Source organism: Sturnira hondurensis, unplaced genomic scaffold (assembly GCF_014824575.4).
Source record: "Sturnira hondurensis isolate 20B ecotype Veracruz unplaced genomic scaffold, ASM1482457v3 Scaffold0001020, whole genome shotgun sequence".
Taxonomy (NCBI): Eukaryota; Metazoa; Chordata; class Mammalia; order Chiroptera; family Phyllostomidae; genus Sturnira; species Sturnira hondurensis.
In genome coordinates, this window is record NW_028073651.1 from 1,549,520 (window position 1) to 1,687,402 (window position 137,883).

Here is a 137,883-nt window from a genome sequence, read left to right on the forward strand (position 1 = left end):
TTCACTGTACTGGTCAGTGGGGGTGATAGACACCCTTGAGTAAGCATGTGTACTGTGTGGCCGAGGCACTCAAAACGACTGAGCAAGTAGAGCAACGGATTTGCATCAAATTTTGCTTTAAGCTTGAACATTCCTCCATGGAAAGCACTCTGATGATTCAAAAGGCCGCAGCTAGGTGCTACGGGTGATGGGCAGCTCCATCAGGACAACGTGCCCACTCGCGCATTGCGTTTTTTGCAGAGTTCTGGGCCAAACATCAAATCATCCAGGTGACTCAGATTTGGTGTCCTTCAACTTCTGGCTTTCCCCCAAAACTAAAATCACCTTTGAAAGGAAAGCGATTTCAGACCATAGATGAGATTGAGGAAAATATGACGGGGCAGCTGATCAGGATTAGAACTTTGGGAGGTCCCAAGGTGTCTACTGAGAAGGAGGCCGAGGCATCGTTGTCCTGTGTACAATCTTTCTTGTAACCTGTATCTTCTTCTTCTTATTTTGCATATTACGTGGCTGGGTATCTTCTGGACAGACGTGGTACACAAGGACATAACTGCAGCAAGGGACATGAAAGCAAAGGAACTGGCAGGTTGACAACAGGGTTAGATGGTGGGCTCCGGCAGCAGGGTCTTCAGCAGCCACTGCAGTAATTGGAGTAGATGTCACCCACGTTTACACCAAATGGACAAATCCCTAGAATAACACCACTCAGCCAAACTGACACAGGAAGAAACAGAAAAGCTACATAGTGCTATAACTATCAAAGAAATTCGATTTTTCATTTAAATGTTCCCCATAATCTCCAGGCACAGATGATTTAACCGAAAAGTTGGTAAAGAATGCATTCGCATAGTTCGATTCATGTAACTGTATAGCTCCATCTATACAGTAGAACAGTACACAGGTGCATATGTAGTTATACATATTCATCTGCTGACTAGACCCATGTACGTAGGCCACCACTTGAAGGATGCACATCAGACTGATAAGGCGACTTCGGAGACAGGGGATCTGGGATTGTCCCTTTACCTATATTGTCTCTGCTTTAATGAAATCGTATTTATGAGTACACAAAACTCCATCAAAGGTCAGATTCGTTGAAGTAAAAATAGCCAATGGTAGGAAAATTATGTTGAGACCCAGCCTGCCACCTGCCATCTGGTTCTGGACCTGCCATGTCCAAAGCCCTGGCTGGTGTGGTTCGGTAGATTGAGTGCAGGCTTGCAAACTGAAAGATTCTGGGTTCGATTCCTGGTCAGGGCCCATTCCTGGGTTGCGGGCAAGGTTCCCAGTGCCGGCGTACGAGAGGCAGTCAATTGATGTTTCTCTCCCTCTTTCTCCCTCTCTCCCCCAATCTCTAAAAATAAATAAATAAAATCTTTAAGAAACAAAGCAAACAGTAATTGCTCAATAAATTCCGGCCCAGCCCAGGCTGGTGTGCCTCAGGGAACTGAGCGCCACCCTACAAACCAAGGGGTCACCAGTTCAATTCCCAGTCAATCAGGGCACATGCCTGGGTTGCTGGCCAGGTCCCCAGTCGGAGGCACGTGAGAGGCAACCACACATGGATGTTTCTCTTTCTTACTCCCTCCCTTCCCCTCTCTCTGGAAATAAATAAATAAAATATGTTTTTAGAAAAAGTAAAAAATGTTAGTCCAAAGGTAAAGCATTTCTCTCATTTTAACACAGTAGACTCCACCACATATGTAATATTGTGCATTTATTTACAAAGAGGTTAGAGAAACACACAGAATCCGGCCCCCCTGTGCACCGGGGAGTCACCATCGTCATAATAAATACAGTAATTTTTAAAAAGAAAAAAAATACTGGATTGGAATAGCTGAGGGTCATCCTGAGCTCCCCCCACTCCCTCTCATGGGTGGGGGGGGGACACAAGATAGAAGCCATCTCCCTTCCCCTCTTCTACTTCCCAGTCCTCCGTAACTGTCCATGGATAGAGGTAAAAGAGTCATTCTTTCCAGATGTTATCAACTCCTACTTGACCCTCAAAACCCCAGAATCAGTGCTCCTTCCCTTCCCAGGGCACTCTGCAGGCACCGTCTAGGTCAGCCACAGGGTCTCCAACCGGCTGCCAAGAGAATATCCTAGGGGTCCAGAGACACGGGATGGGGGGCACTTTGTGTATGAGGGGGCCATATCTGAGCATGGAGAGGAGGAATAAGAGGGCGCTGTGAAAGAAGTGAAGGACATCAAACAGGCTACGTGTCTAAACTAAAATGGGGAAATCCAAACCGAATTACCCCCTTCAGCATACCATAGTACACCCATAGTACAGATGAGGAAAGTGAGGTCCAGAGAGGGGGAACTTGCTTGCCCGCGGGCTGCAGAGCCAACAGCTGAACTGGGTCAAACAGGGCTCCTCCCTGACTCCTCCCCACGTTAGGGGGGGGGGGCCTTTTCAACCAAGCCTGCCGTGGATGGGGGCAGTGGGGGAGGGTCTTTGGAAAGCGAAAAAATGGTGGTCTTTGGAAGGGAGGTGTGGAAGGGTCAGTGATTGGGAGTGTGGTGGAACTGAGGCTATGAAAGGGGAGCCCAAGCAAACCNGGTCAAACAGGGCTCCTCCCTGACTCCTCCCCACGTTGGGGGGGGGGCCTTTTCAACCAAGCCTGCCGTGGATGGGGGCAGTGGGGGAGGGTCTTTGGAAAGCGAGAAAATGGTGGTCTTTGGAAGGGAGGTGTGGAAGGGTCAGTGATTGGGAGTGTGGTGGAACTGAGGCTATGAAAGGGGAGCCCAAGCAAACCCCCAAACTCACACTGTAGTCATGACCTTAAGAGAACCCGAGCGGAAACGCAGTATCTTCTTCTTGAGCGCGTGGGAAGCCTTGATCTTCACAAAGACTTTGGCGGGCCCGGCGGGCGCCCCACCACCAGCACCACCTCCCGGCCCGGAAGCCGCGGTGGCTGCCACCAGCTGCTGCGGCCACACGAGGCCACCGCTGCCGTCTGAGTCGCTGGATGCGGAGCTGAAGGCAGGCGACTCCCCCTCGCTGGCGCTCGATTCACTCTCCCCGTAGCCGCCGCCGCCGCCCGTAGGGCCCCGGCGTCCAAGGGGCCCCAGGCGCCCGGTCGAGCACTCGGAGTCGCTGCCCGCACAGCCGTAGAGCAACCGGCGCTGAGGAGCAGACGGAGAAGGGCCAGGGCCGGGGCCACGGGCGGCGGGGGCGCGGGGCCGGCCGCGGCGCCCATCGGCCGCGTCGATCTCGGCCGTGGAGCGCCAGCGGCGACAGGACCCCGCGGCCTGCGCGGCCAGCGTGGGTGCGGGGCCGCGGCGGGGCCGCGGCGGGCGAGGCTCTTCCCGCTCCGCTGTCGGGTACTTGGGAGGCCCCGCAGGGACCGCAGCGGCGCGGCCCAACAGGCTGGTCTCGGACTGGGAGCGCGCGGCCTTCCGAGCCCGGGGCGAGCCTCGGCGGCCCGAAGCCTCGGTTACGCGTCCGCGGCGGCCCGCGGCCCTGGGGCGCTCCCGGGGCGGGGACTGCTCCACGCTGCGGCCCCGGGTCAGTGGCGGCGCTTTGCGGCGGGCCGCGCGGCCGGGGAGGCCGCGGGTGGCCGCCTGTGCGCCCGGGATGTACTGGGCCTTCACCAGGCGGCCCTCGGCCGGGCTGTCCGGAGGCGAGGGGACAGCGGGCGACCCGGCGGGCTCCGGCGCCGCCTCCGACTCCCACGGGGAGGCCCAAGCCCGGCCCAAGGCGGCCGGGCTGGAAGGACGGCCCCCCGCGCGCTCCACTGGGGGCTCGGGCGCGGGCCGCGCGCCCCCGGGGGGCGGGGACGCGTCCGGCGGCCGCTGGCGCACGCTGTTCTGGCGCCGCGGGCCCCCGTCCGCGCCCCCGGGACTGGTCCGGGGCTGGCCCGCCCCCCGGCGGCGGCGCCTGCGCAGGAGCGCCGAGATGTAGCCGTCCAGGGGCCGCCCTGCTCCCAGCACGTCGGACGAGTCTGCCGGAGGACGACCGCAAGGCCGCGGGCTGCGCAGCGCCACGGCGTGCAGGGGGCTGGGAGTCAAGAAGGGCCCTGCTCGGGCGCGCCGCTCCGCTGAGGAGCAGGCCTCCGGGCCCGCAGACCCGGCGGCCGTCGGGTAAGGGGCGGAGAAGGACCGCGGCACTGGTGCCCGAGCTCCCACGGCCTCGGGAGCGCTGGGGCTGGCGTCTCCTAGGGGAAGGAAGCAAAATGTAAAAAGGAAGAGTGGGAAAGGCCCCCAAAGCCCTTTCTCAAAGGGCCTAAAAGAGGCATTTCCCCACTATTGTCCCACTCCCACTTAAAAAACAACAAAAAACCCTGCCCTCACCCCTTCCCTCATACCAGATTCACAACAAACTCTTCACAGCAGCCTACAAGAGCCTGAATGGTCTCTCCTGCCTCTGCCTCTCTGACCTCCATTTCTAACCCCTCTGCTCATAGGTCTGTGTGTATAGGGCGAGTGACCCCTGGATGCACAGGCCGGTCCAGCTCCCGCCTCAGGGCCTTTGCACTTGCTATTCCTGATTCCTGCAACGCTTTTTCCTCAGGACATCTGATTGGTCCACTTCCTTCAGGGTGCCATGCCACTCAGCTGGCACAGCCTCAATGATGCCCTCTCTGACCACATTTTGTGAAATTGTAACTACTCCCCCAACTCAAAGGGAAATGTTGTAGGTCCCTTCCCTAGTTTTTTTTTTTTCATTGTTCAAGTCACCGTCTAATACTTTGTATATTTTACTGACTGACTTGTGTGTTACCTGTTTTACCCACTAGAATGTCAGTTTTGTAAGGACGGGCTATTTCACTGCTGTACCCCTCACCCCAAGGATAGCACACAGCAGGGACTCAGAAATGTACTTGAATAAATAACAGCAGTTCCTGATTACTGAGAGGCTCCCATGTGCCAAGTTCAATGCCTTACGGCAGAGGATCACTGAATACTCAAAACTTCCTTATGAGGTAGGTGCTGTTATTAACCCCATTTTAACAGATGGAGAAACAGAGGACCAGAAAGAAAGAAATGCTCAAAAATTGCACGAAAGGGAATGTCCAGCCAGAATTCGAATGCAGGCTGGTCTGACACAGAAGTGGGTGCTCAAAACCATCTTCTCGCGGTCAGTTCCCTGGCTGTCAGGGCCCTGACCCCACCCACCTTACCTAGGGACTTGGGCCTCTCGCTGGCGTAGATGCCCCGGGGTTCAGAGGGACCCAGGCGTCCATAGGAGCCAGATCCAGAGAAGCCACTGTCGCCACAAAAGGTCGAGGGCGGTGAGTCGGGACCTCCTGTGGAGCTGGGGTCTTCATAGAAGCCTGGATTGGGGAGAAGGGGAGAGGCACTCAGGGGGGTCTGGCTGGGGAGAAAAGAGGAGACCGAGCAACAGAGACAGGGTTGAATCTGAGGGATGGGGGACAGTGGAAAACACGGGGGTGTCCCAGGCCGACCCTGCTCCCTTCACCCACGCTCACCCGAGCTGCGCCCGCTCTCCTGTTCCAGGCCCCCAGACTCCAGGCTCAGGTCTCCCAGCTGCTGGCCCAGGTCCCAGATGAGCCCGGGCAAGGCCTCCTGAGAGCATGGCGAGAGCAGGACGGTCAGAACCCACCCCAGCCCCGGTCCTCTGCAGACCGGTCCCCTATCCCTGGAGCTCAAGGGCTGAGTTTCACTTGGACGATGAGGCTCTGTCTTCAGAAGCATAAAAGCAGGACCTGAGTCCAGGATCCCACCCTCTGCCCTGCCCGGCAAGATCTCTGCACCTTCATCTCGTGAAAAAGCCATTCTGGGCTAACCCCAGCCCTTGCAAGCTGCAGCCACATCATTTCCTTTAAGATGCGATGCGGCCTCAGAAGGTCCCATCCCTGCCCCCTCCCCTTCTTCCATCTGTGCTCATGGCCCCTTAACCCCGATTAAAACGTCCCTCATTGAGGCTCACTTCACTTCCTGCTACTTCACTTCGCTGCTGAAAGTTGGCAGCCAGGACCTGGCGGGCCCCTTAGCCATCGGTCTGCCTTCTCCCAGCCCTGGACCCTTCCTCCTCAGATGCTCCCATCTTCCCCCACTGCCCCTTAGCCACCAGTGGAAAGTTCTTTTGCATGTCTTCCTGCTTGGGTCCTGGTGCAGACTGACCCTTTCCCATACTTGGATAAAATAGACTGAGACTCCTATGTCCTTGCTTTTCTCTTCAGAAAGAACCCACTTGCCTACTGGAAAGTCCTTCTGTGAGTCTAGCCTCAGTGGTACCTGAGCAACGAACCCTGGCAGTTTCCTTTGCCCCCAGGGACCACATCTGCCTCCTGCTCTGGCTCCATGCCCACCCAGAAGCCCACCCACTGCTCCTCATCCTCATAAAAAATTTCTGTTGTGTCTACCCTGGCTCCTTCTTGCTGCAGGGGTAGGGGGTGGTGGTGGAGGGGAGATCATTTCTTATCAGGTGTGACTAAATGAAGGTGCAAACGCTTTGAGAGGAGTGTGGCAGCGACTGTGGCTGGGAATAGGGGCCGAAACAACGCAGATGGGGTCTAAGCCACTAGAACTTAACCCCATGTTGGGAAATGGGGCCAGAGCCAGGAAGAGCCTCACACGGGTCTGGGTGAGGCCAGAGGTGGCGGCAGGCTGAGCTGACGGTTGACCCTCAGACAAAAGCGGCTTGTCTGGCCGGCGGGAGGGAGGGGAGGAGGGAAGGAGGAGGGGCTGGGAGGGCAGGCGCCTGGTCCTGCCTATTTAAGGCAGAAAGACTGGCCGGCTCCCTCCCAGACACCTCCCCTGCCCCCCAGCTTCCCAGTCCTGTGTCCGCTCTCCTGGGCCCCATCCTCCCCCTCCCCCCAGAACAGTAGCCCCCATCTGGGCTTGTTTATATGGCAGGAAAGTCAACAAGAGAGTCCACTCAGGACTCCAGCTCTGGGTGTGCAGAGGTGCTTAGGATGGCGTCATCTTTGAGCAAAACCCAGGAATGCAGCCGACTCGTGCAGCATCAGGGGTGGCTAAAAGAAAAAATCAGAATTGCCCAGATAACCGATGTCACGTGCCCCACTAATCAGGCCCCCGGCTCACGGCCCCGGGCAACTTGGCCTCTTCACTGTTCCCCCAGACACGCCAGGCACGTGCCAACCTCAGTGGCATGTGTCCCCCGCATCTCCTCCTGGCTCACTCACTCCCTTGCTTCATTCAGAAACTTTGCTTACCCCATCCCTTCTCCCACCCTCTTTCCGAAATAGCTCCCCCTGTCACTCTGCACCCCTGGTGCTCTGCCTTTTTCCCTCCGTAGCAGTACTGCCCTCCTGGCTTAAAGTTACTGGATCAGGTTATTTGCTTATTGTCTCTTTCACTGGAATGTCAGCCAGCCCCGGGAGGCGGAGATGCGTGCGTGTTCTGTTCACGGCTGCATCCTCCCCACCTCCAGTGCCTAGAAAGGTGCCTGGCACAAAGTAGGTGCTCAGGAAATGTTCGATGAAGGAATGAATGTGTGTGTGTGCAGCGGAATACTATACCACTGATAAAACGGAAGGAGGCAATCTCTGTAGAGAAGCATCACCACGATAGAGCGCTGAGAAGAGACAGGCAAGTAGAGACCTCCTACTCTCATGTACAGTATGAGTGTGGGTTAGAACTGGCCGGAGAGCGTATTAAAAGCTGAATCACTGGATCCCCCAGAGCTCCTGATTCCAGTCTAGGGGCCCCCCAAACTGCATTTCCAACAGCTGTCTGTGTGATTCTGGGCGGTGTTTCGAGAACCCCTGGCATAGTCCTTGGAACCTCACCCAAGGAACTGGAATTTGTAAAGAGCAAAGCAAAACCCTATGTTTTTGGTATGTAAGCTGTTCCTTTCAGCAGCTGCACTGAGAGGGGTCTGGAGGGACTCCCGAGGTGACACAGAGGTGACTTCAGGGGACAGGGTGCATTTAGGGAGCCAAGTGAGGGTTCAGGGGGCTGTGTGATGGAATGAGGTGGTCAGGGAAGCATAGCTTTGGAGCTTAATCGCCAGCGTTCAGATTCAGCTCTGGTGCTTCCCAGCTGTGTGACCTTGCAGGTTACTGCACCTCTCTGGGCCCTGGTGTCCTCGTCGTAGTGGGGAACCCCTCACCTCCCTCCCTCGTGCGGTGGTTCTGAGGGCCCAGTGAATTGAAACAACAGTTCCTTTTAAGCACTTCATAAATGCCAGCTTTTACGACTGCAATGAAAACCTCTGAATTTCTATCAAGGAAAATATTAAATCATGTTCTACTTGAGTAATTAAGATGCGATGTTAAGTTCCTCAGGTCGGATTTCAGTTCTCCCCCACTGCAGGGAAGGCAGGAGTGAGGGGAACAGAAAGGAGAGGCCGCCTTTGTGCCTGGACCCCCAACACTCCCTCCCCCGGTCTATGCGGAGTCTGACCTCATTCTTTGCAGCTGCAAAAGGATGAATCTGTGAAAGACCAGAAGGTCTTTGGTCTGAATCTGGCTCCCTGTTTGTTTGCCCGCAATGCCCAGTGCGTTTGAGGGCATCAGGCTAGGGCCGGTTTAGCATGAGTATGGTCAGAGCTCCCCTCCTCTGCCCCTAGACTGTGTCCAACTCCCTTTGTTTTTGTGAGGAAGTCCTTCTGCGAGTCTAACTTCAGTCCTTAGCGGGAGAGAACAGGACCCCCACCCCCTTCCAGAATTCTTGCCTATCTTTTCTGCGGTGCCCTGTTCCTGCATCCCCATCATTCTTATTAGAAACTAATGGAGCCTGGCTCAGTGTTCTTGCTACAAAGGGTGTATGTTCCTGGGCGGGGGTGGGTGGGAAGGTAAGCATGGTAAGACAGAGGCTCGGGAATGAGTAGAGGCCTCCGCCCCTCTTCAGAAGGACCGAGGAACCCCCAACACCAGAGGGGTTTATATTTAGCGCTTTTCAGCTCCTCGCTCAGTGCCGCTATCTCCTCCCGCTGCCTGCCACCGCCTCCTCCCTGACGCTGGGACGGAGCTTTGCCTGGAGACTGTAGGGGAGAGAGGCCTCTTACTACCACCTCATGGGTGGGGGGGGGGGGAGCTGCGGGGCAGAGGAGGGGAAGCTGAAGGGGGAGACTGAGGGACAGGGAAGAAGGACACGGCTTGCCCATCCCCGTGCCTTCTCCCTCTCCTCGTAGAGGTGGGAGGTGCCTCCCCAAGCCCAGCCTGCTGGGTGTTAGGTGGGGGGAGCTGGTGAAGGCCCCCACAATGCGTCTCTAACTTTGGGAGGGGGTGGGGCCTCCCACAGCTGTTTCTGTTTCCAGAGAAGAATGTGCAGGGTCCCACTCCTGGGCCGGGGGAGGGGCTGGGCAGCCTAGGAGTCTGGCTTCAGTCCCCTCCCTAGTCCCCAACTGAGGTAGGGGCAGTCGAGGTCAGCGGCAGAGTGAGCCCCCTCCCCCGTCACCTCGGCTCAGGTTTCCCCAAACGGGAAGCTCTGACCACCCACAGGCTTGGGGATGGGATCTGCAAGGGGAGCTGGGGTCTGGGGCCTGGCGGGCTGGGGGGAGGGGAAGAGACAGGGACAGGGACATAGGGCGGGAAGAGAGAGGTGCAAATACACAAGAAGTGAAGAGCAAGGAGGCAGAGAAACAGAGAGACACTTTTTAAGAGAGACAGAGAAACACACAGCAAGTCCCAGAGATTCGGGAGGAAGAGTGTGAGGATCCCGGGAAGAGGTCGGGAGAATCAAGAAATGACGAGAGAGGGAGAGGGAAGAATGACAAGAGTCATTCTGGAGACTTCTACCTCATCTTCCCCCGTTAGAGCACCCAGGGAGTCCAGAAGTCAGCCCCCCATGCTGCCTCTCCCTGCCTCCTCTTGGCTTAGCCAGGGCTGGGACCAGGTAGGAGAGGAGGAAAAGTGTCACAGGAGGGTCAAGATCACCATGGGGTCCTCAGAAACTGTGAGCTTCCTCTCAGAAGTCAGCCCACCCTCCATCTGGCTTCCTCTGGAGATCACCAAGCTCACCAGGACTTAGGAGAGCTGGAGCCCTGGCAGCCAGGGCTCAGAGTGGGGCATGTTCAGATCGCAGCTGTGTGACCTTGATTGAGTCGTTTGCCCTCCCCGAGCCTCAGTTTCTTTCTCTGTAAAATGGGGACTACCACCCAAGCTACAGGAAGACAACGCTTGCGGAACACTGGTCCCCGGGCTTGACACGTACTTGGAGCCCAGAAGGATTTTCTTTGGGGAAGGGGAAAAGGGGACGGGGCCTTGTGCATCTCCAAGGGCTCCAGCATAGGCGATACAGTCCCCTCTTTCTCAGTTTGGGGGGTGGGGAGGCCACATCCCTCCCGCCACCCAGACTCCAAGATCTGCAGCCCCACCCCCTGCCCTTCGCCCCTCCCTTCCCCCCACCGGGACCCGTGTATGAGCGTCTAACCCAGACAGACGGACAGACAGACACAGATGGGTGCGGAGGGACGGATGGACAGGCGGCCCCTCACCAGCTGCTCTTCCAGGGCCGCTGCGGCCCGACGCGCTGCCGCCGCATCTTCATCCTCGTCGGCGTCCTCCTCGTCCTCGGCCTCGGCGCCCCCCATTCCGGGCTGGGCCAGCCGCAGCGCCTGCTGCACGCGGTACTCCTGCCTCTCCCGTAACCAGTGCAACTCGCAGAGCCCGGCCAGGCTGCCCTCCAGCCAGCCCCGCAGCCGGCCCCGCTCGGGGCTCACCGGGAACGAGAAGGCCCGGATCATGGCTGCGGCCCCCCGCCCCAGCCCAGCCGGGGCCCGCGGCCACCCCTCTCCGGGTCCCACCTCCCCGCCCCAACAGCCCGCCTGCCCGCCCGCCCGCTGGCCCGGCTGTCACCGTCTCATCTGCATAGGCGCCCGCCCATTGGGCCGCCCACCCGCGCCTTATCTTCATGGCCACGCCCCCGGCCACACAGCAACGGTCGCCTATTGCTCGGCCTTGCACCCGCCCCTCCAACACGACGCATGCTCGCAGCGGCCTACTCGCAGTGCTCTCAAGCGGCCTTGACACGCCCCCCGCTAGCCAGCCACAGGTCCATAGCCACGCCCCCCAAGCGTCACAATGAAACAAGCTGGGTCTGGCTCCTTTGTCATTGGTTCGTACCTCCCCAGTCCCGCAGCTGGTTCCGCCCCCTTGTGGGCGAGCTCCGGCTACCATTGGACTGTCTAGCCGGAGGGGAGGAGGTGTTCTATAAATAGAGAACGGGTTCAAGAGACAGCTTGGCAGATGCCCCTCTCCTCAACCCCTCGAAACCATGAACAGGGAGAGAAAAAGATTAGAGGGTCGAACCCTGATTTTGCCTCCTCTTCCATGAAGACTTCCAAGACATTCAGCTGTGAAACGAGAGGGCCAGTCTAGCTAAGATCAACAATCTCCCATAAAATTATACTTGTAAGCGGGGCTGGCTTCAACAGGGTGCGACCAGCTTGGTTTTAATGATCTGCAGTTCCTGTCTTGAAATTCTTAATTTTTGAACTAGGGCCCCCGCGTTTTCACTTCTACATTGGGCCTCGCAAATTGTGTGGTCAGTCTTGCTTCTCAGAGTATAAGATCAGTTATATCCCAAGTCCTGGACTTGTAAGACACTGGGTGGAAGGTTCTGTGATTCGACCACAACAGAATCTAAGGGTCTTTTGTCTGCTAGATGCTGTGTGTCTCTGCACTGGCCATTCTACCATTCCAGGGGTCTTTATTCTACGTTCTAAGAGGCTTTGTTCTCAGCCTTCTACTTTGCAGTGTTCTCGACGTTGTATGGTCCTAAGAGCTTGAGCTTGACACTTGTTTCCAAGGTTCCCTCCTCCTTCTCGGGGCTCCGCGAGTGGGGCTGGCGCCCCCTCAGGCGGCCAGCCTGTGTCACTACACGGAGTGTGCGTTCCTACAACCTTCAAGGAGATCTAGCTCCAATATTGATCACCATTTCTCCGAAAGACAGTCCTTGACTCCTTAAAAACCAGGGCTCAGAAGATCATATGAGAACCCTCCTTTTTAAAGAGTGACCTTCCAATAGTGAGCTAGAGGGGCAATAGTAGAGAATGAGAGCAAGGGCCCTCACGAGTGAGCCCCAACTCTGCCACTTTCCAGCTGTGTGACCCTTAGGACACTTGCTTAACCTCCCTGTGCCTCAATTTCTTCATCTGTATAATGGGGTCCAGAAGACTGGCTTACCTCACAGAGCTGTTATGGGGATTAAGTGAGATAGCTGTCAAGTGCTTGGAGTGGTACCTCCCATGTACGAAGAACCAAGCAAGGATCTGATAGGTAAATAAATAAATAAATAATCAATCTAGAGTCCAAAGGAGAAAAACAAGTCTGGACTTCAATAGAGACAAACTTTACTCAATCCTCATCTTGTTTAAGACAGACCTAGACTGTCATTAATGACCTTAATTTTCCAACACGGGGAGCCGATTGGGATTGAAGAAAAGGGGGTCTGGGGAGCTTGTTCTCAAACAAGGTTGCCTCAATAGTCAGGGGCGACGTCAGGATCGGTTTTTCATCCCTGCTGTTTGCACGAGACCCGTCGAACCAGCTGCTGTGTAAACTATTGGATCGCAAACTGATTTAGGAGGCTGGTCAGCCGGCATTTGAAGATGAGTCTTCCTGGAAGAAAAATCAAAATGGCTTGAATAAAGAAACAAGAGCCCTGGCTGGTGTCGCTCAGTAGATTGAGCGCGGGCCTGTGAACCAGAAGATCGCTTCGATTCCCAGTCAGGGCACATGCCTGGGTTGCAGGCCATTTCCCCGCAGGGGCCAGTTCCCAGCAGGGGCCAGTTCCCAGCAGGGGATGCACAAGAAGCAACCATACATTGATGTTTCTCTTCCTCTCTCCTTCCCTTCCCCTCTAAAGATAAATAGAATATTAAAAAAAAGAAAGAAAGAAGATCAGGATCTGAGGCGAGGGGGCCGCCCGTTGACAGGGTTCTGAGAAGGAGGTGAGGAGAGACCCTTGGCTGGTGAAGCCAGAACAGCAATCCTACAGGTTTCTTCATTGGCCTCTCGATGTCCTTAGCGATGATGACAATGCTGACAGAGCTTCTGGAAAGGACTGTGCAGCGTCGCTTCCAACCACAGCCCACAAGTCCCTCCCCTGACAGCCCCCAACCTGTGGCCCAAATGTGGTCGGAGGCCACATTGAATCCTCGGAGATTGCTCTGGTTTCTTGGTCCAAGGCTTCATCTGGATCCTAATGAATAAGGACGTCACAGTCATCCTGAATCTCGTGTCTGTGTGATTTTCAGCCTCCATAGGATTCAACAGATCTCTTATGTTGGTGAGAAGTTGGAGGTTTGAGAGGAGAAGGAGTGATATGTGGGTATTGGTAGAATCAGGGGGCGGGGTTGAAACTGATAAAGGCTCACAGGATTGGCAAGAACGCAGCAGCCAGTCCGGCTGGTAGATAATACCAGCCAGTGAAATCCACACATGGAAAGTATGCGTCATAGCAGGCGATCCAGGCCTCATGGAGAAAAGTTTGATTTTCTAAAGATTTTATTTATTTATTTTTAGAGAGGGGAAGGGCGGGAGAGAGGGAGAGAAACATCACTGTGTGGTTCCCTCTCACGTGGCCTACCACTGGGGACCCGGCTTGCAACCCAGGCATGTGCCCCAGCTAGGAATTGAACCGGCAACCCTTTGGTTCGCAGCCCGCGCTCAATCCACTGAGCTACACACCAGCCAGGGCTCTTACTTACTTGAGTGGTCAGAAAGCAAATGTTGATTAAAGATGGAAAACCAAGGAGAAGATGCAGGGACAAGACTGGGACTGTGAGATGAGTCACAAGAACAGCCATTGCACCAAGAGAAACGGTCGGCAGTATCAGTTGACCTGGGATGTGTAATATTTTGATATCTGGAACACCTGGGTGTGAGTTCAGTGAGGATGTGGTTCTTGCCATTCAGGTTAATGCAGTGTCATTTACTACATTAAAGGTTCAGTGATGCCTGGCTGGTGTGGCTCAGTGGATTGAGCACAGGCCTGTGAAGCAAAGGGTCACCAGTTCTATTCCCAGTCAGGGCACATGCTTAGGTTGTGGGTTCGGTCCTCAATTGGGGCACAGGTTGGCTAATTACCTGAGGGTCCATCTGGGTAAGAAGAGGTGAGGAAGAGCTAAAGATACCAATAACAGACAATACTCTGAGTTACAGCATTCAGTGAAAAAACAAACAGCAGTTTACGACGGTGTCTACTCTGCACTCTCGTTTGTGTTTTGTTTTTTCTATTTTTTTGAGAAAGAAACACAACTCCAGTGAAATTTATTACATGGTAGCACACAATAGCATAGAGAGGAAAGACACTGCAAAAAGTAGAAAGCCGCCCTGGCTGGTGTGGCTCAGTGGATTGGGCACAGGCTGTGAACCAAAGTGTTATTGGTTCGATTCCCAGTCAGGACACATGCCTGGATTGCACAGGCCAGGTCCCCAGTAGGGGGCGTGCAAGAAGGAACCGTACATTGATATTTCTCTCCCTCTCTTTCTCCCGCCCTTCTCCTCTCTAAAAATAAATAAATAAGATGTTAAAAAAATAGAAATCTGATATTTAAAATATCATTTTGCCTTTAAAATGGCATTTTATTTTCTTGTGCACAAAAACAGCACAAGATCACCTCTTCTTTGTAAAAATCTTCACAGGCATTAATTTTGTTCTTTTTAATCTTATTAATATCAGAGAGAGGATAAGAGGGAGAGAGGGAGAGAAACATTGATGTGAGAAACATGAATCAGTTGCCTCCCATATGCACCCCATCGATTTTTTTCTAAGATTTTATTTATTTATCTTCAGAGGGGAAGGGGAGAGGGAGAGAAATATCAATGTATGGTTGCCTCTCGTGCGTCCCCCACTGGGAACTGGCCTGCAACCCAGGCATGTGCCCTAACTGGGAATCAAACCGCGATCCTCTGGTTCACAGGCCTGCGTTCAATCCAGAGCTACACCAGCCAGGGCCCCATCGATATTTTCTCTCCTACTCTTCCTCCCTCTCTTCCCCTCTCTCTAAAAATAAAAAATAAAAGAAAGCAAAGAAGATGTTAACCCAGAAAAGTGGGTGGTATCAGAAGGTAGAGAGAGAGGCTTAGGTTTGACCATTTTATTTACAGCTGAGAGGTCTTGGACTAACCGTATCCCAACCAACCACAACACTGGGGTCCTTGATGGAGAAGGTGGGAGTGTTGCAGGGGCCAGAGGTGTGTTAGAAGGCCCCGTGTGATGGGCTGGAGGCTCTGGACAGTGGTGTCATAGCATGTTAAGGCAGTTTCAGGAGGGGCATGAAAGGACCTATGGCCACTGTAAGTGGTTCAGCCTCCGAGATGCACCCTAGGTCTGTTGCGTTGGAGGCCCAGAGAGAATAAGGAACACGGGTCAGTGCAGCTTGACTTTCCCGGCCAGAGCCAGAGGTGGATGGGTTACTTTGGGGCTGGGGCGGGGGCGAGGTAGGGGTGGGGAGGAAGAGTAGTGGCCCAAGATGAAGGGGAGCAGGCAGGGACTGTGAGGAGTAAGTTCTCTCATACACGTACAAGGTTAACATTCCAGATTGACAGGACATCCCCTCTGAAAAGATTTACTGAAGTAGTCTGAGTGAGAAACCGCTGGGCAGTAAGGGACCTAACGAGACAGCGTTGCTTAGACAAGGGTAAACTGCGTGGCAAATCATGGCATCTCATCAGGCCATCGCAGTGTGCTGGGGGCAGGACTGTGACATACCACTGGGTGTGGGGTGGCCCCGGTACCTGCTGAAAGGGTGACAGCAAGCCCACTCATGGGCATTGTCACTTTCCTGAGGGTCGGGGGGTATTTTCAGGCAAGAGAAGAAAATCTGCTGCAAGGGAGCTGTCGGGGAGACAATCTAGGCTCGTATTTCTTTTTTTTTGTTTTAAAACTGGGCAGTCTCAAGTCCAGTGTCCTTTTATATTACCTACATGTGTCTCTATCAAGGTTAGGTTTTGTGGTATCTGATGGCCCTGCAAAAATGGACATTTTGTTTGTTTCAGTTTTAAGTTGTAGGTAGGGTGTTGTGTGGATTCGATTTTGTCTGCCGTGGCATCCTCACGATGTTGGACTAGCTCATGGAATTCTGTAATTGGGGCCTTCCCCCCCCACACACACAGTCTCTAATTTCTGATCTCAGGATTAAATTTAGTGGCCGAGACAATGTCAAGGATCAAGGTCTGAGTGATCTTTCCACACAAGATTGTTTAGAGGGGAAGGGAAGGAGAGAGGGAGAGAAATATCATTGCATGGTTGCCTCTCGTGCGTCCCCTGATGGGAACTGGCCTGCAACCCACGCATGTGCCCTGACTGGGAATCAAACCGGGATCCTTTGGTTCGAAGGCCTGCACTCAATCCACTGAGCTACACCAGCCAGGTCTCCACACACTTCCTGGCCTGGCTTTGGAGGTGGATTTGTCTCTGTTGTCTGGACCTTAGATCAGTTCTAGAGGGAGAGAAATTCAGGATGGGACATTCCCCACTAGCGTTAGCTTGGATTACGCCTCGTGGGTGTTCTCGTTCATCTCCATCCTCATTTCCGAGGCTCCTTCAACTTCTTCAAATCAAAGAGCTGCAGTTCCGGAACGGACCAGCAGGTGGACTCATCGATATAACTGGGAGGATACGAAGAGAAAGCTACAGGGACCAACTAGCCTAAATTGGCTGCTAAACACGGACCTTTTTACCGGGCTCGAGGAAAAGTCTTTAAGATGTGTAAGTCTGAGTGTGACCCACGTGTAAAGAGAACATGCCTGGTGCACGCTCCCACATCACTCGCTCTCAGCTGTGAGACCGAGAGTCTGGCTGACCCTGGGGAATGGGGGGGGGGGGCGCGGGGGGCGGGGGTCAGATGTGGAGGGGTGTTCCCTGTGCCTAAAACCTCAGGGATTAGAAGTCAGCTCAGAAGACTAGTTCTCCCTGGCCCCCAGGCTCACTGTGGGCTGCCCTACCCTTCTGGGCTCTCCATCCCAACCCTGCCCACTCTGGGTCATCACTGTTAGGGCAGGGACAAGTGTGTCTCTCCCTTGAATGGTGGGCCAGCTGAGAGCAGGACCTGGGGTATCTTGGTCACCACTGTGTCCCCAGCATCATCTAGCGCAGTGTGGCAAATGGACGAACCAGTGAGTGAGCACATTTAGTATGTGGAAGTCACCGCCTCAATTTAAAATAGCAAAATATCGTGTGTCAGCTTTATACTACAGACCAGACCTCAGCTGCTTGCATAGTCGTTATGAATAGTTGTGATTAGTAGTAACGGCACCAAATACGAAATGCATCAAACAAGCCGTGAGATTACTTGCTTTTCTCTAAATCCTCCATCCCTCTGTCTGTCCCCACCTCCCTGTCCAATCATGCTCCCTCCCTCTCCTCCATTTCTAGCTCTGTTACTCTTCCCTCTACTTCCCTGTATGACCTCCATACCTTCTCCACTTCTACTATCGCTTCCTGGCAATCCTCTGTATTATCCACTCGTTATTCCTCTTTCCAGAACTCCTCCCCATCTCTGCTCTTCCCTACCGCTCCCACCTCCCCTCCAGCTGGTCTGCTTTTTAGGCAGCCCTCCCTCCAGGCGCACAACATACCGATGATGCCAGAGGTGTGGCCAGAGGCTGAGGCCAAGGTGACAGAGATGAGTCCGTTTTAATCGTTGGAGAATTACCTTTGGGAATAACTCCCAGCACCTCCCTCATGCTCACCCCTGCCCCAGGCGTGTCCCATCCAGTGTAGGCAGCAAGTCACTTTCTCTAGAACAGTTCATAGCTGGGATGGTGTATAGGCCCCTCCCCGAGGAGGGAGGACAGAATCATGGGGCAGCTGGGGTGAGAGCATGGAGCCTCAGAGGACGCTGATGCGCTGGGCCAGTCCCTGCATCTCGTGGTCCTGCGGTGGAAGAGCCCCGCTGAGCTCCCTGTCAGCAGGCAGCCCTGGCCCGGGCAAGGGATGCTCTGCCACGAATTGCTCCCAGCGCGCGTCGTCACTCTCATGGGTGATATACCGCTCGCCCATCTTCCCCTCCAGCTCTCGGAGGTCCAGCCATGTCTGGTACTCCTAGGCCCAGGAAAACAGGAATTAGCTCAAGGGCTGCACCGAGGTCAGCCCTTGGCGACCCAGAGCTAGGTACCAATGAAGGTGAAGCCGTCACAACGTGCCCAGCCAATCAATAGAGAGCAGCTCCACCGCCCTTCCACAGTCCAGCCAATGGGAGGCTCAGCCACATTTCCCATCCACCAAAACGCACCACACCCTTCACTACTGTGCAGCCAATGAGATCTCGTTCCAGCCCCGCCCCCTACATCACCTGTAACCACGGGTGGCTGAGAGACTTGTCCACACTGTAGCGCTTGCGCATCTTCACCTGCAGCAGGTTGTTGATGAGGTCTATGGCTGCGTGGGGAGAGAGACAGCTCAAGCCCTACCGCGCGAGGGCCAACAGGCCACCCCAGCCTACCTGCTGCCCATCCAGGCCTTCCTTCTGCACTGGCCCAGGCGGCTCTGAGGCCTCACCTGCGTCAATCACTCACCCACCCGTTTCCTCATTAAATCATAAATGTTTCCCTCCCACGCACGTGGCACACACATACTATCTCCTACCGCTGTTCAAGTCTCTACCTCAGTTTCCCCATTCTTATAGCGCCTTCATAAGTTTGTTATACACAGGCACACACAGGCACACCTATAATTTTTCACTTAACATTTTTCTTTAAGCTAACTCATGTTATGTGGAGTGGACAAAGCAGGTTGAAAAACAGCACGTGTGGTATGCTGACATCTGAGTAAAAAGGGGAAATAAGATAATTTATGTCCATATATTTGGTTGCCTATACGCAGAGTGGGGCCAAAGTAGGTTTACAGTTGTTCCTATGGAAAATAATTCAATAATTAATAAGATAATACAAGAATAAACTCTGTTTTGCATACTCGGGACTGTAAACCCACTTTTGCCCACCCCTGTCTAAGAGAGGCTTGTCATTGCCACTTGGCTTTGGGGAAAAATGGCAGATACAGGAGAGAGAATTTTCACTGGAGACCCTTTTATATATTTACAAATTTGAACCATGTGAGTATTTAACGTAAGGAAAAATCAATATAACTAGTCCTGGCTGCTGTGGCTCAGTGGAGTGAGTGCCGGGCTGCTAAACCAAATGGTCTCCAGTTCGATTCCCAGTCAGGGCACATGCGTGGGTTGCAGGCCAGGTCCCCAGTAAGAGGGCCCGTGAGAGGCAGCCACACACTGATGTTTTACTCCCTCTCTCTCTCCCTCCCTTCCCCTTTCTCTAAGAAATAAATAAATGAAATGTTTTTAAAAAACCAATACAATTTTGTGAATCACTTCACTTTTTAAGGTGACAATAAATGTATATAAAATGACAACTTCACATCACCCTGATCAATGGAAGCCCAAAGATCACCTGCCAAGCCCGCAACAAGAAAATGAAAATGAACAGCGTGAGCGGGTGGTAGTTAGTCACTGGCTTCCTGCAGAGCAAGAAGCCTTGGCCGAGACCAAGTCTCCCCGAGACCAAGGCTCATTCTGTGTGAAAGGGAGGATTATCGAGTATCAGGCATTCGGGACAAGCCAGCACTTGTCTGGGGCTCTCGCCGCGGTCAGAGGCCTTGAAGGACAAAGGCCTCACTGTGCAAGCCCCTCTGAGCACAGGCTCTGTCTACATGGGCGCTCTGTTCTGGTCAACACCACACTCAACTTCACTCACGCACACTTGCGTGATAACCTTACTGAGCGACTTGTGAGCAGGTCCGGAAGCCGAACTGCGGTATTACTTTGGGACCCGAGTCAATCCACATTCTCATTGCTTAGTGCTTACCTCTCTTAGATCCGCCACCAACTCTTTTTCTGCACCGAGTAACCCTCATGTCAGCGCCCCCACCTTGTTCCATGAGGTCACACCCCTCTAGGGTCTTACCCCTCCCGCTGTTCACAGACCACTCAACAACCTTCTCTTCGAATGATCCCTTCTCTCCAACTTATCTCGGTATTCCCAGAATCTAGTGCAGTCTGAACCAGGCACATAGTAGGAACTCAGCATGTCCTTGTTGAATGAATTCCCATACTGCCTCTAGTCCTGAGCTCCTGGCTGTAGGACCTGTCCCTTGTTCTAACTTCTTCAGGGCTTCTTATCTTAGCCCCGCCCTTGGCCCACCCCCATCCCTGGCTCCGCCCCATCGTTGCTTGCACCAGGACTTAACTTTCCCAGGCAAGTGCCCAAGGCAGGGGCCCAAGTCACAGGGCCCAGTGCCACTACCTGGCTACGACAGCAAAGCCCCTATCTGCAGACACCCTCAAGTTCGCCTTGGTCCTGACTCTCTTTTCCTTGGGGCCCACACTTCTCTGCACCCCAGGTTTCAGGTTTGACTTTGGTCTCCAGGCTTGTAGTGCTTTTCCCAGACAGCTTCAGAAACCCTCCGTGGCCCTGCTCCCCTCTAGCCATGCCTCTAAACCAGTCCCCTGTCACTGAACGTGCCCCCAGGCCCTAGTCCCTAGTCTAGCCGGCATCCAGCCCTTTCCTGGTCGTAACCCCAAAGACTACAGGTCCTGGCTAACACCTTGGGAGGATGCGCCCCTCCTCCTGGCACCCCAGCCATCTGGCCTCCTCAGGTCCAGTCTCCCTTCTAGTCTGGTCCTAGACAGGCCACGCCCAGCTTAGTCCCCAAGACGCCAACCAAGAGGCTGTCTTAGTGCTTCTGGGCACTCTGTTTCCAACCCCCATAACGCAGCCTAGGCCTGAGTCTGGGGCCCTGATTCTATATGTGTCCCTGAGTCCATGCCCCAAAGTCCCAGGGCCACAGTGCTTCTTCACAGTTTAAAGGATTTATCTCCCCCCGCAGCCCCGCCCCATGTTTAGGCTCCACCCAGGCAGCTCCACCCCTCTCGTGGCCCCGCCCACTCCTTCCCGGCCCCGCCCCAGATCCCTGCATACCTCCTGCGGAGATGCAGCTCCAGGGACAAGCCGGGTACATGAAGGCAGCGTTCTGGATCTGGTCGTTGATGTCCTCATCCTCATTGAAGGGGAACGTCCCACTGAGGCTGACATACATGATCACGCCCACTGACCACATGTCCAGCGAGCGGTTGTAGCCCTGGTTGAGCAGCACCTCGGGCGCCAGGTAGGCGGGCGTGCCCACCACCGAGCGCCGGAATGACTTCTCACCGATGATGCGTGCGAAGCCGAAGTCACAGAGCTTCACCTGCCAGGGTGAAGGGCAGAGGGTCTGTAAAGGTGTTGAGGATGCACACCCTACCCGGTCTCACACCCCCACCACAGTTCTCTAGAGCAGGGGTGTCAAACTCATTGTCAGCCGTATCAGCCTCACGGGTGCCTTCAAAAGGCCGAATGTAATTTTAGGAGTGTATACATGTAACTAGTCCTTAACTAGGGGCAAGGAGCTCGGTAGAAACAAGGTGCTGAGCGAGATAAAACAAGGTGGATGGTGGTCGGCCAGCAGGCCCTGTGTTTGCTGCCTATGCTCTAGAGAGCATCAAATATTGGTTCGAATCCAACCTCCTCCACTCACTAGCCAAGGGACCCCTGGCAAGTGACTTCCACTCTCTGTGCCTCAGTTTCCTCATTTGTGTGAGGAGGAGGAGCATGCCAGCACCTGCCTCAATGGCTGTCATAGAGGTTCCATGAGTTAAACCATCTAAAGCTCACAGGACAGCCCAGGATGGTGTGGCTCAGTGAGTTTAGTGCCGGCCTGCAAACCAAAGGGGTCGCTGGTTCGATTCCTAGTCAGGGCATATGCCTGGGTTACAGGCCAGGTCTCCAGTTGGGGGTGTGCAGGAGGCAACCACACATTGATGTTTCTCTCCTTCTCTTTCTTTCTTTTTTTTTTTTTAAAGATTTTTATTTATTTATTTTTAGAGAGGGGAAGGGAGGGAGAAAGAGAGAGAGAGAAACATCAATGTGTGCTTGCCTCTCGTGTGGCCCCCACTGGGGACCTGGCCCCCAACCCAGGCATGTGCCCTGACTGGGAATCGAACCTGCGACCTTTTGGTTCTCAGCCCACGCTCAATCCACTAAGCTACACCAGCCAGGGCTCTTCTCTTTCTCCCTCCCTTCCCTTCTCTCTAAAAATAAATAATAAAATCATCAAAAATTAAAAATAAAGTTCACAGGACAACAAGAGCCCAGCATGCTCCCTGCCACTGTACCTGTCATATGGAACAGGTCTTATGTAACCTCCACATGGCTGTTTTCTCTTTCACACAATGGAGATGCTTAGAGTCCCTGCCTGAAAGGGTGGCTCTGAGGATTGGAAGAGTAAACCCACATCAAGAGTTAGGTACAGTGTCCGGTGGAGAGGGCCTCTCAGGAGAAGGACCTAACTTCTCCCAGCCTGTCTTGTCGTCTGTATCGGGCATGTTAATAGCAGCCTCCTCTCCAGCTTCCCTGGGGATTAAAGGGGACTGGGCAGGTGAACTGCTGATCAGGGTATCAGACAGCAACAGGTGTGTGCCCAGCTTTCCCTGGCTGGTGGAGGCAGTCTAGGGTCATGGACAAGCTTTGGAGCCAGCAAGACCTGGGTTCAAGGTCCCGCCCTGCTGCCTACCTCTGTGTGGCCACCTCTGTCCATGTATTGTCTCTCCCCTGGTCAAATCCTCCCCTGGCTTACTTACTATTGCTCTTCGGTTAAAGTCCAGAGTCCTAGAGGCCCCAAGCCTCTGCTGCCTTCAGAAGCAGCCACACCCCAACCCTGAATGAGTGATAGCCACAGTACTCTTTCCCGAGATCCTTTTCCTTTGAATTTTTAAAATTTATTTAGAGAGAGGGGAAGGGAGGGGGAAACAGAGGGAGAGAAACATCAGTCGGGTTGCCCTCTGTACGCTCCCTGACCATGGACCAAACCGGCAAACTAGTCATAAGCTCTGATGGGGAATTGAACTCACAACCCTTAGGTTTGCAGGACAGCATTCAACCAAATGAGCGACACTGGCCAGGGCAGATCCTTTTTGACAGGCCTTGGAGATCTTGTCCTTTTCTAAGGTCCACCCTTTTCTACAGATCTTATAATGAAAAATTATTCAGCCATAAAAAATAAATACCCTTGCAAATATTAACTAAGTGAAAGAAGTCAGTTACGAAGGACCACATGTTACACTATTGTATATTTCATTTGTATGAAATGTCCAGAATAGGCTAATCCACTGAGGATAATGTTTTTAAATTGATGGCAGTGATGGCTGTACAACTCTACGAATACACTAAGCGCCACTAAATTGTATACTTTAAAAGGGTGAGTTTGCCCTGATTAGTGTGGCTCTATCATTTGGGGATCATCCCATAATGCTAAAGGTTGCCAGTTCGATTCCCAGTCATGGCACATGCCTAGGTTGCAAATTCAGTCCCCAGCTGGGGTGGTGGGGGGCGGGTATGAGAGGCAACCACTCAATGCTTCTCTCTCCCATCAGTATTTCTCTCTTTCTTCCTCCCTTCCCTTCTCTCTAATAAAGAAATAAATAAACATTTTTTTTAAAATTTGATTTCACCATTTTTAAAAAACTTTATCTCACTAGTTTCTTTTTATTTTTTCTTTCTGTTTCATTTTTTTTTAATGTGGCTACTAGAAAATGTAAAGTGATAACTACGGTTCCCATTAGATTCTTGGTGGATATTATTACTCAGAAGCAGGGTTTCTTGCCCTGGCTGGTGTAGCTCAGTGGATTGAGTCCGGGCCTGCGAACTAAAGGATCACGGTTCGATTCCCAGTCAGGGCACACGTCTGGGTTGCAGGCCAGTTCCCAGTAGGGGACACACAAAAGGCAACCATACATTGATATTTCTCTCCCTCTCTCCTTCCCTTCCCCTCTAAAGATAAATAAATAAAATCTTTCAAAAATTACTTAAAAAAAAAAAAAAGAAGCAGGGGTTCTCAAGCTCGCCATTTAGGACAGGATAGCCCTTTGCTACCAGGCTGTGCTCTGCCCAATGTGCTCTGCCCAATGTTTAGCAGCATTCCTAGCAGTGGGGCAACCAAAAATGTCTCCAAGATTGTCACATGTCCCCTGGGAGGGGTTGCACCTAATTGCCCCCAGATGTAAAGCACTGCTAGAGATGAACATTTGGGGGCACGGGGATGGGGGTCTCTCGGTTTACCCACAGACCCCACCGCTCCAGCCTGAGGAACCTGGCACGCAGCGGGCACACGGTGAGTTTTGGTGGACTAAAGCGAACCTCTGGCTTTCGGAATGCAACAAACTACCTGACCGTAAACTGTGGATAAGAAATCAAACACTGCACAGGGATGTGGCGGGGCTACATGAGAAACGGTAACGAAAGGCCCTTCAGCACTGGAGGCACTCAGAACACTGCAGCGGTTACAACCGTCGCCCCTGACTCTACCCCTAAGGAGAGGGGTGTCTCATCACCTAGTTAGGAGGTCGTCAAGCTGTTTTCTTTCTTTTTTTTAATTGTCATTATTTTTAAGATTTTATGTTTTTAGAGAGGGGGAAGGGAGGGAGAAAGAGGGAGAGAAACATCCATGTGTGGTTGACCCTTGCACACCCCTCACTGGGGACCTGGCCTACAACCGACGCATGTGCCCTGAGGAGAAATTGAACCTGCGACCCCCTTGGTTCCCAGGCCAGCGCTCAATCCACTGAGCCACACCAGCCAGGCTACCCTGTTTCTTTCTTCCTTCCCCCACTGTTTCCTCTTTTCCTTTCACATGGCGGACAGCCACCATGGACCGTGAAGACCAGGCAACACCACAGAGAGGCCAGAACTACAAGACAGCAGAAGCCACCATCCCTCACACCACGTGACTTCCTTTTTCAGCCCCAGAATGCGTACGCTGGACTGTACATGAGCGGCCAACAAGCCTCTATTGCAGCCATTGTTGTCATGAGTAATACATACCACACCCCCCCACCTGCCACCAGTGTTGGCGGGACATCCCAAATCCAGGAGGGGACGTAACTGACCTGGGGGAACGGGTCGGCTGAGGCCAGCAACACATTTTCTGGTTTCAGGTCGCAGTGGACAATGTTCTTGAAGTGCAGGTGCCTCAAAGCCACCAGGATCTGAGGAGAGGACATGGAACCAGTCAGAAAGGTGGAAAGAGCTCTGCTCCTAATCCTGCCTTCAGCAGCCAGCCCTCCAAACGCCACCCATGCCCTTCTCTGTACCCCTAAAGATGCCCTCTGAGGCACCGGAACACCACAGAAAAACCTCAGAACCCCAGCTGTATGCCTGGGGTAGGAGTCGAACACATATAATTCTAGAACAGCTGAGCTGGAGCAGTGGGTTTGGGAGGATCCGGAGAGCCCGTGGCACGTGGTAAGCTCTTGTGGAAAAAAGAGCTACAAAGCCCTGGCCACGTGGCTCCATCGGTTGGAGCACTGTTTTGTAGATGAAAAGGTTGCAGGTTCAATCCCTTGTCGGGATGCATATAAGAGGCAATCAATCAATGTTTCTCACATTGATGCCTCTCTCTCCCTCTCTCTCTAAGAAAAAAAATCAATAAACATATCCCCAAGTGAGGATTAAAAAAAAACTATTAGCCCTGGTTGGTGTGGCTCAGTGAATTGAGTGCAGGCCTGCGAAACAAAGGGTCGTTGGTTCAATTCCCAGTCAGAGCACATGTCTGGGTTGTTGGCCAGGTCCCCAGTAGGGGGCGTGTGAGAGGCGACCACACATTGATGTTTTTCTCCCTCTCTTTCTCCCTCCCTTCTCCTGTCTCTAAAAATAAATAAATAAAATTTCTTTAAAAAAACCAAACCCAGATACCATTTGTAAGCATTTATCTGTAGGACCCACAATTTTCCCTGACTCTGAAACAAAACACTAAATACACTGGAAGTAGAGACATGTAAGCATGGAGTTGCAATTTCTACCTTAGAATGTAAATATTTGTCCTGGATGACAGTCGAGGACGAAAAAACTACTGGAAAGCCACTGCTGAGGCCCAACCTCCTCACTCTGTGGATGGGGAGACTGAGAACTGAGGATGTGTTTACACATCTGTCTGCTGACTTCCCGCCCCTGGTCAATGTGGTGAGTAAGGAGGGCGTATTGGAAGCTGGAGAGATCCAGGTTCAAATCTCACTGGACCATTGCCTAGCTCTGTGACCTTGGCTGAGACCCAGGAACCTCCCCCCACCTCACTTTCCTCACCTGTAAGATGGGGGTTACAGTAATACCTACCTTGAAGGGAGGGTGTGAGGCCTAAGCAAGCGAAGGGCTGAGCCTAGGACTCGGGGTGAGACAGGCAAGAGGCAGAAAGCAGAAATCTGCAGAGAGAGAGAAAGAAAAAGAGAGAGCGGTGGGCAGGCAGAGAGAGAAGAGGAGACGGATGAAAGTAAAAAAAGAGAAACTGCCTCAGTGGCTGAAGGCAGGCAGTTCCCCCTCCCGGCCTGAAGTCTGGATGATCCTGCCTCGGAGGGCTTCTGTCCCCACCTATAAGCCAGCCTGACACAGCCCTGCAGCTTTGGAGAGGGAGGGTGCCAGGCCGGATGAAGAAGCACACAGCACAGGGGACTTCCCCACCAACGGAGGACGTGTCCCAGCCTCAGGTGAGCGACCAGCCCGATGGGAAGGCCTTTCTGGGAAGGCTGTGAAATGCAGAAGCCACGAAAGGCAACATGTAATATTGTAAAAGTTACACTCTCCACGGCAAACGAAAGGCAGGCATGAAATGAACAGGAAAACGAATCTGGAAGGAAAGAACCGAACGCAGTGACAAGGGTCTAACAGAAAAAAGGGGACGTAAAGCACAGGCCAATAAACAGGGTCCGGCTCACCCATAATTTCCAAACTGCCAAAGGAAGCCACATGAAGTGGTTTTCCCACCTGTAACACTGGTGTTTAGTTTCCAGTTAGTAAGGAGTGAGAAAAGAGACACCTTCAAACTCTGTTGGTCAGAACAAAGGTGCAAAGGGTTTTTTTGAATAACTAGACAACGTGTTTAAAGAAATCTAAAGCACATCTTCCTGGAGTCAGGGGTCTGCGATTTGAACACATCCCACCGAAACTCTCCCACCAGGACCTGGTAACGTGTGTCCATGGATGTGTGCGGACCATTGTTCGGCTGAGTGGAAAGTTAAAAACAAGCTACATGCTCAACAGTTGGGGGATTTGGTGACATCCGCCAGGAGACAGACAGTTCAGAAAAAGGGTAGTTCTGCCACTAACTGTGCACTGAAATAGAATGCAGTCGCGCTCCGCCTGACGACAGAGATGCCTCCTAAGAAATGCATCGTTAGGCGTTGCCTTTGCTGGGCGAACGCGGTGGAGTGCTCACGCACAGCCCTGGGTGGGACAGCCCGCGGCACACTGAGGCTACGTGGTGTAGCCTGTGGCTCCTGGGCCACAAACCTGGACAGCACGTTGCCGTCCCAAGCAATGTAAGATTAAATCCAACACAAGACAGAACGATGTGCTGAAAAGATTCGGTAAACGTGACACATAGGAGGCTACTGCCAGCGTAACCCAACATGCTGTTTTACAGCGCACTTTTTTTACACGTAGAAAGAGTACACTCTAAAAGAACGATAAAAGCTGCAGCAAACACAAAAAACACAATGTTGTCCATTGTCATTATTGTCTTATGTCCTGCATGCAATTGCATGTGCTGTACCTTTACATGACTAGCAACATGCAAACTCGCGGGTGACGCCCTGCACTCCGTTTTGCCGGCTACAGGGTCCCCAGGTGGTAGGAATTTTACAGCTCCATTGTAGAATATTGTTATATTATCGTGTATAGGTGGTCTATTGCCGACTCACACGTTGCTTTGTGGCACGTGACTGTAATAATAACTATTATCATGATCAATCTATCATGTTCTACTTATTATCCTATTATTTTTCTATTGTTATTACTCTGTGATCTGTTCTATGATTACCCTATTATTTGAAAATTACTGTATGATCACTGTATTGTTTTTTTCTGTTGTTATTATTAGTCTCTTATTGTTTTCTATTGCCCAATGTTGTGACTGCCCCCCAGGGTCTGCCTGAGATGCTGGGCACACGGGGGCCTCTCCAAGGGGACGCCTGCCACAGGGCGGGTGGGGAGCCGTGCAGGGGGGGCGGCAGTGGGCGGGGCAGCGGGGGGTGCGCACCTGGGTGATGAGGAACTTGGTGAGGCGCTCGGGCAGCCGGCCCTTCTCACTGGAGAGGATCATCTCCAGCATGTCCCCATGCAGCTTCTCCATCACCACAAACACCTTCTCGGGCGTCTCGAACATGCACTCCAGGTTCACGATCCCCGGGTGCCGCAGACTCTGGGGTGGGGTGGGGTGGGGTCAGGGCCTGGGTCACCCATGACCTTGGGGCCCCAGGGGGCAAACCATGGGAGCAGGGGGACAACAGACAGGAGGAAGGATATTCCCCACCCAAGTAGCTCGTTCCCAGGGTGTCACTTGGGGGAGGGGGAGGGGATTCCCACAGAATCACAGGCCCACGGTCAATCCACTGAGCTACGCCAGGGGTGGCTCTTCCTGGCTGGAGGAAGTTGGATATGTGGATAAGAAATCAAACACTCCACAGGGATGTGGGGGGGGGGGTGGCTACCTGTTCTAGTTCTGTGGCCAATCAGAACACAGAATTATCCTCCCGGGGCCTCGGTTGTGGGCCAGCTCCCCAACCGAAAAAAAGTAGGGGGCGCACGTGAGAGGCAGCCACCCATGGCTGTTTCTCTCCCTCTTTCTCCCTCCCTTCCCCCTCTCTAAAAACATAAAATCTTAAAAATAATAACAATTAAAAAAAGAAAGAAAACAGCTTGACGACCTCCTAACTAGGTGATGAGACACCCCTCTCCTTAGAGGTAGAGTCAGGGGCGACAGTTGTAACCACCACAGTGTTCTGAGCACCTCCAGTGCTGAAGGGGCTTTTGTTACCATTTCTTATGTAGCCCCGCCACATCCCTGTGGAGTGTTTGATTTCTTTTTTTTTTTTTTAAAGATTTTATTTATTTATGTATCTTTAGAGGGGAAGGAGAGAGGGAGAGAAACATCAATGTATGGTTGCCTTTCGTGCGTCCCCTGCTGGTAGTTAGCCTGCAGGGAACCAGCCTGCAACCCAGGCATGTGCCCTGACTGGGAATCGAACCTCGATCGTCTGGTTCGCAGGCCCGCACTCAATCCACTGCCCTACGCCAGCCAGGGCGAGTGTTTGATTTCTTATCCACATATCCATCTTCCTGCAGCCAGGAAGAGCCACCGCCCTGCCTCCTGGTCCAGAAGATGTTCACATCGTGAAGCTCTGGTGAAGCCCCAGGGTTGTGGGAGGGAGGGAGGGAGGGAGGGAGGGAGGCGGGGCATGGGGAAATGGGAGGAATCTTTGTATATCTGTTTTTTAAATCTGTGCCTCCTCCCTCTTCCCCAAGTCCCGATCAGGCGGATCCCCAGTCTCCTCCCACCCTCCAATGGCAACCTAAGGGATCTTCCTCAAGTACACACCTGACTCCATCCCTTCCTTGCTAAAAGTCCTTCCATGGCTCCCCGGTACCCTCAGGGGAGGGACCTCAGTGTATGACCCCAGCTTCCTGCCTGGCCTCCCACCACCTAAACCATCTAATAACCCTGAACTCCTTCATGTTCCTGGAATATGTGACGTTCCCTCTCACCCCCAGACCTTGGCACAGGCCAGTCCCTCCACTCAGAACACCTTCTCCACCCCTTCAGTCTCAACATGCATATTCCCTCCTCCAAGAAGCCTTCCCTGACTACCCCCAGACTGGGGCACTTGGCCCCTGAAAGAAGGAAATGAAAAGGAAAGGCCTGAGTCGGGGGAGAGCTGGGCCACAGGCCCTGGCGGTCACCTGCAGAATGGCCACTTCGTTCCGGAGCTGGCTCTCCTGCTTGGTGGGGAAACGCAGCTTGTCGATGACCTTTACCGCCACATCCCGGCCTGTCTTCCGGTGCTTTCCTGGTCAGGGATGTGGGGGGAGTGGGTTGGGGGATGAGGGGAGCAGGACCTTCCAGTCCTGGCCGAAGGGACTCCGCCCCCCACCCACAGAGGCACGGCCAGAATTGGGTGAAGGTAGATGGAGGGCCATCAAGGTGGTTCTGCGGGTCCCCCAGGAGAGATGTAAGGGGCAGGGGGCCCTGGGAATAAAAGTGGAATGAAGGAAGGTAAAGACAGCGCTCCAAGGAGGGGACTCAACTGCATAGGGAAACTAGACTTCCGACCAATCAGAATCTAGGCTCTAGCTCTGTGGCCAATCAGAACACAGAATTATCTTCCCTGTTCAAACCGGGAGAGAGTCCATTGGCTTTTCCCAGTGAGAAAAGGAGACGCCTGGACTTTCTGCCCCCGGGATCTGGCTTTCCAACTAACCAGAACAGGAGGTGACAGGTGGCCAATCGGAAGGGAAGGTCTGGAGCCCAGAACCCCCCAGAAACCTCTCTGGGCGAGCTCGGAAGTGTCCTTACCGCCATAGACCACTCCAAATTGCCCTGAGCCCAGCACCTCGTCGGGGAAGATCTGGTAGACAGTGGCAATGTCCTGCAGGGTGGGGACATGGCAGGTCAGGGTGCACGTAGGGATGAGGGGTCAAGGAGGCTGGGAAGGGCGGGAGAACTGGGAGAGTATGGGAGGGGGGACATCCTTGGGACCATGGGGTGTGGGGCAAGAGTCTCACCACATTCTCTTGGATCTGACTGTTAGACACAGAGATGCTCAGAGAAGCTTGTCCTGGGGAGAGGGAAGAGGTGGAGGTGAGGAGACCCCAGGCACAGGATTACGATCCTCTGTAACTCCAGAGGCAGCCTCTGGAGCCGGACCACCCAGGTCCAAAACGGGTATCCAAGGTACAACTTCAGGCTACTGGCTTGACCACTGTGAACCTCAGTTTTCTCATCTGCAGAATGGGAATAATACGGACCTCCCTCTCAGGGCCAGAGAGGAGAGTAAGTGGGATGCGCTGAGCAGCCTGAGAAGTGATGTCACGAATGACTTCGCCGGGCATTTCACACTGTGATCTCAGCGCCAAGCAAGGCGTGTAGATCCCGTTTCACAGAGGAGGAAACTGAGGCTCAGGGGCCAAGTTCAAACTGACTCCAGCATCTTCCAGAGCTTGCTCCTCATCCAGCCCAACCAGCACCAGACATTTCCAAAGTCCTGATCCTTCTCTCTGCCACTGAATGTCTCTCCCCTCTCCACTCCAGACCTCCATCCTCAGCCGCTTCCCTCAGCGCCCTACCCAAGTCCTGCTCTCTCCTAGTCACTGTCCATAGGGACACCAGAAGGATCTTGCTGAAGCACAAACTTGACCCCGTCCATCCCCTGCTCAGAACCTGCCATGGCTCCCCAGTGCCCCCAGGAGGAAGCCCACACCCCTTTCATGGCTTATCAGGCAGGTTCCAGTCCCTCATCTACCTTTCGACTTGAAGCCCTACTATGCTGTCCTCTGTCCCCAACACATTGGCCTGCTCGCTGGACCTCAGATATAGCAAGTTCTCTGCTGCCTCTGGGCCTTCGCAGTTGCTGTTCCCTGTGCCAGGAATGTCTTCTTTCTCTCATTACGGACTTAATTTTAAAATCCTCCTTGTCTTCTGGTCTCAGCTTGAATGTCACTCCTGGGGCCATGTCAGATGACTCTAATACATGTTCTACATCTCAGTTGTTAAGGTACCAGATGATACGACTTATGCTTGTTACCCACACTGGATTATAAGCTCCAGAAGACAGAGAACCTGGCACTCTCTCATCATCCTTTGCCTCTGCCTGACATCATTTCCCATTTGCTTCCTCCCATTTCACTCCTCCTCACAGCTTCCAGGTCTCAATTCAGATGTTGCTTCCTCCAGGAAGCCCTCCTGGATACGCAATCTGGGTCAGGCACCTCCTCTGTCCTTCTCCAACCCTCTGGTTTCCACGTCCCAGCCCTGCTGCTCACTATGAGGCATCGTGTATAAAGACAGCTCCCCCTCCCCCACTGGACGGTGAGCCCCATGAGGGCGGGTCCTGGGCTGTGCTGGTCACAGCTGTGTCCCCAGCACTATTCAGCAGAGGTCAGACACAGAGGAAGCATTCAGTAAATGCATGAATTAAAGAGTCTACACTCACAACTTGGAGAAGTCATCACCACCCAGACAAAACTCAGAAAGGGAAAGTGACATGCCCAAGGCCATGCATCAAGTCCAGGGCTTAATAGAGATTTGGACTGAGGCCTATTGAGTTCAGAAGCCACATTTGCCACGGTGCCATTCTCCCCCTTCTCCAGGACCCTCCCAGCCCCACCCTCTCAGGAACCCAGGCTGAGGACTCACTGTGGGGCGCGTGGCCCGGAGCGCTGGGTGCGTCCTGAAGGATGACGGGCATCAGGGCCTGGCGGATGGCTGTTTCCCAGGCCCGGGCAGCCTCAGCCCCCTGTCCACTGGGCCCCCCGGGGGCCCCGCCAGGCGTCTCGCCCACGAAGTAGGTGGCATTGGCAGTGACAATCTCGAAGCAGTGTGGGTTGGTGCCTGGGGGCACAAGGCTGAAGTTCTGGGCGGGCTCCACGGTGAGGATTTCTGACAGTGGAATTTCCTGGCAGGACACAGAGCCAGTGCAGGTGAGGACACCAGGTGGACACCAGGCAGACCCCAGCACCCCCCTTACTCTGAAGAGCATGCAGAATCCAGTGTCAGTGGGGAGGTGGTTTGCATGGAATGGTCAGGAAAGGCCTCCTGGCGGAACTTACATTGAGGCAGAGGCCAGAAAGGCAAGAGGAGGCCAGCTGGTGGAGAAAGGCTGGAAACAGCATGTACAAAGGCCCTGAGGTAGGAAAGGCTTGTGTTCAAGGGACATGCCATCTCCCCAGCACATGGATGGTGCCTGGCACACAGTAGGTATCCACATATGATAAATAAATGAAGAAATGAGGCTGGGGCCAGGCCATGCAGGGCCTCACAGGCCACAGGGAGGAGCCTAGGCTCTGTCTCCAGGGCCCTGAGGAGCCATGGAAGGGCTTAGAGCAAGGGAGGGGCAGGTCTCTCTGGCTGTGTGTCAGGAATAGATGGGAGAGAATGGGACTGAGACAGGAAGCCAGGAAGGAGGTTGACAGTCTGGGTGGGAGAGAAAGTGCAGGACCTCTGGGAAGAGAAAAGGGTCTGCTTTGAAAAATATTGAAAGAGATCCTTGGCTGGTGTGGCTCAGTGGATTGAGTGCTGGCTTGAGAATCAAAGGGTCGCTGGTTGGATTCCCAGTCAGGGGCAGATGCCTGGGTTGTGGGCCAAGTCCCCAGTGGGGGAACGCATGACAGGCAACCATGCATTAATGTTTCTCTCCCTCTCTTTCTCCCTCCCTCCCCCTCTCTCTAAAAATAAATAAATAAAATCTATTTTATTTTTAAAAAGAGAGAAAGGAAGGGGGAAAGAAAAAGAACGAAAGAGAGACAGACTTATGTAGCCAAAAAGCCAGGAGCAGAGCCCTGGCAAGTGTGGCTCAGTGGACTGAGCCCCAGCCTGCTAACCAAAAGGTTGCCAGTTCAATTCCCAGTCAGGGCACATGCCTGGGTTGTGGGCCAGGTCCCCAGTAGGGGGTGCACAAGAAGCAACCACACATTCATGTTTCTCTCTCTTTTTCTTTCCCTTCCTCTCTCTCTAAAAGTAAATAAATAAAATCTTAAAAAATTAAAAATTAAAAAAAACAGGAGCAGAGAGGTGGTGACAAGGGCAGGGTGGATGCATTTTAGCTGGTGGAGACAGCATGGTAGAGGCAGGGGTGACACTCTGAAGGCATGACTTGAGCAAGGTGGGAAGGATAAGGGCCCAGCCATGGAAAGTGTGCGGAAGGTGCTCTAGATAGGTCACAGCAGCATCTAGCCTTCTCTCTAAGGACAGTAGCCGCCTGATGGTTCCGACAGTTTCACTGACTCCTCCGGCCGCCATGTGGGAGGAGAATGTGGGGTTAAGGGCAGAAGCGGGGGGCCAGAGAGAAGATTCCTACAGCCACCTGTGGGAGGCTGGCTGCAATGCAGTGGCGACCCGGGAGGTGGTGATAAACCCAAATAAATAATTCCATAAATTAATTATAAAGTAGTAATGACAACAAGGTTCTAACTCCTGGGAGCTTAGCGCGTGCCTGCCCCTAAGCTAATGGCTTCCCGTATGTTATCTCTGAATTCTGGCTGCAGCCCTGAGGTGACCGCTACTCTTTGAGGCCTTTTACAGGTGAGAACAGACAGGTGAGCTAAGTCACTCTGGGTCCCTCAGCTGGAAAGTGACAGGCTGGGACCAAACACACGGGCTGGGTGGCACTTGCCGAAGGGCTATAAGTGGGCAAGCAGCGAGTGGAGAGAAGTTGTGCATCGTGGGCATTTGGCTGGAGCAACTGGGAGAGGAATAAAGAAACTGGTGGTGGGCAAGGAGGGGAGGTGTGAGGGAGCTGGGAGCTGAAGACCCACCTTGTAGTATCTGTTGGTTGTGTTGTTCTGGAAGAGCGTGATACACTTGCAGTCCAGGCGCCAATAGTGCCGCTTCCTCTGTTGGGAGGGGCGTTGGAGAGGTGAGGTCATCTCCTGCCCACTGTGCTGCTTGACTCGCCAACCCTCTCCACCAACCAAAACCTGCCGCTAACTTTAGCTCCTCCCCATGGGCTCCGCCCACCTCTGAACTCACCCTGGGCCCCGCCTTTCTTAACTCCTGCCCCGCCCCTCATCCCAGCTCTAACTGACCTCCAACACATCAGTGCCTACCCCACCCAGCCCCACCTCCTCAAACAGATCCTGCCCCGCCCCAAATGGCTCCACACTGCCCACTCACCAGCGTGTCCTTGTTGCTGTAATGAACCACCCAACCTTCGTGCAGTGTGGTGCTGGATTTCCGTGTCGTGTGTCGCACTGACTGCACCACCCTCATTAGCGGGATGTACCCGAGGGAGCTGAGGAGGGGAGAAGACAGGGCGAGCGGTCACTACAGGCAGAAAAGAACCAGAGCAACGGACGCGGTAGGGTACACCTCTGGGAAGCCTGGGAGTTGCGTTTTGGGGCACTTTCCCCCCCATTTCATGATGAGGGAGGGGACTCTTGTGGAAAGACTGGGTTCCAAAGTCAGGCAAATTATCCAACTTCTTCTTTTTTTAAAAGATTTATTTATTTATCTTTAGAGGGGAAGGGAAGGAGAGAGAGGAACATCCATGTATGGTTCCCCCTTGTGCATCCCCTGCTGGGAACTGGCCTGCAACTCAGGCATGTGCCCTGACTGGGAATCGAACCGCCATCCTTTGGTTCGTAGGCCCGCGCTCAATCCACAGAGCTACACCAGCCAGGGCTACCTACTTCTTCATGCCTCAGTTTCCTCACCCAAAGGGGTTGCTGTGAGGAGTGAAAATCCTTCTAAGGAGCTTAGCAGTGCTGGGCACAGCGCGGGCCTCTGATGAGTTCTAATGACTGCTGAGCCCAGGGACCGCACAGCCAGGGGTGTGTGATGCCGGGCAAATGACTCAGCCTCTCTGATGAGGACACTGGGGCTCAGAGAGGTTAATCTCTTGCCTAAAGCCACACAGCAGTCTGGCTCCAGAGTCCACGTTCTTACTCACACTGTACTGTCAGTCTGCACCGCAGACTGTTTTTGGAAGGACCCCTGAGAAATGGGTCCCACGGGCACCCTCCAGGGAAAGCAGCTGGGCAGCTGGGAAACGGGAAACGGGAGGATTTGAATGGTTGTATTACCAGTAACCCCCCCACCAATACTATGTAAATTAAAATACGCTTCTCAGAAAACTTTAAAAATGCAAATCAAGCCCTGGGTGGTGCGGCTCAGTGGATTGAGCGCTGGCCCGCCAACCAAGGGGTCATGCCTGGGTTTCCGGCCAGGTCCCCAGTAGGGGGCGCATGAGAAACAACCACACACTGATGTTTCTCTCCCTCTCTTCCTCCTTCCGTTCCCCTCTCTCTAAAAATAATAAACAAATAAATCTTTTTTTTAGTGTAAATCAAGGAAAAAAAGGAGAAGTTGAAAAATAAAGTGTGAGTGCTTAAGATTTGCCTCAGGGATCTGGGAAATTTTCAAGTAGAGGGCGTTGTCGACCATTGTAGAGGGGGAAGGGCATCCCCAGGGGGCACCCTGGGTACCTCTGAGCCTTGTCTCCCTCCGCTTCCTCCTCCTCACTGGCACGGAGCGCATTTTCCGAGTGCGAGCCTGGGATGATACCCGAGTCGTCTGACTCGTCCATGAGGGTGCTCTTGTCAGCCTCACTGAAATCGGCGGCCTCCTCCATCGGCACGTCTGAGTCGGGGGACAGGGCATCAGAGAGGCCTCCGCCCAGTCTGGCCCCGCCCCCGCCCCCGCCCCCGCTCCTTCCGGCTCAGCCCCACAGCCTCTTACCTCCATTGATGAGCACCTCTCCCAAACAGTCATTAGGGACGCGAGTGGCGCAGCGCTTGTGGCAGTTAAACTTGCAGTCTAGGGGGAGGTCAGGGAATAGGGACACGGGAGACATGGGAAAGAGAAGCCACCTGTAAGGGCTGAATCTTGAGCCCCGACCATCAGGTTGAAAAGACTCTGTTTGGCGCGGGAAGCCAGGCTGGCCCGTCCATGGGTCTCCCCTTTGGAGCCCGTTTCCGGGGGTACGGAGAGACTTCATGAAATAGGAGGGCGAGACTTAGTGCCTGCGGCTGTAAAGCCCTATGGCACTAAGCGTCCGAAGTTCGATGGAAATATCCGTTACCCCAGACTTCTAGAAGGCGACAGGGTTTAACGTTCCAGGATTCTAAACTTCGAAGACTCGGGGGCAGGGTTTCTCAACCTTTGGCACTAGAGACATCTTGGGCTGGCTAATTCCTTGTCGTGGGGGCTGATATGTCCATCACAGGGTGTTTAGCATCCCTGACCTCCAACCCCTAGACGCACCATCCCTGGGAGATAAACATGTCTCCCAACATCCTCTGGGGGGCCAAATTGGCCCTGGTTGAGAATCATTGCTCTAGAGTGTGATTATTATCAGGTTATAGGATTACCATAAGATTCTAGAATTTGATGCAAACCTGTCCTTCTAAGGTTCTATGAGTCCAGATTTCTAAGTCTCCTAAGTTCAATGGCCAAGCTTCTAGAACTCTAGACACACCCCTGATTCTACCGTTCTATGCTTCTAGACTAAGGCTCCATGGGGTCCGTCCATGGCTTTATGGTTTTACATAAATAAAGCCCAGACTTTGGTGACTTGAGTTCTGCTATTCTGGATTTCTAGGCCTCCAGAAGCTGGGGATGCAAAGGTTCTAGGATTTGGTACATCCAAGATTCTAGAACTGAATGTTACTATTGTTCTTTAGCTCTAGACATCTATAATTCTAGAATGATTGTTCTGATAAATTTTAGAATGGGATGGCTCTAAGTTTTTCTCCTGACTTGTGGTATTCTAGAATTTGATCATTCAACATCCTGCACTTCTGGATTTCTCGAACTCTGAGGTCCCATGGTTCCATGACAGCACATTTGTTTGACTCAAATTTGATACATCTAGGTTCCTATTATTCTCAAATCCCGTGGTTCTAAAGTTATAATATCTTGAGAATCCACAATTTGGTAGTTCTAAGATTTACGAGTCTAAAGTTCTGTGGTTCTTTTTGTTGAATGCTATGATCCAGAATTCTTGAATCTGATGTTTCTGAGGTTCTCTGATTCTAGAATTCTCAAGTTCCGCAGTTTTAGAATTCCATGCTGCTTTACAAAGCTAGATTTCCAAGGCTCTAGGATTCCTGGGTTCTAGGGTTCTAGAACTGCAGAAGTTCTAGAACACCAGGATTCAAGGCCCTGTGCTACTAGGATTGGAATACGACATTCTTGTTCTGCCACAAGCCCAGCTGAGATCCGAAGCATCTGAGTGTGTGTATATGTGGCGGTTGGGGTGCCTGACCCTGTCTGTTCCCCCAATCCCCGCAACCCACTGACCTTTGCACTGCAGGCCCTGGCGGAAGAGGCCCTTCAGAAGTTTCTTGCAAGCCTGGCAGACGGTGGGCCGTGTGTAGCTATGGATGAGGAAGGTATGTGGCACCTTGACCTTGGAGAGCAGCATCTTGTCTAGCTCAATGGGGCGACCCGTGTAGGATGAGGCAGAGGATGAAGAGGAGGACGACGGGGGGCGGCGAGGCAGGAGCTCGGTGGTACTGCGGCTCTATGGGTCAGCGAGAATGGGAAGGACACATCGGTGCATTGCCTCACGCCCGGGCCTCATCAGCCCCCACCCAACAACCTGCCCACTCCCCAGCCCCTCACCAGCTCATCAGCCGTGCAGGGCAGGGAGTCCGAGGTGCTGAGGCGCACGGAATGGCCACTGGCCAGAGACGTGGACGACAGGCGCCGCTTGCGGGCCCCGCTGCAGTTATTGGGGATGCTGAAGGCGCAGCGCTTGTGGTAGTTCAGTCCGCAGCCTGCAGGGGGCGCCAGACAGTCAAAGAAACAGCCTCCTCCACCCTGGGTTCCACCCCCTCCTTTTTCCCTGCAGATCCGGGAGTACTATAGATCCCTGAGGACACCTCTTAGCGTGTAATTAAAGTCACTGGAAATCTACTAAAACCCAATTCATGCAGAACTGCTTATAGCCCAGAAATGAAGGTCTGGTACCAGGTGAAGAACCGTAAGCGGGCAAGACGCTTGCTAAGGGCGAAGGGAAGTCAGGTTGGGGAGTGGACGAAGGAAGCCACCACCGCGTGGCGGGCTGCTGAAAGGATTCCAATCGCCGGAAGTAGTTCTTCCTCGCTTTATAAGATCGTCCTCTGGGGAAGGAAAGGGTTCGCATGGTTCCGGTTGTACTCAGGATGGCTGTATCACACCAGGTGGAAGCGGGGTGCTGTTACTGTTTTTTCTTTTCTTTAAAAATCCTCATCCATGACAGAATCAGACTCAGCTGGCAGTTTCCACTGGGCTTCCTGAACCCTTGCTCCAATCCGTCTCCGGTGCTTCCGACATAATTCCGGGATTCCTGACTGCTCTGAAGGGTGTTCCTCCAGCCACTGGGAGTTTCTATCAGAACGCTTCGGGAGGCCTGTCTTCTGCTAGGCAGCCTGTTAGGGACTGTGCAGCTCAGCAACTCTCCATCACAGCCACTGTCTCGGGTGTGCGATGTCACACCGCAGAGGCACACCAACGCCGTCGGTGACACAAGGAGAGCTTCAGGACAGCAAATGGCCATGGCCTTGGCCTACGGGAACCACTTCCAGTCTTGGCCTTTCATGTGCTTCAGGGAATCTCAGAATCTCTTGTGATTCCCAGGGTGAATACCATAGTAGTCACACCCCCACAGGAAGGTGTCAGTGGCATTAAGTACAGTCATTTGGGCTCTTTTTGGAAGATATGAACTTGGGCTCTACCTGCGAAGCGGAGCCAAGGAAGTCCGTGCTAACACTGCCCACTAGAATCTGATGACACCAGGGTTGTGCCATGACAAAGGTTACATATGCTGGGACATGAAGAGTTGGATGCGGCCCTGGCCCGGTGGCTCAGTTGGAGAGTCCTCCTCGTACAACAAAAGGTTGTAGGTTCGATTCTCGGTCAGGGCACATGCCTAGGTTGCAGGTTTGATCCCCAGCTGGGGTGCATGTGGGATGCAACTGATCACTGTTTCTCTTTTTCTCTCCCTATCTCTCTCTCTCTCTCTGAGATCAATAAACATAGCCTCGGGTGAGGATTCCAAAAAAGAGAGCTGGATATGATGTGTGCATGATGACGAGATCGATAGCAGCTTTCAATGCACCGAATCAGTTTTCCGCAGGCCTGATATGGCTATTACTGGCATCCTTAACTAATGCTGCAGTAGATTTATGGCTACGCGGTAACGACCGCAATGGATGAGGGAGATCATCCGGGACACAAGTTATCAACGACTCTGGATTTCCACATGGGCGTGACCACCACGAAGCCAGCGCACTGAACCAGGGAGGTGCAGACTGTCACTGCAGAAGACGCGGGTCCCTTCTGTGTGCAGAGCACAGCCAAGGCGGGCGTCGTGGGCTTCAGCAGCAGGCAGGCGGCATCTCATTCAGGAGCATCAGAGACAGAAGGGACCTGCGGATCCTGATGCTTGGGCTTAACCTTGAGACGGCTCGGCTAAAGCACACAATGTGTTCCTCTATATTCCTCCCCTGCAAATGTATATGCTGAAGCCCTAACCTGCAGTGTATTTGGAGATGGGGCCTTTAAGGAGGTAAATGAAGTTAAATGAGGTCATCACGGTGGGGCCCTGATCCAAGGAGCCTGGGGTCCTTAAAGAGAAAGACGCTTCAGAAGTCGCGATCTTCACTCACTATGTGAGCACACATGACATGGTGGTCATCTGCAGGCTAGAAAGAGGGTCCCCCCCGGGATCCAAACCCTGTCGGAACCTTGACCTGAAACTGTCCAGCCTTAGGAACTGTGAGGAATAAATGTCTGTTGTTTAAGTCATCCAGCCCGAGGTATTTCATTAAGGCCACGTGAGCAGGCCAAGGTGCCAAGATGACAAGGGGTGGACTCTGACGGTCATCTGGGCCAGCGTGGCATCCCAGGTATTCAAACACTAATCCAGGTGTTGTCCCAGGTGTATTTGGTAGATACTGGTAGATACGCTACTGGCTGTTTTCTCATCTCCTCTTCCCAGGGAGCACTCCTTTTCTTCCCCCAAGCTCTGTCCCCCTCACCTTTTCCTCAGAGCTCCACCTCCCAGGCTCCAACCCCGGAACTGAGCCCCATCCTTGACACAAGCCCCGCCCCTTGGCCCCACCTCCAGCTCCCCCGCCCCCTGCACTACCTCTGGGTCTTCACCTCTCCCTCCAAGCCCCGCCTCCTAGACTCCGCCCCCTGACCCTTGAGCTCCACCCAAGGCCCCGCCTCCAGCCCTTCACCTCTCACCATCACACTTGAGGCCCTGGCGCACCAGACCGAAGAGCATCTCCCCGCAGTGGTCGCAGAAGGCAGGCGCTCGGTAGGAATGCACCGTGAGCGCGTGCGGGCGGATCTGGAAGTCCTCGAAGGTGGCGGAGGCTGCAGGCAGCAGAGAGAGGCAGATGATTGAGCTGGGGCCCCGCAGAGGCCATTGCAGACCCCTCGTTCCCGGGTTTCTTACAATCCTCCCAGTTGCCAGGTTTCACTGTCCCTTCCTTCCTTCATTTACTCACATATTACATCCTACGTGGATTCAAGTCCCAGCTCCACCACTGGGCAAAACACCTATGTGCTTATGCCAGGGNACCGTGAGCGCGTGCGGGCGGATCTGGAAGTCCTCGAAGGTGGCGGAGGCTGCAGGCAGCAGGGAGAGGCAGATGATTGAGCTGGGGCCCCGCAGAGGCCATGGCAGACCCCTCGTTCCCGGGTTTCTTACAATCCTCCCAGTTGCCAGGTTTCACTGTCCCTTCCTTCCTTCATTTACTCACATATTACATCCTACGTGGATTCAAGTCCCAGCTCCACCACTGGGCAAAACACCTATGTGCTTATGCCAGGGACTGGGAGGAGGGGGAGGGGGAATTGTTGAATGGGTAAAGCGCTCCAGTTCTGCAAGATGAAAATAGTTCTGGGCACAACAACGTGAATGTAATTAACACTAATGAGCAGTGGACCTAAAGTGGTTATGATGGTACATTTTACTTTGTGTATATTTCACCATTAAATTTTTTTCAAGATTTTATTTATTCATCTTTAGAGAGAGGGGAAGGGAGGGAGAAAGAAAGAGAGAGAAACACGTGCAAGAGAAACACCTATCGGTTGCCTCTCACACACCCCGCACTGGGTACCCAGCCCACAACCCAGGCATGTGCCCTGACATGGAATCGAACTTGCAACCTTCCAGTTTGCAGCCTGGTGCTCAATCCACTGAGCCACACCAGCCAGGGCACAATGACAATTTTTTTAAAGAAAAAATAGAGATGCTGTGTCCCACCCTCAGACTTTTGAATCTACTTAATCTAGGGTAGAGCCTGAGTATCAAGAGGAAAAAAATCAAACACCTACATACCTCAGTTTTTTCATCTTTAAAATGGAAATCCAATAAAGATGTGTTGAACATAGTTCTAAGTGGGAGGAATAGCACATAGAATAAAACAAAACAAACAAAATCCCTGCCTCCCCTCTAGTGAGGGAGGCAGATAAAGAAAATGAGATAAATATTCTCATTTAACAATCACCCAGTCTAGCAGTTATTCTGTGCCAGGCACTGCTCTAAGTACCTCTAAAAATTAATGGATCTTTGCCCTGGTTGGTATAGCTCAGTGGATTGAGCATGGGCCTGTGAAGCAAAGGGTAGCCGGTTCGATTCCCAGTCAGGGCACATGCCTGGGTTGCAGGCCAGTTCCCAGCAGGGGACACACAGGAGGCAACCATACATTAATGTTCCTTTCCCTCTCCTTCCCTTCCCCTCTAAAGATAAATAAATAAAATCTTAAAAAAATAATAAAGTGATTTCTTAAAAAAAAATTAGGAGAGGCTTAGGAGCCTCTGGGACAACTTTAAATGTACCAACATCTGAATCATAGGGGTGTCAGACAAAGAAGAAGAAGAGCAAGAAATTGAAAACTTACATGAAAAGTAAAAATGAAAGAAAATGTCTCTGATTTGGTGAAGGAAAGAGACATACAAGTCCAGGAAGTACAGAGAGTCCCCAACAAGTTGGACCCAAAGAGGACCACACCAAGACACATCATAACTAAAATGCCAAAGGTTAAAGATAGAGAATCTGAAGAGGAAAGCAGAGAGTTACCTACAAAGGAGTTCCCATATGAGCTCCTTTGAGAGCTGATTTCTCAACAACAACAACAAAAAAAACCTTTGCAGGCTAGAAGAGACTGGCAAGAAGTATTCAAAGTGATGAAAAGCAAGGCCCTACATCCAAGGTCATTCTATCCAGCAAAGCTATCATTTAGAATGGAAAGGCAGATAAAGTGCTTCCCAGACAAGGTAAAGCTAAAGAAGTTCATCATCACCAAGCTCTCATTATATAAAAAAATTTTAAAGATTTTATTTATCTTTAGAGGGGAAGGGGAGAGGGAGAGAAATATCAGTGTATGGTTGCCTCTCATGCAGTCCCTGCTGGGAACCCGACTGCAACCCAGGCATGTGTCCTGACTGGGAATCAAACCGCAGTTGTTTGGTTTGCAGGCCCACCCTCAATCCACTGAACTATGCCAGCCAGGGCTCATTATATGAAATTTTAAAGACTTATTTAAGAAAAAGATCAAAACTATGAACATTAACAGGGCAATAAATTCACAACTATCAACAACTGAATCTAAAAAATAAAACAAAAACAGCCCTGGCTAGTGTAGCTCAGTGGATGAGCGCGGGCCTACGAACCACACGATCGTGGTTCGAGTCCCAGTCAGGGCACATGCCTGGGTTGCAGGCCAGTTCCCAGCAGGGGACTCATGAGAGGCAACCATACACTGATAGTTCTCTCCTTCTCTCCTTCCCTTTCCCTCTAAAGATAAATAAATAAAATATTAAAAAACAAATAAAGTAAGCAAACAACCAGAACAGGAACATAATCATAGATATGAAGATTATTTGGAGGGCTATCTGGGAGGGCGCAAAGGGAGAATGGGGTAAAAGGTGCAGGGATTAAGAAGCATAATTGGTAGGTACAAAATAAACGGGGATATCAAGAACAGAATAGGAAATGAATAAGCCAAAGAACTTATATGTACAACCCATGGACATGAACTACGGGGTGGGATTGCTGAAGGGAAGTGGGGTACCAGGTCGGGGGTGGAAAGGGGAAAAGTTGAAACAACTGTAATAGCATAATCGAGAAAATACATTTTTTAAAAACTAACATTCAGCCCTCGGTCAGGTACATATTGTTATAGTCCCATTTTCTATAGGCAAAGATTGGCGCACAGAGAGGTGAAGCAACTTGTCCAGGGTCACACAGCCAGCAAGTCACAGAACTGATGTTCAAACACAAGCAAGTGTGGCTCTAGAGTTCATGCTTTTATTTATTTTTTTAACTTATTTTCTTCACTTGATTTTTTAAAAATATTTTATTTATTTATCTTTAGAGGCGAAGAGAAGGGGAGAGGAAGAGAAATATCAATGTATGGTTGCTTCTCGTGCATGCCCTGCTGGGAATTGGCCCCTGCCGGGAACTGGCCTGCAACCCAGGCATGTGCCCTGACTGGGAATTGAACCGCGATCGTCTGGTTCACAGGCCCGCGCTCAATCCACTGAGCTACACCAGGCAGGTCTAGAGTTCATGCTTTTAGCTCATACTTCCTGCCTCGGGAATTTGTAAGTAACAAAATTTGCAGGTGTTTAGAAGTCAGTAAGTGCTTAGGAGAAAAAATTAAACAAGGAAGGGAGATTGGGAAGGTTCGGGAGGTCCAATTTGAAATAGGTGGCCAGGGAAGGCCTCCTCGACATGACGTTAAGGCAAAGGCCTGAGGAGGTAGGGTCTGAGCCATGCAGGTGTCTAGAAAAGAACATGTTAGACTCTCTTGCTCCCTGCCTTTCCCGCTCTCTAAAAATAAATAAATAAAATCTCTAAGAAATGATAGTATCTCTTTATAGGTTCTTTGGGTTTTTAAAGATTTTACTTATTTATTTATTTATTGAGGGGAAAGGAAGGAGAAAGAGAGGGAGAGAAACATCAGTTTGGGGTTGCCTCTCACGTGCCCCCTACTGGAGAACCTGGCCCGCAACCCAGGCCTGCGCCCTGACTGGGAATCAAACCCAAGACCCTTTGGTTGGCAGACATGAGCTCAATCCACTGAGCCATGCCAGAGCTCTTTATAGGTTCCTTAAGGATTAAATGAATATATGCAAAGCTCTTAAAACAGGGCCCAGCACATAGAAAGTACTCAGTAAATGTTAGCTATTATTTTAGAAGTTTCATTTCTGGACTGAGTCTCATTCCTGCCCTCCCACACCCAAGTTTCAGTCTAGTATTAAGCTAATTTTCTTGGTATTATGCAACAAAAAGGAGACTCTCTTCTGTGAGCCAAGCACTATTTACACACTCAAGATAAAGCTCTTAACGAGACAGATTTACCCCCCCCAACCTCTCAGAAAACTGACATTCCTTTGGGGAGATGGACACAAAACATAAACACCTAAATAAACAGGGACATTTCAGACAATGGAGGAAACGGCATTTAAGCTGAGCTCCAAATAATGAGAAGGAACCAGCTGTGAGACGACCAGCCTTCCAGACATCAAGAACAGCAAGTGCAAAGGCCCTGAGGTAGGAGCGGGCTCGGTCTGTCCAAGGGACAGAGGGCAGGCAAGCGTGGCTGGAACCAAATAAGGCGCACGGTGTGAAGAGACGCATTCAGGGAACTGGCAGAGGCCGGATCATGGGCAGACTTGAGGCCATGTGGAAGAATTTGCATTTGATCCCAAGGGGCATGGGGAGTCCCGGGAGGACTCTGAGCATCGTGGAGCATCATGATCTGACTTAGGCACTACTGGCATATCTCGACAGGAGGGGATGGCAGCTTGGACCGGCAGAGACAGTTGGAAGTAAAGTGGGAATGAATGTTAAAGTAGGACCCGTGGGTTTGATGGCAGAGGAAGTGAAGGGGAGGGAGGAAAGAAGCAGTAAGGGCTGCCCCAAGGTTTGGGGCATGAGCGCCTGATTTGAGGATGGTACCTTTGCCCCAGATGCTGAGGAGCAGATTTATAGGGGAGGAAAATAAAATTTCTGTCTCGGACAGTCCAAATCTGAGATGCCTGGAGATCCCAAGCAAAAGTGTCAGGGAGCCCTGGCTAGGTGGCTCAGCTGGTTGGAGCATCTTCCGATAACCAAAAAGTCTCAGGTTTGATTCCCAGTCAGGATATGTGCCTCAGTGGACAGTTCGATCCCCAGTCCAGGCACGTACAGGAGGCAACCAATCAGTGTTTCTCCCTCATATCGATGTTTCTCTCTCTCCCTCCCTCTCTCTCTAAAAGCAATGAAAAAAATGTCCTTGGGTGAGGATTAAAAATAAAGGGGTGGGGGTTAGGGAGATGGCTACATGAACAAGAAGGACCTGGTTTCGGGGGAGTGACCAGGGTAAAGACAAAAATCTAAGAGTCGCCCAACTGTGTGAGGGTATTGAAACCCCAAATAAGGTCCCAAGGGAATTAAATCGAAACTTCTAATTGTCATCCATCCACTCAACAAATGTAACTGAGTACTGCAGGCTGCAAGGGTTGCTTGTGGGGAGGGGGCAGGAAATACAGCCATGGATGAGGCAGATAACTTCCACCCCCTCCCTCCTATAGGAACCAAGGCCCATAGACTGAGCAAGGTGCTGTGAGCTTGCCCATCTGTAAAGTGGGAATGGCCAGTGGGCGGGCCAGATCCTGGCTGAAAATACAGGTGCTGGGCGTAGCTCATCTTGCAGAGTCAGATTTCATTTGGCATGTGAGTGGGACGGAGGCGTGGGCATCGAAACACTTTAAACTTCATATCAGAGACTAACTAACGTACTGCTCCAAAAGGACGCTAGAAGTGCCAAACCGTACACACCGCTCCACCTGCAGCCTGATGGGACGAAGCAAGTTTAAGGCAGTCCCCAGAAAGCTCCCTGGGGTCCCCCACCCCACTCTGTCTTCCCCAAAGGCACCCACTCTCCTGGATTCTAACACCATGGAGTAATTGTGTCCATCTTTGTGCTTCATAAATGGAATTATACAGAATGTAGTCTGATGTCTGGCTTCCGTCTCTCAGCACTAGTAGGTTTGGGAAATTCCTGGGTGTTGCAGTGCACGGCTCACGTTCCAGTTCCACAGTGTTCTTACACAACAGCAAATGTATCCATTCCGGGGAAGCGGAGCAATCGTTTGTAAAAGCTCCCCAGGTGATTCTAACCGGCAGCCAAAGCTTAGAACCACTGGCTCCTAACTTGAAGACGCAAGTTTCTGGACCCACCTCCCCTTCCCCTCCTTCAGGTGCCCCGCCCCCCCGCGCGAGTCTCCGCCCCTAGGCGGACCAAGCCTCTCACCGGACAGCACCACCTCCACCAGGTCGCCTTCCTGAATGTCTCCGGCTGAGCGCACCAGCTGCAGGAGGTTAGCAGACGTGGGGTCATGTTTGAAGAGCAGGATCTTGTCGTAAAGGCCGTAGAAGCCACACTCGGGGAACTGAGGGGAGGGAGAAGGAGGTGGTGACGCAAAAGCAGCGGTCTGGAACCCTCCCAGGGCAGGGACGCCTGTTTCCCCCGGAAACTCAGAGACCCCGCAGCTCCTCGCTTCCTGCGGCCTCGCTTTCAGGCCCAGCTAGAGCTGGGCAAGATGCTAGGGCCCCAGGTGTGTTGGGAGAGAGCTCAGGTCAGAGTTTGGTGACTGGATTAGCGCAAAGGGGCAGGAGGGAGAGTGGCCCTGGGAGCCTGGGCACCTAGAATTTCCCCGGAGATGGCGTGGGGGGGAGGGTGGGGGTCCGAGTGAGCACTCCTTTCCTTATGCCCACCCCCCTCCGGCTTCCTTCCTGGATCTATTGTCCCAGTTACCTGGCTCCAGGCCCAGCGCTGGGGCAGGGCGAGCAGAAAGGAGGGACTTTAAGACTCTCAGTGGGGGAGGGGAGTCAGGGCTCTGCAAAGGCTAGAGTTTAAGGGAGCTGAAGGTGCAAGGTGCCCCCCACGCAACGCCCAAAGAACCCAGGTGTCCAGGTCCCCAGCTTGGGAGGGTGGAGACAGGAAATGAAACCCGGTAGAACAGAAAGTGAAACAGCCCAGGTGGGACCGCTGGAAGGAAAGAAAGGGGCCCTACCACACCTGGCTGGAGAGGCAGAAAATAAAACCGGGGTGAGGCCTGAGGAAGCAGGCTGAAGACTTGAGCATTGAACAAAGAATTTCACCCAGGGGACCATCTGCCCACCCCCCCGCCCAGCCCAGCCTGTTTTCCCAAGGAGCAGGCTCATTTGGGTGTGTGAGCCGGGCCTGCTAGTTTGGGGGCCAGGGGCGGGTCAAAGGAAGCCCTATCTGTTTCTGCCCACCGGGAGAGGATCCGCAAGTGACCCGGACCACCTGGGCCTTGGTGGCCCGGGAGGTCTTTCCCTAAGATGCTGTCTGTAAAATGGGGGAGTAGGCCGAGTTCTGGATGTTTCTCAGAAGCCCAAAGAGCTCATTTCCAGGGGTCTGAGAAGATCCTGAAATTTGGAGATTTGAGGATTCCAACTTGCTTACATTATAGGATCAGACATTCCAGAGTTTTCAGCATATTCTCATTCGTTTTAAGATTCTCTATAGCCTAGATTAGCGGCAGTCCGTGTTTTAAGGTTCTAGGAGTCTGCTGTGCTAGGCACATGGCAAAAGAGGATTCTAATATGGTATTTGACTATCTTAGCATTAAAGGATTCCAAGGACCCAGGAATCTAATATTCCAATGTTAGAATGTTAGAATAAACATTAATATTTAATGTTTTCGTATTTCAACAACCAAGGATTCTAATGTTTGAACACTTTGTATCAGAGGAGTTCTGACCCCCAGGCCCCCACCCTGATGACCCTGGAAGCCAGAAGTGAGATGGGGTTGGGGAAGGCGGGTTTTAATAGGCCAGCATCAGTCAGACCCAGGGGTGATGGGGAGGTGGGGTGGATGGACAAAGTCTCCAGAGCCTCTGAACTTTGGGAAGAGGTGCCTGCCCCTCCACACACATCTCAGGTGGGAGGAGGGGGCCAGAGATTGGGCTCAGAGACCTCACTTGCCCCTGGCAGCCAACCCAAGCACACACACCTACACCTGTCACCCGATCGCCACGGCTTCAATTTCTACTGTTTCCACCAAATGGGAGGTCAGGGATGGGCCTGCGCTGGGAGGTGTTCCCCCAACCCCATCTACTGTCAGCACCTGCCCCTTCCTCCTCCCTTCTTCCACACCTGGTGGGCCCCTCCCTTCCTCCCTGCCGGCTGCAGAAAACAACATGCAGGGACTCGCAATTTGGGGAGGCCTCTGGGGCACCGCACCCCTGCCCAGGTCTCCCTCAAACGGGTAGTGGGGTAAGGAGGCAACTGGGAACCAGAGCCCGACTCCCATCCCTCGGTCTCCCAAAGCTTGGACTCCCTCTCCCTCCCATACACCAGGCTCCCAGTCACCTCTGTTAGGGACCCCCTCCATCGGACCCAAGCTGGATTGGGGAAAGCCTGCGCCCTTACCTTCTGGTCCACGATGGAACAAGCCAGCTGCTTCACGTGGGCCAGCTCCGAGGCAGCGGGCAACAGCACGAACTCTCGGGTCAGTCCGATCTGGATGTGGAAGGAGACCCCAGGGCCCGGCGCCGGGACTGTAACCTGGGGCAGCAGCGGTGGTGGCGACTGCAGGTCCAAGCCGCCGGGGGGCGGAGGAGAACCCGGCCCGGGAGAGCCCGGGAGCCCGGCAGGATGGGAGGGGGCGGCAGCCATGGGGGAGGCCCGGGACCGGCCGCCCCGCGCCCACCCGGGACCGGGCTGGAGGAGGTTGGAGAAACCCGGATCACTGTATCCAAGTGTTCTTGTACACTGGTCTTGGGAGCGCGGGATCCCGGGATCCGAGAAGAGAAATCTGGCAGGTTGAGGGGACTCGAGGATGGCGTGACCCTGGGAAATTAGAGAAAAGAAATTTACTGGATCAGTCGCCCGGGAATCAGACGATCACAGACGATCAGAAAAAAAAAATGGTTTGGGGATCCAGCGATTGAGAGATTTCAAGAAATCAAAGAAGAAAACCTTGTATGTCGGGGTCGCAGGGATCAGCAGAGCCCCAGGATACAAAGGCCCCTTGGAAAGAGAAAGGACTGAAAAAGGAGAGGGGAACCCCAGAATCCAGAGGCTCTAAAAAAAGGATCTAATAAAGGGGGGCCGAGAGATTCACCAGACCTTGGGGATGAAGGGCAAGGGTCTGAGTCGGGGATCGAGTGGATCCCAGCGTTCCGACGGGCCCGGGGATGTGCAGAGAGATCCCGAGGGCCGAGGTGCTAAGGGGGGAATCTCACAGATCTCGGAAGCTGGAAAAAAGTTCAGTCGGGGGCCTAGCGGGGAAGGGGGCGTTACCGGCTGCGGTGGAGGTGGGGCAAGGGAGGGTCGCCCGGCGCCCGTGGCTCTTTTTCCTTCGCCAAAGTTTAACTCGGCTGCTGCGGCCCAGAAGGAAGTGTCCGGAGCGACGGCTCAGCCAGCCAATCGGCGCCGGCCTAGGTGACGTCAGAGAGAGGGCGGGGTGTGCCGAGGGGGCGGAAGGGGAGGGCGGGCCCAGGACCTCGGAGTCTGGGGTCTGGGAGCTCGGGTAGGAGATAAGAGGCCGGAAGGTGGCCCCGATCCCTCCTTCCAACCCGACGGAGTCGGCAAAGTTAACTTTTCACTGAGCTGGAGAGGGAGGAGCGAGCCAGCCTCTTCGCTACCCCAGGTTGCCGGGGAGGGCGCGGAGGCGGCGCCTGGCCCTTTAAGGAAGGAAGGGGGACGTCTTGCTTGCATCCGGCGCCCACCGCAGGGGAAAGGGTGGGAAACGGGGTGTCAGGTCCGGCCGGCTGTCTGGGCTCCGCCTCCCCCTTCCCCGACCGTCTGCTCTGCCCCTTCCGCCTCTCGGCTCTAGTCAAGGGCTGAGATACTGTTGCAGAGTACCCCTAGCCCGTTAGTTTCACAGGTGGGAAGACTGAGACCTCCAGATGGGCAGAGGTCGTGGTCTCAGGTCTGTTTCCAAGCAACCTCGGGCAAGGCGCACGGCGTGAACCAGATCCGGGCTACCTCTGCAGGAGAGTCAGGCCGAGGGCGGGTGGAGCTGTCCTTTCCTTCCCTCAGCTCCCCACTCCACCCCAGCCCTCTGGAAGGTGAACGACCGGAGGCCTGGGGTGCCCGGAAGGGCCATAGCGACCTGGGAGGATCACACACGCACGCCGTCTCACAGACGGAGAAGCATTGGGCTCTGTGACGTTGGGTAGGTGATTTCCCCCCACCGAGACTCAGTTTCTCCGTCTGTCCACAAGATTTGACCCCAGAGGGTCTTGGCGGGGATTGAGATTGTGTAGTGGGGCCTGGAACACAGTTCCGTAAACGGTGGCTATGACTGCCATTGCAGGGGTACAGAGGTGGGCATCCTAACCACTCAGGTGGGCGTGTTCAGCCATCCAACGAGCATCATCTGACAGTCTGCTGTGTGCCCGGCCTGTCATAAAACACCTTTTAGCTCCTTGAGAAGCAATTTAGCTGTAGCTGGTATGGCTCAGTGGATTGAGTGCCTGCCTGAGAACCAAAGGGTCGTGAGTTCAATTCCCAGTCAGGGCACACATGTGGGTTGTGGGCCAGGTCCCTAGCAAATACACATTGATGTTTCTTTCCTATTTCTCCCCCGCTTCCCCTCTGTCTAAAAATAAATTATTTTTAAAAGATAAACAATTTAGACTTGATTTCTCCTCCCCAGATAATAGGAGTGGCTACCATGTAATTTACATACAGGAAGCTAAACCTCAGAGGCAAAATGACTTGTCCAACATCAAGCCAGTTGCTACCTATCACCCTACCCCATTCATCCCGGTTTGAGCTCCAAGGGCATCCAGACAGACGGGCATCTGCCTGCATGCATTCGACCTGCAGGACTGGCTGGGGGTTGGGGCTCTGGGAGCAGCCCCCCTCTCTAGGGCTGTTGGGGGAGCGGAGGTAGGTGCAGTACCGATTCTGTCACCACATCCGGGGGCTGGCTGGGGCTGGGGAAGGAAGTCTGAGGCTGGAGTGAAAACCCACACCACCACCTGGGGAAGCTGTTGCGAGCCCAGAGGGATGAGGGGGAGGCCACATGGAGCCCACAGACCTGACGGCCGGCTGCCCACCTGCACCCTTCTTCCTTGCCATGCTAATACTTCCCCAGCGTGCGGTTTGTAAGACTTCATCCTCAAGCGTTCAGGGGGCTATAAGCCCTATTCTGGGCACCCAAAGGCAGCCCTCGACAACCTAGAAGGTGCTGGGACTTGCCCAAGGACATTTTGCTTGTAGGTAGCAGGCTGAGCAAGCAGAGTGACAAGGGACAGAATACAAATTCTGATGACCTGCTGGAGGCCTTGTAAACCTTTTGAGGGCCCTATCCCCGCTCTGGTCTCTAAGGCATATGCAGTGCTCCCCACTTCCTAAGTGTTTCCTGGCCCAGTGAAATGGCATGTGCTAACAGGGGTCTGGATCCTGCCAAGTGTACAGGTGAATGCTGACTGGACCACTTCGGAGGGACTCATCCAGACGCCACATCTCCCAGCAGGTGGAGGTGTTCTGTGTGGGCAGCTCCCAGGCTCTCCCTTCCTGCTCCCTGTGCACACAGGCGTGGGTTAAGGCAGGAAGGGGGCAGCCCGCACATGGGGAAGGCAGGTGGGGCGAGGGTGCTGAGTCCCGAGCTACACTGAAACATTGGACCATCTGCTTGTGGGACTCTGAGGCTGCTGCTGTTGCAGCCCCAGGGGAGGCAGCGCTCAGGGACAAAAAGGAGGGGCAGGGGAGATTCGGTCCTGTACCCCGACTTCCGTCCTTCCGCCCACACTGCGCCCAGGCTCTGGGCCCCTTTCTGTGCTCCCCACCCTACCACAAAAGCCCAACCCATCGGCACATGCCCTCTCTCCAAGCTCCACCTACCCGACAGAGCCAGTTACTCTGCCCCCAAAGTCCCCGGTCCCCAAACAGCACTGCCACCCATTTACTCCAAAGGGTTTACTTGAGGCAAGTTTCACATACAAGTCCAGGACAGAAAGGACAGGGCTCATAAACAGGGACCTGGAAGGGGCCCAAGGGCTCAGGGGGGACCCAAACAAAGAGTGAAATAAATAGAGGGAGAGAGCGGAGGGCCAGGAGAGGGGACTGACAGACTATCACATGGTGATAATGACACAGGGGCAGGAGGGAGGTTCATTAAAATCCCACTTATTTATACAGATATACAGGGTATTATGGGGACCCCTGGGGACCCCACTCCACCCTCCATGCCCCAGGGAGAGGGGCAAGAGCAGACCATCTCTCCCCATGGGTGGCCCGTGGGGGGCAGGGGGCTGCCCTTGTAGGAGTATTGGGGAGGTAGGGGCGAGCCTCCCCAGAGGGCCTCGCCTGCACCCCAGGCAGTTACTGGCCTTGGGGGTGCTGGGTAGTGTCTGGAAAGCTGAGCTGAGGGAACTGGAGGGGAGGGCAGTGGCCTGGGTGTGCTCCTGGGGCCGGTGGGTCTGGCTGGCTCCTCCCAGCACAGCTCCCACCCAGTCCGGGAGGATGGAGCGAAGGATGGGGGTTCAAAGACAGAGCCTGGCACCTTCTGGCGTCTTGGAAAAGCTGATTCCCAAGGACACCGGACCCTGGCTGCGCTGCCCCCAGAAAGCAGCCAGGAAGCCAGGAGTGGGTGTGGAGCAGAGACGGAACTCCCAGAGACCATCTTGGAGGGTGATTCCTGAAGAGTGCACCCCCCCAGGCTGGGTGCTGGGGGACAGCCACCTGGGGAAAGGGCCTTTAGCACCACCAGGCTTGAGGCAGGCGGGACGAGGCCGGGCCTCCAGGCCTCCGGGCCTCCAGACTGAGGTTGAGTCACCTGTGGAAGACAGAAGAAAGGGGGGACTGAACCATGACCTCCGGGGACAAGTGGTAAGGCAGCTGTGGGTCCCTCTAGGCCTCAGCTCCTCCTCTGAATGCTCAAGGACTACACAAGCAAAGGGCTGTGTTTGACGCCCCTTGGGGGTGAGGACACAGGAGGTTTCTGCCCCCCGGGGCCAAACCACTCCCTCAACCCAGCTCCTCACCTCACTCCCACCTGCCAGGTGGGCATCATACAAAGACCTTGGCCAGGGCATCGGCGCCTGCACTGGCGATGAGGGCCTTGCTGGGGTGGCAGGCGACGGCATGGATTGCCTCCTCGTGCTTCTTGCGGTGGGCCGTGATCTCCTGCACGCACGTTTTGTTGTCCAGGCTCCACAGACGCAGAGAGCAGTCGTGACCTGTGCAGGAGCAGAGCGGCCTGTGGCACCCGGCAGCGCCCCTCAGCCAGCCTCTCCAAGGCCTCGGGGTCCCACTCCCACCCACCTCTGCCCCAGCACCTCCTGACCCCCGCCTATCACCCATCCATCTCGGCACCACGTATTTACTGGACAATGGCTCTGTACTGGGCCCAGGGCACAGTGCACCAGATAGGCCAAACCCCCCAGCCCTGTGGTGTTGACACCCTGGTGTGGGAGGCAGTAAACAAGAAAACAGTGAACTGTGCCAGGCGGTCACACTCCTTGGTAAGCGTGAGGACAGAATGGTCGAGGGGGGAATCCAGGAGTGGGTTCTTCTGAGCAGTGGGGACAGTCAGGGAAAGGCCCTGAAGACGGACAGGAGGAGGAGCGCTGCACTGGCCTGAGCGGAGGTGCAGGGGAGGGTGGGAGGAGGAGGAGGAGGTCAGAGAGCTGGGAGCAGAATGGGCGGGGCCTTGGGGGCCATGAGCCACTGGAGGGAGACGGCCTGACTGGGACATTAGAAGGATCGTGTCAGCTGTAGGGAGGCCCATTCTTTCTTTGTCCCTTTCTGGGGGACCGGGGCGTATACTGAATCCCCTCCACCAGGGCTACACTTCTCACGGACCACACCCTCACCCGTCTCCTCGGCGACAGCTGCTGCCGTCCTGGGCGGAGAGCAGGACAGGGTGGGGCTGCAGCTGTCCACCGCCCTGCCGCACCACTCACACCTCTGCACACCTGCTCGCTCTCACCCCTCGCCAGTGAGTGGCACAAGCGAGTGGCAGCCGACCCCGCAGCAGGCTCAGCGCCCACCAGCACACACCCATCACCCCATGAGGGAGCTCCAGCCCCTTCTCCACCTGCCGAAGTCCCGCCCCGCCCCTTCGAGGCCTGGCTGCACAGTCGGTGGGGCTCAGTGCCCTCACCACTGAGAGCAGGGTGGCGACAACTGCGAAAGCTCACGAGGCCTGGGTCAAGGGCCTGAGGTCTGATGCCTGCGGTGGCAGTTACGTAAGCTCCAGGCCTGTACAACGGGGATGGGAGCACCAGCCTCGTGGGGTCCGTCAGACTCAGTGAGGTGACGTAGGCAGGTGCTGCCCACAGTGGGCTCCAAGTGCACCGTGCTCTGCCATCATGACTGTGACCACCTTCCTTCCTGCCACTGAGAGGTTCCCTGCCCAGCCCTCTGCGGTCCCCAGAGCACTGCTTCGGGGATGAGACCCGGGCCTGCTGGGATGGCACATGCCCTTGCTCCTCAGGAGCCATGAGGGTCCCAACTTACTTCCTGACATCAAGAACACGCCATTGGGGTCCACGGCCAGGCAGGTAACTGCGTCCAGGTGGGCAACCATGGAGTGCACGCATTTCCCTGTGGGAGAGGGGCGGCAGGTGACTGTCCCGCTCTGCGCCTTGCCTGGGAAGGTGAAGGGGCTGCAGGGGATGCTCAGAGCCTCCGGCGTGGACACCAGGGCTCCTGGGAATGGGCCTGGTCGACCCCTGCCTCCCACAGGCGCAGGGGCTGGGGAGCCAGGAAAGCAGGGCCTCACCTGTCCGGTTGTCCAGGAAGCGGATGCCTCTGTCGTCATGGGCGGTGATGGTGAGGGGCTGGTTTGGGTGACTCACCACCTGGTTGATCTGGGTTGGGCCTGGAAGGAAAGGCCAGGAGAGGAAGGAACATCAGGGGAAATCAGGGCACCAGGACAAAAGCGAGAGGAGGACCCTGCCCCCACACCCCCATCTCTGCCTGGATGAACAGGAGGTGGGGCACCGGCCGCACCCTTCTCCAGGCCAGTGCCATCTACACACTGGGTCCTGGGCCTGTCTTGGGGGGGTGGGCGGGGGACGACGGAGGCCGAGAGGGCCTGTTCGTGCTACCACCTGGGCTGACAGGCAAGGCCCTGACACGTTCCCTCCTCAGCCAGCCCAGGGGTGAGGTCTCTTCTCAGAGTCCCCGAGTGGGTGGGGAGCCATCTGCGGTTGACGGAGCCTTGAGGAGAATGGGGGCCCTGGGGACATTCGCATCCCAAGTCCAGGCCCTCTTACCGCTGCTCCCCTGGGACTCCAGCGTGAGGAGGGCACTGCCAGCCTCCAGGTCATACAGGACGGTGTCGCCAGAGCGGAAGGAGGCCACCACGTGGGCAGGCTCGGTGCTGGTGAAGGCCACTGAGGTGGGGATCCTGTGATCTGACGGGGCGGTGAGGGAAGGCCACCTCAGAGACCAGTTGGGGTACAGGAGTCACCTCCTCGGGAACCCCAGCTCTGCATGGCCCAAGTGAGGTGCCAAGGCCCCCACTGTCCCCACGTCCCACCACTCACCACTGGCTGTGGGGAAGGTACAGAGGCAGGTCGGGCTGCTGCTGCTGGGGTCCCAGATCCGGATGGTGCCGTCAGCGGAGCAGGAGGCCAGGCGCTGGGAGGCCGGGCTGAAGGCCAGGCCCCACACGGCATCCCCGTGGCCCTCCAGGACATGGCTCAGCACGCTTGGGTCTGCAGCCGCCGGAGGGAGAACATGGACCAGTCAGGGCACCGGCCCTGTGGTGGACAGCCTGGAGCACAAGCCCTGCCACCAGGTCGGCCAAAGCCGTCACACCGGCGGACCTGTCCCCATGGCGACTCGCCCTGGCGGCTGCTCATGCTCGACCCCTGGCTCTCCTGGGGAGGTTTGGGGTTCCCAGCCAGCCCGGCACAGAGGTTACAGAAAAGAGGGGTGTCCCCAGTCTCTGCTGCCCCTGGGCGCACAACAAAGACCGACCCAAAATGCACACTCCACATGTACCTTTTAAAGCTGAGTTAAGGGGGAGAAGGGACAATAGCGACTCCGGCCCGAGACCCGGCTCGAAGCCTGGGCCCCACAGGCTTGGCTGCCCTGCGCAGCAGCCCTCTGCTCGCTCCCTCTGCTGCCTCCCCAGTCACTCACGTCCCACACCGGCTCTGGTCAGGCCCTGCTGGCGCCCAACGGGTGGCAGCCCATTGGCTCAGCACACACGCTGCTGGCCACTAACCCCTGACCTTTCACAGGGCGAGGTGCTCTTGGGAGGAAGGCGCTTGCTCCTTGAGGGAGACGGAGCCCTACGCTCCATCAGGACAGGACGCCCCACAGAGCATAGGCATGGCCGACAGAGGTGCTGGGGAGCAGGGACCGCACTGGACATGGTTCCTTCTCCACTTAACTTTCAGAGGTGTCCCGAGAATGAAACGCAGATCCCTGCACGCTGGCCCAGCTGACTCCTCCCTTCTCCCCGGCCCTTCCCGGCTGAATGACACAGCTGCAGACAGAGCTCTGGGTACAGAGTGTGCCAGGGGCCACCAAGCCCTCACATGGGCCGGCCTCCACCCCAGCTGATTCTGGGCCAGCACAGCCCTCTCGTCCATCTGCAGTCACACACTGGGTCACGCCATTCTGCACTTCCCCAGGCTGGGTGCCCTGTCATATACCCACCCCCGCCCCTGCCATGTGGGGCCTGGGCAGAGGTTGCCTGTTTGTGCTAAGAAGATGAAGAGGCCCCAGTGGGCAATGGGTGGGGGAAGGGAGGCGGGTGAGGGGGCTGTCTCACCGTAGCCATCGTAGGGGTCCATGTTGAGGTCTGGAATCTTCCAGCTGTGGATACGGGCATCTGCCCCGCCGCTGTAACAGTATTCGCTGTTGCTGCCCACGGCCACTGCCAACACGGGGCCCCTGGAAGGTACAGAGGAGCGGGGGGTGGGGGGGACACGGGACACAAAGCCTCAGTGCTCACCCCTCTTAGTCCCTCTCCTAGGACCTCAACAGTGGCCTTTTTCAAGGGTGACCAGAAGGAATTCAGCCTCTGGGGCTCTTGCCATGCCCCCCGCAAGCTGCCTGTCCTCTGCCTCCCCCCACCCCCACGCCTGTCCCCTCTGTGGGGTGGGGGGAGGTAGAGGAAACCCATGCTGAGCGCCAGCTGCGCGGGCACTGGCAGCGTCTGTGAGCAGCAGGAGTGAGGGGCACGGGGGATGCAAAACTCCCACCACCCTGCTTCCCCGTCGGCCCCTGCGGTGGCAGTGAGCCGGCCAGGAGCCAGCCTGCCTTTGGGGGCACCCCCTCCCTACCTGTGAGCCCGGAAGGCATGGATGGGCTCCACGTCTAGTGCAGCATTCCTGTGGGGGGACAAGTGTCACCAAGAGCCCTCATCACCCCGTCCCCTGGGCCCAGATGCCACTCCCTGGTCCCCCACCCCTGGGCTGTGCCCTTACTTCTTGGCCGTGACGGCTTTCTGCAGGTTCCAGAGCTTGAGCGTGCCGTCCTCGGAAGCAGTGAGCAAAGCCGACTGGCTATGGTGGAAAGCCAGGGAACGGATGCCGTCATAGTGTGAGCGGAGGGTGAACTTGGGGTTCCATGTCTTCTTGAAGGCATCTTTGCTGTCGGACAGCTGGGGTGGGTGGGGAGCGGCCTCAGTGTCCCCTCTCCCACCCGGGCAGTCAGGCAGTGACATCCAGGACTCCAGTGACTTGTCCTTCTGCCGCCCAGCCCCGCACGAAGCACCCCCCACACTGGCCTCCAGACCCAGCTGCTCCCCTCCTCCTCCCAGCCCGGCAGCACCCCCACTCGCTTGGCAAGCCCTTCCCAGTTCAGAGGGGGCTGAGGAAGACGCCCAGGCCGGCCGCCTCAACACAGGCAGTGTTAGAAATTACAAATACACTGGCAGGGGCACCCAACAGTCCGCCAGCCTCTGTGGGGGTCAACAGGCTTTCCCAGGCAAGTGACAAGAATAAGCAGGGTCGTCACCAAACAAAGAAAAGGGACTGAGAGAGAAAACTACATGTGCCAAGCCCCCCAGGCGGAAGCAGCAAGGGTGGCCACAGGGGCCTGAGAGGAGGCCCAGGTGCAGAAATCCAGGGGAGAGCGGCTGGGCTGGGGTATGGAGACAGGGACAAGTACCCAGAGCGGGAAGCAACTGGGAGGCCAACTCCCAGAGACACTGCGCACACCCTGGGGAGTGGCAGTGCTGCTCTCTGAGGAGGGACCTTGGGGAAAGAAGCCACTGTCGGGCCAGCCTCGGTGCCCCGCCCCAGCTGGCCCTTCTGCACGTTCTTTAGGGCCGGACGATCTACCTGGTGTGGTGACCCCCACACTCACACATGCCCCAGGGGTGGGTGGGTCACACTCGGACCAGCTGCCCTGCTCAAAGTTCAGCTCTGGCCCCTCCCCAGCCTCCCAGCACAGTGCCCCGGACTGCGCTGGGACAGGGCACCAACCACCCCAGGCCCTGCCAAGAGCTCCACGCACAGGGAAATGCACACGCGCCTGACTCAAGCGTTCCCTGATGGCCTCGGGTCTCAGGCTGCGAATGCTGGCCCTAAGGTTCCTTCTCACTGCAGCCCCACATGCACCAGACCCGCCTGACTCTTTGGCTGTGGTGATTTATAACCACCTCCCCTTCTTCAAAGCGCAGCTCAGTGACAACTCTCTGCAGACTGTCTGGCCGGCCCACGATGCCCCACCCTGCCCCCAGCAGTGGTGTGTCCTGGACTTGAGGTGCGCCGAAGTGAGCTGGACCAGGAGGGAGCGACCCCTGGAGCAGGAGCCTAGCACCCTGATCCAGACGCAGGCTCGAGTCTTCTGGGCTCTACCACAACCCGTCTGTGTCGGCACCCCTCAAACAGCTTGAGCTGCGGAACACGCTCACGTGGTCCTCACGTGTAAGGGGCCAAGCACAGTGAGCGCGCAGTCAGTGCTCAGCTGAGGCGGCGCAGGACGCCCGATGAGGGCCGTTGGGGGCGGACCCCTGAGAACTTACATCACAGCTGAGGTCGTTGTCATTGGTGACGGTGAGATCTGCCAAGTCCCCCAGGCTCACCTCCCCGCCCCCGATAGTGTCCATGATGAAAACGTCTGAGGAGAAGCCAAAGGAACCTGGTGGGGGGAGGGGAGGGAGGGGGTAGAGAGGGGCCGGGAGAGAGCCAGAGGCAGAGAGAGGCAGAGAGAGAGATGAGGGGTGAGAAGCAGAGAGAGGACAAGATCAAGAATCACAGCTGGAAAGAGAGAGACAGGGAGAGACAGACAGGGCAGGACAGACAAAAAGAGGGGGAGACAGAGACAGACAGACAGACGACCTTTTGGGACAGGGAGGCTGCAGGCCAGGGGCCGGGCCAAGACCCTGAGAACACAGAAGCCCCGGGCTTAGCTCTACAGCCTCCCTCTGCCATGGGTGCCGGGGGAGGGGGCCTCTTACCTTCGTGTGGCCGGGGCTGGGGTGTGCCAGGAGGCGGGCCGGTCACTTTGGGGGGCAGCCCGTCCACATCCCGTAGGTCGGCCAAAATGCCCTGGAGTTTGACCCGCCGGCTTTCTGCAGGGAGGAGACAATGGGCAGGAGTCGCCCCCCAGTTCGACCCAGCCACGCACAGGTGACTCCTTCCCCACCACCGGAAGCCTCTCTTGTGCGGAGGTTGGGAAGCCCTGTCCCAGGCTGCACTGCGGCTCAGGGTGGCGAGGTGGATGGAGAGAGAGAGAGACACTGGGCTGGGAGCCTCAGCAGCCCAGCTGGCAGGGGCCTAGGTCTCTGGCCACGTTCCGTGACCCTGAGGGCCTCACAGCTCAGGAGTCGCAGGACCGGAGGGAGATGCAGCACTGCCCCGGCCACTCCTCCCCCGCCGGTCCCCATCCTGTTTCCTCCCAGGGGCCTGCCAAGAACTGGCCACACGTGCAGAGAAGGCTGGTGGCCCTGTTTCAGGAAGAGCCGGGCCTGCCTGCGTCCCCACGGGGATTTTCCAGGGAAGGGGTGAGGGCCCAGCCGCCGCCCGCCGCACAGGCCTCCTGCTCTCCCTGGGCCGCCCTCCCCTCAGGAAGTGTGTCCGTCCGGCGGAGACCCTGGGGCAGGATGCAGCTGCAGGTGGCCGAGTGTGCCCCCACCACCCTCCCTGGGGACAGCGGGCAGGAGCCCCCCACTCACCCAGCTCATGGTGGGGCCCCTCTCCAGCACATCGCCGAGGGCCTGGAGAGCCCTCCCCATCCTCTCCTGAGCCCAGGAAATCAAACTCGTTGATGGCATCCTCTGAGTCGTCCTCTTCGTCCTCGTCCTCCATTTCGGGCACCAGGGACTTGGCTGGCAGCTGAGGCGTGAAGGACACCAGACATGTTAGGGAGCTCATGCCCAGAGCCCAAGCCCCGGCATCTCCAGGGTCAGAGAAGCTGGGTTCCCTGTCCAGAACCATGGGGCTCCAGCCCCTGGCTCCCTCCACCAAGCCCTACATTGGTGGCAGGGCTCCCCCTGCTGGCAGCCCTCAGCAGCTGCTCCCATCTAGAGCTCACGGGGCCTGCTGTCCTAGCCTAGCTTTGCAGACCCCTCCCTAGGCCACCTCCAGCTGTGACCCTTCCTCTGGCTTTCCACTCAGGGCTCAGGCCCTTCCTGCCCCCCTAATCCCTACTCCCCCAACAGTGTTTCTCATGAAGAGAAGTCTGTGCAACAACCCGCTTCTGGGAGGGGGCCACGTGTTCGTGTCTGAGTGTGGAGGCGCCCAAGTAAGCGAGGACACACGGTGAACCCAAGAGTAAAAATGACAAACCCTTATCAAAAGCAGTGCCAACCTCTGCCTCATTCAGTGCACTGAGTAAGACTCACAGCGGTGACTCCACAACCCACGACGTGGAGAGCTTTCATTACTGTGACTGTCACTTCGTCATCACACACAAAGAAAAAGCAGATGAGCAAATCGAGCTCCTTGCCCCGGGCAGCAGGGCTGAGCCTTACACACCGAGACTGCTGTGGGCTGTGAGCTTCCCTGGGCTTCTCCAAGGCTTCCTGGGAACCTTTTAGATGGGCTGAATGTTTATTTTCTCATACAACCAGCACACGCTACTTCCAGAACGATAGAAGACAACACAGCCCCTCCACCCCTCCCCAGGCCCGTCCCCACATAGCAGACTTCCAGTGACAGGACTGTGATTTGAAAGGCCTGCCCGCAATTCCCAGAGTGGCTGTGGGCCTGACTGGGCGGCTTTGGGTGTCTGGTTCTCTTCGCTTGGTCTTAATGTCAGTTTTCCAGGCTAAACCCCGGAAACCCCAACACAGTAAGCCACCTGTGGGGTACGTGGGTTGGGGCAGTGAGAGATGAAAAGGCCTAAGGGAAGAGGAGAGCCTGTTTCTGATGGAGGTGCAGAGGGGTGTGGAAAGTTCCCAGAGGGGACGGAGGTAAGACCCGTACAGCAGTGACAGCCGGGCCGGGGCAGGAGGGACCGGGCGCGGTGCAGGGCAGCCACACCCTCGGGCCTGCCGCCGCTGGCTCTCCTGTGAGCCTGACTCGGGCGCTGGCTCCACGCACTCCCCTGACTTGGGGCATTCAAATGAGCTCCTAGTCCAGGAGGGACCCTGGGCTGAGCCACACTGGGAACACTGAAGAGTGGGGGTCAGGACAGACCCGGCCCCTCACAAGGATGGGGGTGGTGGGATAGAGAGCCACCGCCAGAGAAGGAGGACCCGGAGTGGTCCAGGTGAGGACAGGGGAGCCTCCAAGAGGCCCTGAGCCTGTGGAGGAAAGGAGCAAGGGTAAGTCAGGGAAGGCTCCCTGCAGGAGGGGGTATCTGAGGAGAGCTTTAAGAAAGGGTTCTCTGATGGGAAGCCAGATGAAGGAAAAGCTGTCCCCCGTGGCACCCATGCCCCCTGCTTCACAGGCACGCATCCCTGACCCCACTGTGGCATGCTCCTCCACACCCCTGCTGCCCCGCACGGCCGGCCCACCGAGGCCCAGACTGATGCTGACTGGACAGGAGGCTGCGCCGTGCTATGGACAGTGCTGTCGCCAGGGTGAAGTGTGGTGGCAGCCATAGCTTGCAATCAAGCTGAGGGCACCTGGGCTCCACCCTGCAGGCAGTGTCTCCAGAACTGACCCTGACAACCGCAGACTGGACGCTCACACCCTCCGCACTCCCCCCGAGCACCTGACCTGGCTCCAGGATGAGCCCTGGGCCAGCCCCACCGGCTCGGGGTGCCGGGGAGGGAAGAGTGGAAAGGCTGGAGCACCTGCCTCGTGGAGCCCAGGCGAAGGCTGGGGTGGGGGTGTCACACAGAAAAAGTATCTGAGTACCACTGCCATCGGGCTGGCCCGGAGGAGAGGGTGCTGTCGGACCAGGAGCTCGGGAAAGCCCTGGAGCTGAAGGAGGACACAGAGAGAACAGGGAGCAGGGTGGGCAGAGGCGGCCCGACAGTGACCTGCACTGCTGAAGGTTGCCCAGGCAGGCAGACGGTCCCCGTCCTGGCATTCTAAGCAGGGGGGTCCTCGGAGGAGGGAGGAGCTCTTCCTTCCAGCTCCCGCACTCACCTTCACACGCTGCTTCTTGTGCTGCACACTGTCCAGCTCGTCATCCTCGTCGCTGTCCTCGTCCTCGCAATTCTGCAGGAAGGGGATCTGCTCCAGCACTGAGCTGCCCGAGCGCTCCTTCCCGTCTTTGCCTGCTGCATTCCTGCCCACAGCAGGGGGCAAAGAGGGAATTAGTTCCGCCCTGTGCTGATGCTCAGGTGGGGGATGCCGAGGCGTGGTGGCCAGAGCCTGGACCCACGTCCCAGGGAGCAGAGCACCCCAGCCCCAAGGAGTCTTGGCTGTGATTGTGCACAGGGCCTCAGCCCCAGGGGCCGGCTAACAGATGCTCACCCAACTCACAGTCTGCATGGACCGCAGACCTGGCCCAACCCCGCACTGAGTTCCCACCCTGGGTTCCAGAGGACTAGCCCCTAACCCTGACCACATGTCTCCCATGTGTGCTGAGTCGGGGTGCTGGGTGAGAAAACACCACTGACTCAGCAGCCCCAGGTCCCACGGTCAGGGCAAACCACAAGTGCAGGCCAGGTGAGAGACGGTGACGCACCCGGCGGGGGGGGGGGGGGGGGGGGGGGGGAGGCGGACTAGTCGCCTGCAATGCTCGGGCCCCACAGCCAGCAGGGCCATGGCTGAGCCTGCGCTCTCCTCATGGACGGTGGCACTCCCGGTCCCACCTCCTGGTACTACCTCCAACTGAATGCCGAGTTGAAACAAAGGGGGGATTTTCCAAACCTGACTCCAGAGCAGAAAGGGGGTGGAATTCAGATAAATGCAAACATCCTCCCTTCCCGCCACTTAGACAAACTCCCTAGAGCAGGGTGTCAAACTCATGTTCACCGGAGGCCATACCAGCCTGGCAGTTGCCTTCAAAGGGCTGATTGTCACTTTAGGACTGTACAAATGTAACTGTTGTTAAGGAGGTGCCGGGCGGGCAAAACGAAGTGGAGGGCTGGATTCGGCCTATGGGCCTTGTGTTTTCGACCTGTGCTGCAAGAGTCTCTGTCAACCACCCAGTATCTGCTTACGGCCCAGGAGTCGGGGTTGCTTCCAGGTGGCCACACCCGCCACTCTCCCGGCCGCCAAGCACAGCCACCAGCAGAACATCTCTCTCCTCGGGTTTCCCTCCCACAACACCGGCTGCCCCCCCTGCCCCCCCCCTGCGTCTCTGGGGTCCTCCCCACCCCAGGCAGTGCTGCCCCAGCCGCACACACCCGCCCTGCGGTCCATCCCGATTTCTTTCCCCTCCCTCCCTCCGCATCCAGTCTTTCAAGTCCTGCCAACTCATCCTAAAAGTCCAATGAGAAGCTGACCACTTCGCAGCCCTTCACCTACCTAACACCCCCCAATCTCCTGCCTCAGGTGTCCCCCAACGGGCGGTCATGGGTCAGATGACATCATGCCCCGCTGGAAACCACTGGCTTCCCACAAGCCCAAAGTGGAATCCAAAGCTCCTTATCGCAGCCTGCGAGGCCCCATTTGAGCTGACTCCTGAGATCTCGGCCTCACCACAGCCCACAGGCCACAGGCCCCACATGCTCAGCCCGCCGCAGCCTCACGGGCCTTCCGGCTGGGTCCCAAACGAGCCAAGTCTCCTCCCTCTCAGCACCTTCACACTTGCTGTTCCCTCTGCCCAGAATTCTCCTGCTCCAGCCGCCCGTGTGGCTCACCCCCCCTTCCCACACCCCCCGCCCAACCGGCCCTCGGCACAGCGGTCCTGCCTGCCCCCCCAAGGCGGTGCTGTTCTCCTGTCCCTCTCTCACTACCCTTCCTCTTCCTCATAGCACCTAACGTCACCTAACACCGTAGGGTTCACCCTGACGAACAGCAATTACAGACAAGAAAGGAAGCTCCTCCTGGGCAGCGGCTGCTTTGCTCCCCGCCCGCTGCGGGAGGCAGAGGCCCGAGGAGCCCCACAGCACTGTGGCCACCCTGCCGTGGCCTCAGTCAGGAGGGAGGACGCACAGAGGCAGGGGCCTGCAGGATGCTTACCTCTTGATCTGCTCCTCGATCTGCTTCACCAGCAGCGACTCGCCTCCACTGAGCCCCCCAGGGCCCAGGGTGGCCCTGGGGCCCCCTTCGCTGGGCTCCGCGGCCCCATTGAGCTCCAGCGAGCGCCCCAGGAGGGACCGCACGCGCTTGGACCGCATGTCCAGGATGGTGTCCGTGTAGCCCACCTCTTCCAGGTACCTGCAGGGAGGCAGAAGCAGGGCGGCTCAGGCGCGCTGGGGCGTCTGCACATGCTGCGGCGTGTGTGAGGGACCCCTCCCTGGAGGAGCGGCGAAGGCTGCTGCACACCGGCGTGTAAACAAGCATGCCCCTGGCCCCGCTGTCGTCCCTTCGAGACGAGTGCCAGAGGCAGGGCTTCCACACCAGCGCTGTGCACAGACACTCGCCGCAAGGCTGTAGGGGAGGCACACACACGGGGCCAGGCTACAGGCACACCAACCCAGACAGGGGAGACACACTGGTCAGCCACAGGGACACTAGGCAGACACTACATGAGGGAGACCGCCCAGGAAAGATGGGCACAATAAATGGCTCAGCAAAAATGGCAAGTTACATGTTATGCACAATTCAAGTGTTTAAAAAAAGTGTTAATGGCCCAGGCTGGTGTGGCTCTGTGAATTGGGAACGGGCCTGTGAACCAGCGGGTTGTCAGCTGGATCCCAGTCACTGCACGTGCCTGGGGGTATGGGCTGGGTCCCCAGTAGGGGGCGCATGAGAAGCAACCAAAAAATAAAAAGCAAAAAAAGTGTTACTGAGTATGAGAGTATAGAACACATACAAGCACGTGGTGTGCTTACAGAATGCCCCCCAAGGCCAAGACAGGTACAGACTAAAGAGCAGTTAGTGACCTCTGGAGAATGGGGTTAGAAATTTAAGAGAAAAAATTTCTTAAAAAAACTTACTGATTAATTTTAGAGAGAGGGAGAGGAGAAGAAAAGAGAGGGAGAGAAACATCAATTTGTTGTCCACTTATTGATGCATTCATTGGCTGATTCTTGTATGTGCCCTGCCTGGGGATCGAACCCACCACTTTAGTGTGTCAGGACAATTCTCCAGCCAACCAAGCGACCCAGCCAGAGCTAGGAACTTTTCCAACTTCCTCTATTCGCTTACACAAATGAGCATTTATTACTACTGCAATTAAAAAACTGCAGCCAGCCCTGGCTGGTGTAGGTCAGTGGACTGAGCACAAACCAAAGGGTGGCCAGTCAGCGCACAGGCCTGGGCCGTGGGCCGGGTCCCCAGTCAGGGGCATGTGAGAGACAACGGATTGATGTATCTCTTGCACAATGATATTTCTCTCCCTCTCTTTTTCCCTGCCTTCCCCTCTCTCTAAAAGTAAATAAATAAAAATAAAAATAAAAAATTAAGGCCAACTGGGATTGGTCTAAAAGCAGAAAAAGGGGAAAATCAGTTACAGGTATCATTGGCTTCCAAAAAGGCGAGACCAGAGCCCCCTGCTCCCCAGGCGGCTCCCTGAAAGCCTTTTGTTACACGGCCCTGTCACTTTGGGGCCCTGCCCCTCCCACAGGAGACAGGACACCGTTGCTGCTGTTTCACTGCCTGTGCGGCACCTGTCTGACACTCCCTGCCCCACCACAGGAGGAGGAGGGCCCTGGGGGCCGACTGCCCAAGGTCACCCCTCAGACCCTCCCATTAGCTGTATGACCTTATACAACAGACCCCTCTCTGCACCTGGGCTCTCCCCTGAGAAAGTTAGGGGGATGAGCAGCCACACCCGCTGGGGACTGGGAGCGGGCGAGCCAGGTGTCTAGCACAGTGTCAGGCACACACGGGGGGGTGGGTAGCTTCGAGTGCTGCCGACTGCCACCGTTTCTCTGAGGTCTGCGCATGCTCTGAGTCAGCGACTGCCCTGCTGGACATTAGCTTAAGGAGATCAGAGACACAGACAAGCAGCTGCCCGATGTCTGTCACACTGTCTAGAGAAACACCTTTGACAAAGCACATAAGAGGGGGCTGGCTACAGAAAGCGATGACCACTCATGTCACCAACTAGTCAGTTCCTCAAACCACGCGCCGTAACTAACTCGTATGGGACAACAGTCACAACACCCAGCAGAGGCGATGTGCCACAAAATATCACAGAGGGGGAGCTCCTGTTTCTAAAACACACACACACACAGACCCAGAAACACAGGCTTGAAGAATTATGGGTGATTTCTATCCTTTTTGTGTGCGTTTCCCTGTATTTCCCATATTCTCTAATACACACAAATCTCTTTGGTAGTAAAAAAATAACAAGCCTCTTATAAAAAAAGAAAAGCAACAGGCATTTGTGGTTGCTTTCCAAGAGTGGGGGGTCTCCCTCAGCTGCCTCCTGCACGGAATCTTCCCGCCCTCTCCCCAGTGGGGCTCCACCCATGTGGCGACAGCCCAGCTCAGCTTCGGCCAGGCCAGCGGAGGACCTTGATAGTTCAGTGTTCCGGGCGGGGACAGGAAGCGCTGTGAAGTCCTCAGGCTTATCTCCCAAGCCAGGCATGTCCCTCAGCCCCCTCAGCCCCCTCGGCCCCCTCGGCCCCCTCGGCCCCTCTGCACACTCACTGTCGAAGCAGCTGTCGCCCCTCCTTCCACACCAGCGGGCTGTTCTCCAGGGTGACGGACTCCACAGGGCCATTGGAGACTGGAGCGGGGAGAAAGGAGGCAGGCTGTCCTGGCCAGGGCACGGCCGCATACCCGTCACCCCACCCCACGTTCCCCACCCTCAAACCCAAATTGGTCACTGTCAAGGGTCCTGTGGAGCCACCTGCTCTCCCCTCTGTGCTCCTCATCTCCTGTCTCCTGACTAGTTGTCCCCCCAATGGTCCCCCTAACCCTCTGCAGACCCAGCTCGGTTTCACTGTTCTCCTGCGCAGGAAGCTGGCCCAGTTCTCAGGGAACAGGCAGACTTGACTACGTGAGAGTCCGGCTTGGCCGCTTCCCAGGTGTGACCATGAGCTGGCTAGCCTACCTATCTGAGCCTCGGTTTCCTCCTCTGAGAAATAAAGTTACTGATAGCAGTACGTAAGCCCCTGGGACTGTTGTACGGGTTAAATGAGATCACCTGTTAATTTCACTCATCAACTATTTATTGTATCTCTGGGGGGAGGGGATATAAGGAGACTAAACGGCAATGGAAAAAATAAAAATTATATTTAAAAAAGAATGTACGATGACAATAAATATCAAGGCATGAAAAAATACATTTACTGCACGTCTGTCGGCTGCGCGGTCACAGAGCAGGCAAAGCCCCTGCCCCAGAGACTCACATTCCGGTAGACAGGGTCTGACAGAGGGAGGGGCCACCACTATCAGCCCAGCAGGTGGCCCTGACAGGTCACTGCCCCCGCCTCCTGTCACCCCTTACGTCCCACTCTTCCCCCTCCCTGCAGCACCTTCCCACAGCTCTGCTGGGGAACTGGTCCCTCTGCAGGAGTCTGCACTGTAAGGGACCCTGTGTGCCCATCTCCATTCCACGGAGAGACAGTAGGCAGGCTGGCCCTCGTCACCACTGTCCACCCTCTGTCCTCCCAGGGGCCCCGCACAGTCCCCAGCACCTGGCAGAGCAGCCTGCGGGGGTGGGGTGGGGGCGCTGAGAGGGAGCGGCAGCCCAGCGGACCCTGCTTTCTATGGAGCCCCCGTCTTGTTGGAGAGGCACACGGGGAGGGTGGGGGGTACCTTGTTCTGACAGTTCTGGTTTCTTCTCCCCCGGGTTCGGGTCTGTGCCAAACTTCAGTTTATGATATTTGGCCCTAAAAGAATACATGAGTAACAAATGAGAGGCAAGAAGAGCAGACAGACAGCACTCACCTCAGGAATCCCAAATCCCCAGCCCCCCACAACCCTCCTACCTCTGGGGCGGAGCTACCCCCACCTTCCCACCTTATGAGTTAGCCCCAGCAGGGGGTGGGGGGGCACCACACAGGGCACTGCGCAGCACCCACTCTTCGGAGACTGGCAGACTGGGTTGCTACCCCAGCTCCAGGAGTCCTTCAAGAAGTCCTCACCCTCCGGAAGCCCACTGTACCGACTAGGCTACTGGGAGGGCCGAGAGGACATGAAGATACGGGGCTCGGCACACAGAGGGCCACCAGCACTGGGAGCACCGTCACTAGTGTCTGACTGAGTCCGTCTACCACATCTTGCTCTGACGCCCCTCGGGACCCAGAGTGACAGGAGATCGCCTGAGCCCACCCCTCCCTCGGCGGACAGGGGCTTCCTGGGCCTGCAGGGCTCACCTCTCCTGCTTCAGCGCGTACTCCAACATCTTGATCCGCCGCACCAGGTCTGTTTTGAGGTTCTCTTGCCCTTTCCTTTCTCCCTGGAGGAAAGCCACCTGTGCCTGGGGGCACGGGGACAGGAGACAGCAGGACTTAGACTCACCGAGGTGTGTCTCTCACTCACCGGGGACAATCAGTGCCAGCCCCTGCCCCGACAATGACATGCAGCAGCCACTTGTTCGGGCGTGGAGACCCCAAGCCAAGGTTCAATGCAGCATGACAGGGCATGCTGGATCTGCCCCCACAGTGTCCGCCATGTCACCCACAGCAAGAGAGCTGGGGGGAGGCCCTAGCCCCTGAAATGGGAAGGGGGCCAGCTTGGGCCAGGCCTGCCCCTTCCTCCTGAGGAGCAGTCGGCTGGGGGATGAAGGTGGGAGATGGCCCTGGGCTCTGCTTCCTCCTCCACCCAAAGGCAGGTGCTGCTGGTGGGGGGGCGTCTCACTGCTCCTCCCAGAGCATCTGTCTCTGGGAGGAGGGGAAGCTACTTCTGGAGTTTAGGGACAAGAGTGGGTGGCTCGGCTTGGCTCCTGCTCCGAAGCAAAAGCTTAACCATCCGCCTCCCATGGCAGGGACCAGTCGTCCCCCGGAGTCTGCCCAGAACGTGGGAGACGTGCTGCAGACATGACCCGGGGCCCCTGCCAACCGCTTCACACCATCTGCTGGCACGGGCTGCCCCAGTCTGTCAGCAGGCCTTCGGGAGACACCGGGCCAACGGCCTGCGAGGCAGGATCCTGGCCCGACACGTTCCGGAAGCCCTGTGCCAAGCCCTGAGTGTGGGCCCATCCCTGGCTTCTCCCCACGTGCTCCACTGCTCCGGGCTGGGACAGCCAAGCCCCAGGCCTGGCTCGGCCACTCACTTGCGGCACGATCTGAGGCAGGTCATCGGCCTTCTCTGAGCCTCCATTTCCCCTTCTACAAAATGGGGCTCACGAGAGTGCCTGCCCCTCATGTGTTAAGTTCTTCTCAGTCCAAGACCTAGCACAGAAGAAGGGCTAATAAATGCCAGCTCCTGCTCCCACTAGTTTCATTCTCTCCGTCCATGCTTTCACGACACTGAAACGGGCCCTGTTCTTTGCGGGACTGAGGATCCTTCCGAGACCCAAGCCCCATCCGGGAGGGATGTCTGTGGCTTCCAGGCCTCCTGCCACCATGGGCAGCTGCATCTGTGGCAGCCGACCCCCGCATTCCAAGTGCTTGCTGGGAAAGGGCTGCGGCAGCTCCCCTGGGAACCCCCAGTCTGGCCCCAGACACCTTTTCCAGGTATCACCCAGATCCAAAGCCTGGCTCCAGCACTGCCAGCTCCCAGCGGCCTCTCAAACGCCCACCCACACTGCTTTCTCTCCCTGGGGCTCGGAGGGTCCTGATCTACCTGTCTGCACTCGTGGAGTGCAGCACAGCCCTGCTAGACCCCTGTCCTGTCCCAGGGAGTAGGTCTCCCCCAGGCCTCCCCCTCAGGCTGGCAGAGACCCAGGCATACGCTATGTACTGCCTGACACAGACTGGGGGCCAGGCGCACTCGCACACCTTTGCTGGGGCCATAAATCGATGCGCTCTTGCTGGAGGGCAATCTCGCCAGACCTATATCCTACTTGTAGGAATTTCTCCTATAGGCTTAATGGCAACGGTAGGCTTCCTTTTGAAAAATAAAAAAGAATAGTACATACACATGCGCTGATGTAGGACCAAAGTGTCTTTCACTCATTCATTTACCCACAAATATTCGCTGAGTCCCAACTGAGCACCAGGTGCAGCTGCAGACGGAAAACACAGCCCGGGACAAGATATGGCCGACAGTCCCGAGGGGGTACGGGGCAAACGCCAGGCAAAGAAGCTGCATCTGTGCGTTCAGGGAATGGAACTGCTGCCCCTGCTCTCTAACACTTCCCTCTCCACATTTACACCAACACGTACACACATCAACATCTAGGGCCAGCCAGGGGAATCACTGTGACCAGCGAGGTCTCCTAAGTCTGAACTTCTGTCCCTCGTGTACGTTCCCAGTGTCCCAAACCTACCCTGCCCATGCGTCGTTGTGTTGGGTGGGGGGAGACATGAAGAAGGCTGGCCATCACCCACAAGCCTCTTCACGGCCCTCCCTGCGCCCCGGGACTCCAGCGGGGGCCTCCCACCTCCCAGCAGCACTGCAGCCTGCTGAGCGCTACATCCGTCCGACACCCAACACAGAGACCGGCTGCGCCAGGCCAGGGACTGCATGAGGCACGGTGGGGCAGGGGGTGACAGGGAAGACGAGTGGTTCCCATCCCCACAGAGCTCTCCGTCCAGCGTGGGAGACAGGCACAGGCAGCGACGGCCACCACTGCGAGTGACAGGGCCACCACAGGGGAGCAGAGGTGTTCTGCGGGGAAGGATGCCTAACCCACTTCTGGACCGAGCAGTGACGGCCTGGCTGTGACTGGAGGGCCAGTCAGAAGCTGGCCAGGGTGCAGGGCATGCTGCTGGCAGAGGACAGAGACGGAAGTTGCGCGGCGGACTTCAGGAACCCCCAAAAGCCAGTGTGTGCTCCCCTGTGTTCACTGCAGCATTACTGACAATCGCCAGGACTTGGAAGGAGCCCAAGTGCCCATCAGTAATGAGTGGATTACACAGCTCTGGGACATCTACACAACAGAATACTACTCGGCCATAAAAAAGAAGGAAATCTTACCTTTCCCGACAGCACGGACGGACGTGGAGGGCGTTATGCTGAGTGAAATAAGCCAGTCAGAGAAAGACAACTACTATACGATCCCACTTATATGTGGAATCTAGTGAACAAAATCAACTAATGAAATAGAAACAGACTCACAAATACAGAGAACAGGCCAACAGCTCTTGGAGAGGAGCGGGTGGGGGGCTGGGTGAGAGTGGTGAAGGGATTGAGCAAAGGCAAAAAACCTCCCAGGCACAGACTACAGTGCAATGATCACCAGAAGGAAAGGGGGCGGGGGAGGCAGAGGAGGGTACGGCAGGGATGGGAGGAGACTTGACGTGGGGTGGGGAACACATAATATGATATAAAGATAATGTAGTATGGAATCGTACACCTGAAACCTAAATAATTTTATTAACCAATGCCGCCCCAATAAATTCGATACAAATTTTTTAAAAAGAACACCCAGAAGAAATCATAAAGAAAACTGAAAACTGAAAACTGAAAAGGCCACTCTGGCCATATCAGAATGTTACAAAGGTCGTTTCAGCTGCCCTGTGGAGACCTGATGGCTGGGGGAGGGGTGGGTGGGGAGGATGGCAAAGCTAAAGGCCCAGAGACCCACCACAGCCAGCAGTCCCAGAAATCCCGGCAGCCCAGCCCAGGATCAGGCCAGGGCAGGGAGGGGATGAGGGAGTCCAAGGTAAAGAGGAGGGACTGATAACACCCCTTAACTTTTGTCTGTGGGGGAAGAAAGTGGAGAATCTCGGTCAGCCCACTCAGCTCTGTGCTCCTCTTCCCAGCTCTTCTGGCACGGAAGAGACAAAGGAGAACCAGGACACGTGGTTGGAGTGTCCCAAGGTGGTGGAATCCACGGAAAGGGGCATGGCGGCCAGTCCCTCCTACTCAGCAAATGCCAGCAGCCACCCGCACCTGCTCCACCAGCACCGTGGCAGCTGGCAGGTAAGTGGGGGATCTGGAAGTTCTCTGCTCACCAGACCCAGACCCACCCACTGCCACTTCCCCCGGCCAGACTGAGAATGCACAGGAGCCCAGAACCCTTCTAAGACACAGCTGCCACCCCCTCTCCGGCTGTTCCCACCACAGCCAGGCAGCATCTGCAATCGAGGCTTCCCGAGGAGCACCTCTGTCCTCCGGGGAACTGATGCCGCTCTCTATCCCTCTGCCGGCCTTTCCGTCCCAGCCCATGGGCAGGGGTCCCCCTATGGTCTCATAGGCCCTGCACCTCCCACACTCCTCCTCCCCAGGCTCTGGCATGAGTCCCCATGGGCCCTCACAGCCCCTGGTGAGGCTAGAAGTGGGGAGGGGTCAGCTCCACCCCTCCTCCGCTGCCACCCCTCTCTCCACATCTCTCTGTCACCACTCCTACGGGAATGTCCAGTTCAGATTCCCCCAGGAAGGTGCCCCTGTCCTCAGGGAGCTCCCCTCCCAGAAGTGCCACGGACTGTGGGCAGAGCCACATCGTGGGGTTCTCTGTGGCCTCCTGTGCAAATAGCCTCCTCTGTTAGCCTGGAAGGATCCAAAGAGCAGAAACCACACCACCTACTTCTTGGAATCCCCCCACCTGGCAAAGTCCTGCTCAATATCAGACCGAGTCTATACCATTGCCCTGCTCCAATCTGTGGGTGCCCCCTGGGCGGTGGGACCCCATGACGGGCTGCCTATTCTGCCTTCCACACACACACTAACGGAGCCCTGACCACACGGCGGGCCCTGTGCCGAGAGCAGCTGGGCTGTTACTCGGAGAAAAGGCACACAGAGTGCACCAGAAAGTCGGACTCGGCCTGAGCCTTTAAGAACCTCACAGGAGTCGCTCCTCTGGAAGTGCCAAGCGCCCTGGTCAAAGGCGTGTTGAGACAGGTGCTGCGGAGGGAGTGGGAACACGGGGCAACTTGGCAAAACCAACCCCATGTATACACCCATCTGCTCAGCTACGCCATCGGTCTGCTCTGCTTGGCGTCACACAGACTACACGGACACTCACTGCAGCCCTTTCGGGTGGAGAGCAGATGGAAACCAGCCAAAGGCCAGCAACGGGGGTCAAACAAAATGAATCACAATGCAAACACCCAGGAGCTACCAAAAATAAGAAAGGGCTCTCTGCGCTGATGGGATGCCAAGACACGTGTGTGAAAAAAGTCACAAAATGACCCATTAGTATAACCTCATGTCTTGCACACACAGAGCGGAACTCCTTCTACAGCAGTAACAGTTGGGGAGGAGAGTGGGACAGGGACCAGCGGGGCTCTCCCCTTCCACATATACTTATCTGTACACACAGGTCTAAGACCTGTGATCTGTACTGATGTCACAGGACAAAAGCCAAAGCCAGTGGTGCAGGAGCCAAGACAAGAACAGCCTGACTGGGTGCCACCCACAAGTTCCTCCCAAACTCCAAGAAGCCCACTAAGTGAGGGAATAAACACACATCTTTCCTCTCTAGTCTCCAAGATGACAGGCGGCGTGGAAGGTGCTGTCGGGTGCCCTGGCATGGAGTTCCAGAGGCCGAGGCTACATCCCAGCTCCACTAGGCCTGCGTAGGTGACCCCGGGAGGCTACTGAGCTTCCCTGGGGCGGCTTCCCATCTGTGCTGGACAGTAGAGAGGGACACAGCACAGCCTGAAAGGCCACAGACCAGACCAGGCCAGCGGCCCATGGGCTGTGATCCTAGATAAATTGCCCACCCTCTCAAAGCTTCCATTTCCTCTTATTACTTTTTTAAAGGGGCAGAGGGAATAATATCATTTACTCTCCCAGACTGTGATGGGGATTAAATGATACCGAGTAGCTAAAGTGCTGAATATGCCCTGCTGGCTGGTGACTCAGTGGACTGGGCGCTGGCCTGGGAAGCAAAGGGTCATCACTTCCATTCCCAGCCAGGGCACATGCCTGGGTTGCAGGCCAGGTCCCTAGTTGGGGGCACATGAGAGGCAACCACACACTGATGTATCTCTCCCTCTCTTCCTCCCTCCCTTCCTCTCTCTAAAAATGAATAAATAAATTTAATGAGCACATAACACGTGCTCATTGAACAGCAGCTGCCCCACTGTTGCTGAGTGAGGGCAGTGACGCTGGCTCTGCCCACATAAGCAGGGTACTGAGAAGATCTGAGGAGCTGTATGCCAGGGAAGAGCTCAGAAGGAGGGAGTGGGGCACAGACACGAGGGGCGCTTACATAAGGAGACCCTCCCACCCCAACCCCAAGCCTCAGCTACCGAACAGCTGAGATCCCCAGTCGGGTGGAAGAATTGCCGGATGCTGTCCTTACTCATCCTGCCAACAAATTTCTAATCAGTTATTGATTCGGGTCCCCACCTCAGCTAGAGAGGAAACAGCCAATCAGAAGGAGAAAGACAGGCCTGCAGAGGCAGACACTGACTTCTACTAATAATACCCCAGCCGAGGAACCCTCAGACTCCTCTCATTGGGAGGAGCCCCTCAAACCCTCACAACTCTGATGTCCTGGCTCCTGGGGACACCGCAAATGGACCACACTTCTCAAGATCACAAAATCCAGCCAAGCTCCTCAAACTCTTCCAAATACCATCTCAGGGCACATCCCTCCTCCAAGCTACCTGCAAACCATGGGATCCTTTCTCCCCAGAAACTCTCACCAACACGCCTCCCCTTAGGACGCTTCTAAGATGCTTCCTCCTGATGCCTTCCTGTCTACAAAATGCTCTCCCTGCCACCCCCTAGGTGCCCCTGGTCTCCTCATTGGACACGTCTGACCACCCCCCATCCACTCCAGCTCAGGGTTCTCCAGCTGCCGCCCTACGCACACCTCGGATCTCAAGGCCATCCCCCTCTCTTCTCCACACACCCAAACTGCAGTTTCTGCTCTCAAGCTCTTCCACAAAGGCTCCAAGGGCTCGTCCTTGGGACCCCCTTTCCTGCAACTCGGTAGCCGCATATGCCAGGGCTCCCCAAAGTTTCCTCCTGAGAGGGGAGGTCACACACTATCATCCTGGAACCTCAAGAGCCTCCTGCTATCCTCGGAGTCCGCGCACAGCCATCTTTCAATTCCCTCTGTCCACACATCCCGAAACGCACCCCGTGTTCCAGGCTCCGTGACTTCCTCTCTGCCGCACTTACGGCTAGTCCCGGCCAGAAAGCTCTTGCCCACGAGGGTCCCAAGTCTCCCCGCCCTCCCGGACAAGCCCCGACGCCGCATTTGCGGGACCCCCACCCCCGCCCCGACAGCCCATCAGCCTCCACCTCACACCCGCGCCTGGTCGGACGGGGGCGGGCGCCACTTGGCACCCGCCGAGATTTTGCTCCGTCCCACACAAGCCCCTCCAACAACGTCTCTCAGCAGCCTTGGCTGAGTCCTCCTGGGCCCCCTCCAGGTCCCGAGGCCACTCTCGGAATCCGCCGTCCTGTCCGCTCACTCTTGCCGCTTCCAGCGGGGTCTGGTGCCCTGAGCCCCTTATTTCCGCCAGCCGCGGCCGGGCCCTCCCGTCCCTAGGCCCCCCGCCCGCCTCGAGGCGCCCCAGCACCCCCAGGACCCTCCTCCGACGGCCCCTTACTCCAGCTCCCCGCCGGTCGCGGCCCCCCCCGCCCGCCCCCCCGACCGTCCCGGCGGCCATTGCTCCAAGATGGCGACGGCGGCGGCGGCGGGTGAGGCCGGGTCGGGCCGGGCGGGGGGTCGGGGGTCCGAGGCGGCGCTCACCTGCAACTCGGCGCGCTCGGCCTCCCAGCGGGCCTTCTCCGCCTCGAAGCGCGCCCACTCGTGCTGTATAAAGTGGAGGATCCCAGGCAGGCTCAGGGGCTCCGGTCCCGCCGTGGGCCCGGGGCTACCCCCGCCGCCGCCTCCCTTAGCAGCCGGACTGGGCCCGGGGGCGGGGGCAGAGACCGGGGCCGCCCCCGTCGGGCCCGGGCCCGCGCCGGAACCGAGCGGACGGCAGGAGGAGGCAGCGGCGGCGACCGCGGCGGCCGCTCGCTCCTCCATCATGGAGGCCCCGGGCCGGCCCGCGCGCCCGCTGTGCCTCGCGCGCCTGCGCGGCCGCGCCAACGCCCCCCCCCGCGCGCGCCCTCGGCGGGGGCCGGGTTGGGGGGGCGGTGACGGGCACGAGGCCGGGCGCGCGCTTTGCCCACCCGGGTTGACCCCGAAGGCGCGCGCGCGCGCGCGCGCCGGTGGGTGGGAATGGGCAGCAATGGGGCACGCGCCCCGAAGAGGGAGAGCCAGACCTTGGGGAGGGGCCGCTTTCTGCCCTCTTCCCACTCTGTCCCCGAAAGAAAGACTCTAACCCTCTCTAGACCCAATACCACTTTCCTCAGCCATCACTGTCACTCTGAGATAAAGGGCGACCGCCGGGGTTGCTTTCAGCCTTGGCCCCATCCTCACTGATTCCTGGTCCCGATCGGTTGTCATGGTAACTCCTCCGCAGCCTAGAACACCCCCAGGCTCCTTTCCCCTACACTTTGGTGTCTATGGAGCCCCAAACCTCTCCGGTCCCTGCACCAGGAGGAGGTTACTATGGCAACCTAGGTCCCTGGTGGTCCTTCTGCCCCAACCCTCATTGGTTACTATGGCAACCCCACCTAGCACTCAGGTAGAAAGGACTCCAGCCCAAGGACACTAATTATTGAAGGGAACACCTCTTTCTCAACCCATCCCCCCAGCCACCCAGTTGGCATTACCATGGTAACCATCTCCCCTCCTTTCCAATGGTGGGAGGTCTGTGGACCAAACCAACCAGGTATTTTTCTTTAGAGGAGAAGATGCTCTGCTGAGGAGTGTTTGCTATGGTTATAGGGCCTGACCATCCCTAGGAAGGTGAGACATAGGCAAGGCCAAGCCCTGGTCTTACTGTGGTAACAGCCGCAGTCCCCCTTCCGGTGCCCCTAGGAACCAGACCCACAAAGGTGGGGGTGGTTTCAGACTGTCCCTCAGGATGGAGTGTGTCTAGGGAAGTGGTTGTCATGGTGATAGCTGCTGTCACTTCTAGCCCTACCTTCCTGGACACGGTCATGAGAGAGAGATGGTTATAGGTTGCTATGATAACTGCCATCCTTCCCACCCATTCCTGAGATGCTCCAAGTAGTGTCTGAATTCATGGGTCTTGAAGAGAAATGATTCCCTGGTCCCACTGCCACTTTTGTAGGTGAGATGAAATTGTGTTCAACTATGCAGAATTGGCTGATTTGGGGTTCTCTGGTTCTCCCTCCTCAGCAGTGCAGCTGAGCTGGACTGAAGCCGCCCCCCTGGTGCTCCCCCGGTCTGCAGCATAGGAGGTAAGACATCTGTGTCACCAGCATTCATGTGGACACTGCCCTTTCCTTGCCCACATACCTCACCTTCCCTGCCCATCACACTCCCATTCTGCAGCTACAGCAGCTGAGGCTCAGGCTGGACCAGGCGAGCCGGGCCTAAAGTGAGTCTGGATCCACTCACATTGCTTTGTGGGCAATGGAGAGACAACATCTCATTTTGTCTTCTCCTTCCCTGACCGCCTTTCCTTAAAGCAAGTCCCTGGTTTTGTCTGCCATGCCCCTGCTGGTTTCTCTTTCCATCTGTACATTGTTTTCCTGCCTCTGGAGGTCCTGCTCGGGGTCATCCCCTGTCCCTGGAACACAAGGTCACTCAATAAGTAGCACAGAGGATACTCCATAAATAACTCTGTTGAGCTAGAAAGGTGAATTCATTAATGTGCCGTATCCAGCTTTGAAAGCCCTGGCCCGGTCAGAGCCGGGAAGGCTTGTGGAAGGCAGGCCCAAGGGAGGCAGCAGAACCCATGGGTCGGGTTAGAGCTCGGCTCTGGAGACGGCTTCTCGGGTCCAATCCCAGGTCCATCCCTTCCCAAGTGCGACACTGAGGGAGTGACTTCGCCTCTTTGTGCCTCAGTTTCTTCATCTTTCAGTGCGGTCATAGCTAAGCGAGCGAACAAGTGAATATGTATAAAGTACGTAGAACAGGGTCCGGGGCCTTGTGAGCCACTAGAACCGCCAGACCTTCAAAAACCGTCATTTCATCCGCCGTGCCTCACTGTGGGGGGTTTGCACCCTTACAGTTAAGGAAGCCAAGGCCAAACTTTGTTGTGGTTCTAAACGATTCCTTCCTTCATCCTCCTTGGTCCCCTCACTCAGTAGGTGGCACCTCCCCATAAAGCCACCATACCCTCTGGTCTCTGAGGAGGGTACCTTCTGTCCTCTGTCCTGCTGGGGACCCCCTGGCCCACCAGCAGCGGGACAGAGCACAGCAAAGCCAAGGTTCTGGCGCCCACGCCCTTGCTGTCTGTGAGCCATGGGCTCCTCATCCGGACGGTCGGAGCTGCTCATTCATTCACTGGTGTTTGCGCAGCACTGGCTGTGTGCCAGGAAACAGACCAGACAACAAACAAGATAAGTGAAATCAGTGTGATAACTACCAGGGCAGGAAGATAACTCAGGGCCGGGGCAGAGGAAGAGTGTGGGTGACAGGGAGATGCATTTTTACACAGGGTGGCCACAGGAAGGGCTCACTGAACAGGTGACATTTGAGCAAAGACCTGGAGGCTGTGGGGAGGAGCCACGGGGACACCTGTGGGGTGCTGAGCATCTGGGCTGGGGGGGCGGGGGACAGCCAGTGCTGGGACAGCAGTGGCCTGGGTTTATCTGAAGAGTGGCTTACCGTGGCCGGTGTGGCTGGAGCTGAGTGCGGGAGTGGGAGAGGGCAGGAGATCGCACCGGGCCTCATGGGCCACCGGGAGGGCTTTTCCTGTGACTGATTTCCGGCCATAGAAGGGTTTGAACCAACGCAGGATGGGGTCTACTTCAAATTCTAACCGGATCCCTCTGGGCTCTGAGTGGGGAACAGCCGGTAGGGGACAAGGGTCAAGTGAGGATGACCTCTTTAGAAGATTCTAGAAGCATCTCCCGTGCTTCTGTGCACCTAAGCTCTAAGATTCTAAGCTGTTTGAGACTCCGAAGACAGCAAGCGGGTGCTGGAGGACTGAAGGAGGGACAATTCCAGGGCTCTGAGGATTAAGGAATTCTTCAAGTGCAACTCAGGTTCTTAAGTGGCATCCAAGTTGGGTGAGAGAAGGGCAGGCAGGACTGGGACAGGTGGAGAGGGGAGGAAGGGGTTCCTGGTGGGAGAGGGGGGTGCAGGAAGACCGGCGCATGGCCCTGGGCATGGGGCCACAGTGCGGAGGTTGGCTCCAGGGACCTGAGTGGGCTTCACAGACACACAGGAGCCCTGAGCCTGGCCATCACTTTTTCACCAAGTGCATTTTCGGTGCCTCCTGTGCGCTAGGAGCACAGTGGTGATGGGGACAGCCCTGGCTCTGCCCTCCTGGGTCTGGTGGGGCAGGCAGACCCATCCCTAGACAGTGACGAACCAGAATGGGCAGAGCTGAGATGGGGGACCCCAGAGTGGACCTCTGATTCAGCCTGGGGTTCAGGGAGGGCTTCCTGGAGGAGGGGCCATCTGAGCTGTGCCCTGAAGCATAAGTAGGAGCTCTCCATCAGAAGACAGGCATGGGAAAAGAGTTCAGAGTTTGAGAGTTCAGAAGAGACTCTTTAGGCAGAAGGGACAGGATATGAAAAGGATTAGAAAGAAGATCTATTTGAGGGAAAGCCCAAGGCAGCCTAGGCATAGACAGGGTTTGAGGAGGCATGGCCAGAGATGGGGCAGGGCTGGGGGAGGGGGTGTCACACAAGGCCTTGCAGGATGTTGTAAGAAACTTAAACTTTCTCCCCAGGGCACTGGGGAGCCTCTCAGCAGGGAGGGAGAGGTCATATTTGTGCTTTATGGAGACCCCTCTGGCTGCCACAAGGAGGGGACTTGGATAGGAGACTAGGGGAGGCTGGGTGGAGATCTGGGTGGACCCAGGCGGAGATGGCGCTGTGGGGATGGGGAGGCGCTAGGAAGATTAGCTGGGTCCCTGATGTCCTGCTCCCCGGGAGGAGCAGACACCTCTGAAAATCCATGGGGAACTTTTTTTTGCGTGTCTGCTGAGAACCTAGAGCGTTAGTTACACCTCCTGGGCTGGAGCCCAGCCAAATCTTTGAGCTGTACTGGGGCCAGGGAGACAGCGCCCCCTGGGGGTTGCTTAGGAGTGTGGCCAGTGGCTGGCGGGAGGAGTCCTAAGACTATCAGCCTCTTTCAATGCAGCCCATCCAACTTAAAACATTTTTATTGTGATAAAATACACGTAACAAAATATATCATCTTAACAAGTTTAAGTGTACAGTTTAGCAGTCTTAAGAATTATTCACATTTTATATAAGCAATATCCAGAACTTTTTCATCTTGCAAAACTGCAACTCCCCATCCACCCCCACCCCTGCCCTGTCACCGACCCCCCTCACCCCACCCCCACCTCAGCCCCCAGCGGCCACCTTTCTACTTTCTGTTTCTCTTTACAAAACAAAACAAAAAACTAGTGGCCAACATAAAAACTGGGATGATTCTGATTTAAGAAAGCATTTCTAACTTTTCTTAAAAACCAAAACAATCGGGCTGGCCATCGGGAGCTAGAGGACCAGAAGGCACAGGATTTGAGGAAGTGAGCAGGGAGCAACAAGGGTGGGGTTTGGGGGCCAGGTTGGGGGTAGGGTGTGGAAGGGACAGGAGAGAGATCAGGGGTGGCTTCCTGGAGGAAGGAGTGTAGAGCAGAAGGCACGAGCTGGGCTTGGAATGGGGTCCTGGGTGTTTGTAAGTGAAGGAGAAGGTGACAACTGACTAGCAGGACAGAACCAAACAAGGAAGATGGGAAGGCGACTTGGGTGATAAGAACTCACTGAGTAGATAATGGGTGAAGGAATCCAGAACAGGGTGCATGGCCCAGCCTGGGAGGTCAGGGAGGACGTCCTGGAGGAAGGGAAGTCGGAGGTGAAATCAAATAGGGAACAGGCTGGGAGAGAAGGGTAAGGCCAAGGATGGGTGGGGGGCGCTGCTGACCGCCCGCTCCAGCCCCCCTCCGCTCTCATTCCCACCTCCCCAGGATGTCCCGGAAGCCCAGCTAGGACCTGAGCTTGGCCCCATGCGGCTCACCCGCTGCCAGGCTGCCCTGGCAGTCGCCATTACCGTCAACCTCCTGGTCCTCTTCTATGTCTCGTGGCTGCAGCAACGGCCCAGGAACTCCCGGACCCGGGGGCCCCGCCGCGGGTCTGCTGCTGGCCCCCATGTCACCATCCTGGTGCGGGAATTCGAGGCCTTTGACAATGCGGTACCCGAGCTGGTGGACTCTTTCCTGCAGCAGGACCCAGCCCAGCCGGTGGTGGTGGCAGCGGACATACTCCCCTACCCGCCCTTGGCCCTGCCCCGCATCCCCAATGTTCGCCTGGCATTGCTCCAGCCCACCCTGGACCAACCCGCTGCTGCCTCGCGCCCCGAGACCTATGTAGCCACGGAGTACGTGGCCCTGGTGCCCGACGGGGTGAGGGCTGAGACACCAGGCCAGCTGGAGCGCATGGTGGAAGCGCTCCGGGGGGGAGGCACCCGCTTGGTGGCCGCCCCAGTTGCCTCAACCAACCCTGCCCGGTGCCTGGCCCTGAACGTCAGCCTGCGGGAGTGGACAGCGCACTATGGCCCGGCCCCTTCCACACAGCGCTGCGATGCCTTGGAAGGGGACGCTGTGGTGCTCCTGCGCGCAAGAGACCTCTTCAACCTCTCAGTGCCTCTGGCCAGGCCAGTAGGCACCAGCCTCTTCCTGCAGACAGCCCTGCGTGGCTGGGCAGTGCAACTGCTGGACTTGACCTTCCCCATAGCACACCAGCCCCCCCTGACCACAGCCCATGCGCGCTGGAAGGCGGAGCGCGAGGGGCGCGCACGGCAGTCTGCGCTGCTGCGGGCGCTGGGCATCCGCTTGGTGAGTAGAGAGGGCGGGCGCCTTGAGTGGTTCGGTTGCAGTAAAGAGACACCTCGCTGTTTCGGGACCGTGGTGGGTGACACACCTGCCTACCTGTACGAGGGGCGCTGGACACCCCCATGCTGCCTGCGCGCGCTACGTGAGACAGCCCGCTACGTGGTGGGCGTGCTGGAAGCAGCCGGAGTGCGCTACTGGCTGGAGGGTGGCTCCTTGCTGGGGGCCGCCCGCCACGGGGATATCATCCCGTGGGACTACGACGTGGACCTGGGCATCTACCTGGAGGACGTGGGTAATTGCGAACAGTTACGGGGGGCCGAGGCCGGCTCAGTGGTGGACGAGCGCGGCTTTGTGTGGGAGAAGGCCGTAGAGGGTGACTTCTTCCGCGTGCAGTACAGCGAGAGCAACCACCTGCACGTGGACCTGTGGCCCTTCTACCCCCGCAATGGGGTCATGACCAAGGACACGTGGCTGGACCACCGGCAGGATGTTGAGTTCCCTGAACACTTCCTGCAGCCTCTCGTGCCCCTGCCCTTTGCCGGCTTCATGGCGCAGGCGCCCAACAACTACCGCCGCTTTCTGGAGCTCAAGTTCGGCCCCGGAGTCATCGAGAACCCCGAGTACCCCAACCCGGCCCTCCTGAGTTTGGCAGGAAGCGGCTGAAGCTTTGACTCGCGCCTGCGGTCAGAGGAAACTGTCCTTTGTTTTTGGTGTCACTGGCATTTAGTAAATGGGCCGGGGTTGCCAAGCTGTCCTGCAGGGCAGGACATCCAGGTTATGACGTGCCCCAAATTTCCAGGAACCCCGGGCTCCGGGGCTGGGACAGAGTTTTGGAAAGAGAGGGAGAAAGAGCGTAGGTTCTGAGGTCAAACTGCCACGATCCTAACTCCAGCTCTTCCACTTCACTAGTTAAGTGGCTCTGGGCGAGCGCCCATGGTTCTCGGTTCCTCGTTGCCCGGTCCGCACCAGGATTCATCCCTGTAAAGCGCATGAAGAACCCCCCCAGGAGACCTGGCTGCTCGGGTTGCTTCTACCACTAGGGGGCGCCTTTGCCCTACTGTGGTGCCGAGGGGACTGGAAACACAGACTTCTCTGTTCCATAGCTTTTTTTGTGGCCTTGCCTCATCCCAGCAGCTCGTCACGTACACCCTCTGGGTTGTGCACACCTGGTTTCTGAAACCACAGGCTCTGAAGTGGGAGACCTGGGTTCCCATCCCAGCGCCACGGCTTCCTCCCACCGCCAACCAGGCCACGGTGACGCTGCCTCTCTGCACCTCTGCCTCCCACCTGGGAAATGGGAGTAACGCGCGTGCTCCTCACACCGGGGCGCTGTGAGGCAACACAGTGGTAAAGGGTGGGGAATCAGGGCTGCGTTTGGATTCTGGCTTGGCCACCTACTTCGTGACCTGAAGCAAATCACTGCCCCTCCGACCCTGTCTATTAGGTGGGGGAATTGAAGTGTGAAGCCCTCACAGAAGAGCCAGCAAGAAAAGACGAATACAAATTTGGCCTGATCTCCTGAGCCTCCGGTGTCCAAAGCCTGACTTCTTACAACACAGCCTTGGACCTTAACACACAAGAAGTTTGTAAAGACTGTCGGGTTCCCATCTGCGGAGCATTCTGGGAACACGATGATGATCTGGGCATCACTGTGGTTAGGCAGTGCTCTTGGCTCTTGGAAGGGCCCATGGGTGGCAGATGTCTTATGCACACAGGGCATCACGCACAGTAGTGTCCCTGTCACACACCATTTTCAAATGTCCCCTTGGACATTCATGAAGTGCAGGTGATGTTTGAAGTATTTTGCAACTGGTATGGTGATATAGAGTAATATATAAATCAATACATGCATCAGACATTTTATTTTTTTTAATATTTTTTATTTATTTATCTTTAGAGGGGGAGGGAAGGAGAGAAGGGAGAAATATCAATGTATGGTTGCCTCTTGTGCGTCCCCTGCTGGGAACTGGCCTGCAACCCAGGCATGTGCCCTGACTGGGAATCGAACCGCGATCCTGTGGTTCACAGGCTCGCACTCAATCCACTGAGCTACACCAGCCAGGGCATCATCAGACATTTTAAATGTTTCTTTTTAATTCTAAGAATAATGAAAATGATCTGTCTATATATTCATATTTCTTTAAGTTATTTACCAAGAACATAAGTTGAAGCTCAACTCATTCTTAATTTAATGATTTTGCTTCATTTAGAAATTGATGTGATTTCTTAATTGACACAGCTATGTATATGTATATGCATAAAATAACATATGTATGTATGTATCTTGTCTTAGCTGTGATTTGATAAGGGAACCATATCAAATGCTTCTAGCAACTTCCCATTAAATTGCAAATCATTAGGTGACTTAAGATTTCAATAGATAAAGAATTTCTTAGTATCGACCATAGCGTTTTGGTGTTTTCTCCTCTCATCAGTTTCCGAAGTACCGACAGTTACATTAAAAACTTTTTTAATCCAGAGGATTGCGGTTCGATTCAAAGTCAGGGCTCATGCCTAGGTTGCGGGCCCAGCTGGGGTCGTGCGAGAGGGAATGGATCCGTGTGTCTCTCTCACATTGATGGTTTTCTCCCTCTCTTTCCCCTCACTGAAAATAAATAAACAAAATCTTTAAAAATACTTAAAAACCAAAAACAACTTTTCTAACTCTTATACCGTCTGATAGCTTTGTATAGTCAATATCTTTATTATCAATTAAGTAATGATATGATAGAAAACCAATCACAACAATTGACTTGAACTAATGAGTTTACATTACAATTTGTATTACTTTTTAATTTAATTTATTTATTTATCCTTAGAGGGGAAGGGAAGGAGAGAAGGAGAGAAACATCAATGTGTGGTTGTGTCTCATGCGTCCCCTGCTGGGAACTGGCCTGCAACCCAGGCACGTGCCCTGACTGGGAATCGAACTGGTGACCTTTTGCTTCACAGGCCCGTGCTCAATCCACTGGGCTACACCAGCCAGGGCTTTTTGTAAGGTTTTAATAGGTTCTGAATATTCCAGGAAGTGCAACTTCCATGTAAAATCAGGGAAGCCTGTATCATGTTTTGCTCAAAATTTGGTCAAAGATTGTCAACAAGTTCAGAAAATTATGTTCCACACAGCTCTTGCTAATTAGGCATCAGTACCTAATTAGACATCAGCCTGTCTCCAACCGGGCTGGGAGCTGCCTACACTTCAGGTACAAACATAAGCTACCTCCTTTGGCTCTGGGGGTGGCTCCACATGTCCCCACATGGAAATGCATGTTATACATTACTGTTCCCTTACTTCTCCTTTTTATTGCAGTTAGAACAACATAGCGATTATAGAGAAAGTCGCCTCTGGCACGCCCCCAGTGGGGGACCTGGCTGGCAACCCAGGCACATGCCCTGACTGGGAATCGAACTTGTGACCCATTGGTTCTCAGGCCGGTGCTCCATCCACTGAGCCACACCAGCCAGGGCTAGCGATTGTTTTTAAAATCACGTGCAGTTGGGTTATATTACCTATGAAGTTTATTTCAAGAGAGCCAAGAGGACTTTCCCAGAACTGCCATTCAAGCCAGCACACGCACTGATGGGGCCATGCAGGTGGTTGAAACGTGAAAACTTTAAACTACTATTAATCCACTGGCAAATGCTCACTACCACCTGGAGCCCCCTGGACCCCCCCAACCTGGTAGCCACAGGATTAACACTGGACACAGTGGGAGCGAAGGGGGCCCGTGTCCCAGGTGCTGCTGGATGGGACCATGCACACATCACACGCTGTAAACGGGTTGTGCATGGCCCCGTACAAACTGTGTGCCGTCGAAAGTGGGTGGCATCCGAAGGCCTGTGTTCAAACGCACCTTCACGCACAGTCGCCCCAAAATGGAAACCAGCATTAACGGTGGGTATATCCAGACCATGGAATGAGCTTCAACAATGAAAATGAAGGGAAATAAGGAATGCACTGCTGGCCTTGTGCAAAAAACAACTAACGCCCAAGAGCAGCAGGCTAAGTAAAAGAAGACAGTTGCAAAAAGCTACATACTGTGACTCATGGCCTGGAGCGGTGGGGGCCTGGGCCTGGGGGTGGAGGGAGGCGAGGTGGCAAAGGAGCCCTCCGAAACGTGGGGTGGCGGTGGGTGTCCATGAATGCACCCATCTGTCAGAACCCATCGGAAGCCTGCTTCAACGGATGTGGTTTATTATTGTGGGTAGTCTCTACCTCATAAGCCTGACCTGCAAAAAGCAGGTGTGGGGAGAGTGCAGCAAGCCTAGAAACACTGTTGCCAGGACAGACAAGGCTGAGTCGTTCCCCTGTGCCCGCTCGCCCGCCTCCGAACTACCACTCAGAGCCTAGAACCCAGGCCCCAGCGCAATCCAGGGCCACCCTGAGCCCTCCCTCCGGTGTGGGAGTCGCCAGGCTCCCAGGAAGAGCAGGAGGTCTGTCCCAATAACAAGAGGGTGGGACAGGGGAGAAAAGAAGAGGGAGATGGGAGACAGGCTTGGGGAGGCGTGGTCCAGGGGCTTTTTCCTCTCTTATGTAACCGCAAGGCGAGACTCAGCAGCGCCTGCCCAGGGTCACATAGTCCGCAGGCAGCAGAGAGGGATATGAACCGGCCTGTTCCAGTGCGGCAGCCCAATTTGCTGAGTGCCTACTATGTGCCAGGTCCTGTGCTGTGCCCTGGGCCTACGGCAGTGAAGAGGACTAAGGCTGCTCCCTCCCGCCGCGCACGTCCTGGCGACCGGGTCTGGGAGTCGCCTAAGCCCCACCACCCCCCACCCCCCAGCCCGCCCTGGTCCATGCCGCATAGTCTTGAGGTGGCCTGGGTCTGTCTCTACAGCCTAGATCAGCGTTTTAGTCAAATTAGTGGCATGTGCTCAGCGAGAAAAAAAAAGGAACAAAAAAAAAGTGGCTAAAGACTGTGTGACGGAACTTGGCCTAGTTACATGTTCTTTATACGTACACATATCGTATATGAAGATAGTATATGCAAAAACCGCACTAATGAGACAGTTTGGCAATAAAGAAGGATTTTAAGCGAGGGTAATAATGCATTCGCTCCCAGCTCCCTCCAAAACCCCTACCGACTTCCTCAAATATTAAAAACACTCTTAAACACTTCTACAATAACCCACCAAGGATTCTGGCATAACAGAAAGCATTGAAAAAAAATTACTTAACCACTCGACACTTAATGAACTCATTAGTTGACTGTGTTTGTACACAGTGCACAAGTCTGCACAGCATCAGATAAGAGTTGTATTTCCACACTGCAACAGTCTTGCGGGCAACAAAACTGAAAAAGAAAGATGCTGACGGTAATCAAAATACTACCCACTGCACCCGGAATGTTGGCGCCCCCAGGCGCCCGGCAGAAGTCTGCACAGGGGCCTGGGAAGATACCATCAGCAACGCGCGCGCGACAGGCTCCGGCAACACAAGTCAGGATCGTGTTGGAACGTGCGAGCCGCAACTGGTCTTGTCCCAGCCTGGACTCGCGCGGGACGCAAAATAGTTGCAAAGCAGGTTTTTGATTCAAACAGCAAATTTTGGGTTAAAAGCGGGCGGGGTGGGGGCGGGAGCAAGTCATTATGGAAACTATTTGCGGTGAGAGTTCCAATACTGGGGGCACCTGCGTTCTTGCCCAGGTGGTTACAGTGGCATTTCTTCCCATGAGTGGCACAGCATCTTTAACTGGAAGAGAAGAAACCTAAGGTAAAGTGCACTCAGCTTAAGTGTATGGACTTACTACTGTTCCCAAATGTTTGCGTCCCTGGGAGCATCACCCGTATCAAGACACAGAATGTGGCCCTGGCTGGTGTAGCTCAGTGGATTGAGCACAGGCCTGTGAACCAGAGGATCTCCGTTCAACTCCCAGTCAGGGCACATGCCTGGATTTCGGGCCAGGTCCCCAGGTAGGGGGCACACGAGAAGCACTGATGTTTCTCTCCCTCCCTTCTCCTCTCTCTAAAAATAAAAAATAAAATCTTTTTAAAAAGACACACATTTGCTGTGTCACCTCCCAGTACATAAGCTTCCGTTGTGCCCCCTCCCAGTACAGAAGCGCCCCAACAGGCTACCCAGCGCTCTGACCTCTCACCGCAGAGCAGTTTGGCCCGGCCTAGGCCTTCATATAAATGGGACTACACAGTACATGCTGTTTTGGGCTCCTTTCACTCAAAATAGTACCTGTGAGATGCTGCCAGGTTGAGTACAGTTGACTCTTGAGTAACACACGGTAGGGGGGGTTAGGGGGTCCTGCCCCCCCCCACAGTAAAAAACTCGATGTATAACTTTTTCTTAAAAGATTTTATCTTTAGAGGGGGAGGAAAGAGGGAGAGTAACATCAATGTATGGCTGCCTCTAATGTGTCCCCTGCTGGACACTGGCCTGCAGAGAACTGGCCTGCAACCCAGGCATGTGCCCCAACTGGGAATCGAACCGCTATCCTGTGGTTCACAGGCCTGTGCTCAATCCACTGAGCTACCCCAGCCAGGGCCCGATGTATAACTTTTGACTCCCCCAAAACTTCAGTTTGTCTCAGTATTCACGGTGGACTGCTTCCAGGATCTCCTTGGGCCACTCCAACCCTGGAGGCTCAAGTCCCCTCTACACTGATAGAGGCAAAGCTCAGAGCACACAGTAGGCCCTCCATACTCACACTCACAACCAGATCGAAACAGTGTAGGTATTTATGGGAAAAAAGTCCATGTTGTCCTGGCTGGTGTAGTGCAGTGAGTTGAGCACCAGCCTGCAAGCCAAGGGGTTATGAGTTTGATTCCCAGTCAGGGCACAAGCCTGGGCTTCGAACCAGGTTCACAGTAGGGGGCGCTTGAGTGACACACATTGGTGTTTCTAAAAATAAAATCTTTTTTAAATTTTTAAAAAAAAACACAAGTAAGTGAACCTCTGCCATTCAAACCCGTGTTCAAGGGTCCACTGTTGTTTCAGTCCTTGCTCTTTCTTGCTGACTGGCGTTTGGTCGCACGAATAATTGTCCCAGTTGTGAATCTCAGCAATTGTATAGATAGCAGATGTAAATTCCATGTGCTGCCTTTTGTGTGAACATAAATTTTCATCTCTCTGGGATAAATTCCCAGCGGTGGTTACAGGGCTGTCTGGTGTGTGGTGTATATTTTAACTGGACACCACTGCCTAACTATTTTCTTTGGTTTGAGAAAGGAACCTCGCTTTGTTTCACTTGTAACTAACTCCTCTACCTGCCCTGATGGGGGATCGAATCGGCAACCCTTGCGTATCCGGATGACGTTCTAGCCGACTGAGCAACCCTGCAAGGGCTTGCCTAGCCATTTTCTGGAGTGACCGGACCATGTGACATAGCCACTAGAGATGCATGGGCTCTGTCCGGCTACTCCACACCCCCAAGAGCACATGGTGTGACTTCTTTGTTACCGTTCCGGTAGGTGCTGACAGTGGCATCTTGTAGCGGTTGCCCGGGGTGCTGGTAGACATTTCCATGAAGCGTCTATTTATCCTGTTTGTTGTTTATTTCTGTGTGGCTAGCTAGTGCTTTCAGTCAAATGCCTAAACACATCTGATTTGATAGCCCTGACCATTTTATTGCTAAAAACTATCCTTGGGTGTGACAGCAGTATTTGTCCTCAGTCTCTCCTACCCAGAGTTCCCGGACGGGTGGGATGTGCCATGAAGTCACAGCACACATGTCTCTCACACTCACACACACACACACACACACAGAGCTACAGCCACCAGCACAACTGGCAAAGGAGCCAGCACATGGCCTCCTTCCTCTCAAAAAAGGCAGAATTCCACATGGCCACCTGTGCCCCTGCCCTGAGCTGGGGCAGCCCGGCAGGCTCCCAGGACGAGGTGTGGAGGACGCCACTTCTCCATCTTCCTAGCCTCAGGTCAGGGCAAGAGTCAAGGAGCAGGGGGGTTTGGGGCGACATTCACACTCACATCCACATATGTCCCAGCAGCGAAGCTCCCAGATCTGGGGTTGGGGGGGAGTGTGGCTCCCCCGGCTCCCCCGGCTCCCCAGAGTGGGTGGGCGGGGCCCTGCAAGTCCCGGTTTGTCCCTTTATCCACCCCTTGTGATCCAGCGTCCAAAGTGCCTCATCAGGGCAGGGAAGGTCCTCACTGGCGTTCACATGACCGACTCCTTCTCGAAGGTGCTGGCATCCCCAGCGGGCCCTGGGAAGCGTTTGAGGAAGGGGTTCACCTCCTCAGAGGGGACCGGCAGCGGGTCCAGGGGCGCCTCGCTCTTCACGTGGATCGACTTGGGCACCGAGCTCCCAGATTCTGTCCGATCCACGTAATATTGGAGGAGTCCCGCCCCAAAGGCGTCACCTTCCACGTTGAGGACAGTGCAGGACCGGTCCCTGGAGGCGGGGGAGCAGTGGAGAAATGAGTAGGAGGGGAGGGGTCAGGGCCCACCCCTCCCCCCAACTGTGAAGTGCCCCCCCACATCACTCCCTCCTAGGCAGAACGACAACGCCAGACCCAGAAGCTCACCCCTCCTTCCTCCCAGGATGCCAGGTCTCCCTCCCTCCTCCCTAGATCCCCAAAGACCTCTTTATCTGGACCCCAGAAACCCCCTACCTCCCGCCTTTCTCCTGGAATCTGGAAGTGTCCCATCATACGTCCTCTGCCCTGATCCCCAAAGATCTCCTTCTCCCTCGCGGGACCCCACGGATCCTTCCCCCAATAAAACAAGATTCGTCCCTTCTGGAACCTCAAAGTCACCTCCTCCTCTTCTTGGGCCCCCTCTTCTGCCCCCCCCCCACTGAGTTCTCCGGAGGCCTCCCTCCTCCCCAGGACCCCAAGGGTCTTCTCTGTTCTCAGCTGTGTGTGTGTGTGTGTGTGTGTGTGTGTGAGTGCAGATGCGACATTCTGGAAAACAGGGCTACAGTCCACACACCATAAAACCCACCCTTTAAAAGCGCACAGTCCCGTGGTTTCCCGTGTGGTCAGTCTTGTGCGACCATCCCCACTATTTCGTTCCAGGGTGTTTTTATCGCTCCCAAGAGAAAGGCCCACACCCACTGGGAGGTCACCCCCCATTTGCTCCCACCCGCCAGCCCCAGGCAGCCGCTAATCTCCTGGATTTGCCTGTCCTGGGCATTTCACAGAAATGGAACCACAGCCTGCGTGGTCCTTCGTGTCTGGCATCTTCATCGCGTTTTCACGGCTCATTCATGCGGTGACACAGCTGTGCCGACGCTTCATTCTATACCGTCCATCGCATGGACTGGTGGCATTTTGATGATCTGTTCATTGGCTGATGGACACTTGGGACATTGCTACCCGTTCACTGTTACGAACAGTGATTATCAGAATAATGTACTAGGAACATGTGCGCACAAGTTTTCGCGGACTTGTTTTAACTCTCTTCAGTGATCGTGCTCAGACACACGGTAATTCTACATTTAACTTGAAAGCAGTCTGCTTCCAGTCCTGTGTGTTCTCAAGAGCTTAACCGTGGCAGCTAACAACACAGCATTTACTGCTTCCTAGAGGTAACTAGAAGGGAGTTGCAGGTGCAAAGTCACCTAGTGTCAAAGAGAGACCATTCTTTCGGGTTTACAGATGGAGACACTGAGACAGAGAGAAGAAATTCTTGCCCAGGGTCACACGAGCTAGCCATGGTGCCTGGGGTTCAAACACCAGCAGCCCGCCCCCTAAGAGTCTGCTCTGTTACCCACTGTGGCACTCCACCTTTCTGGCGTTCTTTTTAGAAGTTCCAAGACCCGCCCCCTTCCCTTCCCCTGAATGCTCGAGGTCCCAGTCCCTCGCTGGCAGAACACCTGCCTCCCTCTCCTCCACCGCCCAGAGATGTTCAATGGCCTTCCTGCTCATCCCTGTTACAGGGAGTGCCTCTGAGCCCCCTGAAGCCCCAAACCCACACTCACACTAGCCAGTCCACGGCCAGGATCAAGGAAATGTCAACCGGTAGGTTGACTGCCTCGAGAATGATGGCCAGGGTGAGGACACCTCCAGCAGGAATGCCCGCTGCGCCGATGCTGGACGCCGTGGCGGTAACCCTGGGGGAGGAGAAGGGTGGTCAGGGAGGGGTCTCCCTATGGGAGAAACCACCGCAGCAGCCCCGCTCCCCCAGGCCTGTGTCCATTCTCAGGGCAGGGGTCAGCTGGGTCAGGGGTCCTAGCCACAGCCAGCCCACACTCACAGGATGGTGATAATGTTTACAAAGTCCAACGATGCCTTGCAGAGCTGTGCAAGGAACACCGCGGCCACACACTGGAAGAGGGCGGCGCCATCCATGTTGACAGTGGCACCGATGGGCAGGATGAAGCGGCTGATATGCTTAGAGACGCCATTCTTCTCTTCCACGCACTTCATCATCAGCGGCAACGTGGCAGAGCTGCGAGGGACCAGTATCGGAATGAGCTAGACTGCCCACCAGGCCCGGCCCCGCCCACCCAAGCCCCGCCCACACGGCCCCACCTCCCTGGCCCAAGCCCCACCCACCAGCTTAGACACCACCACCACCACCCCCAGGCCTTCACCCACAGCCCTCCCAGTGATCCATGGCCCGCTCTTCCCAGAGCCAGAAGGTACTGGGCATCCAGCAGACTGCTAAATCATTCCAACATGTAGGCTCCTGGGCAACCTGCTACTCAAAATACACACCATTCATACCTAAATCATGTAACGTCTGAGAGCTCGCCTACCCTCACCATCTGCTATATCCACCAATAACAGACCCCAGCTGAACTTTCTTAGGGGTGCTGCCGCAGGGAAGGTCCCCGTTCTGAGGGAACAGGGCCAGCAGAGACACCCAGAAAGAGGGTGGAAAGAGATCCCAGAGACGGGATCCAGTGTGAGGCGCCAGAGTACCCCAGGGCCAGGCCTTGGCAGGGAGGAAGAAATCTCTCTAAGACCACTGTTTTTCTAACTTTAGGGAGGACTGGGTGGTGGATGGGGGGGGTAGATCCAGGATCTTATGAAAAACTTAGGAAAGTACGGCTTCTGTACCCAGACCCAAAGTCCCCAAACACAAAAGTTCAGGGGTCTTCAGACATGCAATGTCTATTCTAGGCCTCTTATAACTTAAAAATCCCGCCCTCGTCCGTCTGCCCGGAGGTCGCACCTGGAGGAGGTCCCAAAGGCAGTGGCCAGTGCCGTCGTGATGCCCCACAGGAAGCGGTAGGGGTTCTTGCGAGTGAAGAGGAAATAGATGAGGGGCAGCACCACGAGCCCGTGAATGGCGTGGCCCAGCAGACAGCACAGGATGTATTTGCCCAGAACGGTGAAGAGCATCCCCACGTCCTCCATCTCCACGATCTTGCTGGCCACCAGGAACAAGATGCCCACAGGGGCGTACCTAATCCCCCAGGAGATAAGGCAGCCTCTGAGGACCCGCTCACCCAGAGCCGGGCATTAAGCCCCATACAACCTCCCTCAGAACCAATCAGGAGGTGCCCAGGGCAATGGGTGCGGAAATCCAGGACCTCTACTGCCCTCCTCCTGCTCTCTCCCTGAGCAGACAGTATAGTCAGAGATAAAAGAAGCCTGGCGACCTCCATTGCCACTGGAGTATAGTCACCAAACAGATTTGGACTTTATTTATTTGTTTATTTCTAAAGAAAGGTGAAGGCAGGGAGGAGGAGAGGGGGGAAAAGCATCAATGTTTGGTTGCCTCTCATGTGCCCCCTACTGGAGACATGGCCCAGCAACCCAAGCAGGTGCCCGGACTGGGAATTGAACCGGCAACCCTTTGGTTCACAGGCTGGCACTCAATCCACTGAACCACACCAGCCAAGGATGAAGGCTTTTGAATAATTCATCTATAAACTTTAGCTCCCTCTCCTGAAGTGCAGGCCCCAGGGGTACTTATGCCTCCCAGCCAGGAGGCCACCCAAGACGGCTTCCGTGACTGCCTGATTTCTGTGACTGGTTGTCTCACAAACCCCTTTCCTGATTGGTAAGAAGGGCACCACTTCCCAGCCACCTGCGCCCCTGGGTTTGGCCAGATGCCCACTTTCTGGCCAGTGAGATGTGCCAAGAAGTTATACAAGTACTTGATAAATATTAGCTAATACTGTTTTCTGTAAGTGTGCTATAGGTCGGGCACTCTCCCAAGCGCTTTATTTGTATTAACTCATTTGTACCTGGTCCGATCAACCCCACTTTCCAGATAGGGAAACTGAGGCACAGAAGGATAAGTGACTCGTAGGGCACAGCTAGGAAGCGGCCGGGATGGGAACCCAGGCCACCCAACAAAAAAGCCTGCTCTTACCCACACATCGCGTGCCCCTCCGGCAAAGCGTTTTCATTAGTGAGGACACACCTGATTCTACCCTGACTGGTGTGACTCAGCCGGTTGGAGCTTCATCCAGCAAGGCAAAGGTCATGGGTTTGATCCCTGGTCAGGGCATATGCCTGGTTTGTGGAGTCAGTCCCCAGCTAGGGTATGCACAAGAAGCAACTGATTGATGTTTCTCTCCCTCTCTTTCTCCATCCCTTCCCCACTCTCTAAAAATAAACAAATAAAATCTCTATTTTTTAAAGATTTTATTTATTATTATTATTTTTAATATTAATTTATTTTTAGAGAGAGGAGAAGGGAAGGAGAAAGAGTGGGAGAGAAAACATCAATGTGTGGTTGCTTCTCATGTGTCCCCTACCAAGGACCTGGCCTGCAACCCAGGCATGTGCCCTGACTGGGAATCGAACCGGCGACCCCCTGCCTCACAGGCCCGTGCTCAATCCACTGAGCCACACCAGCCAGGGAAATAAATAAAGAAAATCTTTTAAAACATGCACCTGAGTCCCACACAGCAGCTTCTTAGATGCTGGCTGCACTGGAATCGGGATGGGTGAGGGGGTTGGGATTTGTTAAAGATGCAGCAATCCTGGCCCCGCTCCCGGTTTGACCTTCTAGATCAGGATGAGAATGGACAGGGGACAAGTGCGGAAGCCAGAGGCCTCTGTTTTTCTCCTCACAAAGGTCACTGAACAAAGCTCATGGTGGAAATGGTCTTTGCTGATACTGCCGAACTAAGCTCAGTGGGTGCCAGGCATTTAAACCACTCCCTGGGTGCTTTTTTTTTTTTGCCTATTATTGCCCCATTCCCTCGTTTCATCTCCATGATAACCCTAATAAAGCAGGTACAATTTTGAGATCCAAAGGCGAATGTTTGATCACCTTCAAGTCTCTAAAACTGAGCTATGTTAGCCATAGCCTGGCTCTTTTTGTCACCTTCCAGTAAGATCAAGAAGGGGCCAAAAAAAAAAAAAAACAGTTAAAAAAAAAAAGGCAGCACCGTCCTCATTTGATAGATGAGCAAACTGAGGCACAGAGAGGGCAAGTCACTTGCCCAAAGTCACACAGCCAGGGAATGGCTGATGCTGGATTTGAATCCAGGCCACCTGGCTCTAAGAAGCAGAGGAAGGGTCGCCCCCTCCCACCCCTCTAGGCCCCTCCCACCACCTACCACATGATCCAGGAGACCAGCACCATGGTGGCATCGTTGAAGGAGCTGAAGAAGCGGATGAGCGGCTCACCGTCTGGCCCCAGTTTCCGCAGGGCCAAGCCAAAGGCGATGGCAAACACCACCAGGCCCAGGATGTTCATACTCTCCACCTGTTCCCCCACAGGTTGCTTCGGGCAGGAACAGACGGAGACAGCAGGGGGATGCCCAGTCAGTGTGCGCAGTCACTGAGGGCCTATCCTGGGCAGCGCTGGGGACCGTCCCCTCAGGCCCCTCCCTCCCAAGGCTCACTGTCCAAGTCCAGGGGAAAGAGACCTGTGGCCATGGGCCACCCAGAGGGAGTAGAGTTGAAACTGGAATGGAAGAGTTGAAGAGGAGTGTGGGGACCGGGGAGGGGGATGCCAGCTCAGGGGTGTAAGTAATCCGGTAAGGCTTCCTGGAGGAAGGGTCTGAGACCTGGCAAACAGGAAGCGTGAATGAAGTAAGAGGGATGGTAGAAGGTCTTAGAGAGAAGTAATGACTTGCAGTAGCCTAGAAATGAGAGCAGCGTGGGCAATCCAAGAGCAGAAAGAAACCCACTGTGACTCCGGTAGGTAGCCAAACAAGTAGGGCGGAATCACAGAATGAGACTGGGAGGGCAAAGGGGCAGAGGCCTGACCTTGCCTGGGCTTTCTTCTGAGCATGCACACTGTGGAGCCTGTCGGGGCTCTGTGCAGGGGAGAGGCAGGGTCGGGTTTGTGCTTTGGAAAGACTGCTCCAGCCGCCAGGCCTGGGGCAGGGCAGGGAGAAGGCCTGGTCAAGACAGGGTGCGGGGGAAAGAGGAGCCTGGGTCAGAGTGGGCAGTGGGGAGGGGTGGAGAAGAGAGGCCAAAGGGAGATTCCTGAGGGGCAGAAAAGACAGAAATTAGGGAGGAGGCTGCACTGAGTTTCACACAAACTACACACCAACTACACACCAGGGTCGGAAGACAGAGTGCGTAAGCAAAGGCTGCGGTGGGGACAAGACGGAACGACCACAATAATGGGCCAAGAAGTGGGGTCCCCCCACCCTTCTCCCACTCTCACCTTCTCCTTGGTTCCATTGAAAATGTCCAAAGAGCCAGGCTCCTGTGCAGTAATGGGGGGAAAAGAGGGGTCAAAAGGGAGATTCCAGGGGGCAGAAAAGACAGAAATTGGGGGGGGGGTGCGCTGCACCGAGTTTCAAACAGACAGTGCACCACATGTCGGAAGACCCCGTGGGTAGGCCAAGGCTGGGGTGGGGACAACTACAGTAATGGGCCAAGGGCCGGGGTGTCCCCCCAACCCCCACCTCCCACTCTTACCTCGGTTCCGTTGGAAACGACCTCTTTATAGATGGTGTTGTACTGCAGGAGATGGGAAGGGTCTGTGTCAAAGGTCACTGAGCACCGCCCCGCACCCCATACGGGTACCCACGATGCTCGAAGGCTGCCCCAAGCATGCCTCTACCCATCATCTCGTTCCGTCCCACCACCAACCCCGTTACAACTAGGATTATTCATCTCCCGTTTTCCAGAGGCAGAGACCCAGGTTCAGAGAAGTAAAGGCCCCTGCCCAGCATCACACAGCTAGAACGGGAGGCCAGCAGGGGCTGGGCTGGGAGCCCATCTTCTCATTTGTGGGTAAGGCGTGTAGATGGGTTTCGGAAGTCACCTAATAACCCTGCAATCCCGCCTGTAAACATGGGGACAGGTGCGTCCACAAGCAGGCACCAAGGGGCTCCCACCGGCCGTCTTCCTCGCTGCCCACCTCCCACCCCTGGGCTACCCCTGAGGACTCACTGAGCGGAAGGTCGCAGACACCAGGTTGTCAGGGAAGATGTTTCTGCAGAGACATACACGGGGGCGTGGGAGAGGTTATTAGGTACTGCCCAGGGAGGTCAGGGGGTGTCTGCTGGGGTGCTGAGGTGGGTTGGTCGCCTGGGGTGGGGGGAGCCTTGGAGGTCCCCTTTGCACCCAAATATGGCCACTGCTCGTGCCTCAGCCAGGTTCGATCAGGCAGAGTTGGACTAGCTTGCACATGTTTGCAGGGCGTGGGGGGCCTGAGCTGGTCTCCTAAGGCCCCAGCAGGCTGGCGTCCGGGGCCCAAAGGATTGAAAACATTGCAGAAGAAGGGAAGGAATGTTAGCTTCCCTCAGGCAGGCTGTGGCAGGGTCGCCTTGGCCCTCAGCTCCACCCTCAGAACCAAACTTCACACCCCGGACATCTTGCATCAGCCACTTCCGCCTAGAGGACCAGGGGAAGGGCCGGCTGCCTCTGGGGGCTGGTTGGTGGGCGGGGAAGATCTGGGTGTGGAGAAGAGGTGGGGAGGGAGGGAGGGAGGGAGACAGGAGATGCTGTGTGTGTCATGAATATGCTTCTGTGTTCACCCAGCTACAGCGTCCAAGTGTGACTCAGTGGGCAGCAGTGTGAGTGAAACCACAGGGTATGTTGGAGAGGTGGATATCAGCACTGTGTCTCAGGGTGAGAAGAAAATAATACCGAATGTAGCTACAGGCGCTGTAGTAAGTGCTTTAAATCAACTCACAACAGCCGCCCAGGGATGAGCACTATTATCCCACTTTACAGAAGAAGAAACTGAGGCACAAAAAGATGAAGAAACTTGCCTGGCTAGGAAGTGGCAGGGCTGGGGTTTGAACCTAGCAAGCTGGCTGCTTAGTCCCACCCCCTCCTTCTCCCCTGTTACATGGGTGTACGGCTGTTCTGTGGGTCTCCATCCACTTTGCCAAGGGTTGGTACTTGGTTGGTGTGAGGGCTGGCGTTCAGGCAGGTGGGACACTGTTGTGTGTACACAGAGGGGAGAATGTATGTATGCTATGCTAAACAGGTGTGAGTATCCAGCAGGTACGTGCACGTCACAGCTGGTGTAGGCTGAGTTGTCAGTGCGCCATGCCACCATGGCCATGTCATGGCCATGACCACATGTCATGTGGCCATGTGCCTGTCAGTTGATTATAAAGTTTGTGTGGCTCGAGATATTTCAGCTAAGGCAGGGAGTGGCAGGCCACATGTGACTTCTATCTGTTCTGGCACACGGGGCGGGGGGGGGGGTCTGTACAAATATAAACATGTAAACAGCCTTGGGCAGGTCGGCTTGTACCCACCCAGGCCTGACCTAGCTAATCTCCCCCCAGCCAGGAGGTATCCACCCACTGCAATTTCTGGGTGAAGTTTCCCATTTCAGGAGGCAGACACTAAGGCCCCAAGACGCTGGGGGAACCCAGTTCCATGACTCATCATTTCCTTCCACTTCCAGGAAGTCCCCAACCAACATGGAAACTCTGATTCAACAGGCCCCAAAGCAAAGCCACGTGGACCCAGCAGTCTGTGTCCTCCTTAAAAGGGGGGAGCGCCATTCTTGGGGGTAGGTGGACAGGAAGCAGAAGCCAGAAGGAAAAGAATCTGCCCCCCACCACACACACACACACCCAGTTCTGGGCAGCCTGGCAGGGGAGCGGAGCACAGAGGGAAGAAATAGAATGGAAACTCGTGGAGGCAACAAGACTTATCAGGAACACGTATGGGGAAGCCACCAGGGCCCAGCTGAACTGGGAGGGGGAGGCTGAGAAAGGAACCTGGCTGTGTAGGCAACCTGTGGTATGGGCATCCTGGGACCAGGAAGGGGGCTTGGTGGGGATCACTCAGCCCTCCTCAGGTCCTCCACAGGTTGCAGATCTATCCACGACCTAGACTCAAACCTTTGTCCAGAAGCCCAGTCCTGGGGCCCGTGGCCACCCAAAGATCCCCTCCCCTCAGAGGAGAGTCCCTCCTACCTCTCCCACTCGCCCCCAACATTACTCTCCCCTCACTCTGTAAGACTTCCTCATCACCCTTATGTAGGGTTCCCTTTATGTCCCCAGGCCACACATTTAGGAGCCCCCTTCCCCATAACCTGTCCTCACCCTCTGTACCCTGACCCTTGAAGGACCAAAGCTCCCCCCACCATCCCCTACAGGGTGTCCAACCTTTTGGCGTCTCTGGGCCACACTGGGCCACATACTAAGTACACAAACACTAACACTAAAGAAAACTGATGACCAAAAACAAGGTTTTAAGTAAATTTACGATTTTGTGTTGGGCCACATTCACAGCCATCCTAGGCAGTGCGCTGGACACCCCTGCAGTGAGATTTCCTGACGCCCTGGGGATGTCCTGGTTCTGGCGGACCCTAAGCCTCCTCCCCACCCCGCCCACCCCTGCTTCCGGTCCGCGTGGCTATCCTGCCATTCCAAACACCATCCCCCTCCCCACGTGGCTGAAGTACGCTCTTCCCCTCCTTCCCTCCACCGGGGAGCGGGGCCTGACCTCACAAGATCCAGGAAGGAGTCCAGCACCTCCTTGCTTTTGACGCTTTCCGTAGGATCGGCAACCTTGACCGAGGCCTCGATGGCAGTGCCAGGCTGCAGAACCAGCGCCAAACCCACGCCGAGCGCGGATGCTAACAGTGTGGTGACCAGGAAAAAGAGCATCGCCCAGGCGCCCAGGCGGCCGAGGGCGCTCGGGTCCAGGCTGGCAGCGCCGCCGATCAGGCTGCACACCACCAGCGGCAAGATGATCATCCGCAGCATGCGCAGCAGCAGCTCGCCCGGGAAGGCGAAGGCCGCCAGACGCGCCTGGCCCAGGGCTCTTGCGCCACCGGCCCCAGAGAGCCCCAGGCCCAACGCCACGCCCGCCACCACGGCCACCACCGTCAGCAGCACCAACAGGTTGGCGCGAAGACAGCTGCGCACCTGGTCGGGGGAGCTGCAGCAGCGGCCTCCTGCCGCACCTCGGTTCTCTCTGGGGACGAATGTTGAGACACTGTTCGCAGTGGGTTCTGCCGCCACCAGCAACTTAGGGTCTCCCTTAGGGGGATCGGCCACCATGATGAACGCCCCGGGGTTCCTTAGAGTCTGGACGCTGGGGGCGCTTGGGGCTCCTTCCTAGGACGGCGTGCTTCTCAGTACGCTGAGAGTTGAGTAACAGCCTGGAAGTTGGAACTCTGAGGGTCCCTTGGAGTGTGACTTCACAGCGCCTAAGTGCCTGGCTCTCGGAAGCGGGAATGTCTGAGATGTGTACTGGGCGCTGGGACTCTCTGCTCTCCCAGGTGGTGCTCTTCCCGGCGTCCGAACGCTGAGAGTTGGGAGCCCCCGGGTTTCTTAGCCCCTGGAGGGGGAAAACGGGAGTTTCTCTAGCTGGGGCCTGGGGTCCTTGGCTCCGGAAAGCTAGCGGCACCAACGCGGCCGCGGTCTTCGAGAGGCGAGGTCCTGGTGGTGCTGATCTCCTGGATCCGGGAGGCGGGGAACTGGGTCCTGGAAACGGAGGACTCGGGAGCTTGAGTCTGGGGGCCGGAAACGGAACTCCGGGAAAGAAGGGAATCAGGTTCTTGGGTCCGAGAGGGGAGGTCCAGACCGCCGAGCGCGTAAGGCGTAGGTCCGGGATCCTTGGACGTAACAGCTGTCAGCCCTGAGGTACCTCCCCGTGCGCGCGGAGTGACTCTAAGCACTTTGGCGGAAGCGCCGGGGAGAATTCAGTGGGATGACCCCGCGGGGGGGGGGGGGGACGTCGATCGGAGCGCGCCGATTGGCTGCTCAGCGTTCCGCGCTCTCCGCGGCTGCGGAGCGTAGGAGGCCGAATCTCCGTAGAAGGTAGAATAACCACTGTGCCTGTATCCGGGGTTGGGGCTTGGGTGGGGAACTGGTCGGAAAAGGGAGGGGCGTTGGGGGGACGCTTTTTCCCGCCAAAGGAGTTGTGCCGCGGTTTGGGACAGTTGATCCTCGACGGCTCCCAGGGGCGGGCGAGGATCTCTGCAACGTGCGGGTGAGGTCCCTGGTCGGGTAGCTCACTCAGATAGAACATTGTCCCGATATGGCAAGCTTGCGAGTTCGATCTGGGGTCGCATACAAGAATCAATGAATGCATAAATTAATGGAACAACAAATCCATGTTTCTCTCTCTCTCCTTTCCTCTCTCGCTCTAAACCCAATAAATAAATCTTTTTTTAAAAGTGCGAGTGACCCGCTAGTGGCTCATTTGAAAATCAGCTCCGCCTGAAACTCCTCCTTCGTCCTAGATTCGGTCTTTTTAAAAATATACTTATATATTTTTGTTTATAGATTTAGGAGGGAGAGCAAGAAAAAAACACGAGTTTGTTGTTCCACTTATTCATTGGTTGACTCTTATGTGTGCCCTGACCCCTGGGACTGAACTCACAACCTTGGTCTCTCAATGCTCTAACCCACTGAGCTCCCCGCCACAAATTCTGTCTTTTGTCGCCTCTTTGAACTTCAGTTCCTTGAATGTAAAATTCAGATCCCTCACACAAGTGGTGTAAGAGTTTAATGAGATGGAGTTCTATGGCAGTTATTATACATTAGGATTGTAATCGACTTCTAGGTACATAATTTGCAATTCATCTATCAAAAATTTTATTTCAATTTAATGTGTGGGCTAATGCTTTCACAAATGTTTTCACCAAATAGTTCCCCCCATATTTTATTATGAAAAATTTCAAACATACAAAAAACTTAAAGGGTTTTACAGTGAACTCCATATACCCAGCACCTAGAGTTTTCAATTTTTTACCATACTTTCTATGTTGTATTTCTAGCCATTTATCTTCTCTCTCATCATCCATTCATTCACCTTCTGTTGCATCCACCAACCGCGAGAACAAATGTCGGTGACTTTCAGGGTTTCAAAGATGTTACTTTATTGGCCAAGTTTAACCTGTGCAGGGGCGAACTCTCAGAGTGTCCAGAGACACGGTGCCCTCAGGGGCTGCAAACGAAAGTCATGCCCAGCACTTACAGCTAAGTCCTTATATACAGGCAAGCAAGCAAGTGTTGCACAGAAGCAGATGTGGCGGTTAGCTATTGGCTTACAGAGCCCGCGCACGCGGGAACAGGGTGGGGTCTGACTCAACTGAAAGGAAAATTTTGAAACTAAACAGATGGCAGTCAACTTACAGGATGTTTGCTAGGGACGCAGGCTCCTGGGGGCTGAGACTATTTTTCTTGTTCCCAACACTTCTTTAAAAAAAAAAAGATTTTATTGCCCTGGCTGGTGTAGCTCAGTGGATTGAGCTCAGGCTGTGAACCAAAGGGTCACCAGTTCGATTTCCAGTCAGGGCACATGCCTGGGTTGCGGGCCAGGTCTCCAGTGTGGGCCATGTGAGAAGCAACCACGCACTGACGTTTCTCTTCCTCTCTCCCTCCGTTCCCCTCTCTCTACATAAGTAAATAAAAATCTTTAAAATATGTGTTTTCAATGCACAAAGCTTAAGGCACTCACTGATTTTCTACAAATGCATATGCATGACTTCCCTGGAATCTTCATAATTCTTTGGTGAAGTTGGTCCCCCTCATACCCATTCTCCAGATGGGCAAGACTGGGGTTTATGTCCAGAGGAAGTCACTCGCTTTGAGGCCACACCTGGAGAGGCTGGGAGCTGAATGCCAGCCTCCCAAGATCCTAACTACACCTGATCTACTGCTGCCCTAACTCCTTCTTGGTGGTTATTTAGGTCATTTCTGTGAACCTGTTAGGGTAGAAAGTCTGGAGCTCCGTGAGTTTCCCCCATTGGCCAAGCTGGAGTCAGGGGGAGGTTCTTACACTGAGCCCCCCCCAAAGCTAGAAAGATGAATGGGTAGAGTCTCCGTAGCTCCAGAAAGCTAGCAAGATAATTGGATAGAAGAAATAGCCGTGCCCCTCCCTATCCATATAAAACCTGCAGGCTTGAGCAGGAAGAAGGATGGTCTTGGAGATGGGAGTCCACCCTTTTTCCAGGTCCTGGGCCGCCTGAATAAATCTTGTTCCTTTTGCACCAGCACCTGCCTCACTAGTTTGGCTTCCATTGCGGGAGGCAGCCACACCTCCCTTTGTCCAAGTCCAAGTACAAATCTGCCATGGCCCCCTGCTCCTCCTGGCCCTGCTGAAGCCCTAGCTCCTTGCCCACCTGCCCCATTCTCTGGCAGCATTTCAGGGCTTCCCACTTGCTCAAAGTCTATAGCTAGCCATCACCTCAAAGCTTCCCCCTGCAGCAGCTGTGGGGCCTCAGGCCGTCACAACCTCTATGGGCCTCAGTCTTCACATCTGGACAATGGGAAGAAGAAGAATAGCACGTGACTCCTTGGGTGCTGTGAGGGTCCAATGAGATCATACATTCAAAGCGTGTAGTCGGGGTACAGGTTAGATCTCAATAAAGTTGCCTTATACTACTATTGTTGTTGTCATTATTTTTTAATTTGTTTATCTTTAGAGAGGGGGGAAGGGAGAGAAAAATAGCAATGTGTGGTTGCCTCTCACATACCCCGTACTGGGGACCTGGCCTGAAACCCAGGCATGTGCTCTGACTGGGAATCAAACCAGCGACCTTTGGTTCACAGGTCAGTGCTCAGTCCACTGAGCCACACCAGCCAGGGCAAATTTACTTATTTTTAGAGAGAGGGAAAGGGAGGGAGAAAGAGGAGGAGAGAAACATTGATGTGAGTGAGAAACATCAATTGTTCACCTCTGTACATGAGTGGGGACCAAACCCACAACCTTAGGTGTATGCCCTGACTGATCGGGAATCAAACCAGGGACCTTTCACTGTGGGAGGGGGTGACACCCAATCGAGCCACGCCACTCAGGGATATTGTCATTATCCTTGAAGAACATGGTTTGGGCCCCGATCCGCGCAGAACAGGCTCCACACTGTACTGGGCCCTGGTCAGAAGCTCTCCCTGCTGGTCCCAAGACTCAGATCTGCTTGGGAAGAATCTCCAAAGGCCGGTGGTGACGTCCTGCAGGATGTGAGGCACCGGGGCCAGGGGGAGCTGAGAATTTGCCCAGGCATCTGTGGTCTTGTGGGCCTCCTTCCTGTGCCTCTCAGACACCCTGCCCTCCCAAATCCTCCCAACCTCGGCACCATCTACTTCAGAAAGTCCCTGTCTCCCATCCCACCCTTCTAGTCTAACGTCATATTCATTCAACAAACTCGCGTTAAACCCCTGTGAGCTTGGCTCTCAGCTAGATGCCATGGGTGTGGGCCCTAAACCCACACAGACACGGGTGCGAATCCTGGCTTTGCCACGGACCAGCCGAGCATCAGTTTCCCCATTTGTCCTAGAATCAACGTGAGCATAAATTCCATCATGCACACAGCGACCCTCCAGTCAAAATACAAAAGGGACAATTCCCGGGCACTCTATTCATTCGACAAATAGTCCTTGAGCCCTTCCTTACTCAGGGCCAAGTGCAGTTCAAGGTGTTGGGGATTCCGCAGTGAGAAAAGAATTAAACATCAAAAAGAACAAACCTTGCCCTGGCTGGTGTAGCTCAGTGGATTGAGCGCAGGACTGCGAACCAGACAGTCGCGGTTCGATTCCCAGTCAGGGCACATGCCTGGATTGCAGGCTGGTTCCCTGCAGGCCAACTCCCAGCAGGGGACACACGAAAAGCAACCATACATTGATGTTTCTCTCCCTCTCTCCTTCCCCTCTAAAGATAAATAAATAAATAAAATCTTAAAAAAAAAAAAGAACAAACCTTTTTGCCACATTCTAGTGAGGGGAGACCAGGAAATCAACTTGGACGTCAGGTGGGGAGGGAGCTGAGGAAGCCAGAGCACTGAAGGCAGATGGAAGGGTCACAATGCAGGAAGTGACATTTGTGATGACACCTGAAGGACATGAAAGAACCTACTAAGACAGCATGCTGGTGACAGGGAAGAGAAATGCAAAGCCCCGAGGCAGCAACAGGACACACCCTTATCTTACACCCACGATCCTTCAGAAGTCACTGTCCCAGACAGTCACTGTCACAGACACCTGGCTTCACTGATTCAGACGCAGGTACAGGCAGTGAGGCCCTTTGTGGCCCCAAACCCCTATCTAGGCAGGGGATTTGAACCCAGCCTAGAAGACCCCACAGCTGCTTCTGCAGTTGGCTCCCCACCAAGCAGAGACATTTCCTTCAAGGGTCCATCATTTATTCCGAGCACATCACTGGTCCCTGTGATAGGGGGTACCAGGTATCCAGCGATAACCAAGCTTGTCCCTACGTGGTCCTCGAGGGAATCCCCGTCTGCAGCGGCGCACAGTCCCATCTCCAGACAATGCTGATGCAGAATGCGGGATGGGGCAACCCAGAAGCGGTGCTTGACCCAGCTTGGAGATCAGGAAGGGCTTCCTGGAGGAGGAGGCATCACAGCCAGAGTAGGAAGGAGTTGGAGGAGAATTCCAGACAAAGGGAACAGTAAATGCAAAGCCACAGAGTTGAGAAGAGCCCCACCCCGCAGCCCCAGTGGCTTCCCTCAGGGCAGAGTCCAAACTCTTCAACCAGGCCTCTGTCAACTCAGTCATACCTTCTTTCAATGGTTCACCAAACCACGTCCACAAAACAATGCTGAGAGATGTCACATAGACTGAGACAGTAATAAATCAGGTGGTCAAGAAGTATTAAGGGGAACCCTGACTGGTGTGGCCCAGTTGCCTGGGCGTCATCCTGCAGGGTGAAAGGTTGCCAGTTCGAATCCCAGTCAGGGCACATATGTGCCTGGGTGGTGGGTTCGGTCCCTGGTTGGGGAGCATATGAGAGGCAACTGACTGATGTTTCTCTCTCACGTCAATGTTTCTCTCCCTCTCTTTCTCCTTCCCTTTTCCTCTCTCTCAAAATAAAAATAAAAGAAATATTAAGGGTGAAAATACAGGCGCAGGAGAAGGTGCATAGGACAGGGTACCATGCCCTCTATGGGGGGGGGGGGACAAATATAGTCCAGCCTTTCTCTCAAGTGCATTGACTATCTACAGGGAACAAATAGATGTCGCCAGAGGGAACCGGAGTGAGGGGCTGTGTGGAAAAGACGAAGAATATTAAGAAATGCAGCCCTGGCTGGTGTAGCTCAGTGGATTGAGCTCGGGCCTGTGAACCGCAGGATCACGGTTCGATTCCCAGTCAGGGCACAGGCCTGGGTTGAGGGTCAGGTCTCCAGTGGGGGATGCATGAGAGGCAACCACACACCGATGTTTCTCTCCCCCTCTCTCTCCCTTCCCTTCTCTCTAAAAATAAATAAATAAAATCTTCAAAAAAAAAGAAATGCAAAGTTCTCGTGATAGAGTAAGTAACAGGGATATGAAACGCAGCACACGGAACACAGTCAATATTATGATGATCATCTGCAGTGACAGGTGGTTACTAGACCTTTTACGGTGATCCCTTTGTAAGGCATTAAAATGTTGAACCTAATGTACGTCCAAAACTAACATCGCCTGGTAGCTTAACTATATTTAAAAAGACATTTTTTTCTAAAGGCATTGACACCCGGGCTGGTGTGGCTCAGTGGACTGAGTGCCGGCCCGAGAACCAAAGGGTTGCCGCTTTGATTCCCAGTCAGGACAGACACCTGGCTTGCGGGCCGGGTCTCCAGTCGCATGTGAAAGGCAACCCAATCGACGTGTCTCTCCCTCTCTTTTTCCTTCCCTTCCCTTCTCTCTAAAAATAAATAAAATCTTTCTTTATAAAAGGCCTCTTTCATGCGTTCCTGCAGACACAGACTCATAGACCAGTGCAAAGGGATCCTAGGAAGCCCCAGGTGGGGCTGGGACCTGGCTGCTGGGTTTCAGGTGCTGCAGCAGCAGGTGGCCAGGCTGGGCGCCAGGCAACCACCTGGTAGCGCCCCTCCCCCGCCTCGTCATAAAGGCCAGCTGGGCAACATGTGGGCAGGCCCACCCACCTGCCCATGCTGCCAGACAGGGCTGACAGACAGGAGGCAAGATGGAGGGAGGAGGCTCTGAGAGTCAATAACCCCAGCATCCCAGAGCCTTCCAGGAGTGTGGGGGTGAGTCCAGGACAAGAGGGGAAGTTTGAGGCTTTAGTCCAGGATTGGCCAGGAGTGTCCCACCCCCCTGCCCTCTCCAGGCTTGGACAGGAAAACATACTCACACTGGTCTCCACCAGCTTTCTCCCCACTCAGTGAAACCTCTTACCCAGATTCCAATTTCATCATTTGGGGAGTGGGGGGTGGAGTTGGGGGCAGCTGTTCAGGACTACAAGAAAAAAGAGAGAGAGGGTGGAAGGAGGCTGGGCTGCGTGTAGGAAATCTGGGTCTCACAGAGCAGGGCGGCCTTTCCAGGCCTCGGTTGGCCCCTGTGACGTGAGTGTTGTTCCAAGTGGTGTCTTCCTGACGGGACCCCGTATCTGGCAGCGGGAGGGCTTCAGCCACCTCCAGAGGGTACAGCCTCACCTCCTCCCTCAGGAAAGCATTCAGCAAACTTTTTCTGGGCGCCTACTGTGTGTCCAGCCCTGTGGCTGAGGTGGGCTTAGCTCCTGCCCACCTGGACTCATATGCCAGTGCAGGGAGACACTGAGCAGGGCTGGGATGGAGAAGCCCAGGGGGATACCCAGCCTGGGAAGTGGAGTCCTGGAAGGCTTCCTGGAAGAGGGAGCATCTGAGCTCAATTTTGAAGGATGTTAGGGCTGGCCAGTGAAGGGAGGAGAAAAGGGGTACAGGCATAGGATGCTGCAAAGACAAAGACCTGGAGGTGAGAAATTTTGGAAATTTAGGAAACCAAGAATAGTTCCATTTGGTGGCAGTGGAAACTGCTGAGAAAAGTGGCTGGAACAGTGGGCAGGAACCAGATCAGTAGATAGAAATAAAAAGGCTAAAGTTAAACCCATTCTTGGCCTTGGCCAGGTAGCTCAGTAGGTTAGAGTGTTGTCTCCATACACCGACGGTGGTGGTTCGATCCCTGGTCAGGGCACATGCAAGAATCAACCAATGAATGCATCAATAAGTGGAATAAGAGATTGATGTTTCTCTCTCTCTTAAAAAAATTAGTGTAAAAACCATTCTTTTAATTCATTTTACCTCATGGAGTTTATCACCTACGACACTTTCTTAAACTCCCCAAGTCTCATAGCTCCTCCCATTTGGGTGTTAAAATGCAGATCCCTGGACTCCAAAGGCTGACTTCAAAAGGGAGGGAAGTGCCCTGCCTGGTGTGGCTCAGTGGCTCGAGCACCCGTCTGAGAGCAGAAAGGTCGCCGGTTCGATTCCCCATCAGGGCACTTGCTAGGGTTGCAGACCAGTTTCGGCACCTGCAAGATACAAGCCATGGATGTTTCCCTCTCTCTTTCCCTTCTCTCTAAAGTAAGCAAATAAAACATTTTTTTTTAAAGGAGGAGGGAAGTAAAACCCCACCGCACACCCAAAAGGAGAAGAGGATGGGCAGACCCGTGGACGTGCTTGCTGAATGCCATTCTTTGATTGGCACCCGGGGGTTCTATAGTTTCAAACCTCTCAAGGTGTCAGCCTATTCATGGGCCACAAAATAAATGAGCAAAGCTCAAGCAGTTAATTTTTAAAAAACTAAACATCACAGCATATTATACCAGTAAGTATTGTTTCGTGCAATTTTCATTTAATTTACTGAACGCCTGTATACACACGTATGTGTTGCAAGTAAAATACACATTCCCACGAATATCCAGTGTCTCAAATTCAAAACAGCTGGAAAAACACTACATGATCCACCGCACCCCGACCTTCCCAGGCCTAACTCCTCACTGCTTTTCCTTGGACACTTTTTTCTTCACCGACTAAGCTCTTCCAATTTCTCCCCAGGGTCCCCTGAGTCCTCCAGACCCCCAGGCTGGGTCGGGTGTCCCTTCAGGCCCCTCCAGCCCCCTGGGCCCCATCCACTCTGGGTGGACACTGAGGATGGATCTGTCCTCTCCATTGGGCTGGGGGTCGGGGCAGTCTGGACCACTGCGGTCCAGGGCCAGGGCGGTCCCCAGCATCGCCCTGCTCAGGTCAGGCATGCAGTGGGGACTCTGGGAATGTGGGGTCACTCTTTAAGACGCAGGAAGGGGAAAAGGATGCTGGGCCCCTGGGTGCATGGCCATGAAGAGGCAATAAAACTTCACGTGTTCAGCCTGGCCGGGAAGCTGCAGACTGGGCACTGGAAGCAGGCCCAGAGCGTCCCTTGCAACCTGTCTAATGGTTTATTTAAGAGCCGGTTTGTCTGGCCTGCTCTGTCCCACCTCCCCCCGCTGCCAGCTCGCAGGGCCCTGTGGTTTGTGGTCTAACACAACTCCGGTTTCTGGGCCTAGAGGCCCAGGGCGGGGTGTTGGGCACCACCCACCTCTCTCCCCAAAGATCCAGCCAAGGCCGAGAGAACTGTGTTCAGCGCAGCCATTTTGAGGCCCTGCCCTGGGACCCCAGAGGTGACCCTGGGCTCAGGTGACCTGCATTGAAGATGCCTGATGCTTCCAGTGAGGCAGGATAGGATGTTGGTCAAGGGCATGGTGGGAGGGGGGTGAGTAGGGACTGAGAGACTGGCCCCCTCCCCCGACCTCTTTGCTGACCTTGCGCCACGGGTACTGCCTCTGAGACTCATGTCCTCACCCCTGAAACAATAAGAAAGTAGAATCCACTCCTGAGGTGGCGAAGGGTTCAACAAACTCACACAGCCAAACTCCTTCACATAAGGGGCCCGGGCGATCTTGTAAGATCAGAATACTGGGGGAGGGCTTTGATTAGTGTACTTGGTGGCTTTCCCTTTAAAGAGACCTGGTGAGAGGTGAGCCAGGCCTCACACTGGGGCATCAGAGGGGACCCAGGCCTGCCTTGGGGTTCTGAAGGAGCGTGGTCCTGCCAGGAGCTGATGGTAACAGTAGATAAGCGCACAGCTCCTTCCTGGGACTGTAGGCGTCATTGTCATTGGCTGGCCGGCTGGCCGGCAGGACAAGGACATTGTGTGTCTGGGACACGGCTGCCTCAGACCGCCTGGGGCTACCGGAGTCCTTGAGTGCAGGGTAATTCCCCTCACAGGTGCAGCCAGCTGGATCCCAGGCGAAAAGTCCAAAGAGCCCCTTGCCTGCTTTCTGAGAGAAGAGGGTGCTGGCTGCCCAGCTCTGAGAGGTGTTCGAATTTGCACTTCAGCCTGAGATGAGGGGCAGGCTGAGTGCTGATTAACAGGCGCTGGGCAAAGTTAATGTTCCCCATTCCAGAGCTGGGGGAGTCAGCATTTCAGGGTAGAAGGGTAAGGTGCACCCCATGAACTCAAATAAAGCAGGCTCATGAAATACGAGGGCATGGTAGAAACCAATGGGCCCAATCCCCTCCTACTACAGAAAAGGAACTTGAGTCCCCAAATCCCACAGCAAATGAGTGAAAGAGCCAGGGACAAAGCTGTGTGAGATGCCAGCTAAGGCCCGGGGTCAAGCCTGGCTGCATGCATCACTTACAGCTCCTAGAGCCAGCTATGCCTGAAGCTGCCCACTTTGGTGACTTCTCACTCAGATGGGCCAATCAGTTCCTGATTTTTCTGAAGATCCTTATGGTGACATTTCAGTCTCTTGAGACAGAAAGGGGCTGGCTGGCTGGAGTGTGAATAAACCTTGGGAAAGGGCACTGGGAAGTAAGCTCCCTCCCGTAAAGGGGAGAGGCACGAGCAAACAGGAGTGGGCGGGAACACGGCCCACTTCAGGGGACGGACAGCAGGTTCTCGAGGTGGCTGGAATGTGGAATTTGTGAGGGGTCCTGGTGGGGTCCTGGTACCACTTTCTGGTTGCAAGACAAAGGGACAAAGGCCACTGATGGAGCTTTGGAAGGATCTGAAGCTTTGGAAGGATCTGAAGACTTCGTCCATCTGGAAGCAGCAGGAGCCATGGAGGGGTTTAATCAGCACAGCGACAAGATCAAGCTGCTTCTTCCTGGAAGGCCTCTGCACTTTGACCCGCTGGCCGGGGGACGCAGAAATTGCTTCTCCTCTGTGCGAAGGCACGAGGCGTGAGGCCATAGGCGTTAACGTTAGAGCTCCCGTGCCCTTTCACGCGGCACTTCTTGTTTGTGGGGTTCATCCACAAAATCACCAAAGCACTGTTTGTGTTAGTGGAAGACCGGAAACAGGCTAAGCGCCCATCGGGAAGAGGAGACCAGGGGTTAAAGAATGAAACTCAACAGAGTGCATTTGAAGATCTAATTGTTTTTTTAAAAAAGATTTTATTTATTTATCTTTAGAGGGGAAGGGAAGGAGAGGAGAGAACATCAATGTATGGTTGACTCTCTTGGGTCCCCCTGGGAACTGGGCTGCAACCCAGGCATGTGCCCTGACTGGGAATCGAATTGCAATCCTCTGGTTCGCAGGCCTGCGCTCAATCCCCTGAGCCACACCAGCCAGGGAAGATCTAATTGGTTTTTTCAGGCAGCTCACAAATCAGGCAACTAGAAGGCAGAAGTTCTCGTAGGAAGCAAGGCAGGGCGAGGCAACTCTTAACAAAAGGGTAAGAAGAATTATTTTTCAACCAGGACATCTTTGGGGGCAGGGAATAATAAGGGCTTTTATCATACAGACTGCCTCTTCTTTCTATGGGGGAGGGGACATGGAGAGAGCGTTCAACTGACCAGAAAATTCCCGACTGGTTAAGAGTATGTTTCTGGGAGAGATGGAAACAGCTGTTAGGTCAGGTATTAAATCTAGGTTTGGTATCATGAGACTTGGCACGAGTGATGCCAGGCACTGCTTGGGGCACGTGGTCTTCTGTTTAACACCAGCAAAATCTCTTACGGCGCACCCATGCAGTGAGACACTAGTGTGCTTTACAAAAGAATGAGCTAAATCTGTGTGCGTTGCAGTGGTGTGCTGGTCAGCATTTAGCCAGTGGGTCTCTGCAGGGAGAACACAGTGCTGATCAATAGTGGATGCCAATACCTGTGGTGTAAATACTTCCCCCTGGACTGATTTTTAAAAGTTTTTATTGATTTGTTTTTAGAAAGAGGGGAAGGGAGGGAGAAAGAGCAGGAGAGAAACATTGATGTGAGGGAGAAACATCGATGAGTCGCCTCTGGAACACGCCCTGAGCTCGGACCGAACCTGTGACCCAGGCGCGTGCCCTGACCGGGAATCAAACTGGCAGCCTTTGGCGTTGTAGAACGACACAACCAACTGAGCCACACCAGGTCAGGGTCGGGCAAACATCCTCTTAGTGAGCTTTGCTTTATTGCGCTTCTCGGATGTTGTGATTTTTACAAATCGAAGGCACGATGCTCCACCAGGAGAAAGACTTTGATTCGTTTTCTTGTGGTGGCCCAGAACGGAACCTGCTGCATTTCTGAGGTGTGCCTGTGGACCCCTCAATTTAAAAACAAGGTGCAGATTCATCTTCCTAACTTGAGGAGTACTTCACCTTCTGTGCCTACGGGGGAGAGACGACCTCCGGGAGAAAGCCGGAGACAGCAGCGGCCCCAGTGCACCCTGGAGGGGTCCCAAGGGGAGGGGGGAAGGAAGGCGCTCCCTTTGTGCCCTGTGCCCTTAACCTATTAAGATTACCTATTAACATTTTTGAGCTGTTCCATAAAAAGTACCACCTCCAACTGCTGCTGGGAGCAGGGACACAGTGGACTATGAGCCTGGGCCACGTGGAGGCCTGGCCAGTGACTCGGAGCCAAGCCATCACGGCCTGTTCCGGAAGGTCTTGCCATGGAATGTTCTGCACTTAACACTTAGAAGGCTGTGGGAGGCCAGGGCAGTTCCTCAGGTCAAGCCTCTGCGAGCCAGCCAGCCGGCTGGGTGGCTCTCCCAGCAAGGCCCCTGGGCCCCCTCAGCCCCCTGGGCCCGCTCAGCTCCTGCGTAAAAGATTCCAGTGGTATCAGGCCACGTCCACCTGTCCAATGGATCAAAGCTCCTGGTCCTTTGTACCCCATCTTGTAAGGGCACAGCTGATTCCCATGCTGCCCCCCCCCATTCCTGCTCCCCTCTTCTCCTCCCCCTCCCCACCCCAGGCGTTTCCTTCCAGACAGGCACCTTCTCCCCCAGGGTCTCTGAAACATCGGATATCTCTCTGCCCCTAGCCTTTGCCCATGCTGTTCCCGCTGCTTGGAACTCCCTCCTCCCACCTCTTCACCGGACTGCGGTTTATCTCGAGAATCTTGGCTTCCCTCCGTCCTGTAACAACAATTTGCCGGGCATCAGCTCTTCGTTAGTCACCCTGCCAAGCATGAGGGAGCAGGGCCGGGGCGGGGGTCACATCCTAGCTGGGAAGACAGGAAGTAAAGGAGTCAACAAAAACCAGAAGCAAGGGAATTTTTTCAAAAGGTAAAATGCTGCCACAATAACTGGTCTGTAATCTGATGGAGGAGAAGGAACACACCTGGGAAGCACAATGACTCAGAGGTTGGGAATGAGCTCAGAGAATTCAGGAATCAGAAAGGCCAGTACAGGTGATCCATGTGGCCAAAAACATTGATCTCCATGGGCGTCATAGACTCTGTGAGCGGCTTGACCTCCCCTCCTCCAGGAAGTCCTCCTTGACTTCATCAGAGGCCCCATCCCAACACTGTTCACTCTAGGTTGTCACTGGCCTGCCTCTGTCACTGCCCCGTGTGTGTCTGCTACCCCTGTTTCCCATGCACTGTCCAGCGAATATCTGGGTACACAGCAGGTACACGGTGAATGCCCCGGCCACCTCCGGAAGGCTGATTTTCTTCACCTCCTTGTCTGCCCAGCCTAAGCCTCTTCCCGGCCCAGCCCCAGCACTCCTGAGCATCTCACCTGGCCTCTCACACTGACTGTGGCCCAGTTGCTTTCATCTCACCTTCAAAGGTCCATCTGGGGAGGATCCCCAGCTCCAGCTGCCTCTGATGGGCTTCAGGCCCAAGATGAAGGCTCTGAAGTGGTCAGATCAAACACCTCGAGGGCTGGTCTTCAGCTGGGCCCAGCCCAGCATGGAGGAGGCTCCGAGGAGACACAGGTTCCCAGGCGTGTGTGTTCAGGGGCACAGAATGGAAGGCAAGGCATCGACCCAGCAAAGGCGCCCCCTGCTGCTCCTCCTCAGTGTAACAACACGACTTGCTGGCTCATTCCGTGCCAGGTGCTGACTTACTTTTTACAATAATATTATTTATCAATTTGAATTGGCAGCATATGGTCAGGGTACAAAAGGCAGAAGATCCCAAAGGCTCATGGGAAAGAGAAAGTATCCTTATTTCACAATTTTAAAAAGTGGGTAAAAAGCACCCCTCACATTGGGGGAGGGCAGCTCAAAAATTTTTTTAAGATTTTATTTAATTTTAGAGAGGGAAAGGGAGGGAGAAAGAGAGGGAGAGAAACATCAATGTGTGGTTGCCTCTTGTGCACCCCCTACTGGAGACCTGGCCTACAACCCAGGCATGTGCCCTGACTGGGAATCGAACCACAACCCTTTGGTTAGCAGGCCGGCACTCAATCTACTGAGCTACACCAGTCAGGGCTCAAAATTCTTTTTTAAATTTTTATTTATTTATTTTTAGAGAGAGGGGAAGGGAGGGAGAAAGAGAGGGAGAGAAACATCACTGTGTGGTTGCCTCTTGAGTGCCCCCACTGGGAACCTGGCTCGCAACCCAGGCATGTGTCCTGACCAGGAACCGAACTGGTGACCCTTTGGTTTGCAAGCTGGCACTCAGTGCGTGGAGCCACACCAGTCAGGATTGCAGCTCAACTTTTTAAACAAGGTACATCTGCTGTTCACCCAGTTCTTCTTCCTGGAGGCAACTACAATGACCAGTTTCACTCGAAATGTTTGATCAAAAAATGTTTATTGAGCACCTACTGTGTGCCAGGCACTCTTCTATGGGCTGAGGCCCTAATGGTGAGCGACAGAGGCTTAAGTCCCACTGTGCACGGAACTGATGTTCTAATGGAAGAGACAGATGATAAACAGACATAAAGAGAATATGGAATGTGCCAAATGGTGGAAAGTTCTGTGGAGAAAAATTAAGTACAGGTGAGAGGTAAGATCTGGGCATGTTTTTTGACAGGAAGTCAGAGAAGGTGGAATAGCAGGTTTGAGTGTTGATGGGAATGGTCTAGATCCTGGATTCTAGAAGAACAGCAGAGGAGAGGGAGGGGAGAATGGCTGGAATGTCGTCCTTGACTACGCAAGAGAGAAAGTGCCCCACGCTCAAGAACATCACTGATCGTTAGTAGGGAAGGTGAGTTTCCCAAAGGTGACCACAAAAATCTCCCCCATCCCCCAAACTCCTACAGTGTGGCCTTAACATTCCTCCCCCAGAGTGTGTTTTGCGTGAAGTTATGTTCCCTCCCCTTGAACCCAGGTCGAACTTGGTGACTGCCTTGACCAGTGAAGTCAGGCCCTCCCCTCTTGCTCTAAGGATCTGCATGCTTAGAACCTAGCCGCCATACTGGGAGGAAGCCCAACTAGCCCAGGCAGCAAGACCAGGTGGAGAGGCCCCATGTAGGCACGCTAGCTGTGGGCTCAGCTGAGGTCCAAGCTAGCAGCTGCCAGCACCAACGGCTGGATGTGAGTAAAGACCCCTCCAGCTGGTTCTAGCTGCCAGCCACTGGGTCACTCCAGATCTCACCCGCTGAGTCTCCAGACGTCAGGGAGCAGAGACTAACCAAGCTTGCTGTGCCCTGGTCAGATTTTTTCAGGGAAGTAGGGAGCAAGGTCTCTGCTGAGAGAGGAAAAAGGGGAGGAGGTATAGGGGTTTGAGGAGAGAGGAGAAGTTATTAAAAAGTCTAGGAAATGATGCAAGTGTCCATCAATGCATGAATGGACACACAAAATGTAGTATATCCATATAGTGGAGTACTATTCATCTGCCATTACATTTTTTAAAAAGGATTTTATTTATTTTTAGAGAGAGGGGAAGGGAGAGAGAAGGAGAGGGAGAGAAACTTCAATGTGTGGTTGCCTCTGCCATACCCCCTACTGGGGACCTGGCCTGCAACCCAGGCATGTGCCCTGACTGGTAAAAAATGTTTTAATTTTATTTTATCCTTTCCTGAGGATATGCTAATTGATTTGAGAGAGTGGGGCTGGAGGAAGAGAGGGAGAGAAACACTGATTGCCTCTTGTGTGCACCTAGGTTGCCTCTTGTGTGCACCTGTACTGGGGACTGAACCTGCCACCTAGGTATGTGCCCTGACTGGGAATCAAACCCACAACTTTTTGGTGTATGGGACGACACTCAGCCTAGCTGAGCCGCACTGGCCAGGGCTCAGCTGCTCTCTTTCTGTGCCACCATAATGCTGGCGTGAATGTCCTCAAGAGTTCGAGAGCATCAACAATGACAAAAAGAGAGGTGCGTGCCAAGATTTTATCAGGCCAAGCTCCAGAGTCATTTCCTAATTTGTAATTATGTTAATGAAACACGATTCCCCTAGTGGTTTTGAAATCATTGATGATCACAGAGCTGGGAAAATTGCGGGAACCTCACAGGCCCCTCCCACGGCTTTGGCCTCATTGTACTGACGACCACAGCGGGCATCATGGACCACGAGGTAGCAAGACAAAAGCGCCCAGGAAGGAAAGCCCGGGGTCTCTCTAGGAACCTGACACATGCACATAAATAAAATGCCTCAAAGTGAAATGAAATTCTGACATGGATGAACCTTGAAAATGTTATGCTCAGTGAAATCAGCCAGACACTGAAGGACACATATTGTGTGAATAGACTTAAGTGAGGTACCTAGAATCGGCAGATTCATCAAGATGGAAAGTAGATTAGAGTTTGCCAGGGGCTGGGGACGGGGGGCGGAGCTCAAGTTTAATGGAAACCGAATTTCCCATGCTGATGAAAAGTTCTGGGAATGGGTAGAGGTGATGGGTGCATGACATTGTGAGCATGCTTAATGCCACTAAACTAGACGTTCAAAAATGGTTAAAATGGCAATTTTTATGTTACGTACCTTTTAGCACAATTTAAAAAAAAAAGGGATACCCGAAGAAGAGCGAATGGGCTAGGGCTCTAAAAGCGAATCGCCACACAACAGCAGCGCTGCCTTGAGGCTCACGGTCCCGAAATTAAAGTGAGACCTGTCCGCGTGAGTATGGGCGTTTCTACCCCCACCCAGCAGAGCGGCGCCGCCCCCGCCCGGGGTAAGCAGGTAGTTGAGGGTCCGCCTCCTGCTGCAGGGGAGTGAAAGCCTTCAGGGAGTTGGGGGCGGGGCCAAGGAAAGGAGTGCGGTGATTCGCGGGGCTCTAAACTGGGTGAGGGCGGAGCCAATGGAAAGCGGTTGGATCTTTGAATGGAGGGGTTGCTGAGAGGGTCGAAGGAGTTTTGGAATCCAGTCGCCAGCTGCAGTGAGCGGGGAAGGCCCACACGGTGGTGCTTGTGTGGGAGGCTCAACGTTGAGATTGTGGAGGGAGCCGGTGTGGCTGCTGGTTGTGACCAGGTGTCCCTTCTGGTGACGGAAGCGGGGAGGGGATGAGGGCAAGTGGAGGGCGAGGTCTTCGCCGGAGAAGAGGTCTAGGCGCTGAGGAGCCAGCACGGTGGGACAGTCACCTGTGTGCATTTTGAAATGCCCAAAAATTAAAGCGGGGAAAAGTAACAAGTTGAGGAAATGAGGGCCAGGGAGCTGGGCGGTCCTCCAGCGCGGTGGGCGGTGCAGCGCGATTGGCGAGATTCGAAATGGAAGCTCGAGCCCCTCCCCGAGCTGCTATTTTTATCCCACATCACCCTAATTCCACCCAAAGGGTATTTGGCTGCAATAGATGTCGCTATCCTGAGGATATGGGGTCGTCATGGTGACTACGTCTCCATCACCTTGGACATAGGGTGGGGCCTGGCATTCATTTCCATGGAAACAGCCAGGCCCACGTCCTGGAGGAGGAGGGTCAGCATCTGAAAGATGTTTACTGTCTAACCAGCCTTACTCCCTCCTTCTTCCAGGATTGTTCCAAATCATTCTCCCGCCCCCGCCCCCACCCGATCTAGCTTCTACCCTGGATCCCTGATCTCGGGAGAAGAGGAGGAAGTCACCGGGCTGCTGTGGGAATTGAGGGGGGCCGGGGTGGGAAGGTGGAGACTGTCTGAGAGTTCATGAGAGAGATAGGTCATCAGGAAAACCATCCATAATATTTATTCAATCAACAAATATGTATTGAGGGCCTACTATGTTCTGGGAACTGCACTAGAGCCAGGGATACAGTGGTAAATAAACAAAATCTCAGTCTTCTTGAGTGTACATTCTGTGCCTAGGAGGGAGACTGAAAACAGATAGACCAGCAAACATACAGAGCAGTCTCATAGAAATAGATGGAGCCCTGGCGGTGCGGTTCAGCTGGTTGGAGCATCCTCGCACACTGACAGGTTGTGGGTTCAGTCAGTCAGGGCACATACCCAGGTTGTGGGTTCGATCCCCAGTCAGGGAGCATCCCAGAGGCAACCAATCGATGTTTCTGTCACATCAATGTTTCTCTCTCTCTCTTCCTCTTGCTCTCTAAAATCAATAATACAAAATATCCTCAGATGAGGATGTAAAAAAAATAAATAAAACGGGAGCCACATAGGTCAGTTTGCATTTTCTGATAGCCATATTAAAAAAAATAAAAAAGAAGCAGGCAAAATTCATTTTAATCCAATTTCACTAAATTAACCCAATTTGGGTAGGCAGAATAATGGCCCTTGAAAGATGCCCATGGCCTAATGCCCCAAATCTGTGACTGTAAATCCCACAGGACAGCGGGGACTGCAGAGGAGACTGAAGTAAGAAGCTTGAGATGGGGAGATTAGCCGGGATGGTCTGTGGGGGAGGGGCGGCAATGGAATCAGGTGCCCTAAGGAACCGGGAAGGCAGGAGAGTCAGAGAAAGAGGGGATGCCGCCAGCGGAGGTTGGGGCGACACTAGAAACACCCTTGTGGATGTTAACAGCCTAGTTCAGGTTTGAGGTTTTGTTTTCCACCCATAAACGGGACTGCATCCCGAATTCTAGTTTCCTCAAAAGTTCGCCTGCAGCTCTGGTAACTAACGTTTTCAATTTTCTACCCTGCTCTGACTTGAATTTAAGGAGAACTACAACTGCCCGTTTTCCCCCACCGAAGCTCTGGGAACTGCAGTCAGACAACTGGACAGAGACTTCGGAGAAATCACCACAATCGCTTACGCTCGGACAATCCCCACGATCGATGCTGCGTCAGCCACTAAAACACGTTCCCCTGAATACCCAGTGATGTCACCAGAGACATATCAACCTGCAAAAGGCATGTGGATATCCAGATTTCTTCTCAACGGGCAGCTCTTCAGGCTTAGAAGCTGCCTTATCGTTTGCTCAAATCACTAACTTTGGGGTTTTTTTCCTTTTATTTTCATAGAAGTGCCTCTTATTAAATACCTGATTACTTCCTTACACAAGAAAGGCCAAACTTTGGGAGCCCCCCTGCATCACTGGGCGGGAGTCACAAATATCGAACTGAGCGGACCCGGCCTCAGGACTGAGAGACTGATTCAATGAGATCTGGATCGATTTACCAACTCAGCACAGGTTTAATTTTACAGCCATTTAAACTTACAGATGATTCGTCTTATTTATGTTAAGGTGTTAAAACACCTCACAATATTACCTCATGTCCTGGCCCTAGGTAGCTCAGTTGGTTAAGAGCATCATCCTGATATGTCAAGGTTCCCGGTTCGATCCCTGGTCAGGGCACACACAAGACTCAACCAGTGAATGCATCAGTAAGTGGAACAACAAATCAGTGTATCTCTCTCTCCCCCCCTTCCTCCCTCTCTCCCTCTCTCCTTTCTCTCTCTAAAGTTAATCCATATAAAAATAAACAAAAGTCAAAGCAAGAAAAATACAGTCAATCCATAAAATTAAAAAAAAGTATTACTCAGCTCTGGCTGGTGTGGCTCAGTGGATTACAAACCAAAGGGCTGGCAGTTCAACTCCCAGTCAAGGCACGTGCCTGGGTTGTGGGCCAGGCCCCCAGTAGGGGATGCAGGAGAGGCAACTACACACTGATGTTTCTCTTCCTCTCCTTCTTCCTCTCTTCCCCTCTCTAAAAAGAAATAAATAAAAATTTAAAGAATATATCACTCAAAGCACTGATCGATTCTCAGGGCCCCTGAGATCTCTGAGCCCTTTCACGGATGAACCCCCAGTTTGGGACGAGGACTGTGGACCGGATTTCAATCTATTGCCTGTATAATTATTACAGAATTCGCTACTATCACCCTACTTAGACGCGTGCTTTCTAGGTGACAATGTGCCCTACTTTTGACTTTTCCCCTATCAGGTCCCCAGGCAGTTAGTGTCTTGTTACTTGGGGACAGCAGCGTCACAGAGTAGAGTGGAGTGTGAGCTCTGTTTGTTTTGCTTTGTGATGCAAGTTTTTTCTTTTTGATGTTTTTTTTTTTTTTTTACTTTTTGTTGTTGTTGTTGTTCTAGTACAGTTTTCTGCCTTTTCCCCTTGATGCAAGCTTGGACCACGGGACTAGATGCAAAGCCAGGCCACGCCCCCTCCCGTCCCTTCGGGTGCTTTGCGTTAGAGATCTTGATTGCTTTCAGTACCTGACGTTTGTGCTACTTGTTTGTTCTCCTGTGCTTTAAGTTCCCGCTCTTCTGTTTTCAACTCTCCAGTAATGAGTGAGCCTGAGAAACCTAGACCTCCAACCTCCACCCCAGTAAGAACTGGGCCCTTGCACGGCACACTCTCCACCTGGGACCTAGCTGTGTGGCCCCACAGGTGCTATGCGATGGCCAGGTCCCAAAAGTAATAAACCTGTATCTTATTCCTGGTGGCTATTGCTGAAGGGTGTATGCCTTGCAATCGAAATAAAAACCTCAGGGGCTGGTCCAGTAACATTAGTTACTGACTGTCTGAGACCAGCCTAAAACAGCAAGACTTCACGTAATTAAAATGTGAGTTTTCTCAACATTTAATATATAAATTAAATGCAAACATTGTCATTTTGAAATGTCAAAAATATCAAAATATCAGCCCTGGCTGGTGTGGCTCAGTGGATAGAGTTCTGACCTGAGAACCAAAAGATTGCTGGTTCAATTCCCTGGTCAGGGCACACTCCTGGGTTGCAGGCCAGGTCCCCAGTTGGGGCATGAACAAGAAGCAGCTGATTGATGTTTCTTTCTCACATCAATGTTTCTCTTCCTCTCTTTCCCCCTCCCTTCCCCTCTCTCTAAAATTGAAAATAGCCCTGGCTGGTGTGGCTCAGTGGATTGAGCACGGGCCTGTGAAGCAAAGGGTTGCTCGTTTGATTCCCAGTCAGGGCACATGCCTGGGTTGCAGGTCAGGTCCCCAGTGGGGGACACATTGATGTTTCTCTCCCTCTCTTTCTCCTTCCTGTCCCTCTCTCTAAAAAATAAATAAATATTTAAAGAATATTTTTTAAAAATAAAATTGAAAACAAAAACAAATATATAGGTATACATGTATGTACATACATATGTACATACACATGCCTTTTACATACATATATATGCAAAATAGACCTGCGGCTGCCACCCCAGAGGGCCTGCCTTGCAAGACTTACACCTCAACCCTTTGGAATGTTAAAACTGAGCCAGATAACCTTGGGCTGGGCCTAGAGCAACACTGTGATGTGTTTGCACAGGTAACAAGAAAGCAGATATGATTAACGACTAAAAATTCAAAACATTGTTTAGAATTAACATCACTCTGCTATGTTATCTGCCCCAATAACAAGGCCTTCTGTTGATGCCATTGTTCCTCTCCCCTTTCTCATAAACCCCAAGTCAGCACTGTTGGGGCTTCGGCCTGCATCAGTGCGTCTCAAATGGCTATTCTCATTGATCTCAAATAAATGCTTGTTACCTCTCACTTTGAAAGACCTTTTCATTTTTTATATTTATAGTATTTTTATTTATTTTTTAAAGTTTTTTTTTTTTTTTAGAGAGGGGGCAAAACATCAGTGTGTGGTTGCCTCTTGTACGCCCCCTACTGGGGACCTGGCCTGCAACTCAGGCATGTGCCCTGATTGGGAATTGAACTGGCGACCCTTTGGTTCACAGTCCAGTTCTCAATCCACTGAGCCACACCAACCACCGCCAGCCTTTTTATTTTTATGTTAGCATCAGTAACCACACGGTTTGATCTATTTTAATGGAATTTGACCAGACGATTGTGACCTTCCTGTGGAGAGATAGGTGTCTGGGAATGGTAGTTGTAAACAAGAACTCAGGGCTAACTGGCCAGATAGTAAAGCAACGATGAAGCTACAATAACTGAAATGGTAGCAAAGGAATGAACAGGACGAGTGGCCACAGGCAGGTCCCAGCTACACAGGAATTCATTTTTTTAAAGATTTTATTTATTTATCTTTAGAGAGGAAAGGAAGAAGGAGAGAAACATCAATGTAGGGTTGCCTCTCGTGAGTCCCCTGCTGGGAACTGGCCTGCAACCCAGGCACGTGCCCTGACTGGGAATCGAACCTCAATCGTGTGGTTTGCAGGCCTGCGCTCAATCCACGGAGCTACACTAGCCAGGGCGACACAGGAATTTAATATAGGATAAAGGTGGTGTCTGAGTTCAGTGAGACAACACTGAGTTCAGTGTTTTTTGGAAATGTGACATGTGACTCATCGATATCTCCAGCTGCTCCCAGACAGCTGGGGACTGCCTCGTAACTTCACACGGAACTGGGCGCACTCGGTTAGAAGGCCTTCCGACCACACCCCTCGCCGCTGACAAAATACAAGTATTTTGAGATCATTGTAGGTTTACTTGCAGTTTTAAGAAATAATGCACAAACAGGGCGGACACTACTGGTAAAATGCAAACGTGCCCTGGTCACACACAGTATTATCAAAAGACTGGTTCCAGAAAGATCAAAGATGTACCTGTAAAAAACACAATAGTAAAACCTTAGGAGGAAATACAGGCATTAAGCGAGGCAGGGCAGGAAGGAGCCAGGAAAATCCCTCGGTTAGTTACAGTCTTTTTGGAAGGGAACCTGGCAGCGTCGCGTGCGGTCAGCAGTGGGTTTTACCTTTGACTCAGCAACCCCACTGCTGGAAATGCAGCCGACAGAACTCGGATTTCCAGAACGAGGTGAAGGAGCAGAGGGAAGGACGCCCCGTGCAGAACGAGAGTGTGGAGAGCTGGGGCTCAACGACTTCTGGGTGGAATGATGTGAGTCGTATTCACGCATCTTATACACACAACCCCCTTTTCAACCAAAGATGAACATTCCATGTGGTTCCAACTCTGATGATATGAGTCGGTGGAAGGGCCACCCTCCTCAGGGTTTTGCTGTCAGGGGGAGAGAGAACATGGGAGAAGAGAAAGGCAAAGTGAGGGGGGCGCCTGGAAGCTCTTCCCGCCCAAAGGGAGGGCAGGCCCGCAGCAGCCCAGCACCTGCCTGGCCACCAAGGGGCCCCCAGTGCCTCAGGGACAGTGAACCGGGGGCTGGTACCAGGACTCACTGTACCGCCTTTGACTTCAGGTACAGAATAACTGTGTTCAGTAAATTGAAGGGTCTCATTGACACTTCTTTTAAATGAAAACAATTTTTATTTTTTCTTTTTAGAGAAAGGGAAAGGGAAGGAGAAAGAGAGGGAGAGAAACACTGATGTGCAAGAGATACATCAATTGGTTGGTTGCCTCTCCCTCATCCCCGACTGGGAACCTGGCCAGCAACCCAGGCATGTGGCCTGACCAGGAATCAAACCGGCGAGATTTTGGTTCACAGGCCAGTGCTTAATCCACTAAGCCACACCAGTCAGGGCTAAATTAAAAGATTTTTTTTTAGAGAGAAGTCTCTTTTTTTTTAAGATTTTATTTATTTATCTTTAGAGAGGAAAAGAAGGAGAGATGGAGAGAAATATCAATATATGGTTACCTCTCATGAGTCCCCTGCTAGGAACTGGCCCGCAACCCAGGCATGTGCCCTGACTCGGAATTGAACCGCGATCATGTGGTTCACAGGCCCGTGCTCAATTCACTGAGCTACACCAGCCAGGGCTAAAAGATTTTTTTAATTGTCCATCCTAGACCCCCTTGACTTGGCCCCGCCCCTTCATTCATTTATTCTCTTTCATTCAACCACTCATTTCCCCAGCACCTACTGCAGGCTAGGCCCCCTCCAGTCCCTGGGGAGGCAGCAGTGAACAGACTAAACTCCTGCCCTGCATCAGTGGATGGTGACAGGTAATGATAAAATCAACCAGTAAGAGCTGGGAAGCCAGGAGGAGAAAGGGAAGGAGGTTGGTGCTGGGGGAGGGGGAGCTGCAGTGCAAAAGGCAAGGCCAAGGGTACCTTTGGAGGATGACCTGAGGGAGGAGGTGAAAGGGTAAGATACGATGCGACCTAGGGGAAGTGAGGACCGGGCCGGCTGTGGGATAGTGTGAGCAAAGGTCCTGAAGTATGTGGCTGAGGAACAGCAAGGCAGCCAGCATTCTTTCTTTGTTTCTTTTTTAAGAGAGAGAGACACCAGTTTGTTGTTCCACTTATCGATGCATTCACTGGCTGCTTCTTGTATGTGCCCTGACCAGGGATCGAACCTGCAACCTTGCCGTATCGGGATGACACTCTAACCAACTGAGCTACCCGGCCAGGACACAGCCAGTATTCTTCCTCCTCTCTCTAAAATGTGAACTCTGGGCTCAAGGCCCTCCCCTGCTCACCACCCCCCTCAGAGGTCCCTGGCCCCAGGCCCACCCTCCCTACCTTTCAACCCTCCTCCCCTCACTTTCTCAGCCCTTTGTAGGGTGTCCTACCAATTCAGTCCTGTCCCAAGCTACTTGGGGACAGCCTCGGATCACACCGCTGTCTCTCTCAGTTCCGAATGATTGTTCCCACTCTAGACGCCGGTCACAATCCAAGTTGTCTCCTGAGCTTCTGACCAGCAGCTATAAATCAGGGGTTTCCACAACTTCTTCAGTCCCCAGGATTCCAGGGTAGATTCCAAGGTGGCGGGTTGCTTTTAGTCACCAAAATACTGATATTTCTGTGCAGCAGTGTTTTTTGGAAATGTGACATATGACTCATCGATATCTCCAGCTGCTCCCAGACAGCTGGGGACTGCCTCGTAACTTCACACGGAACTGGGCGCACTCGGTTAGAAGGCCTTCCGACCACACCCCTCACCGCTGACAAAATACAAGTATTTTGAGATCATTGTAGGTTTACTTGCAGTTTTAAGAAATAATGCACCTGCCCAGTGTGGCGCAGTTGGTTGGAGTGCCCTTCCAGAAGACCGAAGGGCCGTGGGTTCTATTCCCAGTCAAGCCCAGTTTTGTGGGTTTGATCCTGGTTATGAGAAGGCACCTGATTGATGTTTCTCTCTTTATCTCTCTCTCCCTCCTTCTCTGAAAGTAATGGGAAAAATGTGTTCCGGAGAGAATTAAAAACAAAACACAACAAAACAAAACACCCTGGTTGGTGTGGCTCAGTGGAATGAGCTCGGGCCAATGAACCAAAGGTCACTGGATCAATTCCCAGTCAGGACAAGGGCTTTGGTTGCAGGCCAGGGTGCTGGCTGGGGGAATGCGACCGGCAACCAGCTGATGTTTCTCTCACATGTTGGTGTTTCTCTCCCTCTCTTTCTCCCTCTCTTCCACTCTCTCTGAAAATAAATAAATAAAATCTTCAAAAACAGAAAGAATACAAAGAGATCTTCCCCTGGCTGGGTAGTTCGGTGGGTTAGAGCATCATTCTGGTACTCCAAGGTTTCGGGTTCGATCCAGGGTCAGGGCACACACAAGAATCAACCGAGGAATGCATAAGTAAGTGGAACAACAAAACGGTTTTTTTTCTGTCTCTCTCCCTTCCCCTCTCTCTTAAATCAACCATTTTTTTAAAAAAGATCTTCTGTGCCCTTCGCTCAGATTCCCCCAATACGAACATGTTATAAAACGATAGTACAGGCCATTCTCCTCATTCACAGCGGGTCTGTTCTCTCCAGTTGCAGCTGGCCCAGCGTTCCTGGGGGCGGGGGCGGGGAGGGCAGGGTATGGTTCCTGCGTGCTTCCCATCACATTTTCAGGAACCGGTTCATCAATGCATAACTTGGTTTCATTTGCGTTTCTGCTTCAAGACAGCTTGTACAAAAACACTGTTGGCTGCTCCCCTTGAACTCGGGCGCATGGAGGAAGTTCATCCAACACGCGAAAACGATGCGTGTATTTTCGCCACAAGGCACATCCCTGCCTCCTTGCGCTTCGGCACCACGCTTGTGGGCCCTTTGCTACAGCGGTCACCCGCAAAAAGCACAGACATGTGAACAACGCGGCACTAAACAGACCGTGAAAAGGACGCTTGTTCAAAGTGGGAGCTGGACGGAGGAGGCGGAACTTCACCTTGTTCGACCCCAGCTGGGAATGCGTGTGTTGGGCAGCTCAGGGTTTTTTGTTTGGTTGGTTGGTTGGTTTGGTTTTTTGCCACTTTGTACACATCTGCGCATGACTGCAAAAATGCCCGGGACTGGCAAGAGTACGGTATTTATTTTGGGATCTTTTATGTATTTGCCTCACAAATACAGAATTCGCAAACAATGAGGACGGACTAACAGGGGCGTCCAACCCGCGGCCTGCGGGCCGCATGCGGCCCACGATGGCTGTAAATGTGGCCCAACACAAGATTGTAAGTTTACTTAAAACTTGAGAATTTGGGGTTTTTTTTTTGGTTGCTGTTTTCATTAGTGTTTGTGTATTTAATGTGGCCCAAGAGCTCCTCCTCTTCTTCCGGTGTGACCCAGAGACGCCAAAAGTTTGGACGTCTCTGGTATTGACATTGGTAAGGTCAAGACCATTTCTGTTATCAGTGGCCCCCTCCCCACTGCCACCCCTCCCTAAAAACTGTCAACCACAAATCTGTTATCCATTTCTACGATTTTGTCATGTCAAGAATGTTATATAAGTGGAATCACATAGCATATAACTTGTTAAAATTATTTTTATTTTTAAAGATTTTATTTGTTTATTCTTAGGGGAAGGGAGGGAGAAAGAGGGAGAGAAACATCAAGTGTGCTTGCCTCTTGTGCGCCCCCTACTGGGGACCTGGCTGGCAATCCAAGCAAGTGCCTTGACTGGGAATCGAAATGGCAACTCTTTAGTTGACATGCAGGCACTTAATTAACTGAGGCACACCAGCCAGGGCTAACTCTTTGAGATCCAATTAAATTGTACAGTTTGATGGTTTTTAATGTATTAATAGAGTTGTGTACCACTACCAAAATCAATTTTAGAACTTTTTTATCACCCCCAAAAGAAACCCTGCACCCCTTAGACACCACTCCCCAATTTTGGCATCCCTCCCAGCTCCTGGCAAATGCTAATCTGCTTTCTTTCTTTATAGATTTGTCTATTCTGGACATTTCATAGAAATGGAATCCTACATTATGTAGGAATGGAATCCTACATTATAAATGGAATCCTAAATGGAATCCCCTAAATGGAATTCCCTAAATGGAATCCTACATTATGTAGGAATCCTACATTATGTGGTCTTGCATGTCTGGCTTCTTTTACTCAGCTTATATCCAAGGTTCACCCATGGAGTAGCATTGATCAGAACTAACTCCCTTTTCAGGGTTGAATAATATTCCATTGTATGGCCGGACCACATTTTGTTTATCCATTCATCCACTGATGGATCAGGTTTGACTCTTAACATCTGAAAGAAAGCAGAGAAGATGAGGAAGATCAAATCCCATCTTTCTTTTTTTTAAATATATATATTTATTTATTTATTTATCTTTGGAGAGGAAGGGAAGGAGAGAGGGAGAGAAATATCAATGTATGGTTGCCTCTTGTGAGTCCCCTGCTGGGAACTGGCCTGCAACCCAGGCATGTGCCCCGACTGGGAATCGAACCGCAATCGTGTGATTCACAGGCCCGCGCTCAATCCACTGAGCTACACCAGCCAGGGCCCCATCTTTCTTTTTTTTCATACTAAACTATTTGTATTAATGATGGCATTTGGGGATTTTATTTTTTATTTTTTATTTTAGAGAGAGAGAGGAAGGGAAGGAGAAAGAGAGGGAGAGAAACATCAATGTGTGGTTGCCTCTCACATGGCCCCCACTGGGGACTGGGCCCACAACCCAGGCCCTGACTGGGAATCGAACCGCGACCCTTTGGTTCACAGTCCACTCTCAATCCACTGAGCTACACCAGCCAGGGCAAATGTGGGGATCTTTTAAAAATATGTACCGAAATGCTGGTTTAGCCATCTTTGCTGGTAGTGCCGATGCTGATTCTGCTGTGGTGCCTATATTATATAATCCCTGGGAGTGTTATAGCTCAAAGAGGTGAGGATGTGAAATCTCAAAGACAAGTACTTACTAATTCTCGTTAGGTGTGGGTGCTATTTAAGTTCTGGACTCATTTGACCTTCTCAATAGCCCTGCAAAGAGGAGCTGCCATTATTGCCCCCATTTGACAGGTGAGAATGCTAAGGCTGTCTCCTGAAGTTGCGCAGCCAGTGAGTGGGGAAGCTGGATTTGAATCCAGGCTTCTGGCTTCAGCTGCCTCCCTGTCAGTCACAGCTCTAATAAACTCCACGTGGTGAGTCAGCCTCGAGGAGGTCACGTGTCACCTCCACAGGTCGACTGGTCTGTAATTTCATGATTCCAATGTTCGAAGACGGACGATTGTACTTCCTGCATAATGAGGGATATGTGGATGGATGATATGACATCAGGGATTTGCTTCAAAATAAATGCAGGTAGCCCTGACCGGGGTGGTTCAGTAGGTTGGGCGTTGTTCCACAAAGCAAAAGGTCGCCGGTTCGATTCCCGATCAGGGCACATGCCTGGGTTGCAGGTTCAGTCCTGGTTGGGGTATGTACGAGAGGCAGCTGATTGGTGCTTCTCTCTCACATCAGTGTTTTTCTCCCTCTCTTTCTCCCTCCCTTCCCCTCTCTCTATAAGTAAATAAATAAGTAAATATTTATCTTTCCAGGCAGGGTGATGTAAGTTATTCACCCTCTGGTGGGGGGCAAGTGTAAACCATTTACTCTTAAAGTGTGCTTGGTAAGAGAAGATAGGGTTTTGCAATTTACTAGGTGGGCCGTTTAACTCTCTGTCTCAGCTTCCCTCTGACCTTCCACGTTCTGGCTCACTAGCCTGTCTCTGGAAGGTCAGAAAGAGCAAAAAGGTCCAGTGTGCATGGATCTGGGTGAGTCAAGGGGGGGAGGTTAGAGAGGGGAGGGGGGCTGCATGCTACGGCTGAGTGTGGCTGGAGCCAGAAGAGGAACCAAGGAGGGAAGTGAAATCACTGACTACTGTAAAAAAAAAAAAATCCTGCAAAGTACAGGGCAAGAGACAGCAGCTCGACCTGGGTGGAAGCAATGGGGGTGGGACTTTCAACACATTTTTAAGCTTAATTTTATTCTATTTTTATTGTTTATGCTATTACAGTTGTCCCTGCTTTCTGCCTTTGGCCGCCTCCATCCAGCCCCACCCCCACCCCTTCTTCAGTCACTCCCTGTATCTTCGTCTGTGTCTGTGGGTCCTACTTAAATGTTCTTTGGCTAATCCCTTCCGCATCTTTCATCCAGTCCCCCGCCCCTCCCCCGCTGTCAGTCTGGTCCACGTCTCCATGCTTCTGTTTCTATTTTGTTCGTTGTTTTATCGTGTTCATGAGATTCCACTTCTAAGTGAGATTATAAGGGTATTTGTCTTCCTCTGACGGGCTTCTTCTACTTAACATAATATTCTCCGGGTCCATCCACACCGTCGCAAGAGGTCAGAGTTCCTTCTTTCTCACTCCACCGTGGACTTGGACTGTGGCTCTTATCCGCTCGTCCATACCTTGAAGATCAAGTTAACAGGATTCCCTCTTGCCTGGGGTGTGGATGGTGAGAAGCAAACAGCGGTCACGAATCATTTCAAAGCTTTCAGCCGGAGTGCCTAGAAGGCTCAGGGAAACAGGCCGCTCACAGCGCTGAACCTGTGGCGGTGACCCGGGCTGCACCGGTTAGAGCTGGCGCTGTTAGCCAAGGGCGGGGCGGCGTCAGGGGGAAGGAAAGGCTGGGCTGCCTGGCTCCTCTCCACAAGACTCAGACAAGACTCAGACTGCCAGCAGCGCGGCCTTTCACCTTGCACTTCCCCGCTGGGCCGCGCTGGGCTGCGCTGGGCCGCGCTGGGCCGCGCTGGGCCGCGCTGGGCCGCGCTGGGCCGAGCTGGGCTGGCCTTGCCTTTCCCCAAAGGCCAAGGAAGTTCTCTCTCCCTTCTCCACCTTCAATTCATTGTCAACCACGTAGGTGATGCTCTCCGGCCCGACTTCGCTTGCTCGTAGTCAGGGTTGCTGATCACTACAGACAGACCGTACTTCTCAGCTGTTTTGTGTACAATGGGAAGTACAGATCCCATCTCCCATCCCATCCCTCCCTCTAGCCCACGTGTGTCAGGGCGGGCAGTGACTCGGCCTGAGAAAATTCACAAAGAGAAGAACGTGCAGGGAGTAAGGTTTTTTTTTTCTTCCTAAATAGTTTATTTATTTATTTTTAGAGAGAGGGGAAGGGAGGGAGAAAAAGAGGGCGAGAAGCATCAATGTGTAGTTGCCTCTTACGCACCCTCTACTGGGGACCTGGCCTGCAACCCACGCATGTGCCCTGAGGGGGAATTGAACCTTTAGGTTCACAGGCTGGTGCTCAATCCACTGAGCAGCATATTCACTCTCCAAGAAGGGAGAGGGGCATGATGTGCAGAGATGCACCACCCCTGAGGGGTGGGGGCTTTGAGCTTTTATTGGATTTTAATTGGATTTTAAAAGGGGGTTGCCGTTGTGTGGCCCCTGGGCTGTTGGGGGTGCCGTTTGTTGCAGTTTATCTTCTGCCTGTGGCTGTAGGGAGCAGTTAGTCACATTCTGTTTTTGTTTTCCAGTCATTGCCAGCGCTGGGGACAGAAGCTCAGAAGAGCAGGCCTGCAGTCACGTTTAACAAGGTCACAGGCCTGCTCGGCAGGTGGTGCCAGGATAGCAAATGGCAGTGACTCTGTCCCTGTGACTCTGTGCATATCCCGCCTCCTTTCCCCATCTTCTAGGGCTTCTGAAGCTGTTTTCCTCTCCCTCTTTGGACCATTTTCTCATTCGGTTGTTTGTGTTTTTCTTATTGATTTGTAGGCGTTCTTTATATATGGTGGCTCAGAGTCACTGTTCGTTACATGTGTTGCACATATCTTCTCACAGCTTTTGGCCCCTCTCCTCATTTCGTTTGTGGTCCTTGAAAGAGACCTGTGTTTTCTTCTCAACAGTTTGATTTGCACCATCAGGTCTTTGATCCACCTGGGGATGACTTTCGGGTACGGTTTGAGGTAGAGATTCCATCTCCCACTCTGTGACTCGAATCCTTGCCCTATGATCTGTAAGGTGACCTCTGTCTCCTAGCAAATCTCTATGTGCTCTCTCTAGCTCACCTGCTCTCTCTCCCCCAGGCCTTTCCCCCTCTCCTCCCCCCAGGCCATAAGTCCTTGCTTTCTTTCTCCTAACCTCCAAGGGCCCTTCTTTTGACTCTGTAACTTGTTTCCTGAGCCTATGCCACCCAGCTGGCTCACTCCTTCTACTTCTGTGACTTTCGCTTGTAAAAACAAAAACCTCCATGGCTGGATGGGCCTGTTTCTGGGCTCTCTGTTTGTCAATCTGTTGACAATTTTTTGTCAATCTGTTCATCTCATGCTGTACAAACACCATGGTCTCTTAGTCCTAAAGGCCAAATAATAATGATCTGGATATCTGACTGGGCCAGCCCCTCAGTCGTCCTCAAAATTATCTTGCTTTTTCTTGCAACTTTGTTTTCCCACACATATTAGTTTACTAAGTTGATGTGAAAAATGACCCAAACTTGCCCTGACTGGTGTGGCTCAGTGGATTGAGCTTGGCCTGTAAACTGAAGAGTCACCGGTTCAATTCCCGGTCAGGGCACATGCCTGGGTTGCAGGCCAGATCCCCAGTTAGGGGTGTGTGTGAGAGGCAACCACACATTGATGTTTCTCTCCCTCTCTGTGTCCCTCCCTTCTCCTCTCTCTAAAAATAAATAAATAAATTAAAGCTTTTTAAATAAAAGAATAATTTTTATTGTTGTTGTTGTTTTTAAAAAAGACCCAATCTATTCCTGCCTGCTGTGGCTCAGTGGATTGAGCTTGGCCTGTGACCAAAGGGTTGCAGGTTCAATTCCCAGTCGGGGCACATGCCCAGGTTGTAGGCCAGGTCCCCTTGGGGGGGTGCGTGAAAGGCAACTACACACTGATGTTTCTCCCTCTCTTTCTCCCTCCCTTTCCTTCTTTCTAAAAATAAATAAAATCTTTTTTAAAAATCCTCATCTAAGGATACATTTATTAGAGAGAAAGGAAGAGAGAGAGACATTGATACGAGAGAGACATTGATCAGTTGCCTTCCAGCGTGCCCTGACTGGGGATTGACCCTGCAACCCATGTGTGTACTCTGACCAGGAATCGAACCTGCAACTTTTTGGAGCGTTAGTTGGGAAAACGCTCCAACCAGCCAAGCCACCCAGCCAAGGCAGTTTATTGGCAATTTGATGTAGGGTGGGAGAGAGGTCCCTCCTGATTTTACAACCCACGGGTCTGGAAGACTAGAGTCTCATCGTCCAGAAGCGAGGAGATGGTGGGAGGAATGCACCAAGCCTGAGCTCTTGGGCCTCCCAGGGGAGATGCTGCGGAGACAGGGGTTCTGGGGCCTGGAGCTCGGGAGGGAGGTGCAGGCCCGAAACAGACATTTAGAAGTCCCCAGAACACTGATGGCATCTACCGCCCTGAGGTCAGCGGAGATCGCCAGGGGATCACATGGCTGAGATGGGGAAAAGAGGAGAGCTCAGAAAACGACACAGACGGAGCAACCAATGAGAAAGGGCAAAGTGGTCTTGGCTCACCCGGAAAAGTGTTCAGGAGGCACGTGTAGCCACGCCTTAAATAACCCCTGAGGTCACGTGCCCACGTTGGAGTGGCTCCTTTAAACCATCCAGGCCCCGCCCCCTGCCCTGTCGTGTCCCGCCCCCGCCCCGCCCCACGGCCTCTCCTCTGTTGCTGGTGAGCGTGCAAAATGGAGCCGCCTCTGTGGAACACTGACTGGCAGGTTCTTGTAAAGTTAAACATTACACCCACATGATGGCTCAGCTGTCCCACTCCTACTTGTTTAACCAAGAGAGAGAAAGTTTACATACACAATCTCGACGTGAACCCAGAAATATGGAAACTTGTCTTCAGGCCAAAGGGTTACACATGGGTGTTCCCAGCTGCACCGTTCACACGCACGGGAGTGTTCGCAGCAGCGCCGTTCACACACATGAGTGTTCAAAGCAGTGCTGTTCACACCAGCCAAATGGTAGAGACAACGTGATGCCTATTAACTGAAGATGGGTAAGTCAGATAGACCATAGCCACCCGATATACTTATTTTTTCAGCCGTAAAAGGAATGAATTTCTGCCCTGGCTGGTGTGGCTCTGTGGACTGAGTGCCAGCCTGTGTCAGCAAATCCTACTGATCCCACCTTCAAAATGTGCCCAGAATCTGATCCCTTCTCTCTCTTTCCACTGCCTTGCTGGGGCCCAAGCCAGGTCACTCTCTTAGCCGAATTGTTGTAATCACCTCCTCACTGGCTTCCCAGCTTCCAGGTTCCACCCTGGACGTCCCCACCCTGTGCTTGCTCATAGCAGACGTGGCAGATCCTTGTCCCTCCTCAGCTCATTCCACTCCTGCACCCCACACATTGTATGATTCCATATCTATGAAGCGTTCAGAACAGGGAAGCCCAGCCCTGGCTGGTGTGGCTCAGTGGATTGAGTGCCGGCCTGGGAACCAAAGGGTCACGGGTTCCATTCCCAGGCAGGGCTCATGCCTGGGTTGTGGGCCAGGTCCCCAGTAGGGGGTGTGTGAGAGGCAACCACACATTGATGATTCTCTACCTCTCTTTTGCCCTCCCTTCCGCTCTCTCTAAAAAGAAATAAAATCTTTAATTTTTTAAAATTAATTTTAGAGAGAGGAAGAGAGAGAGAAATATTGATTTGTCGTTCCACTTATTGATGCATTTATTGGTTAATTCTCATATGTGCCCTTAATCCAGGATCAAACTTGCAACCTTGGTGAATCAGGATGACATTCTAACCAAACGAGCTACCTGGCCAGGGCTGGCAGCATCCTTGCATGTCCTGCCTCAGGGCCTTTGCACTTGCTGTTCTGCTGCTTGGGACACTCTTCCTCTAAAATTCCCCGTGGTTCTCTCACCTCCTTCAGTTTCAGCTCGATGTCACCTCCTCCAGAGAGGTTTCCCTGACTATCCATCTAGAACAGCGGTGCCCTCTCCTGGGATCCCCTCCCCCTCACTCAGCTTTGGCTCTATAGTATCCCCACTTCCTGTCACACTGGACATGGACTTGTAATTGCTCCCTCGCCCTCAGGAAAACATGAGCTTCCTGAGGGCAGGGGGTTATCCTGCTCGCTGCTGTATCCCCTGGTACTAAAACAGTGTCTGGCACATAGTAGGTGCCCGGAAAACCTTTGCTACATACACAAATAATCAAACTCTCTGCATCCTTCCCTCTCTGAGCCTCAGGCCCGTGTGTCCCAGGGCCTCTTGATTGCCCTCCTGGCTGGCTGATGGCTCACACTCACATTGGTGAGTCGAAGATAGCTCCCCAGAAACATATGTCCAGGTCCTGGAGCCTGGAACAGGACCTTATTTGGAAAAAAATTGTCTTTGTGTGCCCTGGCTGGTGTAGCTCAGTGGACTGAGCGCAGGCCTGCAAATCAAAGGATCCCAGTTCGATTCCCAGTCAGGGCACATGCCTGGGTTGCAGGCCAGTTCCCAGCAGGAGAAGCACGAGAGGCAACCATACATTGATATTTCTCTCCCTTTCTCCTTAAAGATAAATAAATAAATAATTTTTAAAAACTGTCTTTGCAGATGTAATTAAGGGTCTGGAGATGAGGCCATCCTAGATTATCCTGGTGGTCCCTAAATCCAGTGACAAATGTCCCTGCTGGAGGGGAGGTGTGGACATGGAAGAAATGGCCACGTGAAGGCAGAGGTGGAGATTGGAGCAGTGCGGGAAGCTGGAAGAAGAGGGGAAGGACTCAGGAAGGACCGTCCCTGAGAACCTTCGGAGGGGGCATGGCCCTGCCTGCACCCTGATCTCGGACCTCCGACCCCGACACCAGGGAGGGAATCCATTTTTCCGAAGCCGCCCAGTGTGCAGTCACTTGTTACAGAAGCTACAGGAAACTGATGCAGCCCCCGTCACCTCAGCATGTTCCTCAAGCCTGCTCTTCCCCCAGGGCCCACTAAGGGATGGCCGCAGCTCCCACTCCATCACGGGGCTGCAGCCGCAGCCTGCATGGCTCCCCCACCCGCACCCCTGCACAGTGTTGGTCTCGAAGTCCTGCTGCTTTAAGCCACGGAGTTGGTGCAGCGGCAACGAGAAGGAATTCTGTATCGGTCTCTGTGAGGGACCCCCCCTCCCCCAAGCCTCAGATCCCCACGTGCAGGATAACGCTTGTCAGAGCTGGGGCTCCTCGCCCACCGCTTCAGACATCGCCAGTGTCTCTGCTGGGGCCATGCACACAGCAGGCACTTACTGTCTGCCCAGGCAATGTGTGTTCACAATCCTAAACTTTCCCAGGACTGACTCATTGAATCCTCAAGCGCCCCTGTGGGGTAAACACTATCACCCCATTTTCCAGATGAAGAGACTGCAGGGGTGGTGGTGGTGAAGAGACTTGCCTGAAGGCTACCCTGCGTGCATGTGGCCGAGCTGGGAGACAAGGGGAGGCTGGGTGACAGCGGTAAGAGCGGCCACCACGTGCCTGGTGTTGTGCTCTGCCTCCCAAGGGCGCCAGGCATGGTCAGGGGTGGGGCCAGCAGCCATCACTCAGGTCTTGTTGGGCGTGGGGGAGGGAGCACTGCCACCAGAGGGCACCAGACACACGCCAGGGGTGTCTTCTCATCACAGGGGCCAGAGGGCTGACGGCCTGGCCATGCCTGGGACAGTCCCTCCAGTGAAGAGCCGTCCCACCACGGGTGCCACCAGTGCCTTTGCTGGGGGCCACTGAACAGGAGGCTCAGTGCCTGCCCTCGCAACCACCATCCAGGCTAGTGGTTAAAAAAAAATCCCACAAAAACAAAAAACAAAACAAAACGGCATGCTAGGGCCACCCGCCTGGGCTGCCAACTAGCTCAGAACCAATGTGGCTCAGTGACCTTGGGCGGGTCTTTGAACCTGGGGATGCTAACCATCCCTTCCCCATTCTTTATGAGGAGGAAGCAGGTCAAGACTCATCAGTGCTCTGAGGTGTTAGCTACGAACATTATTATTTTAGTGGCGAGTGCTGGGTTTCTAAACCTGTCTGCCAGTCTTGGGGGCCCTCTGTGGGCAGGAGCAGGCGTGAACGGGTCTCATCAGCACAGTGAGGAGTGTTTGTTGTCTGACTCAGTGCCGCACCGATGTCGGGCAGTCCTGAGCATCCGTGGCTCCCCTGGAAGACGGACGCCAGGCCGGGTGGGGACCACAGGTTTATTGGGGGCTCCACGCACGCACATTCACAGCGTCACACGACAACGGCACAGTTACTCGACACACGCAAGGGGGCCTTCACCCCCAGCCTGGGCCCAGAGGCAGTGGGGTGCAGTCTCCTCCCTTGTGGCCCAGACCCAGCTGGGTGCCTTCCTCCTGGGCAGCTGTGGGAGGGGGCTGCTGGGGTGGGCCCCAGGCCTGGGACGGGGGAGCGAGCAGGCAGGCGAGACGGGGAGGCCGGGGCGAGGGACCACGCCGCCCTCACTCCAGCGACTGCAGCATCAGGAGCTGCTTCAGCACCTTCGTCTGGCTGGTCTCGCGGATCTCGCCGGCCAGGAACATCTCGTCCACGACCGTGTAAACCTGAGAGAAGGGAGGTGTGGGGAGACCTGGTGTGAGGGACCCTGTCCCCCAGCCCGGGGGCTCCGAGGCCCAGAGCCAGGCAAGGGGCACCATCAGAAGCCCAGGGGCCACCCCGGAGGCGGCACCCTCCCTCCCCTGCCTGTGGCACCCACAGCCCCGTCAGCCCCGTCTTCCCCGGGGCCTACCTTATAGAAGTTGAACACCAGGTCCAGTTCACAGACATTGTGGAAATATTCATTTAAG

The 137,883-nt window shown here is 54.2% G+C and overlaps 6 protein-coding genes and 1 long non-coding RNA gene across 15 annotated transcripts in view; 1 reads left to right on the forward strand and 6 right to left on the reverse strand.

Annotated features, from left to right (window-relative positions):
- Positions 1–1,700: 1,700 nt before the first annotated feature.
- On the reverse strand, positions 1,701–10,661 carry DACT3 (dishevelled binding antagonist of beta catenin 3). Of its 2 annotated transcripts, none has more exons than XR_005068402.1 (5): positions 10,373–10,661; positions 5,436–5,532; positions 5,127–5,279; positions 2,587–4,160; positions 1,701–2,388 (listed from the first exon to the last, which is right to left on the reverse strand). XR_005068402.1 is itself a non-coding variant. In XM_037059153.1 (5 exons), the coding sequence occupies exons 1-4, from the start codon at positions 10,619–10,621 to the stop codon at positions 2,767–2,769; spliced, it is 1,893 nt and encodes a 630-aa protein (XP_036915048.1). In that variant the 5' UTR covers positions 10,622–10,661; the 3' UTR covers positions 1,701–2,529; positions 2,728–2,766. The 2 variants fall into 2 exon arrangements, 1 of the variants encoding a protein (XP_036915048.1); XM_037059153.1 differs by having other exon boundaries at positions 1,701–2,529; positions 2,728–4,160.
- A 6,832-nt stretch (positions 10,662–17,493) lies between these two features.
- PRKD2 (protein kinase D2) lies at positions 17,494–49,854 on the reverse strand. 2 transcript variants are annotated; one of them, XM_037059166.1, is made up of 19 exons: positions 49,731–49,854; positions 48,858–49,277; positions 46,710–46,848; positions 40,645–40,776; positions 38,035–38,189; positions 37,711–37,933; positions 36,148–36,225; positions 35,895–36,048; positions 34,585–34,702; positions 34,227–34,304; positions 32,110–32,368; positions 30,480–30,532; positions 30,271–30,343; positions 29,658–29,764; positions 27,958–28,119; positions 24,818–24,916; positions 20,817–21,084; positions 18,179–18,264; positions 17,494–17,928 (listed from the first exon to the last, which is right to left on the reverse strand). In XM_037059166.1, exons 2-19 carry the CDS (start codon positions 49,101–49,103, stop codon positions 17,716–17,718), a joined length of 2,643 nt encoding a protein of 880 aa, XP_036915061.1. In that variant the 5' UTR covers positions 49,104–49,277; positions 49,731–49,854; the 3' UTR covers positions 17,494–17,715. The 2 variants fall into 2 exon arrangements, with proteins under 2 accessions (XP_036915061.1, XP_036915070.1); XM_037059175.1 differs by lacking the exon at positions 49,731–49,854 and adding an exon at positions 49,557–49,715.
- Positions 49,855–52,341: 2,487 nt separating this feature from the next.
- Positions 52,342–76,828, reverse strand: STRN4 (striatin 4). 3 transcript variants are annotated; one of them, XM_037059207.1, is made up of 19 exons: positions 76,518–76,593; positions 70,032–70,149; positions 69,133–69,236; positions 68,573–68,646; positions 67,460–67,538; positions 64,880–65,077; positions 62,894–63,035; positions 60,529–60,688; positions 59,812–59,925; positions 59,377–59,492; positions 57,833–58,008; positions 57,689–57,736; positions 57,175–57,296; positions 55,937–56,107; positions 55,664–55,804; positions 55,168–55,266; positions 54,903–54,989; positions 53,426–53,620; positions 52,342–53,217 (listed from the first exon to the last, which is right to left on the reverse strand). In XM_037059207.1, the coding sequence occupies exons 3-18, from the start codon at positions 69,159–69,161 to the stop codon at positions 53,451–53,453; spliced, it is 1,926 nt and encodes a 641-aa protein (XP_036915102.1). In that variant the 5' UTR covers positions 69,162–69,236; positions 70,032–70,149; positions 76,518–76,593; the 3' UTR covers positions 52,342–53,217; positions 53,426–53,450. The 3 variants fall into 3 exon arrangements, with proteins under 3 accessions (XP_036915102.1, XP_036915093.1, XP_036915083.1); XM_037059198.1 differs by lacking the exon at positions 70,032–70,149 and having other exon boundaries at positions 59,377–59,471; positions 76,518–76,828; XM_037059188.1 differs by lacking the exon at positions 70,032–70,149 and having other exon boundaries at positions 76,518–76,828.
- Positions 76,419–84,549, forward strand: FKRP (fukutin related protein). Of its 3 annotated transcripts, none has more exons than XM_037059216.1 (3): positions 76,419–76,465; positions 78,021–78,082; positions 81,775–84,549. In XM_037059216.1, exon 3 carries the CDS (start codon positions 81,814–81,816, stop codon positions 83,299–83,301), a length of 1,488 nt encoding a protein of 495 aa, XP_036915111.1. In that variant the 5' UTR covers positions 76,419–76,465; positions 78,021–78,082; positions 81,775–81,813; the 3' UTR covers positions 83,302–84,549. The 3 variants fall into 3 exon arrangements, with proteins under 3 accessions (XP_036915111.1, XP_036915117.1, XP_036915124.1); XM_037059222.1 differs by lacking the exon at positions 76,419–76,465 and adding an exon at positions 76,917–77,713; XM_037059229.1 differs by lacking the exon at positions 76,419–76,465 and adding an exon at positions 76,917–77,624.
- Positions 84,550–90,192: 5,643 nt separating this feature from the next.
- SLC1A5 (solute carrier family 1 member 5) lies at positions 90,193–101,694 on the reverse strand. 2 transcript variants are annotated; one of them, XM_037059239.1, is made up of 9 exons: positions 100,391–101,694; positions 97,868–97,910; positions 97,391–97,432; positions 97,137–97,175; positions 96,073–96,236; positions 93,726–93,959; positions 92,802–92,996; positions 92,527–92,658; positions 90,193–90,996 (listed from the first exon to the last, which is right to left on the reverse strand). In XM_037059239.1, the coding sequence occupies exons 1-9, from the start codon at positions 100,948–100,950 to the stop codon at positions 90,762–90,764; spliced, it is 1,644 nt and encodes a 547-aa protein (XP_036915134.1). In that variant the 5' UTR covers positions 100,951–101,694; the 3' UTR covers positions 90,193–90,761. The 2 variants fall into 2 exon arrangements, with proteins under 2 accessions (XP_036915134.1, XP_036915128.1); XM_037059233.1 differs by having other exon boundaries at positions 96,073–96,239; positions 97,134–97,175; positions 100,391–101,693.
- Positions 101,695–112,968: 11,274 nt separating this feature from the next.
- On the reverse strand, positions 112,969–114,704 carry LOC118996491 (uncharacterized). Of its 2 annotated transcripts, none has more exons than XR_005068499.1 (3): positions 114,644–114,704; positions 113,946–114,083; positions 112,969–113,304 (listed from the first exon to the last, which is right to left on the reverse strand). It is a non-coding gene; the product is annotated as an uncharacterized LOC118996491 (long non-coding RNA). The 2 variants fall into 2 exon arrangements; XR_005068502.1 differs by having other exon boundaries at positions 114,601–114,652.
- A 22,555-nt stretch (positions 114,705–137,259) lies between these two features.
- AP2S1 (adaptor related protein complex 2 subunit sigma 1) overlaps positions 137,260–137,883 on the reverse strand; it is a 10,016-nt gene continuing 9,392 nt past the window's right edge. Inside the window, exons 4-5 of the mRNA XM_037059254.1 lie at positions 137,826–137,883; positions 137,260–137,640 (exon numbers count right to left, since the gene is read on the reverse strand). The exon at positions 137,826–137,883 is cut by the window's right edge and continues 2 nt beyond it. Of these exons, the coding sequence (XP_036915149.1) occupies positions 137,539–137,640; positions 137,826–137,883 (160 nt within the window). The 3' untranslated portion in view covers positions 137,260–137,538. The remainder of the gene's footprint in view (positions 137,641–137,825) is intronic.

Excerpts from the sequence above, each read along its gene's own strand:
- DACT3 (XM_037059153.1), bottom strand. The coding sequence starts at position 10,621 with ATGATCCGGGCCTTCTCGTTCCCGGTGAGCCCCGAGCGGGGCCGGCTG. Across the intron at positions 5,533-10,372 it reads CGGCCCTGGAAGAGCAGCTG|GAGGCCTTGCCCGGGCTCAT; the intron begins GTGAGGGGCCGC and ends CCATGCTCTCAG. Across the intron at positions 4,161-5,126 it reads CGAGAGGCCCAAGTCCCTAG|GAGACGCCAGCCCCAGCGCT; the intron begins GTAAGGTGGGTG and ends TCCTTCCCCTAG.
- PRKD2 (XM_037059166.1), bottom strand. The coding sequence starts at position 49,103 with ATGGCTGCCGCCCCCTCCCATCCTGCCGGGCTCCCGGGCTCTCCCGGG. Across the intron at positions 40,777-46,709 it reads GGTGGAGGTGGTGCTGTCCG|CCTCCGCCACCTTCGAGGAC; the intron begins GTGAGAGGCTTG and ends TGCTGCCTGCAG. Across the intron at positions 28,120-29,657 it reads ACGAAGTGGCCATTCTGCAG|AGTCTGCGGCACCCGGGGAT; the intron begins GTGACCGCCAGG and ends ACCCCACCCCAG.
- STRN4 (XM_037059188.1), bottom strand. The coding sequence starts at position 76,799 with ATGATGGAGGAGCGAGCGGCCGCCGCGGTCGCCGCCGCTGCCTCCTCC. Across the intron at positions 65,078-67,459 it reads GGGCGACAGCTGCTTCGACA|GTACCTGGAAGAGGTGGGCT; the intron begins GTGAGTGTGCAG and ends GCCTCCCTGCAG. Across the intron at positions 59,493-59,811 it reads CCAGCCCCGGCCACACGAAG|GTTCCTTTGGCTTCTCCTCA; the intron begins GTAAGAGGCCCC and ends TCCCCCCACCAG.
- FKRP (XM_037059216.1), top strand. The coding sequence starts at position 81,814 with ATGCGGCTCACCCGCTGCCAGGCTGCCCTGGCAGTCGCCATTACCGTC.
- SLC1A5 (XM_037059233.1), bottom strand. The coding sequence starts at position 100,950 with ATGGTGGCCGATCCCCCTAAGGGAGACCCTAAGTTGCTGGTGGCGGCA. Across the intron at positions 97,176-97,390 it reads TCGTTTCCAACGGAACCGAG|GAGCCTGGCTCTTTGGACAT; the intron begins GTAAGAGTGGGA and ends ATTACTGCACAG. Across the intron at positions 90,997-92,526 it reads CTGGCCGTGGACTGGCTAGT|GGACCGGTCCTGCACTGTCC; the intron begins GTGAGTGTGGGT and ends CCCCGCCTCCAG.